The sequence below is a fragment of the Jaculus jaculus genome, chromosome 11 (assembly GCF_020740685.1).
Source record: "Jaculus jaculus isolate mJacJac1 chromosome 11, mJacJac1.mat.Y.cur, whole genome shotgun sequence".
In the NCBI taxonomy this organism is placed as follows: domain Eukaryota; kingdom Metazoa; phylum Chordata; class Mammalia; order Rodentia; family Dipodidae; genus Jaculus; species Jaculus jaculus.
In genome coordinates this window covers 7,727,815-7,871,993 of record NC_059112.1, presented here as the reverse complement: position 1 = coordinate 7,871,993, position 144,179 = coordinate 7,727,815, and the positions used below count along the sequence as shown (strand labels likewise).

The following is a 144,179-nucleotide window of genomic DNA, read 5'->3' as shown; positions in this document are numbered from 1 at the left end:
GTAATGGGACGCACGCATTCTTTCATAAATGTCAAGGGGACATCCTCCAGACATGCACCCTCTTCTGGGAACTAGCCTTTTGTCTTCCCACAACACTCAGTCCTCTCATAAAGATTTTTGGCAGCAAAGCCTTTATTCATAGATGCATATGCTTCCTTGATGGCAGTGACTAGAGGTGTGTATGAAATCTTCCACACACACAATGGGCAAGTCATTCGCATTACTCTCTATATTATGAATTAAAGGAATGAGTAAGGCTGTGTTAGTTTGTTATATACAAGCTAAATGTGAGGGCTAAGGAGATGGTTTTGCAGTTAAGGCACTTGCCTACAAAGTCTAAGGACCCCAGTTCAATTCCCCAGTACCCATATAAAGCCAGATGCATAAAGGCGGCACATGCATCTGGAGTTCATCTGCAGTGGCTGGAGGCCCTGGTCTGCTCATTTTCTCTCTCTCTCTCTCTCTCTCTCTCTCTCTCTCTCTCTCTCTCTCTCTTCTCTTCATCTCTCTCTGCCTGTATTTCTCTCTCAAATAAATAAATAAATAATCAACTGAATTTGATAAAGTTCCAGAAATCCTGGAACCCATGTTACTTAAATGGTTTATCAGATTAGAATCTATATTTGTAGAAGGACGAAACTCAATTACAATATGGAGCAAAAGAAATGGGGCAAAAAAGAGCCTTCAGACAGGGAAGTTTTCATTTCTAGTTTTTAATGAGATAAGTACACATGTAGATATGCATTTGGTTTAAAAACTTCTTCATTTGCATAAGGAAAGAAAGTACTATCTTGCTAGTGCCAATTTAATTTAGATTTCACTCATTCAAATCCAGTGTTCTTATTTAAGAGAGATGATGTTATCTTCTTTGATGGAAGGGATTACAGAACTATACAGTCTCAGAGGAATGATCATTATTCTATTTTAAAAATGGAGTGTGGGGGCTGGAGAGATGGCTTAGCGGTTAAGCGCTTGCCTGTAAAGCCTAAGGACCCTGGCTCAAGGCTCGTTTCCCCAGGTCCCACGTTAGCCAGATGCACAAGGGGGCGCAAGCGTCTGGAGTTCGTTTGCAGAGGCTGGAAGCCCTGGCGTGCCCATTCTCTCTCTCTCCCTCTAGCTGTCTTTCTCTCTGTGTCTGTCGCTCTCAAATAAATAAATAAATAAATAAATAAATATTTTTTTAAAAAAAATGGAGTGTGGGAGCTGGAGAGATGGTTCACTGGTTGAGGCACTTACCTGCAAAGCCTAATGCCTGGGCTTTGATCCACGTACCTACACAAAGCCAGATGCACAAAGTGGTGCAGATATGTGGAGATCACTTGAAGGAGCTAGAGGTCCCTTTAACATCCATTCTCTCTCTCAATATTTATTAAATTTTATATTGTATTTAATTTATGAATATTTGGAATTCCAATTAAAGATAATTTAAATACTCTTGATTGTACTTTATAGTTACCAAAAACATATTTTATCATAACTATTTTGCATGTGATTATTAACTAATGGTGTTAAATAAGGCATTATACTTTAGCAATTTGAATGCTTTATGAATCATTATATTATAGACTAACTTAAGAAATAAACTTATAATTAAGATATTAAAGCGTATATTCATTACATGTGATCATTATTTATGTAGACTTTTATATTGTTGAGTACTGAAATTGCAAATTAAGATGCACAGTACATGCATAAAATGCCATGACTAGTTGATGGTGTTATTGAGAAAAATTATGATAGATATAAAGAAAATATTTTGTTCTTCCTTCAGGAATGGCTAACCTTTCATTTTCATTTTCATATATTCAGTGTGACCAATTAAAAGCAAATGCCAATGGACCTGACTAAAATGAGCTGTTATATTTTATGCAGAAATCTCTGTTTGTCATCTGTCCCAGAGGGATGCTTGACCATCCATGGAAAGCAGTTAATGAGAATTACAGAATGACTCACTTTGGAAACAACCAAATAATTGAGAAATGTATCATATCCTTAGTGCCAGGGTATGAGAATTTAGGGAGGAAAATATGATAAATTTGATATAAAACTTTCTTTTTAACCCTCTGGATATTTTAAAACAAAATTCTGAAGTTCAAGTTCCTATGATAGGAAAAATAGAAAGTAATTTTATAAATGAATTATATATGTCTAGGAACAATTCACATATTTTTCATGTCACAGGTTCATATATTTTTTATATCTAACTCATGTGTGTGTGTGTGCATGGGAAATATTCTATAACATTCCTAGCAATAAATTAAATTAAAATAAATTTAGTTATATTTTACATACAAGATGATCAGTTGATAAGGACATCATTAATCATAAAGATAAAAACAAACTATAATAAAAAGTCTTTCAAACTAATATATATTTACATTTATATATGATATTAATTACATAATATATATTTACATAGACATATATATATATACATATAGATAGATAGATAGATAGATAGATAGATAGATAGATAGATAGATAGATAGATAGATAGATAGATAGATAAAATAGATACGTAAATTTTATCCAAATTAAGAAGCTTGTTGCCTGGTGTGGTGGTGCACACCTTTAATCTTAGCACTCAGGATGAAGAGGTAGGAGGTTCACCATGAGTTCAAGGCCACCCTGAGACTATTTAGTGAATTCTAGGTCAGCCTGGGCTAGAGTAAGACCCTACCTCCAAAAACCAAAAAAAAAAAAAAAGAAAAAAAGAAAGCTTGCTTTGACTAGACCTAGTAGATAAGGAGTTCAAAGACAGTTAAGAGATGTGAAGGAGAATGAAAAAAAAGAGGACCTCAAAAATCAGCTGGTGATGCTAAATGAAGACATAAAGAAATGCAAGGACGAATTCCAAGAAGCATCAAGAAAATGGGAAAATGATGTGAAAAGGGAGCTTGACAGAGGGAAACTATACATAGAAAATTAGTAGAAAATGCAAACCTAATTGAAAAAGTCCAAAACTCTATAGAAGTTCTCAAGAATAGAGTCAGCCATGTGGAGGATCAAAACTCTGATCTGGAAGACAAGACTAAAGAAACAGTTCGAGAGTTCAAAAGTTTCAATAAGTCCAAAAATTTCTGTGAACAGAACATGAGGGAACTGTGGGAAACCCTTAGGCATCCTAATATCCAGATCATTGGAATACCAGAAGGAGAAGAAATTCAGACCAAAGTCATGGAAAACTCATTTAACAAAATAATTGAAGAAAACTGTCCCACTCTCTCAAAAGAAAGGCCCATCAAGATACAAGAAACTTACAGAACTCCAAACAGATTGGACCAAAGGAGAAACTCTCCAAGACATATTGCCATTAAGACTCTAAACGTTGACACCAAAGAGAAAATCCTAAAAGCAGCTAGGGAACAAACATCACATCACTTTTAAAGGTAACCCCATCAGAATTACTCTAGTGGAAACCCTGAAAGCCAGAAGGGCCTTGAATGAAACACTGCAAAGTCTAAGAACCTATGGCTTCCAACCCAAACTATTCTACCCACCAAAAGTATCCCTCATAATAGATGGTGAAAGAAAAACTTTCCATGACAAAACTGAGCTTTACAATGATATGAACACAAATACAAACCTACAGAGAGTATTTCAGGAAATTCTCCACACAGAAGAATAAAATAGTCAACTACAAATGCCTACAAGAAGCAGATCACAATAACCAAGCTCAGAGACAGCACAAAAAAGATTCAAAGTCCATGAAAACACCAAACCACATACGCCAACACAATATGGCAGGGATCAAAATCAAACCTCACAGTCATTACCCTAAATATCAATGGCCTTAATTCACCAATCAAGAGACACGAGCTAACAGGATGGATAAGAATATTAGACACCTCAATCTGCTGTCTTCAAAAAACCCATCTCACCACTAAAGACAGACACCTCCTCAGGGTGAAAGGGTGGAAAACAATATCCCAAGGAAATAAGAATAAGAAACAAGCAGGTGTAGCTAAATTAATATCAGATAAAACAGACTTCAAACAAAAAAATAATCAAAAAAGACAAAGAAAGCCACTTCTTACTTATCAAGGGAACTATCTGTCAAGTAGATATCACAATCATAAATCTGTATGCACCAAACACAGGGGCACCACAGTTCATAAACCAAAACCTACTTGACAATAAAACAGAAATAACCACCAACACCATCATAGTTGGGGACTTCAATACACCTTTAGCAGTAATAGACACATCATCCAAACAGAAACTCAACAGGGAAGTAAAAGAGCTCAACAAAACCATAGATCACTTAGAACTAACGGACATCTACAGAAATTTCCATCCCAAATCCACAGACTACACATTCTTCTCAGCAGCCCATGGAACATTCTATAAAATAGATCAACATTATTGTTTTTATTTTGCTGATTGCAAAGTTCATCTTCCTTCAGGGGATATTTAAAAAATTTACAGCTGCAACCTTTAGTTTAGAATTAATGTTGCAGTTGAGCATTGGGATTACAAGCAGCTATCTATTCCCAGTTTAACAACCAACAACCTTTACAAAACCATTTAATAAACACTGCATCTGTTCTGGAAAAAAACAACCAGTATATTGTGTGAGTGCTATTGACAAGGGATAATCTAATAAAGAAAGGTTAGAAAATTAAACAGAAAAAATAAAACTTCTATTGATGTTTGCTATGAAAAAGTCATAAAAATTTTTCAGCAAGGATTGCTTTTCAATATGCTTGAAAAATTATGTTATATAGGTATTTTATCCCACAATGTAGCAACAACTTGTATGTGTGTGTCTTAGCTTAGAATATGTTTTAAGTAACGATATTTCAATATTGACTTTATATATTTCATTTTCCATATGAACCTGTTCACAATGCCATAGAAATTTTCCTTCAAACTTTTTCATAATCAGAGCTGAAAAATTATAAATATGTGAAATTAGGAGCTACTTGATTTTGAAAATGAGCTATTTATTGATTTGTTAGACAGAGAGAGAGAATGGGTGTATCAGGATCTTCTGCTACTGTAAATAACACCAGACATGTGCATCCACATTTATGTGGGTACTGGAGAGCGAAATCTGAACTGGTAGGCTTTATAAGCAAGACCTTTATCTGTTGAACCATACCATCATGCCAGATATGAAAACTTTGTCCTGACCTATGGAATGACACTGTTAAATATAAAGTGGATCTTAATCACATTTTCTCAACCTTAAACAATATAAATTTTTCATAGAAATTATAAAATTTTAAATACATTTTCATCAATTCACCTTATATACTTTTAAATATGTATTCAATATTCCTATATGTGTAAGCTGAATAAATATTTATGAATATAATGGGTAGTTCATTCAAATATGACTACTAATGTGCATAAAATTTCATATTTCTTAGTTACCTGTTTCATATAGCAGTATGTCATATAAGTTCCAAATTGACAGTTAATTAAAAATAATTTACAAAATGGCTTTCTTTCACAAATAGCAAAACACATAAATTTAAATATATTTCCTTCCAAACCAGTGTACTTCTCTTGGGTTTAATATATGTGCAGTTAAATGAGCTTTTTTTGGGTCTTGAACTCACTATGTAACGAAGAATGCGATTCATCTTGTCCTCCCAACTTCAAACCTTGCGTACTAGACTGCGGGGCATGTGCCACCACACTTGGCTTGTATCGGGCTGGAATTGAACCCAGGGCCGTGGGCATTCCACTCAAGTACTCTTCCACGTGAGCTGCATCTCCGGCCTTCACTTTTAATTTGCTTGGGAAGTTTGCTGCAAAGAAGAGATGGACAACCTCTATTGTCCCTAGCTTATTTCTTCTGATCCTGACTCATAAAATACTTAGGAAAGCTACCTGTTCTCTACTAAGTTAACAAAATATGAATCTTACTATATTAAATATAGAGTAATGAAAATTGCATGTGTAACAAGATGAGAGTTTGTAGTGGAGTAGACTATTTTGTTAATTATTATTGTCCAATTCAATCCATAACTGGACAGTAAAATCTTAAACAGTTCTTGTGTACAAAAGTAATTAATTCTTACTGTGGAAATGGTTAGAGTAAATATGTAAGGCCTAGGTGAGGGACAGAAGTAAAACTAACGCAAATGTGGTAGTGTTTCATGGGAAGTAACTGTATAAAATGCACATACAACCCTTTAAGGGGAAGAAGCATAATTAAAATATTTGAGAAGTCTTACCAGAAATGACTAAGCTAAGTGTGTTGACCTCAGAATTTCCCAAGCTTAACTAATCCTCACACTTATTTTCTTAATTCATTTCTTTATCAATTTCAATCTATGGAGCAGTAAGTTCTTTATAGGACAATGTTTGGAAGATACTGATCTACACAACTTATTTTTTTATTTTTAAATATTCTATTTTTTAATTTATTTATTTATTTATTAGAGAGAGAGAAAGAGAAAGGGAGAGAATGGGCACCCCAGGGCCTCTAGCCACTGCAAATGAACTCCAAACTCATGCACCCCCTTGTGCATCTGGCTTACATGGGTCCTGAAAAACACAAAGGGGATTCTTTGGCTTTGCAAGCAAATGCCTTAACCACTAATCCATCTCTCCAGCTGAAAATATTTTATTTATTTTTATTTACTTATTTATTTGACACAGAGAAAGAGAGATACAGAGAGAAAATGGGTGTGCCAGGGTCTCCAGACACTGCAAATGAACTCCAGACACATGTGCCATCTTGTGCTTCTGGGCAATCAAATCTGGGTCATTTCTCCTTGCAGGCAAATGCTTTAACTGCCAAGCCATCCCTCCAGCCCTGAAAATTGGATTTTTTTGAATTGTATTTTTATTGGATTTAATGCCACAAAATGGTATTAAATAGCTCTTCGGTCTCTGGTGTTACTGAAAACATCTCCTGAGATGATGTGATTGGAAACATGACAGATGCTTTCTGGTTATGCCAAATAGAAATGATAGCCTATCACAGGTATGTTCAGAGCAAAGGTATTCACAGTTTTGACTCAACTATGGAAGTGAGTATTATAGTAAATGTTCCAGGAAAACCAACTCGCAGTTTAGTCCTGAATTTCAATAACTGTGGCAAGAATAAAATGGAATGAAACATTCAATGGAAGGACCTACTACTTGATCATAGTCAAAAGGTCTATAAATGAGGAATGGGACAAGTTTTAAGGTATATTGCTGTTGTTTAGAAAGAATGGACAAAAGAAATCAAAAGTAATGTAGCTTATAGGGGCTGGAGAGATGGCTTAGCGGTTAAGCGCTTGCCTGTGAAGCCTAAGGACCCTGGTTAGAGGCTCGATTCCCTGGGGCCTACGTAAGCCAGATGCACAAAGGGGGCACACATCTGGCATTCATTTGCAGTGGCTGGAGGCCCTGGTATGCTCATGCTCGCTCTCTCCCTCTCTCCCTCTCCCTCTCTCTCTCTCTCTCTCTCTCTCTGTCTCTCTCTCTCTGTCTTTTCCTCTCTCTGTCTGTTGCTCTCAAATAAATAAATGCAAATAAACAAACTTTTTTAAAGTAATGTAGCTTATAAAATGATAACTTGGGAGAAAGAATTGTGATTAACATGACATAAACCAATAAAGATGGGGAGACAGTACCTGTACTGTCAAGGCCACAGGCTGCACCGTTTCAGGCCAGCATGGACCATGCAGTGCAATCATGTCTCACAGCAACAGCAGCAATGTTAGCAAAAGAAAATAGTTTAAAGCACTTTACAATCAGGTAGCACTTTGAAGACTAAAATAGTGTTTGTTGTAATTATCTGCTTTGTGGTAGGGAATCTATGCAGTGTGTGTGTGTGCACACATGCGTGCGTGTATGTTGACAGAAAGGTGTAGAGATGTTTCAAGAATATCCAAAATGCAGTTAGGATCACTTCAGTGGAATGTGAGCGGCATTTCCTATATCAATGTAATGAGCACACACGTAAGGTCAATAAACTGGATGTTCTTTTCTAAGAAAGAAAGCTTTTGTGGAGACATGAGTGGTAGGCGTTTGAAAGGAGATTTGCAATGTCGTGCAAGATGAAGGGAAATAAACTAAGGAGAATGGAAAACTAGTGCAAGAATGTGGAGAGCAAGAGGAAGGTGCAACCAGAAATGTCAGTGTCTGCAGAGCTATGTAATTTTGTACAAAACTACTTTGTTCAACAATTTAACTGACATGAGGAGTATTACAATTGACAGCTGCAAATTTAATCCATTTAGGATACTTTCATGAGTTTCCTGATATTGATATAAGAGCTTGAAAATACATTTATGCATGTATTGAGTATGTAAGAATAGACCCAAAGTAGACTTTATTTTTTGGGAGGTAGAGTCTCACTCTAGCCTAGCTCAGGGTGACCTGGACCTGGAATTCACTATGTAGTCTCAGGGTGCCCTTGAACTCACAGAGATTCTCCTACCTCTGCCTCCCAAGTGCTGGGATTAAAGGCATGAACCACCACGCCAGGCACAGGAAAGTAGATCTTAATATTAACTCAACACTGTATAATTGCATAGCTTGCCAATTTTGTATAGAGTGATTTCCACCATAAATATATGGTGTATTTGTAGGGATTTCAATTAAGTATTACTCTTAAATAAATAAATACTGTGGTAGTTTGAATGGATGTCTACTATAAATACAAGAGTTTCATTCGTTTGTACTTATATGTCTAGCAGCCTGTCTGGAGAAGGTGTCACTACTGGCAGATCCTAGGGTCCAACCCCAATATGGGAATCCATTCTTTCTCCCATAAACTGTGACTGGTTTGGAGGTTCATTCCAGCAGTGTATGGCTGTTTACTAGAGATACACTATGCGTATTTATTCGGCAAGGTACCCTGACTTCAGGCAAAAAAGCAAATTTGACTGTATGATATTTATACTTACAGGACAAGAGTTAAATAGAATTTTCAGTCAAGTTCACTCTCCTTCTCCTGTTTCCCACCTGCTGTGGAAGATCTGGTGTCCAGGTGATGTCCAGCCTCTGTTCTTGCCATGCTTTCTCCAGCCACCTGGAAGCTTCCCCATTGACCAGGCAAGTCAAAATGAAAACCTTTCCTCCCATCAGCTGCTTTTGCTCATGCGTTTTGTCCCAGCAATGGCAAACTAACTGCACTCGTGTACATTAGCAAGTGGAATAGCTCTGGAGATCATGATAACCTTTTACTTAATGGGGATTCAATGGCAGCATCTTCACTGACTATTTCCTATCATGAAAACTGGGGGTAAAGATTTGTCTGATAAGGAAGATGAGACATGAAATCTTGCAAAGCTCATCTTTGAAATGTCCTGTCAGAGAAATATACTTCCAAATGGTGTTATCAGCAGAAGACTATAGAATTTATGGTAATACATCTTTATAATATCATGAGTCTTCTATTGATATTTATTTCTTTATGGCTTAATACTGAGGATTAATTACTTATGTAGAAAGGCTGTAGAAAAACTCCTCAATTTTAGTGTTAGGCCAATATTTAAGTGTGGACTTTTCCTTTGGATTTACATTGGAGCCTAAAAATAATGCTAGAATAGTAGTGATTTTTCAAGATACACCTGCAGCAAATTTGTGTGTTGCAGGTTCAAACCTTGAATTTAGTTGTACTTTTGACAGCAATGGCAAGATTCTTTTATAGGTGACAGAATTTGAAGTACATTGTTACCGTCCGTGATTCTAGCTATGGAAGTTGCTCAAATTGTATTACAGTTTAAGTTTCAAGGGTAATGCTACTTTCCTGTGTCATTTTAGTAAAATTCAGTCAGACATATGTGTTATCAGGATTGCTTTAAAACTTAATCTCCAACCATTATCATGTTAATGACTGAGGTGATCCACATTCAGGAATAAAAATTAATCTCCAATTTGCTATCATTTAAATGTCCCTGAATAAGTCATGCTGAGATCAAACCCAACTTAATCAGACAATGGTATTTGGAGATGATGCCTAGAGGAGGTGATAAGGTTAAATGAGACCATAAGGTTATGGCTCTAATCCAATAAGAAAAGGAAGAAATATCTAATGAAGGGATTCCTTTTTATCATGTAGTGCTGTCTGACTTAGGTTCCTGAACTTAATGTTCAGTCTAAGACAATGCATCTTCATCCAAGATACCACACAGAAGCCAAAAAGTTACCTTACTATCCTTCTGTTGAGTCACCGTCAGCAAGAAGTCCGTCAGTGTTGCAGCTAGTTGGCCTTGAGAACCTTTAAGGTCTTGAGTAGTATAAAGTTCATCTTATCTTCCCTTAGATAGTTTGCGATGGTAACAGAAACCAGGCTGCCAATGCTTACAGTCTTGCTTGTATTTTGAAGATTTTTCCTACAGCAGTTTCAGAGATTGGGGGTCTTACACTAAGTTCTTGATTCATTTTCAGCTGATCGGTATGTATGTGTGTTTTTGTGTATATACACAAATGCATGCATAAATTCAACAAATTTTCATTAGATATGATGAATTGTATATTATTATACTTATGAAAATATTAAACATTACCATGGTTAGCATGCCTTTACCCATATATTTGCCCATTCTGTTAAAAAAAAACTAACAATTTCTCTACTTACATATTCAAACAACATTCAAAATGCTTATATCACAGCATTTTTTCTCACTGGCATTACTATGCCTGCTTTCTTTTGTTTTCTTTTTTTTGTGTATCATACTTTCCAAACATAAATATCTAACTTTACAATTATGTAGTTACCTATCTGTTTTCATAAAGTCCATGAAATGCCATGCATAATAACATAGATAATCTATTCATTAAAACTACCAGCATAAAAATTAAATTGATAATATGGCATCATTATAACAAAAGACATATTATTCCTGTGAAAAAATGATAAGTTAACAATTCCATCCTAGTCAAATGACATGTTGGTCTATTTCCTTAATGCTGTGTCTGTCTGGCCTCCTGCCAGACCGCCGGAATTAAATCATCTCTGTGTTGGGGCATAGTAGCTTTCACTGGCACATGCCTTAGAACCATCTAAGTGAGCTCACATACATTGCTCCATCCGTTCTGTAGAACAAGACCTAAGGAGGCAAAGAAAACTGATGTCCTCCCACCTTATATCGATGAAGAAGTGGTGGTTTAAGGAAAATTTGAGTAAAGCTATAGCAACTTATTAACTGAACTGGTTTTGGATTCATGTCACTTAGCTCTTAGTCCCATGCTTTATACAATAAATTGAACTGTATATAAATGTTCTGAGAATGGAGAAGCAAATCAAGAGGCATCAGAATGAATTCTATACCACTGACATCCTACTAAGCCTTTGGATGCCCTGGGTGCAATTAACTATAGCCTATAATTTTACATGAATTTGATGTTTCAATTTATATATACACAGCTCAGGCCAATTCTTCAGAAGTGCATCTTTCCAGAATATAAAATATGATGTGATGTTTTGTAAAAAGTAAAATTTGCCTGAATTTAGTTTACAGTGAGTCATATAGAAGACAAAATTACCTTGGTTTCAAAAGACAACACTTCCAAAGTAGAATTAACTTAAAATTTTTCCTAAAATATGGAGAATCTATTCTGGCTTTACCTCTTAAAGATTCTCTTTGTTTTGATATTGCAGTTCAAATGGATGTGAAGAACATTCCAGTGATGGTGAGATTTCCCCCCAAATGGGCAAGTTCTAGGCATGATGCATGCAAACGTAATGTCCCGCTGTCCTGTTGCTCCTCTGCCCCTCAGTGTCCTTCTCCATGTCTGGTTACTTTCCACAGAAACGCCAACCCTTGTTCACACTCAGATCCCTAATTTCTCTATTAAGACGCTCGGACGACTGCCTGCTGGGAATATGATCTCAAGGTGATTTCCCATTGGAATACTCTGCCCTACGCAGTGTGGCCACAGCGGCTTTCTTCGGGCTTCTATTTCACTTTTCCTTACCCTCTGCCTTGGGAGTCGCTGCGGCGCCCGCAGCTGTCACGGTCTGACATGGTTCTCTTGACCTGGAACGCTGGAAATGCTGTCTGTACTTAGTGGAAACTACATTTCTGGGCTGGAGAGATAGTTAGCATTTAAGAAGCTTGCTTGTGAAGCCTAAGGACTCACGTTCAACTTGCCAGGTCATACACACAGTGAAGCCAAGCACGCAATGTCACACATGTGCACAAGGGGACACACACATCTGGAGTTTGAATGCAGTGGCTGGAGGCCCTTGCACACCGGTTGTTTCTCTCTCTCTCTCTCTCTCTCTCTCTCTCCCTCTCAAATAAATAAATAAAATAAGAAGGGTAAAAAAACAAACAAACAAACAAACAAAAAACCTTACAAATAAACCAGGCATGGTGGTGCATGCCTTTTAATCCCAGCACTTGGAAAACAGAGGTAGGCAGATAGGATTGCTGTGATTTCGCGGCCCCCTGAGACTACCTAGTGCATTTCAGGACAGCCTGGGCTACAGCAAAACCCTACCTCAAAACACAAACAAACAAGCTGGGCGTGGTGGCACACACCTTTAATCCCAGCACCCAGGAGGCAGAGGTAGGAGGATCACTGTGAATTCGAGGCCACCCTGAGGTTACATAGTGAATTTCAGGTCAGCCTGGGCTAGAGTGAGACCCTACCTTGAAAAACAAAAACAAAACAAAACAAAACAAATTAAAAAGTTAAAATTAAAAAAAAAATTAAAAAAAAATCAAACTTTCAATTTTGGTATTTCCCGAAGTTAGCTATTATTATTTGATATACTTCTCAGGTGGTCAGGTGCTATAGTCATGAGGATAACAAGCAAGATGTAGTGTGCAGTGCAGTTGGTTACTAAGCAATGGTCAGTACTTGTTCACCTTTGATGCTTGCAGCTGGCCATCTTAGTCCCACCTTGACTTCCCAATGTCCTGCCACCAGGGTCTCTTGTGTCTTCAGCAATGAGGACTTTCCTTCTAGTTTTGGTATGAAACCAAGTGCTTTGGTAATAACCTGAAATGTTTTGGGGGCCCACATGAGCCTTTCTGACCAACATATCTCCCCTGGGGGTGACTCCGTTCGGACACTGTCATTCACCTGCAACAGCCTATGGTGTGAGTGGAAAGCTTTCTCTTCTCCAAATGGGGCTTCTGTCCAAACTACACCCTCTTTCTCTCTTTAGGCGAATTGTGTCTTTTAATTAGCCAATGAAGAAGTTGGTTTATTTTTTGTTTGTTTGTTTTTATTTATTTGAGGTATGGTCTCACTCTAGTCCAGGCTGGCCTGGAATTCAGTATGTAGCCTCAGGATGGTCTTGAACTCACTGCAATCCTCCTACCTCTGCCTCCCAAGTGTTGTGATTAAAAGTATGTGCCACCGTGTCTGGCTGAAATAGTAGGGTTCTACAGGACTAATTGATGCCTTTTTATTATTATTATTTTTTTTTTTTTTTGCTTTGTGAATCTTCCCACTGTCCTTCAACCCAGTACCTCCCAGACACTTCTTCCCTGCCCTTTGTGTCCACTGCCCCATCCTCCAAACGTAGCAGTACGCAAGCATTCCCGTGGAAGCTGGCTCTTCTGTGTCAGTGTTTTCACATGATGATGCTTGTCGGGCCACCAACAACTGTGTCTCTGGCTTTCCACTCAAACATTGCTTTGAATGCAAAACTTTCCCTTGTGAACTAAGGTTATTGAGTGAGTTACTACTAACATCTAGGAAATATCTACTTCCCTACAAGACTGACAGGTATATAACACTTACTCTTTCAATTTTTAGTTTGGTCTATTTTCCCACATTTATCAAAGCTTTATCTTTTTGTTGCTGCTAAATATTTCATATTAGGATAAATATATTTGGTTTAAAAGTTAGTAGTTTAGTTTTTATGATATCGTTATTTTTATTTTTATTGTCTTCTCCCTTCACTCTACTGTATCTATCTCTCATTTATCATCTATCTATATTTGCATATACGTTTAATAAAATGTAAATAATTGAATGATCTCTTATTATATATATATATATATGTATATGTATATGTATATGTATATATTTGAGTTTATATATAGTTTATATTATAGTTTTAGAACCATATACACAATTTGCTTTATAATATTAAGTAACATGTAATGTGACAACTTCCCCCCAAAGGATATCAATGATTGACTAAGTAAAAATCCATTACAAATCAGAGTAGTCAGGACACAGTAGCTGTATTGAGCATTGCATCGTTGCTTCCCTTAACAGAAATGGCATAATAAGGACTGGTACACACTTGAAAATTTAAGGTATTTTAATATATTCATTTACTAATTTCTAATCTACATAGTAAAGACATACTACATGTGTTTCAGTAATGTTTGTAGAGTCACTTAGATGAGTATTCATTAAATAGACTGTGAAAGAGTAGCTTGCATTTTAAAAAACTAAGTAAAATATTTTGATGATATAATTATGTATTAATAAGCAATACAATTTATTAGAAATTTAATTAAAATACTTAAACATGTTATTAAAAAAGGTAGCTCAATCTAACTTAGAAAAGTTCTTGTATGGAGCAGACAGCTCAAACATTTCCATATATTAGAATATGTTGTAGATGCTAAAAGAAAATTGATTGTTACTGCTCATCTGCATTTTACATTTGTTAGAGATTTTGCTACCCATAATTTTTATTAGCAAATGAAAACATGGGATGTTTGTTTTCCAATGCCAGATTCATGGTACTTAAGCTTAACTTCAGCTAATATTTTTTTAAATTTTTTTTAAAATTTTTTATTTATTTATTTGAGAGCGACAGACACAGAGAGAAAGACAGATACAGGGAGAGAGACAAAATGCTCGCGCCAGGGCTTCCAGCCTCTGCAGACGAACTCCAGACGCGTGCTCCCCCTTGTGCATCTGGCTAACGTGGGACCTGGGGAACCGAGCCTCGAACCGGGGTCCTTAGGCTTCACAGGCAAGTGCTTAACCGCTAAGCCATCACTCCAGCCCTTCAGCTAATATTTGAATAATCTTTAGGTATCTACTAGCTGAGAGCATATTGTTACTTCATTTTTTAGCACACCAAAGTCGTGTATAGTCCCACTACAATCCAATGTTTACAAACAGCTTTGAATTGTAATGAGAAAAGTTTATACCCAAGTAATGATTTATTGAACCAAAATAAGTTTCAAAACTTCACTTTCCAATAGAATTACTCTGATATTGTTAATGATTTTTAGCTGATTAACCAAATTTTGATGTGCGTTTTATTCATGTGCATATTTTACCAAAAAAGAAAAAAAAAAGGTGTTCCTTAAAGATAAAAACATTCTTCCCTCAGGGCTTGGCTCTTAATCTACAAGTGTTGAAATGAGTCTGGGAAAGATGATGTCCAACATCTAACATTATTCTGAGGCTAAGAGTCAGTATGAGTCTTTGTTTTTATTTATTTGTTTATTTATTGATTTACTTACTTATTTATTTTTTGTTTTTCAAGGTAGGGTCTCACTCTGGTCCAGTCTGACATGGAATTAACTCTGTAGTCTCAGAGTGGCCTTGAACTCATGACAATCCTTCTACCTCTGCCTCCTGAGTGCCGGGATTAAAGGCATGTGCCACCATGCCTTGCTTTATTTATTTATTTTACAGAGAAAGAGGGAGAGAGAGAGAATGGACACTCCAGGGCCTTCAACCACTGCAAATGAACTCCAGACATGATTGCCCCCTTATGCATATGACTAATATGAATAACTGGGAATTGAACCTGGGTCCTTTGGCTTTGCTGGCAAATGCCTTAACCACTAAGCCATCTCTCCAGCCCTGACCCTTTGGATTAACAGTCAGTACTTTAAGTTATTTCATTGTTTGCTTCTGGACTTTTCATGATTGTTGATACAAGTATCTATCTTTAACAAGATTCTTAGGGATCGAGGAAATATTAGTGTAAGAAGTAATAGCACACAAGAAGGCCCAAAATGACCTGAGTTTGGTCCCTGGCAGTTACGTGTAAGGCTGGACATGAACATAAATGGCTGGAACCCCATCTCCTGTGGAGCAAGGAGGAGTAGAGACAGGAGAATCACTTGAGCTTGCTGGCCAGCCCATCTCAGAAACACAAGCCACAACTCCAGGTTCACTGAGAGATCGCATCAAGGAAACAAAGTTGGAAAACAATACATAACAACACAGCACATTTTTTTCTTGAGCATCCATACATGTGTTCATGATGCACACACATGCAAACACACACACACATGCACATGTGCATACCCTATACATACAAAATCCACACCTAGTCAGAGACCACATATTACACATGTACACCAAAAGGGAAAAAAAAAAAGGGTTAGTCTCACTTGAACATAATTCCAGACTCTACCAGCCATTGATAGCATGTTGGTTATTGATGCAAATTGTACATATGATTGAATCTCAGAATGGTATTGGTATGCCAGTCTGTGTGATGGCATCATTGAACTTTTAAAATGTTTGAACCTGACTTTTTCAATCAAAACTGATGCATGACCCATTTTCATCAACAAGGAGGGGCCATTGGGAGGGGGTAGGTCATGGATGAGCCTAAACAATGGTACCAAACTGCCTGTATTTGCTGAAAAGAAAACTAATAAATTAAAAAAGAGAAAATAAAACCTGATGCCACTAGTTTTATTTTATAAATAAAGCCAGCTTTATTTATTTTGTTTAATTTCAAGTACTGGTTTTCATCATCACATTGACCCTGATGAAATGGAACTATGTTATCATTGCATGCAAATGCATGGATTATTGTTGGAATAGTTAATTACTAAGAATTGTATAGATGTTAATTCAGCCTTCTTTTGAAATTAACCTCTTAATATGTTTGATGACTTCTTCAAGGAGATATATATATATATATATATATATATATATATATATATATATATATATATACAGAGAAAGAGGGAGAGAGAGAGAATGGACACTCCAGGGCCTTCAACCACTGCAAATGAACTCCAGACATGATTGCCCCCTTATGCATATGACTAATATGAATATATATATGGAGATATATATATATATATATATATATATATATATATATATATATATATATATGTAAAGAAAATCAGAATACTACCTGAACAGTTTGTCTTGAATCTTTCCTTCGTTTCCAGCTAAAGACTGTCTTCAGGGAACTGGAGCTCTATCTTAGAGGCAAAAGGCAACTGCTTGCAAACAAGCCAGCGCCTATGTAAATCTGGATACAGAGTCATGTATGCATCAGTGACCACAAAACACCTACTGAAATGGGAGACAGAGCAATGAGATTCTGCAAGCTTCTGAAAGCTATCCTGGTCCACATGCAGTGGAAAAATCAGAACCTGTTTCAACAGGAAAGTGGGAGGACAAACCCTCCAAGAATATCCACTGAGCTCTATATGTGTGCGTAGCATGTGTGTGTGGAAACACACCACACACACACACACACACACACACACACGCACACTTAAATAAGAAAGCTGTATTCAGTATCTCATGGTAGTTATACCATGAGCTTAAGGTTTAAATGCACAAAAATAAAAAAGAAGTTTGTCACACCCACTTCATGTGTTGAGGACTTTCTATTACAAAAGCTTCAGGTGGAAGAGAAATTTGTCATACTGAACAAATGACTTGGTCTCTTAGCAACGAACACCTATGCCTGAGGTATTGCTTTCTGTGGGAATTGCAGATACTCCTGTTGAAATAATGAATACTCTGAAACTTCACAGTTATAGTTTATATTGCTAATTACTTTGTATCAAATTAATCCAAATATCTTTTTTCCCTCTGGAAAATTAGGTAGATGAACTATTTCCCATGTTTATGTTTCATGGAATTTTCTTTGTAAATATTATGAAAATAAGACTGAAATTATTGATAAAAGTGTCACTTGTGTCTATTAGTTGGAGTTATACATTCAGCTATAGTGTGAAATTCTCTTTAGCTTTCTTAGGACCTTCTAATTTTTCATTTCAATGAGTTTTGGGTCTACTCAGCATCCACTGCCTTGTAGATGGAGAAGGCAGCCAGGCTGGCTGTGAGAGCAGCACCCACATTTGCGCTGCTCTCTCATCTGTCATGCTCTCGGAGCCCTTGGGATTGTGATCGAGATGACTGGAGCAGAGCTGGGCACTGGGCTTTCCATTCTTGTCATTTTGATGAGTATGGAGTCTCCTCAGTATTGACTACTATCTGTAACAATCAATGTCTAGATCCAACAGTGAGAACACCATTAATCAAAGGGCATAAGCATGTATACTTAGAAGAAAGACTTCTTGGCATGTGTTTCCTTCTGTCAATTGTTACTAACAAAATAATGTTTTTCTCATTCATATGGAAATATTTTTTTTTCTTAGTGGACTTCAATGTTTCTTAGATATAATTTGGTAATCAAATATTCTGTTTGATCATGTTCAAATGCCCACCTTAATTATAAATCTGGACAACTATCTTTGGATATCAAAAGATATCCTGTGCTAATATATTTACATATGTCAGTATCAAAGGCATTAGTCTTTAAAATACTCAAGGATTTTAAGAGAAACTTTTTGTATTTTTCTAAGATGTCCCAGATGATTCCAATATACAGCGAGGACAGAATCTGTTAGCTCCTGGCATGCTGACCTTTTGGGGGTATTTAACCAGGCAAGTTTTAGGCTCCTATTTCCCATACTGGTTCCTCTTCAAAATACTTAGAATGGGGCTGGAGGGATGGCTTAGTGGTTAAGGCATTTACCTGAAAAGCCAACGGACCCAGGCTCTATTCCCCAGGACCCACATTAGCCAGATGCACAAGGGGGCACATGCATCTGGAGTTCATTTCCAGTGGCTGGAAGCCCTGGCTTGCCCTCTCTCACTCTCTCTCTTTCTCTGTCAAATAAATAAATAGAAATAAAAATATTTAAAAAAATATTTAGAATGCCACAATGCTAATCATTTGTTGTTTACAGGAGCCTTATAATTCAATACTCTACCAGTACTATTTAATTTCTGGACTAGTATTTCTAGAATGTATGGCTCTACCATCAACCTTATCTGCTCTCAATTTCCAAAATTTTGTTTCAACCTTTCTGGTTGTTTTAATCAAACAGAGGTCTTGATAGGCAAATAAACAGCTGTATTTAAAGGGAAGATAATTCAGCCTAATTATAATAGCCTAATAATAGTTATTATACAAAAACATTTTAGTTATATGTGTTCCATTCTCTTTAAGCAAAACTCTCAATTCTTGGAAAAAAAATCAGTGGATTTTGTCACTTCTCAAAGCTTTCTGTCTTCAGTTTGATTTGAATGACACTCATAAGCCACTACCTAACATCCCAAGTGGGCACACTTTCTAGTGGATTTTCTAGAATTTTCTTTTATTTACTTACTTGCAAGAAGAGAGAGAGAGAGAGAGAGAGAGAGAGAGAGAGAGAGAGAGAGAGAGAGAGAGAGAGAAAGAGAGAATGGTAGTTATATAGCCTGTAGCCACTGCAAAAACTCCAGACTCATGCAACACTTTGTGTATCTGGCTTCAGGTGGGTACTGACATTGAACAGAGATCATGAGATTTTACAAGCAAGTGTCTTAACTGCTGAGCCATCTGTTCAGCCTGATTGATTTTTTTACTGTTGACATGAAATAGTTTGTGCTATTTACTTTTATTGTACTATTTACTTTTATTATTCGAAGTCAACCATGATATTTTATTTCTTTCTTTCTCTTTTTTTTTTTTTTTTTTTTTTTTTTGGTTTTTCGTGGTAGGATCTCACTCTAGCCCAGGCTGACCTGGAATTAGGTATGGAGTCTCAGGGAGGTCTCAAACTCACAGCAATCCTCCTACCTCTGCCTCCTGAGTGCTGGGATTAAAGGCATGAGCCCCCAGGCCCGGCACCATGATATTTTCTAATAATCATATATGTTAAGTAGCATCATGAAGTAGTGCTACGTGTTCCCTTTTGTTTTTAGTTAAAGCCAGTTAATGTCTCAGTGGAAGAAACTAAAGAATAGTAAACTGAAGGTTCTTTAAGTGTTTAGAAGAAAAAAAAAAAGGCTTAAATTAAAAGGATTTCCTACTACAGATGATAACTTGAATATTCTGATGTCTCTAAACCAGATATTCTTAACACAATTTTGTAAATTAATTAAATTGAACTCTAATGATCTTGCTATAAATATAACGCCTATGAGTAATGTTAATTCAAACTGCTTAAGCCCAAACCAAACAGTAGGAAATGAGAGATGTATACCAAGCAAATTATACAACATTTTATTTGAATCGATGGTGCCCAATAAGATAAAACAAACATGTGTCCATAACATATTAAAGATTCATTTCCTATGTTAATTACTCAGCATGCAATTAAGCTTCCAGTGGGCTCATTAGTCTGATAGAGAAAATGTTTTAAGCAAGGACTCCACTCTCAGCGTTAGATTTGCATTTTGTAAATTTTGGAGAGGAAAAAAAAAAACAAAATAAAAATTTTGCATTGACTAGGAATAATTTGAGTTTGTCTATCATTCTGTAGTTCTTTATTTTCAGTAACAAGCATGTGTCTATTCACTAAGCAAAAACCCACCTTACAGCAAAGATTCCTTTTCAGAAAAGTGAGAGAACCCAGTAACAACATTCTACACAATACAGGTTTCTGTCAAAGTATTTGGTTACCTGCTTGAGGCAAAAGGTCAGATCTTATTGCTGGAGACACTACATGATGGCCACCCAGAGCATGAAGAAACCCGGCTGGAATCCGGAATAGAGCCAGTCCCCAGACAGTTAGCATGTCTAGTGTTGGAAAGTGGCCAACAACTGTCTGAGCAACCAGAGGTCTAAGCTACCCAGATGCAAATGTCCAGACAGGATGTACGTGCCAGGGCAACAGTGGCACACGGCCTTGGTGGGTAATCAATAGCTTTCTGATTGGCTAGGAGATCTGCTCAGTATAAAGGAACCCATATCTGGGATTGGGAACCAGCTCAGAATCCTAAAGAGACAAAGATTATGCTTTCCAGTGTCAAGCTCTCACTAGCTTTTGGTTAAAAGAAGGGCTACATACATCAGATTCTCCCTAAAATATAATGTTTATCCCATGTAGACTATGCTGGCTTCTCTCCATTGAAGAATCTGTTCTTTCTCAGAAGGTAGTGAGACCGGTGGAGATAAACTGCCCTTGCACTTCAACCAAGCCACAGCTGAATCCACAGAGGAACTGGGGAGATGAGCAAGAGCGCTGCTTCCATGCTGAACCTGATAATCCGTGCAGGGTGAAGGAGACAGACCCAGAGGACACTCAACTCCTACCAAAGCAGAGACCCAGAGGATCCTAGGAGCTCATCACTGAAGTAGACTAAAAACTCACCCACCATGGCTCAGGGAATTTTGTAGAAAAAAGAAGGCAGAAAGATAGCAAAAGACATAAGGTGAAACATCATGCCTAGAGACATTCTTCCCAACTTCACCCCACACACAAACAAAAACAAAAACAAAAAAACCCTGCTGCTCCCAAAGTGCATAACCCCCAATCCCACGGGGAATAGCTACAGCCCCATTGAGGAGGGTCCCCTGCAGAATTGGGGCAGGGAACAACACATGATGTACTCATACAAAATATATTATTAATAAAAAGAAGGAAAGAAGTAAGCGAAAATATTTAGAATCAGTTTAGACACTTTTCATGGTATCATTTGAAAGAATGAATTTCAAAGAACCAAAATGATCTTATATGTTTAAAATCAAGTAATTAAAACCAGTAGTATACCAAACCTTGAACAAATAATAAATGGTAACTTGCAGAACTCACATTAAAACACACACAATTGTATTGTAAGACCTATTAAGCAAAAATACAGTGTTCATAGTGTAAGTATTAAAAATTAAGATAACTTATTAAAAAGTTATCTTTGTTATTTTTGTTGTACTTGGTTTTGCTTATTATTGAGTGCATGAAAACTTATCAATTTTCTTTATGTTTCAAAATTAAATAAACACACTTTCCTACACCTTTTGAATAATATCTTTAGCCAGGCATGGTGGCAGATACTTTTAATTCCAGCACTCAGGAGGCAGAGGTAGGAGGATCACTGTGAGTTCAAGGCCATCCTGAGACTACATAGTGAATTCCAGGTCAGCCTAGGATAGAATGAAAACCTAACTTGAAAAATCAATATATATGTGTGTGTGTATATATGTATAATCTTTAAATTTTCAATTTATCATATAAACATTTTCCTCATCAACATTTTCAGGTAAGTTTTTGTGTACCAAATTAGCTGTTTCTATTTTACATTTTTACCACTTATCTATTTTACATTTTTACCACTTATGACAAAGTCTTGCAACTAAATTCTGTGCTTGATACTATCATCTGACTTTGCATTTGAGTAGCATTTGTGAAGGCACCTTCATTTTCATGGAGGTACAATTGGGATATACATCCACAATATCAATATATTGATTCTATTTGATATATATGTATTTGCGCACATGGTATATCAAACATGCCATGTTATATGCTAATGTTTCAGTCGCCAAGGTATTTCTCCATTTACTTGCTTTGTACTTGTTACAGTGTAGTGGTTATATGGTTCTATAAAGCATAGCAGCAGTTCTTCATATAGTTAATGTGTCTTCAGTCAGGTGAAGTGTTTTTTTTTTTTTTTCTCTGTAACATAAAATTATGTATGCTCTGCACATGTCCTTTTTATTTAATTTATCCTTGAATTTTAAACAATAATTTATTCCTGAATTTTTGAAATTTCTTTTTTGGTTGGTGGGACAGCTTGTATAGGATGTTGTTTGTTCTTTTGATTACTTCTTTGGTCTAGGGCTGGAAAAATGGCTAAGTAGTTAAAAGAATTTGTTTATATATTTGGTTTGTTGATTCATTATATTAAAAAGGGATATCGCTGTGTTACCAATGCTAGCCAAAACTCCTGGACTCAAACTCAAAGAGTTGATTCTCATTCCTCAGGTTCCTAAGAAGATCAGACTGAAGGAGTATATCTTATTAAAATTTCTATTTTTTTTGCACAGATAATTCTACCTTTTATTTTGCAGTACTTCATCATTGAAGGATTTATCCCTTCATCACTTTAAGACCCAGATTTCAATTATCACTTATATCAGTATTTCATGCATATTAAAGTCCAATAAAGTTGCTACTTAATATCAAAAGTTATAATGAATGCAAAATTAGCTAAAAATTTTTTAACTAAATAATTTACAGAGCCCTTTTTTCTGAATTTCAGTTTGCAGAATACTATTTTCAGGCCCCCTGTGCTTACTATTTTATACTAACTTACTATATGACTAATGAAAATTATTTTGATGAATCAGTAATACAGTTACTATGGAATATAAGCTTATTGAAATTAAGATATCCAATATCTATTGGAGGACAGGAGTATTATCACCCAATTGTATTGCTACACAATAAAAGTGAAGACAGTTTCTTACCTATTCTTCAAGATACTCTATGATCAAGGTAAGAAAATTGGTATTTAAAAATTGTAAATAGGGGGCTGGAGAGATGGCTTAGTGGCTAAGAGCTTGCCTGTGAAGCCTAAGGAACCAGTTTGAGGCTGGATTCCCCAGTGGCTGGAGACCCTGGCGTGCCCGTTCTCTTTCTCTCTCTGCCTTTTCCTCTCTCTGTCTCTCTCAGATAAATAAATAAAAATAAACAACAAAAAATAAAATAAATAGTAAATAAATAAAGTCCCTAATACATTCTATTCTTATTTCAACCCTGACCCTACATTTCCACAAGTCCTCAAGGGATAAAATTCTGAAACATACTGGAGTCTGAATGAAGCCTTTGGCTTACTAGATAATTGCAAACTTAGCCAATTAACTAATTCTTTTTAAAATTTATTTGAGAGAGAAAGAGGGGGGGGAGAGAGAGAGAGAGAGAGAGAGAGAGAGGGAGAGAATGGGCACGCTAGGGCTCCAGACGCATGTGACACCTTTCACATCTGGTTTACTGGGGTCCTGGGGAACCAAACTGAGGTCCTTTGGCTTTGTAGGCAAACACCTTAACCACTAAGCCATCCCTCCAGCCCAACTGAATAATTCTTGCTCTACTCACTATGTAGCATATAAATGAAAATTTAAGACATTAGTATCAAGATTTCTTTTTATCTTTTTTTTTTTTTTTTTTCTGAGGTAGGGTCTCACTCTAGTCCAGGCTGGCCTGAAACTTAATCTAAGTCCCAGGTAGGCGGTGAATTTGCAGCGATCTTCCCACTTCTGCCTCCTGAGTGCTAGGATTAAAGGTGTGCACCATCATGTCCCTTCTCATATCAATTTTACTATTACATTTGATCAGATTCCTGTTCTTTTTAATTAATTGTGAACTTCCTTGTATGAACATATTGCATACTGGCCATGTTCCCATCGGGCTTCCTCTCCTTCGCCCCATCCCATTGGGCCTTTCTCACTGTGTTCACTGTGGAACCATGAACACACCAGCTTGAGGGTCTGGCCAATGAGGAGACCCAAAAGTCATCAAAATAGAAAATGAGAGTCTGCAGAGAGCTCAACATCAAAGACCTGTGACACACTCTCCGGTGCTCAGGGGACACAGTGGAGTAGTGGCAGAAAGATTGTCAGATCTATGGGGGGAGAATATGTGAGTGAACACCATCGGGAAGTCAGACAAAATTCCCCATTCCATTACACTTAAGCATATCCATATTACTTTTAAGCCTAAAAGAAAATTGTGCAGATATCACAATGCAGAGGGTTTTTTTTTTTTGATATGGCAGAAAAGTGTTATTAAAATTATTTTAATAAATATGAAGTAAGACCTACAGAACTTCCATGATTTTATAGCACTAAATGGTTTTATACAGTTGCAGTAAATTCCCATTTGGGGAATAATTTATATTTTTCTTATATTTCTTTGTTGTTACAAAGTTATAGAATTAGATTTATAAAGATAGTAAGTAAAAGAAAATGACATTTTGTTGTTGCTCCTTTCTGCATGCTGAAGTGGAAAAGAGTAAGAAAACACAACATAATGTTGTGTGCTACTGAGGAAATGCATTTTATATATTTTCATGACATGATTTACTGGATTGCATTTGCATTTTTCACTGAAATTTCATTGTTTTTGTTTTTTGTGTTGCTGTTTTATTGAATGGCATGAAAATCTGGTTGTGATGTTGAGAGTAGCAAAAGTATTAAAACAGGAAAAAAAATCACATGATTTGGTATTTCAAATGGAAGCTAAAATGTCCTTAACAGTAATACTGCTAGGTAAGCTAAAGAAAAATAATTATGAAGTAGATATAACCTGTATTGCTGAATATCTCACTTTCTCTGCTTATAAGAGCACTGGTTGTCAATCACCCACTGCGGTTCAACTGTTTCTTGGAGAAAGATAGAAAGCTGAGCACTTGAACTTTTTCCTTGAGAAGCAATTTTATTTATTTATTTTTTGATGTGATGGTCTGGGTGATCAGGCTTGCAGAGTTCCTTCAGCAATCACATATCTGATTCATGCCACATTGTCTTCTAAATGCATACAGTATGCTGACAATTACTCCTGAATATTCTTAGTCTCAATATCTTCTATGGTATCCCACATAAAATGCCAATATATTTATTGAGGTTATCAGTGTTTATTTAGAGAAGTAAAGAGTAGATACTTTTATGGTTAGATGAATTTACTTCTGAGTCATTACCCACTATAAAATATGGAGTTAGAGAAAAGACTCTTTACAACAGTTTGAGGTTTTAATTGTCCCTTCCTTAACTTAGAAATAAGCTTTTTCTATACTTTGAACACTATAGATATTTAGTCATGTGGGAAGTTTAGTGAAATTTGCCTCTAAGTAATAAAATAGTATAAATACAAAACTACAATTATTCTAATTTGACTATTCAGTTTCAACTCTATTTCATTGATTCTTATGCTGTTTATATCTTTTCCATTTCACTAGTTTTTCCCCTGACCTTCTTTTTTTTCAAAACAATATTTTTATTTACTTATTTGACAGTGAAATTGGGAGAGAGAATGGGCATGCTAGGGCCACCAGCCACTGCAAATGAGTTGAGTGTGCCCCCTTGTGCATCTGGCTAATGTGGGCCCTAGAGAATTGAAACTGGGTCCTTTGGCTCTGCAGGCAAATGCCTTAACCACTAAGCCATCCCTCCAGCCCACCCTGATCTTGTCATCTGTGGCTTAGCAGTTTTCTTTGCTATTTGTATAAGACTGTGATGTGGATCATTAAGTGTTTATGTGGGATTTCTCTATTTTATTTTGCTTGCAAACATATTAATAGCTATGAACATTCCTCTTTCCACTTTCAATCTATTCCACAGATTTATGGTCTGTATGTTTTTATTTTCTTGCATACAAGTATTTATTATTTTTACTTTCCCACAAGATTTCTTCAGTGCCTCATTGATCATTCAATGGGGAGCTGTTGTTCAGTGTCATTGAGTGTGTGCATATTCTGAATACTTTTAGTTCGTGATTTCTTGTTTCATTCACTTGTGATCAGATAGAAGTGAAGAAATCCAATTCATTTTCTTTTACATCTTGAGACTTGTTTTGGCTCCTGAAATGTGGTCTACTTTACAGAAATGTCAATGGGCTATGAGAATGCCTATCCTGCCAACTGGGTAGGATTTTCTCTAGGGGTCTTGTAGGTCCATTTGATATATCATGCACTGTTTTAAATTTATCATGAAGATTTATTGCTATCGTCCCTGGACTTGGGATAGTGAGGCTGGAATGCCACAAGTTTTCATAAAGCCTGGGTAATGGTGAGATACTATTTCAAAAAGAAAAAAATAAAGTAGGACGAGTTTCCTTCTGGCCGGGCATGGAGTGCTGGTAAACCCGGAATGCAAGCAGTAGAAGCAGGAAAGAGCCTTGAGGCAAGGACCAGCTCCAGTCACTCAGAGAGGCTGATGCCAGCTTAGATCAAAGTCTGCCTTCCCCCTCAAAAACAGTTTTTGGATTATTATTTACAACAAAAGCTTTATTTTTAATGCCATTGTTAATATTTTCAAGGCTTTCCTTGAATGAAGACTACATAATGCAGATTTATTTAATCATTTATATTTATCTGAATCGCTTTTCTTCATCTGTTGATCAAATGGTTATTGATCTTATACTTTGCCTATTGACAGATAATTATTTTTAATTAAAACTAAAATTACAAACTGAGCGTGGTGGCGTATGCTTTTAATCCCAGCACTTGGGAGGCAGAGGTAGGAGGATCATCCTGAGTTTGAGGCAATCATGAGATTCCAGGGTGAATTCCAGGTCAGCCTGGGCTAGAGTGAGACTCTACCTCAAAAAACCAAAAACAAAACTAAACTAAACTAAAATTACAAAAACATTATGACTGAGAAATTGATATCAGTATTCTTATATTATGACATAGTATATTTACCAAGAAATGTTTGAGTATGAAAAAACTTGGAGGTGTTGCACTTTAGAAAAAATATATTAGAATGGAATCTAATTTTTTCTTCACTTTTATAACTTCAATAATTATGTACTGAAAAGACTCATTTTGTGTTGATTGTTATGAGATAGCTTCAAATTATTAAGGGACTTAGCAAGTCAATCTGAATTTTCTATATATGCTTCTTTTCAGATGCATGCACATGTTTCTCTCTCTCTCTCTCTCTCTCTCTATCTCTCTGTGTGTGTGTGGGTGTGTGTGTGTGTGTGTGTGTGTGTGTGCGCGCACTTATGCATTTTAATGTGGAAATATACAAGCCAAGGTGTATGTTTGGAGCTTAGAGAATAACAGGTGAGCTTCAGTTCCCCCTTCCATCTCATTTGAGGTGGGATCGCTCATTTTTTGCCACCTTTACTCAAGGATGCATAGTGAGCACTTTATCCACTGACCATCTCCTCTGCCCCAAGATCTGTTCCTTTTGATAATTTGAGATTTGACTTGGATTGTCATGAAAATGGAATCAAGTAAAATGTATGGGAGGAAGGGTGGGAAGATTGAAGGATGAATAGACAAACTGAATTTTCTGTAAAATAGCTGCTCTTAAGTAATCTCATGGGAAGAACACAGCACAAGCTTAGATCTGTGGTAGAACTCTTTTCATCACAACCATTTTCATTTTTCTTGGGAATCTAGCTTATTCTGCTCTTTTGTTATGGTTATTTGTCTATGAGAGTTGCATTCTGATCAATATAGGACATATTCTGCTGAGCTCTACCAGTGATAAATGAACTGGATATTAAATCAAGCATTTTTAATTTCATGCTTATAATAGTTTAGCATTTATGTGGTTTTCACTACTTGCCCTAGATATATGCTAAATGACTTGCTTTTACTATTCCTTATCTAACCACATATTTTCCTCAATCAGAAATGTGTGAAATGGAAAGAAATTGCTGATGAGAAATAATAATCGTGCTTATTTTGCAAATCTGAACAATAATACTTTATTTGTGATAAATATACATTTTAACCTCTATGTTTTGTGTGCCTGAAAATTGCCTTTGACTTTGTCTACAGTTTGCTAAAGTGTTATTTTTGTGTGTAAATTATAGACAGTTGTTTATGCTATACTAATATATGTGTAGATTAAACACATATTTTAATAATAATATCTTGGACACTACTGTGCTTTAAAAAATTAGTGATATTTGCTCATACAGCTTTTATTTCTGTAGGCCACTTACAGAAGCACACTTACATGAAGAACACACATAGATAAAAATGTTCTACTGTGTTCAGGTTTTACGTGATTGTACTGCTGTTAGTTTACATGTAGTTTTGCAAATACAGGAAATTATCAGGACAGGATTAAATCAGAAATGTCTAAAAAAACATGATTAGAATCTCAACAAAGGTTTACGCATATACCAATTGAATATTATGTATTGTTTACGTTAATTAAGTGTTTATGTGTGTGTGCACTCAGCCTTATGGATTCATGAGTCATCACACATACATGGCTTTAATAAAGTGCAATTCAGTAATGTCATGAAAAAATTGTGTTAGTACCAAACACACATTTTCTTTGCTATTATTTCCTAAATGTAGTATAAAAACTAGTTTTGTTGCACTTCCTTAAATTAGCTGTTACAAGAAAATCTAGGGCTGGAGAGATGGCTTAGCAGTGAAGGTGTTTGCCTGTGAAACCTAAGACCCAGGTTTGATTCCTCAGTACCCACATAAGCAGACACACAAGGTAGTGCATGCATCTGGCATTCATTTTCAGTAACTAGAGGCCCAAGCAGGCCCATTCTCTCTCTTTCTCTCTCTCCCTCTCTCTCTCTCTCTCTCTCTCTCTCTCTCTCTCTCTCTCTCTCTCTCATAAATAAAATAACATATTTAAAAAACTTTACATAATATAGAGAACATGATACAAGTGGCAGGATATGTGTATGTTACATTCAAATGCCCTTGTATGTATACAAAAAAAAAAAAAAAAAACTGATTGTGGTGGGTTTTGGTGCCCACAGTAAGTATTAAAAACAGGGGCTGGAGAGATGGCTTAGCGGTTAAGCGCTTGCCTGTGAAGCCTAAGGACCCCGGTTCGAGGCTCAGTTCCCCAGGTCCCATGTTATCCAGATGCACAAGGGGGCGCTCGCGTCTGGAGTTCGTTTGCAGAGGCTGGAAGCCCTGGCGCGCCCATTCCCTCTCTCTCCCTCTATCTGTCTTTCTCTCTGTGTCTGTCGCTCTCAAATAAATAAAATTTTAAAAAAACTTAAAAAAATATATTTAAAAAAAAGCGTGTGCCACCACACCTGGCTTTAAAAAAAAAAAAAAACAGTAACCTACCAATATTTAGGGTTTTTAATCCATAAGATAAAACAAAAAATAAATCTACATTAAATTTAGAAAAGGCAGTTTGATTAAGCTAAGCTCAGATGTTTAAGACCGAAACTGCAGTAAGGACAAAACAATGAGAGAATATTGTAAAAATTGGATTAGGCAAGACTGCATCCTGTAGGTACAATTTAAGTAAATGGAGGTTATAAGATGCATTTCCCATTCCATATACATTATTCACACAATTTGCTGAAATTCTACACACGGAAATGGTGAATTTATATGCCAATAAATCAAATAAATCTGAGTCAGAGTACCTGGATCGTGGGATGTAGACTTTATACCCCACGTTTACACTGACTCATAGTCGTGTTTGTTTGGGTGGGATAGATGGCCCAGCAGCTAAGAATACTTGCTTGTAAAGCCAGATGACCCGGGTTTGAGTCACCAGTCCCCACATAAACCCAGATACACAGACATGTGTCTGGTGTTCATTTGTAGTGGCAAGAGATGTACTCAGTCACTTTCTGTCTGTCTGTCTCTATATCAAATATATATATATATATATATATATATATATATATATATATATATGTTTAAAGTAATAGCTGTACACAAATTTATTTGGTCACAATGACAAAGTGATAGAGTAATAATGAAGTGCAAGCTATGACAAATATTGGAGAAAAACAAAGCAAATTCAGCCAGTTGACTTACTATATATTTTTAAGCTAAGTAACTGCCATGTTGAGAAAAATCATAAGGATATAATTTTTCATATCGTAGGTTTGATTTTATTTCCAAAGTACAGTGGCACTGTTTCTGTTTGGCTCACCAATGTGATTTTCTTTGAACCTGGATATAGTATTCCCTGGTGCCTTTTAGGGCTGTCATTAAAGAATAGTGAATGGCTCGCCTACGCTATATATTCGCAATACAATTCTTGGGATTTGTACAATTGTTCTATATACTTCAACATGATTTAAAATACCTCAAATTAAGGTAGGTTAAGCATATATCATGAGCCAGTTACCCACTGAAGTGTACCTCCAATTTTCAGATATCTCATCTGGTATGGCCCACCAAGGTTTTCTGGATACACGTTCACATCAAGAAAAGTTTCTCTGTCACATATTTACTGTGTTTTAAAGCTTATAGTCACAGTCTTTATTTCTTTTAAGGCTAAGAGCTATAAATAAATGTCATTGTTTCTTAAAAGTAAAATTAAGTTATCTTTTGAGTCTCCTTTAAAACAGATCTTGAAATGGAAGGCTAACATTTTTATTTCTTTAAGTGTTCCATAATAGTTAAAAGTCATTTACCTAATTAGCCATTCTTAAAATTTTTGGGATCACAATTTAAGATACAAGGGCAAACACTATATATATTTTTTTTTTTTTGCTAACCTCAATTGGCTTATGGTAAGGAAACACATCAACATAGGTGAACATTTATCTTGCAACACTTAAAATGGATAAAACAATTTCTAACATGCTATCACTTCTATATTTTAAGGACTACCCTTCTCTCCTGATGATAACTTGTAGGTAACTACTGCCTGTATTATCTAGATTCCTATTCTCAGTGGATTGTGTTTTTGTTTGAATTTTGTATTGTCTTTTGTTGGGTTTCAGTTTCTGAAACCAGTCTTGATATTAACTTTTCACTAATCAACATAAGACCTTAAAATTCACATTACCTATTTAAACAGTAAACTGTTTGCTTAGTGAAGATTATGAAAACCATTCACAACAGGCAGATAATTTCTGGGAGGATTTAAAATAACAAGTCCTCTATTAATTTTCTAAGCGTCACTGAAAATGAATTCCCAGCCTCGGGTTGGAGAGAACATGTCTGAGCTTGAGCTGGCATAAAGAATTATTTAGTATTCCCATGGTATCAAGAGCTAGGTTCCCCTTTGGTACATATTCCTCATCTCACATTGTTTTTTGTTTCTGTAATAAATTCTCAGACTGTTGCATGTAAATGTTAGAATTTTATAAGGTTTTTATAGAGACAAAAATCCTTACTTCAAAACCAATCAACTTCTCCCAGTGCATATGTATAGAAATGCTAATCAGATAAAAATTAATTACATTTACTTTGGCAATTTTAACAGTACAAAGTATCATATCTATGAAATATAAAACAGAGATATTACTGTTGCCATTATATTGTTAACAAATATTTTATGGATCAAGAAAACAGAGCAACTTTTCTTTTACAAATATATCAATATATTTCATTTCAATATGGTGAAAACAATTCAAGACATCTAAACTATAAACCAAATAGAAAAATAGAGAATAAATATCTGTCCAAAATTCACCTTTAAATTTAGTGTTAAGTAGAAATTTTCCCTAGATATAGTGAGTGATTTTGAACTGTAAGTTATGTAAATTATATAGGCATTATATATATATATGTATAACAATTTAGACTGTGCTTCATGGTTTGTAACCTATTACTCTGTTATTATTTTCTATTTTCATGTTTTGCTCTTTCTCTTCTTTCTCCTGTTCCATTAATCATATTCCTTCTCAGCCTCTTCAACTTTCTATTATCCTTGCTTTCATTTTACCCCTATACTTTTTACTTAACCTCAACCCATATTAAGATATGTAATTCTTGCTGTGTTCCAATCAAAAATGTGTAAGACATTGACTTTCCAGTCTGGGTTGTAGTCTCTTTATGCTGAGAGCTCACTTTCCCAGATTAAAAGCTTTAATGGCTTCAAGTACTAGAATTCCCCATGCCAGAGATGCCTCTGCTTCATTAGGATAACTTACAGATTTTACCAATGCAGTCTGGCTGTACCAGAGTGATTTCTTTCCCAGCACTAAAATGACTTAATCCTTTGGAGCTCTTTAACTGTAAATGTCAGCTCTGGGGAAGCAAAGATATTTATTTTCTGGAACTCTAACGAGTCATGTCACAAACCATAAACTACCAGAGGATCTCATTAATTCAGACGGATGTCACTGTTAAACATAACTTCCAGCATTTAAAACTGATGAGATACCTCTAAAAGACAAGTTTTCTATCACAACTGCACTGTATCTGCCCAGGTGTGGTGAAACTTTAAAACCTAAGAACTCTTGTGGAATTCAGAGACTGCCAATGTGTACTCAGGGTAATAAAAATTCCTTTTGGAATAACTGTAGTATGGTCAGTGGATATAATTATTTTCTAAGAAATTCTAGTTTATCACACAGGAAAATATACATTTTAATCAAAAACAATTTGTTTCCTCAAAGAAATTATAATTTTATGTATATATTTTCAGATTAAATTGGAAAGATTTTGGCTTTGTTTTTTATTATTTATTTATTTAGTTAGTTAGTTATGATAGAAAGATGCAGACATAGAGAGAGGGAGAGAGAGAAAGAAAGAGAAATTGGCATGCCTGGGCCTCCAGCCACTGCAAATGAACTCCAGACACATGTGCCACTTTCTTTATCTGGCTAACACTGGTACTCAGGAATCCAACCTGGGTCCCTAGGCTTCCCAGGCAATTGTCTGCATCAAGCCATCTCTCTAGACAAGTTTTGTATTTTTTTTTTTACATCTCTAAGTTATGTGGACATCTGTAAGCTGTGTGGACCTAAACACAGTATTGAATATAGACACAAACTATACTGAAACAAATCTATATTTGGGTAGACTCATATGCTTCTGTTCTATATAAGATGTTGATATGTCTATGTATAATGCATGTGCACATACTTCCTTGTATATACATATACATATATATATATGATATAATATATATATATTACAATATAATATATATTACATATAATATATAATATTATATAAATATATATTCCTGCACCTTTCTTATTTAAAAATATATTCAGTTATTTATTTGAAAGAAAAAGAGGGAGAGAGAGAGAGAATGGGCACACCAGGGCCTCCACCCACTGCAAAGGGACTCCAGATGCATGTGCCCTCTTGTGTATCTGGCTAATGTGGGTTCTGGGGAATTAAACCTGGGTCCTTCGGGTTTGCAGGCAAACACCTTAACTGCTAAGCCATTCTTCCAGCCAACCTTGCTTATTTTCACGAGGCTATGGCTATTACTTTCTGTTGTTGACAAAAAAATCACATGACCAAAGACAGCTTACAGGAGCAAAATTTTATTTTATTTTGGAATGTAAATACAAAGGGAAATTCCATGATGGCACAGCAAAAAACGGCATGAGCAGAGAGAGACTGGACATCACCTCCTGACCAACATTATATGGGCAAGAACAACAAGAGAGTGTGACAAACACTGGTGAGGGGAATCTCGTCATAGAATCCATAAGCATAACCCATGCAATATGTCTCCTACAATAGGCTCCAAATTCCAGCCTGCTACCAGCTGGTACCCTGGCATTCAAAACTGCATGAGTTTTGGGGAGATTCCTGACTCAAACCACCACATTCCACCCCTGAACCTCATAAACTTATGACCATCTATGATGTAAAATATAAAGCACTATGTTCAACTTTAAAATTACTTATTTCATGTGGTATTAAAGAAATCTGCATTTTTTTTTCTCTAGAGGTCAAACTTGGAAATAAGTTATATTGTGTGGCAAGCTCTGTAGATCTATCTAATTGATTTACAAAGGCAGTAGACGTGGGCATTTAGTTTGAGTGCTCACGAACACACATGTTTTATATGTAAATACATTGGAATATTACACTGTAGGTCAAATTCCATGTTTGATCAGGTAATAATGTTACATTAGGATTCAGTTTCTTAGTGCATACCAGAATCTAAACAACAACAAAAAAAATGATCTTATGATCAGTATGTATTTACCTTACCATAAAAGTTATATATTCTGGGGCTGGAGAGATGGCTTAGTGGTTAAGGTGTTTTCCTTCAAATCCGAAGGATCCTGGTTCAACTGTCCAGGACCCACGTAAGCCAGGTGCACAAGGGGGCGCACGCATCTGGAGTTCGTCTGCAGTGGCTGGAGGCCCTAGAGCGCCCATTCTCTCTCTCTCTCCCACTTTCTTGCACTCAAATAAATAAATCAAATATATTTTTTAAAAGTTATATATTTTGGTATTGTATAGAAGTCAATATTTATATTTTATGTGTACTTTAGGCAGCATAATGCTATAAAAATAAGCATTATGGACATTAGTGTGGATAAAAAAAATAGCAGTAAATAACAGTAGTGACTGTGTTGCTACAGTCACACACTTACTTTTCCAGTCTGTGTGGAGATATGGTCACTAAAAATTTGGCACATATGGTCTGGAGAGATGGCTTAGTGGTTAAGCACTTACCTGTGAAGCTTAAGGACCCCAATTTGAGGCTTGATTCCCCAGGACTCACTTTAGCCAGATGCATAAGGGGGCACACATGTCTGGAGTTCATTCGCAGGGACTGGAGGCCCTGGCATGCCCATTCTCTCCCTTTCTCTTTCTCTCTCTCTCTCTCTCTCTCTGTTGCTCTCAAATAAATAAATAATAAACAAAATTTTTAAAAATTTACATATAATTTATTGTGATAGAATTCTACTGGGGTTCAGGTAGGAACATCTCTATGTAATATTTTATATGAAGTGTTTAAGTAGTGTCAAAGTGTGAACTGTTACATTTTCCCTCTGAATTGATGTTAGAAATTGAAGGTAATACCACAAAAAAAAGACCCAAATGATTCCTGGTTTAAAAGAGAGATTTCAAGATGAATATTCCTTTTGACCCTGCTTAGAAATTCCTTAATCCTGAAACACACCACCTGTACTAATCTTGAAATACAATCTGATTTGGCCAAGTTGACTGGATTAAAAAGCCATGTATGCTTTCTAAGCCATTTACACAAGTCTGCTGCCCAATGAACTTAAGATTTCTTTGTTCTTTCTTCTCAGACTGACAATTCATATTAAAAAAAAAATCTTGTCACCCGGGCGTGGTGGCACACACCATTTAATCCCAGCACTCAGAAGGCAGTAGGAGGACTGCCATGAGTTTGAGGCCACTCTGAGACTACATAGTGAATTCCAGGTCAGCCTGAGCTAGAGTGAGACCCTTCCTTCCTTCCTTGAAAAACAAAACAAAACAATCAAAAAAAAAAGTGTCAATTTTTAGTAACAAGCGTCAAAAGTCAAAACCTAACTTTTTAAAGTTCTAACACTTCTAAGGTTAAAGAAAAACACTCAATATTGAGAAGAAAAAAAAATCTCGGTCTCAAGCAGAACTCCTAATGCATCCCGACATTCCGTTGAGCATGGCTCTTGAAATTTGCCAAGAGGACACTCTGCCTACTAAAGTGGTTTGGAAAAATTCTTCAAAAATCTCATCACATTTTTGAATCAACAGACTACCGTTATTGCCAAAAGGAAATAAATGAAAATTGACTTTTTATTTAGCATTAAACAGCCGAGTTTAAGTAATGTTGTCATTGGCAATGTGCTCAGGCTATTTCAATATTCCTTTTTTAATTTCATCCTCAATAAACGATGCCCATCTCTTTCCACAAGCAATTATACTCCTCACATAAAGTATCTCATCTCCATACCCATGGCTATAACCTACCAGCTCTTTCCAACAAAAGTAACAATATTTGAAAAAAAATACAGAAAATGCAGTGAGAGTATGCTTTTCCAACCCTAGCCATGTAATTTATATGTCAAGGATGGAGGTTAGAGCTTCCCAAATACAACGACAACATCTTCCTCAAAATCACACCCACATACTGGAAACTTTAGATTTGATGGTCTCTATATTTTTGTTTAAAATTCCAAAATAATACTTTATCATTGAAGACTCAAAATCAGCAATGAATTACACATTCACAACTGCTCTCTACTCACTAGAGGTTGTTTCCCAATAAATGGACTTACATTTCAGGTTTCTTTGCAGGCATTATTAGCTTGCTTTCCAATCATCCGTTTTTATTGCATGAAATTCCGTTTATGGCTAGGTGTTTTTTCTGCTTGTTGTTGTGTTGTATGTTATAGGTATACGTCATATATTATGAATGCCTCTGTTTCACCATCTTCACTATTGGTCTGCAATTTGTGTCTTGCCAAAAGTAACCAGCCTAGATATCCCTTAACTGATGAGTGGATAATGAAGACGTGGCACATTTACACGATGGGGTTCCACTGGCAATAAAGAAAAATGATATGAAACTTCCCGGGAAATGGATGGATCTGGAAAGGGTTATACCAAGTGAGGTAACCCAGGCCCAGAAAGCCAAACATTACATATGTGGATCCTAGCTACAAATGTTCAGACTTGTGTGTGAGCTGGAACCAAAAATTGGTAGCAGAGGTCAGTAAACTAGGAAAAGGCTAGAAGTGAGGGAGGAGAGGGAAGGACTTAAGGGAATGGTATTACATATGTACATAGAAGAACAGGTTGCAGAGAGTAGAATGGCCTAAGTGAGGCCAGGGGAAGAGATTAGTTAAAAAAAAAAAAAAAGATGGGGGGAGGGTCAATCAAAATTCAAGATATTCTGAATAACACAGATGAAAGCCTACTTTTTTGGATAATGTCACATCCAGAACCCATAGATTGCCACTAGAAAATTTTCAGTGCCAGGGATAGGATACCTTCCAGTGAGCTGTTGGCCAGAGAGGTCCCTGATGCCTCAAAAACATTATGGGCTACTGCTAGTGCTTTTATTTTCTCACCATAAATAAATGGTAAGATCCTATTGCTGAAGACTCCACATGCCTGGACAGCAAGGGCATTGAGAAATCAAGCTGTGGCTGAGATGAAAAATATTCTTCCTGTAAACCAGCTGATTGAAAGCTGGATAAAACTTCACTGCATGTGGCCCTATGGGAGACAGAAGTCATGCAAGTTGTAAAAAGTAGGCACTGGAAGTGCAAAGTGGCCAGACAGGCAGAATGATCAATTGGGTACAATAGTGGTATGTCTGCTCTGGAAAAAACCAACTACACTCTAATTGGACTGGAAGCCCACTCAATGAGAGGGAAACCATTCCTGATACTGTAAACCCAATCAAAACCCAATGCCAGGGGAAGTCATGAGCCTCAGGTGTATAAAGCCTGCTCTTGTCTGGATAAATTCATATATTATGCTGATCAAATTGCCCTTTAAGCACAACACTTAATGTTCATATTCATATATTAATGTTACTCTCACTTGTGGTCAGAGAAGCTTCTCTTCAGGTTGTGGTGACCACTGGAATGACCCAAAAGGCAACATAGTTCTGAGTAGAACTATGTTGACAGAGAAATGTCCAGCACTGAAGCATCTCTAGCACACTCTCCAAGGCTCAGGGCCCATTCCAGAAGAGGTGGTAGAAAGAATGTAGGAGCCAAAGGAATGGTACAAGCCAGGCGTGGTGGCACACGCCTTTACTCCCAGCACTAGGGAGGCAGAGATAGGAGGATCACTGTCAGACTACATAGTGAATTTCAGGTCAGCCTGAGCTACAGTGAGACCCTACCTCAAACAAGCAAACTAACTAACAAACAAACAAAAACCCAAAGGAAGAACACAACTCTTTACAATGCAATTGTCCAGACAGAAACTGGCCTCTATATCCACAACGTTATAGTGCCTAGCAATACCTCCACAAGCTCCTCATGATAGGAGACAAAGAGGATGACATCAAAATAAAAGAGAGGCAGACAGAGAGGGAGGAGACATGAAAGAGAGCGGAGTTGTAAAGGGGAAAGTGGGGAAGGGAGGGAATTAACATGGTTTGTTGTCTGTAGGCATAGAAGTTGTCAATAAAAAAATTATACATAAAAAAAGATATTTTAAGTGAATTCGTGCTATTAACCTTTACTTGGTAATTTAAACGTGTGTGTGTGTGTGTGTGTGTGTGTGTGTGTGTGTGTGTGTTCGGCTGTCCACACCCACCATTCCCCTGTTGTGATTCCTCAACCACTGCTGCATTGGCAGGTATGTTTCTTCATAGGATCACACTTTCCTTAGGGAGCAATATGTTCTCCATTGTGCAGCTGATGTCGGCAAAATCTGCTACTTGCATCTTCATAAGATTATGCTCTGGGAATTAATGGGACAGCTACATGTGAAATCAAAATCAATTTACCATTTTCTACAGTAGAGAAAGAATTAGTTATCCAATATAAAGAGGGGGTCTGTATACCAACTGCAGGCTCATCTCACCACTCTTAGGTTTCTAATAAACTTCCCGTGCTTTATTCTTGTCATTTATGACACCAAATGTCTCTTCTGTAAAATTACAGCAATAAATTTCACCTTACGCAGGACAGACTTTACTTCTTCCTTTCTTCCTGTCTGTCATCTTGATTTGCAAATAATCAAGGCATGACACAATTGATTAAAGATTTATCTTGCCTTCATGAAATGCAATAACTGCCTTACTTAGCCAAAATAGCAATGTAAAAACAGAGGCCAGATTAGACCAAACTGCTACTATTTAACGTACTCAGAGAGACAAGTGATATTCAGGTGAACCAAAATAGTTGATTAAATTATCACTGAATATATAATTTAATGTAGCCACAGATAAAGTGAACTTCATTATTACATCTTGCATTTGACAAAGTTGCTAAACAATTACAAAAAAATGCATTGTTTACTACCATCTGCCATTACATCTGTTCTAAAAACATCTAACTCCTAAGAGATTAGGTATACATTAAATATGTAACAGAAAATTGCATACATATTTTACACATTGGTGACAAACACATTTTCCAAAATATCAAACTCCTGGGATCCATAATTTTTCCACAATTCCAAGGCCCCTGAGGTCATATTTTATAACCTTCTTGTTAAAAACCTGTACTAAGTCAGGTGTGGTGGTGCACGCCTTTAACCTCAGCACTCCGGAGGCAGAGGTAGGAGGATCACCTCGAGTTCTAGGCCACCCTCAGACTATATAGTGAATTCCAGGTCAGCCTGGACTAGAGTGAGACCCTACCTTGAAAAACCTAAAAAAAAAAAAAAAAAAAAAAAAAAACTGCCCAAAACATTGACATTTAATTATTAATTATCATTTATTATTTAATTTAAATTTAAATATTTTCTCAGTATTAAAAACTGAGCTTCTTTCAACACTCAAGACTGTTCATTCTTCTATTCTAGTGGTCATTACTCAAAGATTTTCACATGGATGTCCCTTGGTTTATGCCCCATATACCTTTGATAACCTCCCAAGATATCAAGATACTAGCTACTTTAACTAGTGTCAAGACAGGAATGCACCACCCACCCTCTAGATTTGGCTTCATTCCTATGCTTTGTTTATTCCTATTCACTTGTCAACATTGTTTCTCTTTCTGCTGGTAGACATGAAAATTAACAAGCCTGCGCTGCTCATAGGAATTTGGTCACCAGCTCGGCTCCGTTCACATTTATCCTGCAGGGTTTCTCATTTCCAGAGGCAGTGCTCCTGTTACCCTGGGAGGCATGCTGCTAATTCACAGGTTGCTTCCAGGGCTAAAACCGAGAATTTATTATCACATAGCCTCATAACCTCATTCAAAAGCTCCAGAAATGGGGCTGGAGAGATAGTTTAATGGTTAAGCACTTGGCTGAGAAGCCTAAGGGCCTTGGTTCAAGGCCCGATTCCTCAGGACCCACGTTAGCCAGATGCACAAGGGGCGCACACATCTGGAGTTCCTTTGCAGTGGCTGGAAGCTCTGGCACACCCATTGTCTCTTTCTAGCTCTCCTTCTTTCTCTCTCTGTTGCTCTCAAATAAATAAAAATAAACAAAAAATTTTAAAAACTCCAGAAATGAACCCACACATCCTGATTATTTCCCTGATTTTAATTTCCTAAATCAACTTTAATTTCATTCCATAATTCAATTTAAACTGATTTCCAATTAATTAATCATTGAATTAAATAACTTAATCAATGGATGCTCCCTGAAACACACTTGCATATTTTAGTGTATTTATCTACTTATAACAACATTTAACTTTTTTAAATGCAAGCTTTCTCTCATCCCACTTGTTTGCCTCATCTAGACAGCACTCACTGTTTCTATTTCCACTTGTATTCTTCTCCTTCTTCTTCTTCTTCTTCTTCTTCTTCTTCTTTTTTTTTTTTTTTTTTGTTGTTGGCTTTTCAAGGTAGGGTCTCACTCTAACTCTGACTCACCAGGAATTCACTATGTAGTCTCAGGGTGGCCTCGAACTCACAACGATCCTCCTGCCTCTGCCTCCCGAGTGCTGGGATTAAAGGGGTGTGCCACCACGCCAGGCCTTCCACCTGTATTGTTACTCATTTTATAACTTTGCAACTTTCTTCCTTGTTTTATACACAAGTCTTAACACCAGAGAGAGATTTAGTCAGCACCCTTCACATGCAATGCCAGTTAAGTGTGTGTGATAGACACCATATTATTTTCTAAAGTAGCTTTGTTGCTGTCACTGATAGGCCTTTAAGTCAAGCCTTTAGGCATCAAGATCCTGTGTGACAGGAAAGATACCTGCTGCAATTTCCTTCAGATGTAGAAGGTGAGCATGCACATACAAGTAGGACATGAAGTCACTGTGTGGCAAACGCTCTTGTTATGAATGCTTATTTCTGAATAAAAATAATGAATTTCAGCTGGAAAGATGGCTTAGCGGTTAAAGCATTTGCCTGAAGATAAGGACCCAAGTTCAATTTCCCTGTACCCACATTAGCCAGATGCACAAGGGAATGCATACATCTGGAGTTCATTTGCAGTGGCTAGAGGCTGTGGTGTACATTCTCTCTTTCAAATAAATAAATTATTAATATTAATGAATTTCTGTTATATTATTTAGAACATTATCCCAGTTCTGAGACTTTTATGATGGTTCCAAGGAAGAGAAATTACCAATAAAGTGACTCATAAAGTTTTGTATAATCTCTTGGATAGAGTTGTTGACCTCTCTCTCTCCTTCTCTTTTTCATTACTCATAAAGAAGAAGAAAAATAAAAGTCCTAAATGTTACTGATATAATCCTGATCCTACTGAACCTATATACTTTGTACCTGAGCATCTTTCTGAAAACTTCATGCAGGTCTCCTTTCCCCTCTGCCTCTAGTTCTGTGAGTACTCTCCTCTTCTGATACAACAAATGCCGCTCTACTATTCCTTGACTCCACCTACACCATGTGTGCTCGTCAATGAGTACATGCCTGCTTTTCTCCTCACTGCTAATTTCAACTACTAGAGGTGAAAAATAAAAACAACTGTGGACAATAATTTTGTGGATGATATTTTAAATAGTTAACATAAGATAGAAGTGAATGTAAATACTGCCAATTAATATTGCAAAAAATTGTGTATAATATGTGAACTTGGCTTCATTAGACAGTCTTAAACATAAAAATGGATGACCAGAGTTCCAAAACTGTAAATGAAAATTTTAATGTTCATGCCTAAGAACAAAATTTGCTTCATGAGAAAATTTCAGGCTCATTTTTTTGGATCCCACAGTGTTATTTAGGATTATTACTGAAATTAGTCATTACATAAGATATTGATTTGTTCCATTGCAAGTACATATGCTTGAATGACATTAATACTTTAGAAGAAATGCCATGGGATTTAAAGTTTTTCTAGAATTTTCTAGAATTCAAAGGCTCTCCAATTAAGAATCAATTTATTTTTTTAAAATTCTTTTAAAGGTTTCATTAGCAGACAAATCTTATAAAGTGCAGAATGTGAATTGAAAATGCAGATAAGATTTATGTGACTGAAAAACTCATTACACAAATAGGCTTATAGCATCCCATTAAGAAACAACACCTGGTTTTATCTAAGTTTTCTGGTTATATTTAAGTTTTAACTTGCAAGAGAGGGATTTAATGTAATGGGGAACAAATCCAGAAGCAAACATTGGTATGCAATATAATATAGGAAAAAATATGAAAAATGCTGACTCTAAAATAGTTTTCTGTGTATCTGAGTTTCCCCTTTTGAAATAAATATGTCCATGGTATGATGCTTTTCAAAACACATTTCATGAAGTTTTAGATGAATTTTAGAATGTTTATCTAATTTCATTTTTATTTTGAAGTCATGTTTGAAAAGTAGAAACTGGAGATAAGTTTCTGAGACATTTTTTTCAATTATGTTCTACATTAAAGATTTATAATTGAGGGATTTTGGGTAACTTTGGTAGTGTATCTCTGTTAACTTGTCAGGATTTAAAATCACTAGGAAAACAAATCTCCAAAGACATGTATGTAAGAGATTTTTCTAGGGTAGGTTAACTGAGGTGGGAAGTCCCACTCTAAATATGAGAGACCCATTGCATGTACTGCTGGTCCTGGAAATAAGAAGGAAGAGGCTAAACTGAGCATCCACATCCACTGCTTTCTGCTTCCTCAGCATGGACGTCATGTGACCAGCTGTTCCACACTCCCTCTACACTGCCTTCTTTAAGACGATGGACTGCAAGCATGAACTGTAAACTGAAACAAGCCCTTTGTTCTTAAAAGAATTCCATCTGCGCATTTTGTTGCAGCAACAAGAAGGTAACTAATACACCATGGTTTGAAGGTGACCCCATTAAACTCAGGCATTGTGAATGTGATGGTGTGAAGAGATGAGACTGTTACAAAGCTTAAATCAAAAGCTCTGCCCCACAGTGAATGGGAATTAGGTGTTCTGAAAAAAGAGCTTGAAAAAGAAAATGAAGATACCACATAGACTACAAATATAAACAGTACAGTTTGAAGTGAATACATTTTGTGACAGATATGCAAATGAAAAAATAAATAAGATATATTAAGGTATTGTGGTGGTTTGGCTCATATGTCCCCTGTAAACTTAGGTGTTCTGAATGCTAGGTTCCCAGGTGATAGAGATTTGGGAATTAAATGCCTCCTGGAAGGAGTGTATTGTTGGGGGGCATACTTATGGGTGTTCTAGCCAGTTTCCCCTTGCCAGTGTTTGGCATACTCTCCTGTTACTATTACCCACCTTATGTTGGCCAGGGCATGATGTCCACTCTCGGCTCATGCTATCATTTTTCCCTGCCATCATGGAGCTTCCCCTTGAGTCTGTATGCCAAAATAACCCCTATTTTACCACAAGCTGGTCTTGGCCGGATGATTTCTGCCAACAATGCAAACTTGACTGCAACAGTAAAATTGATATTCTATGTGATACATTTATAATCTATCACTTTTAACTGATAAAAACAGAAAATAAGATTCAAGTGGTAAATAAAATTCATGCCAATACATGACACATGGATTAATGTTTTCTTCTTTTCTAATTTTTCCAACTTTTCCAATGAAATGTTATTTGTGCTCCTTTCATGATTCATTGAGATTTTTTTTTAATCCAGCAGTGACATTAGTAAACATGCGCTTCTTGAGATTTTCTTTGCAGTGGACGTAGATGTTGGAGATAAAATTGTGAACACAATATAAAAATGACTGTTGTTCATGTACTTATTCCACACAAATTCAATCATGACACAACTACTTTTATGACAATGTTGTAGCCCAACTCTTTATTTCAAAAAGAATAATGCAGTCTCCGTTTTCCATATTTTGCTCATTAGTACCTTTTTATCCTAAGAGTCGATGTGGACAAGGAAGAAAAAGCAGAACTCCATAGATTTTGCAACACTGTCACCGACACTGGGGAGAACTGGGAGCTTTGACTAGTGTGCTGTGTGTGTGCATTTAGGCAACACTTCTTTTCTTTGCCCAAACACACTAAGAGACTCAGGTCGCATGAGAATAGGAAAGGCAAAATAGACGGCCACCCTCCTCAGTGCCACTGGGCTCTGGCAGCATAAGTCCATGATCCATGTCCTGGAAAACTTCTTCAAGGTTACTCTAAAGCCTTCTAACCTTGCGTTAATAACTCCTCTCAACATAACACGTGGCTTTTCTCTATCTTTTGAATATTTCTTTTACCAAATAATATTGTAAGATTTTATCACAAAGCCTAAGCGTAACACACAGAGTGCAAGATGCAACAGTCCTGTAGACACCAATATTCTGCCTTTCTCTTGAATCTAGAAGAAGGAATCCTGCCCTTGAACATCAGTTTTCACCAGATGTTTCATATCAAGGATGCTATACACAATTTGGTGTCGTCTTGTTTCCTTCTAAAGTCCTGGGGGTAGAGGAGGAACTTTATTGGTTCTTTATTATTTAAAGGTAAATTTAATGAAATTAAAAATGTATATATAAATAAAATGTTTTGTTTTGTTTTTTACCTGATGTTGATAACCAGTCAATCATTGGATTACCCTTCATTTCATTACATTTGTTGATTAATTTTGCTCTTCATCGCATTCGTTTGTTTTGTGTTGCTGCGGGCCTGGGGTTTTGTCATGTAATCCAGGCTGGCCACCAGCTCACATGGGAAGTTCTGTTCTCTGCCTGCTGAGGGCTGGGACGACAGGCATGGCCACCTTGCAGCCTGTGATGGGTTGTGAACCCAACATTATCAATTCCCATGAGAGCAATCATAGCAGTCAGTGCGGAAATTCCCGCATGCAGTGTTGCCTACCTTTGCTTTTAAGGTTTCTTTACATATAAGAAGAAAATATTTTTAGTAACTCTATGGAATGGCAGTAAGGAATTGCCCATACTTTGTTTTAGGTGTGAACAATGGGAAGTTTACCTTTCAGAACTACTGCTGTAGATCAGTCCTGCAACCCAGGTAGGCACTTCACCCTAAGCTGGTAACTCCTTCTGCAAAAGTGTCGAAGGATGAACTTTCTTATCGATGGCACAGTTACTGGAATAATTGTGTCATCAAGGATTTAGGCTTGTGCGGATTCACATTACCTTTTAAAACTCATGGGAAAAGATAATTTCTGCATAATTTTCTGCTATTTAATTGCGTTAAAAATCTCACATTGAAACCTACCAGATTTTTTAAAAAATGCTGTCCAAAGAAATAGTTGATTTCACAATTTCTAGTAATACTTTATTCAAAATGTTCAGACATATGATAAGTAAAAGCTGCAAAGTGCATCACTGAGAAAGAAACCTAAAACAACTTCCCTTATCTGAATATGAATAATGGCCATGCTGTTGTATCCTACCTCTGCTGATAAAAGAAGCGGCCATTTCTGTGCATATTTTCTGACAGAATGGGGACATTCACGTTACCCCTGATTAGATGAGTAATGCCCTGTGGCATTCTCTCCATTGATTCAACTCGCCAGTGACAGGCTCATTTGCTGTTCACCCTGACCTTCTTTACTTCCTCTTGGGATTCCTTTCTTCTCTCACAAACATACTAAAATAACCAGTTTTTTTTTGCTTACAACAACAAAAAAAAAAAAAAAGGAAATCCCTTTGAATGTTACAAGTTGTAGTTTTCCTTCCATAATTTCACAGTTCTAAAATAAAATGTCTCATATGTAATTACCTAAATAATGGTCATTTTGGCTTTACTGAAACTTAACTGTACATATACATATCATTTAAAAATTATGTTGTTAATATTGATTATCTTCTATGATCATTTCATTTAATCTATAGAGGACATGAGTTTTTCATTTATTGATCTACTAAAATATATGCAATGTGTATGCTAAATGGTTTATATTTTATTTTGAATTTGAACTTTCTGAAAATAATTATGAAAATGAAATAAGGCAACTTTGAAAATGTTACAATTGTAGAAAAAGGGTAGTAATTTTCTTCACATGCTAAAATAATTCTACACAGCCTAATGTTAAAGAATATAAAATAGTTCTTACACTGTATGGATTACTGGAAGATTCAGAACTTGTTTTCCTACAAGAGCCTCTTAGATACAAGGAAAAACCAGATAAATACATAATAAGTAGAAAATAGATAAAACTATAGATAGTTGGCTAAAACATTAACCAAAGTAAAGATAATGTTGCAACACAGATAGAATTTAGGATAAAAACAAATAATATTAAAATCAAGTAAATTAATGTAGAGCTCATCTCCAGATACCTTTATGAATTCTACATTCTATAAACAAAGTCACAAACTATCCCTCCTGCCAGATAGGAAGGTAGGAAGTCAAAGGACAATCTGGACTATATATCCAGGGGAAGCTGAGTTACTTGGGTAATAATAGCAAAATAAGATCTCAAAGTAAAAAAAATACTAGAAAATCAGGAAGGTAGCATAATGGCAGAGTATTTGGCCAAATAACCCCTCAAAACAAAAAGTCAGCATTAATAAAAACCTAAAACCTAACGAGAATATGTGGAGAAGAATGGGTATTGCTGCAAAAAATTAAAGAATTAAAACAATTCTGTATATTGAGTGGTGGATTACAGAACACTCTTTAAAAGATAAGAAGGAGAAAGCAGATAACATGTGGTAAAACATAAGAACCATCTCTAAAGGACATACAGATGTTTGTACTATAGACCTAACATTTTTTTCACCAAAAAAAACATTATAAACCAGCAAATTATGTGTTATAAGTTGCAAAGTATTTTTAAGTATTGAAATTAAACCATGTTGTCTTAAGAAATTTAGGTGAAAATTAATAGACTACAGATAGAAATCCCTCACATGCAGCAAATGAGAAAAAAAGCACTATGATAAAAATAATTCATGATGAATAAAGAACACAAAATTTAAATTAGAAGAGCATTTGCACTTAATGATAATGGCTATATTCTCTGAAGAAGATTGGGACTAGAATTAAAGTCATGCTTAAAAAGAAAACTTTAACATTGAGTATAAATATTTGGTGACTAAGACCATTTCCCATTTCTCCACCTGGCTGAAGGAGATTTTTGCTTCAAAGGTAATATTTATGGATACCTATATTGAAGAAAGAAAACCTGACCAAAATGGTCATTCTTGGAAGTATAGTTCCTTAAGGGAATTTGTTAATGAAATAATAATTAATTAGTCATATTTTCATAAGTTACTTCTTAAATAATTTCAATATGTTTTGGTTGAAAATTGCTTTGTTAACATATGACCAATGTGCTATGAGTATAATAGTTCATAATTCTCCATGAATTAATTTTCATTTCAATTTGTTATTTTTAGGTAAGGTCTTGCTCTACCCAAGGTTCACTGCAGATGAGGGGCTCTTGTCTGTCAGCTGGATCAAGCCTGGAAATTGGTGAAGGGACTGTGATCCTCTGTTCATATAGTTCAATGTAGCTTTTCCTTCATTGTCTCCGTAACTTTTTTTCTTATACAGTTTGAGAGAGAACTTAGTATTACTAAGCTTCTAATTAGATCAGGGCACTCTAAGTTATCCCATAAACTATGTAAAACAGTGGCCTTTCCAAATGTGCTTTTTCAGAAAGGACCCCATTTTGAGGTGGAACATATGAATGACACAAACTGTCTAGCTCCACTTACACAGCATAGATTTATGCATAATTTTTGTGGGATTACAAAGGGTGAATTGTGATTATAGGAGAACATTGGAGCATCAAAACCATATCAGGAAGACCAAGTCTGGGAACTTGAAGGATGCACCAGACCCAGGAGCAACTCCTCACCTAGACCTCACACAACAGTGGGCCCCCAGCATGGTGTTGATGACAGCCACCTCTGCCTTGCCATCTGACCACTTGGCTTGCGTGGTCAAGGGTCTCTGGTCTGCTCTCACCATGAAGTTGGCATTGCCCACCCAATTGCTGTGTCCTTGTCTGCTACTTCTCCTGCCTGGACATGCTGTCCATCTGTCCATCTGTTATTCTGGAACTTGGGTCTTGCACTTCATTCTTCCTCGCTCCTGTAGCTCAGTCCTGACCTTACAGCCTGAACTTATGCCCAGTGGCAGCTCCTCTAGCCTTTCTTGCAGCAGTTGTCTCACTAATACCAACTACATTTATGTCAATTTTCCTGCGGTGGGTCCCCAGACGTCTTTGAAACTCTGCTTTGCTAAAACTTTGAAGACATTCTCTACCCTACACATGTACATATATGGGGATAGCTAGCTATATAAACAGATATAGACTAGACAGATAAATATAGGTATAGATGGATATGGATAGGGAAAGAGACACAGACATTATTACTGGGTGATCTGAGATTAACCTTACAAATCATCTTTAATGATTCATTACTCCCTCCTTCAGGGAAGGTCATTGGTGATTCCATAGAGAGGGCGGAATGAAGTCCCCAGGCAAGGGCAACATTTCAATGAGCAGTGGTGTAGCTCTATCCTGGCTAAGGTTGGGGAGGCTATTTCTTTGGGGCAAAACAAAATCAAACTAAATTGTGGGTGTGGGTGCAATGCCCTCACCTTCCTCAGAGTACACCCACACAGCTCAGTCCCAAAATAGGGGATTTGGCTTCAATGTCTTCACTTTGGCTACGACGCTAGCACTTCAGTGTGAATCGCACATCAGCCAATCATATGATGACAGAATCGGTCTTGGTTTTCCACAACTTGAGCCATGTGGTTGGAGAGAAACGGCACTTCCAAGGCATAGGTAGAAACATTGAAATATTTTATTCATATCTGAACTTGGAAATATCACATCGGAGGTTATCCTTTTCTTTGTTACTTTATCCAAAGATGGTATGGACAGCAAGCCATCAACATGATGTTCATTACTTTCCCACCAAGATATGAAGTTTGTACATGAGTCATTAAATTTCTTGCTCACAGAGGAGACTGATAAACATCACACACTATTCACATGGATCTTTAACTAGCTTACGCTGCCTGTTTCAGGGTCACATCTATTGTCCCCAATCACCATAAATGATGAGCAAGAAAGGTGAAGGGTATGCATACATAGTTTTATTAAAAGTGAAATTGAAAATAAAAACAACATAAAAACAGTCTCCATGTCTCAGATGAGTCCTGGAAAAGTAAATGGCTAGCCAGCCATCTGGCATGCTAGTATTGAATATTTGTGTACTGAGAAGACATTTGAGCCAGTTGTGGAGGCACATGCTGGCAAGAAATTGCTGAAGAGAAGGAATTTCATTCATTTTTGCCTATATGTTAATTAGTCATCCTGTTAGGATTAGCTCTTTTGGTTCAATTAAAATGGTAAAGAGGTCTGTTGCAGTCAGGTTGCATCTGGCCCCTCCTACAACTAAGAAAGAAGCACAACCACAACCATCTAGTGGGCATGTTTAGATTTTGGAAAGCACATTCCTCACTTGGGTGTCTTACTCCATCCCATGTACCAAGTGACTCAAAAGCTACTAGTTTTCACTGGGGCCCAGAACAAGAGAAGACTCTTCAACAGGTCCAGGCTGCTGTGCAGACTGCTCTGCCCCTTGGGCCATATGATCCAGTAGATCTGATGCTACTTGAGGTGTTGGTGGCAGATAGGAATGCTTGTTGGAGCCTTTGGCAGGCCCCATAGGTGAATTGCTGTGGAGGCTCTTGGGATTGTGGGGCAAGACTCTGATATCATCTGCAAACAATTATTCTCCCTTTGAGAGACAGCTCTTGGCCTGCTATTGGGCCTTAGTGGAAACTGAAACTGAACGTTTGTCAAATGGCCATCAAGTTACTATGTGACCTGAGCTGCCCATTATGAGCTGGTTGTTACCTGACCCACTAGGGCTTAAAGTTGGACGTGCACAGCAGTAGCCCATCATCAAGTGAAAGTGGTATAACTGTGATCCAGCTCGAGCAAGCCCTGAAGGCACAAGTAAGTTACATGAGCAAGTTGCCCAAATGTCTATGGTTTGTACTCCCTGTTACGATGCCTTCTGTCCCCAAGCATGCACCGAGGGCATCATGAGGTGTGCCCAGTGATCAATTGACTGAGGAGGAGAGGACAAAGACATGTTTTAAAGATGGTTCATCACATTTTGTGGGCACCTCCCAGAAGGGGCATTACAGCCCCTTTCTAGAACAACTCTATAGGACTGTGCTGAAGTGAAATCTTCACAATGGGCAGAAATCACTTGACCAAGAGCAGCTTGCGGGGGGGGGGGGGCGCAGTTTATTTTGTCTAACAGATTTGAGGGAAAGCTTCATGATGTCAGGGGAAATCCATGATGTGAGCAGGGGATGAATATCACCTCCTGGCCAACATAAGGTGGGCAAAAGCAACAGGAGAGTGAGCCCAACCCTGGCATGGGGAAACTAGCTATAACACCCATAAGCCCACCCCCAACAATATACTGCCTCCAGGAGGTATTAGTTTCCAAATCTCCATCAGCTGGGAACCTCATATTCAGGACACCTAAGTTTGTGGGGAACACCTGAATCAAACCACCACAGGATCATGATTACTTGGTGTGCATGGAGAAGAGGCACTTAAATATGTTCACTGCTGCTATTGGTGGTGGTGGTGGTGGTGGTGGTGGGCTGTGATGATTGGTGGGTGGAGAAGCCCAAGAAAAATTCTTAGGTGGTGGTGGAATCAGGAAGGGAAAAGAACAGAGGGTCTACCCTCTTAGTTACTCAAACTGGAGTATACTCTAGGCTTACCAAGGTAAGTTGAATTGCATATTTTTTTAACCTATGTACCCAACTACCTACAGAATAAAAAATGAAAAAAATGAATGAATAAATGATAAAACATTTTGCTCCTAATCTCTGTCAGCACCATGAATTACCAAACACATGAGAGAAATCATGCTTACCTTTCTGTTACCCTTTAACCACCCCTGGTACCATTCCACTTTCCACTCCTTGTTTCCTGGACCAATAATTACTGTCTGTAGGATAAATAGAATTAGTGAGAGCTGGAGAAAGAGCTTCATTAGGCAGTTGGGGAGAGGAGACCTAGAAAGCAAGAAGTCCCTGTCATCTTTGGCAACTCTGCTCGGGGGTGAGGCTAGGGCATCACTGCTGCCCTCGTTATTTTTTGTTCTTCTCTTCTTTAAAATATTCTAAGCAGGAAGCAAATAATGAGCACAGCTGCCTGGAGACCTACATAGCCACCCATGTTGTTGTTCCCTGGAGATATTCATGGAGATCCTCACCTAGTCACTAGGATGGAGAGGTGCATCAGGAGGATCCATAGAAATCCATGGTGGGTCTAGTTTCATTACAGAGCCCACATAATCTTCCTGATTTCATCCCAGTTGCCAGGATGAAGGGTCATAAAAACATCTCATGGAGAATTTAGAGTTGGACCAGTTGGAATCAACAGCCTTGTTTTCTGTTTTTGTTCTTCATTACAAAACATGTATGTGTATGCTCTACCCTGCCCAGCCAAGTCACCAAGCCAGACAGGAACATAACCAGTCTCCTGATTGGAAAGGAGACAGACACATGGACATCCTATGGAAATTGTTGACTGGCCTATGTAGTGATTGGATTGTAAATGTCCTCATAGTATCAAAGCACTCTGACTAAGATTAAGCTTCCTGCTTCGCTCTCCAGCAGGCAGAGAACCACTGGAGGAGTTGTGTCAGTGTGGATTGGATTTCGAGTTCAGCTGTAAGACATTCAGAGCCAATTTGTGCTTGCTGGTGCAGGAGATGGTCTGTCTGCTGTGGATGTATGATGGAGTGAGCCAGTTTCCTCTGCTATGATAAAGTTTGCTTTAGAATCTGTGAATCTGAAATAAACCCTTTCTTCCCATAAGCTTCTTCTGGCTGGGTGTTTGTCTCGCAATGAGAAGGTAGCTGCACCAGGCTAGAACTTCATGTCTCAGTCTAGTTACTTTTTATATTTCTCTAGTTAGCCTTTTAAGGTTCTAGACTCCAGTCATTTGAAGTTACTGGGAACCTATCTTTGTGCCCCCTCTTATATGAAATTACCCCATGCAAGAGCTCTTCTCTTGCCTTTTCATGCAATAAAATTTGCTTGAACTCTTCTTCATGAGATGTGTTCTTTGAATTTCACAAGGCAAAGATCCCACAGCCACTGACTCAGTAAGGCTTTGGTTAGTATTGAGAGTCTATCATATTAGTTACTGAGCTAAGATCTGAGATAAGGTCAATTGCTGTCACACAGATCTATTTATCTATCTATCTATGCATATATATAGATATATATGCATGCATGTGATGTGTACATATATGCATATGGATATATGTGTGTTATATATGTTCAAATATTCATTTATGTATATATATACATACATACACACATATATATACACACATATATATGTATATATATATATATATATATACATATATATATATATATATATATATATAGAGAGAGAGAGAGAGAGAGAGAGAGAGAGAGAGAGTTAACTCCCCAATTAACCTCTTATACTTTCTTCTTTCCATTAATGCCATTCTTCGCACATATTGGACATGTTACTTCCATTCCTTTTTATAAGGAATGTAATTTTATACAGCTATCACTCTTATATAACATAGTTTCTAAATGATGGAAGTATGAACATGTTCAAATGGAAAATCCCTTACTGTGCTTGGAGGTATATTCTATGCACTGTAAGAGGTTTCAGTGCAACTCTGTGTTCTATCCTATAGTAGTCAGTAGTAACTACCAATTTGCAAGTATAAAAATATGTTTACAGATGTAGTAAATATTCGTTAATATTATATCATATAGGGATTTTTATAGCAAGTGGGAGATCAGTAATAAATCAAGAATAAATTGTGTTTGTCCCACAATCCAAACTGAATTCCAGCTGGAAAGAAGTGTGATTATGGGCACAACAGGAAACTGTGTTTGTTGTAAATGTATCTATGCAATGTAAGTTATACTTTTATTCATGCACCTGCCTGATAGGATTTATTTTCTTAGACAATTAGCGTGCAAGTATGCATTTCATTTTCTCAAGAAAGAAAATCTGTGGTGATTGTACATTCAATTTAGAGATAACACTGAGTGTTGTTTTTCTCATGGGTTTTAAGCATCATTACCAAACTCTGGCTTAAAACTAAAGTCTCATTTTAGCAGGGCCTTTTGTCTTTGGAAATGCTTTTGTACATTTCCACAACCAATCCTCCTCATAAGGAAGGCTAATTATATGCTCCGATATGCACCTGGGTCAAAATTAACTTTTAAACAGCCTTTAAAATAAGCACATTTTAATTATTATCATTATGCAAAAACTGCATAAATGCTTTTAATTGTACTTATAAAGCAACATTGCCTATAATCAACTATGAGCAGGAACCAGAGAATTTTCTTTTTTGTTTTAACAAAATATAAATAGAAGAAATTCTCATTATTGAATCACACATTATTTTTATTTTATGGGCATAATTTTTATAAGTGACATGCATCAACTGCTAAAGGAAAACAGGTACCAATTACTTAAATATGAGCTAAAATAAGTATAAAATGAGATTAATTCTATGATTAGGCCAGAGAAAAGATTATATGTAAACATATTCCAGAAATTTATTGTTTTACTATGGTAAGATCTTTTGAACTTTCAGAGAATTTTCATAGAAATAAGATAGAATATGTACAATTTTAAAATGGGAATATACAAATTGTGATCATTTCATTCAAAATGTGGTATTTAAATACCTTCAAATGTGATGTTTAAATTTGGCTCATCTGGGTGCATATTATATCTTTGTATAATCTAAGCCACAATATTTTCCATAAAGTTTGTTGAAATTCAAAATGACTTGTAAGATTTTGTTTAATTGAACTTTAAATAAACAGTACAAAGGAAATGAACCGTGAAACACATCATTGGAGTTAGAAATAACACAAGGAGTAAGGTGGAGAAACAAGGCCCTGGCCTAGTGGGCGTTCCTTCCTTTGTTACTTTTGGTTTTGTTGGCTTATTTGATTCCAGTTCTAAATTTTCTCCTGAAGGTACATTTCATATCGGTGCACGAGGTAAACTTGCGATGTGTTAAAGATGTCATTCCTTGTAAATTAAGGGATCCATGCTCTTTCTTCTCGATGTAATGCAAAGGTAGCATTGGACAATGCTCACTGTAACGGATCACGCCTCCTCAGCTTACTTAGGGTGTTTAGTTACAGTATTTTACATGCTGCCCATCATTCTTAGCGAGCTTCAGATGGAAGCTGGGCAGGATGCTGGTGATCACAGATGTTCTTGATTTAGAGATCGAAGTAGGTCTGTGCGATGAAGTCTCCTCTCTCACTTGAGAGGATGTCCCTTGTCTCTTAGGACTGGATCCTGATGAAGAAATAGCAAGCTTAGCATGGTCCAGTCTGTCAGAGCAGTCTCTTGCTCACTCGAGCCCTCTGTTCACATTGTCTTGATTGTGAGGAAGAGGCGCTGGGAGATAGCTCAGCAGTTAAAGCTGCTTCCTTGGCTGTGAGAAAGAATGTTTCGTGTTGTTTTTAATGCTCAGATAGATATTGAGAATATATGGGTGTAAAATGTATTTTGGTCATAGACTCCCCCCCATCCCTCCCTCTCACCCTCTCCTCTGTAACACTTTGATGGAACCAGTACCTTCTACCAGTCGCTACGCCCTCTATTATTTTGATGTTTTTTTTTCTTTTTGTTTTTTTTTTTTTTTCCTTTCTCCATCATCCATGGCAACTTGTTGATGGGCTCAACACTGTGCAGGGAACAGCTGCAACGACTTCACGAATGCAGTGGCAATCACGTGCCTGAAATACAGTGTCCGAAGTACTCAACCACACCCTACGGCTCTTACATTCTTTGAATTGGCCCCTGAGAAACTTCCCCTTGGCAGGTGTGATGGAGATGTCCCATTTAAAGCTGAGCATTTAACTGTCTCTTCCTATCTGCACTTAGATGAAACTGTTTCTCCCAAGTGCACACCACCATTTGTGAAAGGAAGTTTCTCTGATCAAAAGTGAGAGCAGTCCTACTTTATGAGCATAAATATGAGCATTTAGAGGGATTTTTGATGGCTAATGTATGTGTGGAACTCATCAATAACATTTTCTGTATATCTTATGGATGCTATCAAATTATATGACATACCTCAAACTCTGTCATACATAGTATTTTGACCTAAATTTGTAGTTTGAAACTCAAATTCATAAATGTATTTTTCTAGTAATTTAACTCCTCCATGCCACCTAAAACACAAAATGCAAACACAATCAGGATAGCTGTGGTGAATATAAATATGTTGGATATTTAGTTAATTTTTTTGCAGAACAGCTGAAAAACTCACATCAGGACAATGTCGTATGCCACAAAGGAACACATGAGTTTACCAGGAAACATGAGACCAGCAGAGACTCATCCTATGTTAGAGGAAATATGTAGCTCTGGACATGCAGTGGATCAGTTCCAGTCAATCATCAGTGGAAACTTGTTATTAATACCATTCTTATATATTTTTGTAGTGCTCCAAAATGTGTTTATTGGTATAAACCATGTTTATATGTACATATGAAATTATAAATGTGCATTTTAATGTATATCCACAAATATTTAACAAGGTTGAAAAGTTGGATTATCATTTTAAAATAATATATATTAATTATGACTAAATAAGAAACATGTTTATGAAATTTTTAGTTTTAATGTACAGAGAATTTTAACAATAAATTGGCTAAAACACAAACATTTGAATTAGTAACACATTGGGCAACAAGAAAAAATATTATTAGAAAGTGTATAAAATTCTAATGATTTAAAGATCACAACCTGAAAAATCTTTAGAGCACAGGTATTTAATTATTTTATGAAAATGAGATACTAATGAGGTTAAAAAATCTTGTTTAAATATCAAGCTCCTACAAATACATTCAATGCTACTTTTAAATAATTCACAACTTTTAATTTTTTAATTGATTTATGATTATTATTAACATCATATTTTGCATGAATACTTCTTGTGTTGGTACCCTTTTTTCCCTTGTATCTGCTTCCATTCTGCTGGCTCAGGTAATTTTGTGGAAGAGGGGGAAGAATGATTACAAGAGTCACAGTTTGAGATATTATGCCCAGAGGCATTCCCTCCTCCTCAAAAAATAATTCACTACCGCTCCCACAATGCATAATCTACAAGTACTTTTTTTTTTTCCTTTTTTATGAGGCCTGGTATCCACAATCGCCCAGGCTGCACTTGAATTCTTCAATGCCTGGCAGTACTCATCACTCACCCTCCTGAATGATAGGACCAAAGGCACCAAGCACCACACCAAAATTAAATTCTAGTCCTCATAACCACAAGTTTATGATCACAACTTTAACAAAAATTATAATCCTTTATTAATGTATTGTTGGCCATAGTGCACCATACTATGTAATCATCCTTAACTAGTCTTACTGAATGAATTTGTGTATAGTTTCCTTGATGAGCTATTACAAAATAAATGGAATTATTGCTGATTTCCTATGCATATATGTGTTGAATTTCTTCAGATAGATCTTATGCTTCTTTTTTGCCCACAAAGTCATCTGGATACTCATCAAAAGTGTAAAAATTCCAACTAGAGAAGAAAGAAATAATTTTATTTTATGTAATTCTATAATGGACATAACAAACTATATTAGAAGACAGATAAGTATATATAAGTATATGAGAATATGTACCAAATGTTCCCTAGCTTCTTATTAACTTGCTGGTATTCACTGCCTACCATAGTATATATTTACATAACATTTGTTGCACCTGAATAGCATAAAAATCTATTGCAATCTTCAAAATAAATCCACATTTTACATACAGAATTCTGTAGTAAGGAGTTACATGACTTTTAATTATGCTTACATATGTGCATATTATTAATCCTTACATCTACCCATATATGCACAATAAGGCAAATTAGATTGATTATGATACAAAATTATCAATAGAACAATGAATGAATGATATGCACCTGAGATACTCCTTCTAATACACAAAACCCCATGCAATTCAACTTCCCAATGTATGTTCAAATGCTTTTTTCAAGATTTTTTGTCAGTACTCCCACACCCCACTCCCTATCACAGATTCACTCCTGCACAAGCAAGTTTCAAGTGAAGTACATAATTATGAACACATTATCTTCACAAGCCATTGAGTAATAAACATAAATATCAATTATGCTATCAAGCTTAGATTGGCCAATAGTTATATAAATATAAATACTAAATACAGTTTCAATATGTTTAATACTGTAACAACTGAACTTAATAAAAACAATGGTATCATAAAATACGTTTGCAAATATGCCAAAATTTAGTATTATTTTAATTTGCTCTCAGAACTGTTCCCCAGGAGCTTCATTCTGATGTACTGTCAAGAATCTGAAGTCTTACCTGGCAGTGTTTGAGTCATGACTGAGAAGCTAATCCAGGACCCAATCTGTTGGACCAACAAGCATACATTAGCAGAGGTGTGTTCTGAACCTAGTCATCTCATCACTGTGTGTGCTTAACATAGTCATCTCATTACCTGTGGCTTCAGGTCATTTGGAACATTAAGCATTAGACAAGGAAATTGTAGAAATAAATTGCCCAAGTAATGATTTTTACCAATTGCAATATAAAATTGCATAAAATATCATTCATAAGGGTAGAATATAGTTTTTAAAATTTTGATTCAATCTTACATTTTCATATATGTTAATATATTTTACATGAAAATTCTTCTTTAGTTATAGGCATATTTTGTGCAAATATTCCATGCTTTCTTGCATGAAAATTTGCAATTAAATGTAGTTTACACCCCATGCTTAGGACTTGAACTAAGTCATATTTCTGCAAATATTTCTAGAAAATACCTATTCCTTTGTCTTCCTATAAAATTTATGCAAAATCTAAAAAAATTCATTCAGCCTATTTTTAAATAACATTCAACTGTTTGCATACATAAATAGCATACCTCATAGGTGTAGTTAGGACAGGAAACCAGTAGAAACATCCACGTGAAGGGATTATAGTTTGGACTTGGGAAACTGGCATTACTTCCTTTTAGAAAGGAGAGTAAAATGTCAATTTTGTTATGAACTCAATTTGGTCATATGGTTATTATATAATACAACATTTCTAAGTTCAATTACATGGCATATGAAATGTCATCATCTATCCATAACAATCTATGTCATAAATTGCTCAGAAGAGACTCAGTTTCAAATGTTATGACCTTTTGACTCAGAAGAGCTGCCATTTTCTAACCATTTCTACATCCATGTTGTTGCAAAATTGAGGGATATATACAAGGATAACCATTTCCTTAGGACCTTAAATAAAGTAATGTATTATAAAATTATTATATTATATCAGAATTGCTACAGCAGCATATATCCTTAAGTTACCAAATGTACTTTGATGCTTGGCTTGCCTGTTTCCTCACATTTTATCTCCATGTTTGTTTGAGATTATAAATGCCTCAAAACTTTTGTATTAAATTGTTGAAAATCCAAAGGGAATTTTATAATAATAGTTTGTAAGAAGAGTCTGCAAATCTCTCATAAGAGGATTATACTGAATCAGTGCAGTTACTATTCAGAAATACCATGTAAATTATTTCTTCTCAGCAATCATGAATGTTATTTACAGCTTTCCTTATATTTAAAATATTGTCCTTTGATTTTTCATTAACTTTTTCCTGGCATTTTTTTTCAAGAAACATTTCAAAAAATAAATTTATAATGATTTCAAGTTGAACTTTGAGCTGTGACATTTGTAAAATAAAATATGAATTATAAAATTACTGTTTTATTCTCCAAGGCAAAATTTAATCAGACAACAAATCAACTGAACTCATTTAATTACAACTCTAAAGTCATAATGAAATGTCACTGTTTTTTTTTTCAAAATTGTAACTGTGGATAAAATATCAAGATAAAAATATGTTAAGTAGTGTGCATATTTCAAGTACTACTCACTTCATAACAGAAAGCCCATATTCCATGTAATCTTACTAGTTCTCTTATAACAGTTATGTAAACATCACTGTGTGATATCCATATATTGGTAAAAAGAAATACAACTAAGGATCCTACCCAAGTAATAGGGCATGAAATTTAGAGGAAGATTGAGTTCACTAAGGCATTGGCTTAGGAATTCCCAGCTCTTTAAGGTAAAGAACTTGCTATAAGAGTACACAGATACACATTTCTTGCTGGCACATTACATGATGAATATCCCTTTCTGCACAAAAATGTATATGCACATAGGAAATGCTATCCAGTGCATGCACTTGGTATTAATTATGATAAAATGTAAGTGTAGGCAATATTGCATAGATACCTGATATACAATGCATTTCTAACCATGGTTATGATAACAAAGTTTCTGTTAAATGAATAATGTACTATTTTTAATATTAAAATGCTGTGCTACTCAGATTGGACTAAGACACCAAGGACTTAACTCATTCTTTCAAAAATATTCCTACCACCCCCCCCAAAAAAAAACAGTACTCTCTAATCTCTACACACCCTGTGAAGACTTCTTGGTACTATCTCTAAATTAGGCTGATGGAGGGAAAGGGGGGAAGGCTTTATCTTGTTTGAGACAAAGAATAAAGTTAAGTGGCAATTTTTGTCAATACGCTTGAGAAATGTAGTTGTTGATGACCCAAATTTAAAGGCAAGTGTAAATGTTTAATGGCCTCCTTGTTACTGATGCTGTGTAGCTAGCTACTTCCTCCAACTTCAGTGATTTCTTCCTGAGCAAAGGAAGAGGATGGTCACAGCTGGGAAGCTAGCAAAACAAAACCGAGGAGAAACTGCCTTAGGGTTACTAAAATGGTAACTCTTGTCTGGGGGAAGAAGTTTCTCCATGGGAGTGCCTGCAAAACAGACCAGGACCACCAGCAATGCCTATGTGGGCTGGACACACCTTAAGTCATGTTTTCTAGGAAAAGTCACATGAGGCCTGGAACATCCAAACCCAGTAACAGATCGGTTTGGTTCTTATGAGGAAAGTCCTTGTGACACCAAATATAAGATGTATGATGCAGAACATAAACTTTTTTTCAAAGAACTTCACTAAATAGACTACTCAGGAAGCCACTTGCAGCATTGAGTAATCTCTCCTACATACTGAGGACTGTCAGTCAAAAATGCTCTGATAGGTCTAAGGTGGTGCTGACCACACTCAGAGACAATATTTAGCTATACATATTTCATAGTCTTTTAAACTTCCACATCCATTAGCTTCTAGATCAATAGTAATTACAGTAGAATAGAAGCACTGGAATGTTCCCAAATAGCCATTTTTTGTTAAATATTATCACATTTTACATCTTAGGGAGATATTAATGTCATGGTAATGATTCAGGATATGTTTGGGCAATACCCTTAGTTTTTCACAATTTAATTCACTTACTGAACCGTTGAAACAGCTGGTTATTAAGTTGGAGGATGAAAGAACAGTTCCACAAACACAATTACGTGTCAGATGTCAGTGAACTTATTTATCAGATATTGTACTCTTGCTAAAGCAGCAACTCAGCTTGGGAATATGGAAATGCCCAGTTTATTAACAAAATTAAAATGTTCTATATTTAATGAAAACATTTGGGGCTAGAAAGATTGCTTGGTGGTTAAGGTGCTTGCCCACAAACCTAAGGACCCAGGTTTGATTCCACTTAAACCTACATAAGCCAATATCACATGGTGGTATATGCATCTGGATTTTGTTTGTAGGAGCTATAGGTCCTGGTGCGCCCATATTCCATTCTCTCTCTCTCTCTTTCTCTCTGTCTCCCACCCCCTCCCTCAAACAAATATATACATAAATAAATAATTTAAAACATAAATATCTTAAAACATAATAGCAATTGGAGTTTTTTTTTTCCTTAAAATGGAAAACAGTGTGCATTTACCATATTTACTGTGTTCACAATCTGTCATGAAATAATTGAGGAGAAAATTTATTTCATAATATGTGAACAAATGTACGATATTCATATTGAATGAGTAGAAGCCTGTCATAGGCTACATGAAGCCAGAGGTAGGACCAAGGGCAAGTTAGTAAGCACCTCAAAAATTTAAGAGGCAGGGGGCTGGAGAGATGGCTTAGTGGTTAAGTGCTTGCCTGTGAAGCCTAAGGACCCCGGTTCAAGGCTCAATTCCCCAGGACCCACGTTAGCCAGATGCACAAGGGGGCGCATGCGTCTGGAGTTCGTTTGCAGAGGCTGGAAGCCCTGGCGTGTCCATTCTCTCTCTGTCTCTCTCTCTCTACCTGCCTCTTTCTCTGTCTGTCACTCTCAAATAAATAAATAAAAATAATAAACAAAACAATTAAGAGGCAGGTTTGAGAAATATACTCAGGGGCAAATGACTGTGGGCCATCCCCCAGCCTGAGACAGAGAACATGGCTGCTGTGTCAGGCTGGCTGTGAGTGATGTCATATAGCAAGTGCTATGACCAGGCAGGGATGACTGTGTTAAAAGATCCTCCTCTAATTCTACATTGAAGCCAGGAGCAATTGCAAATCCTGAGGGAAATCAGATATCCATCATTAATAAGGAAGTAGACTATTTTAAGACTGGTCGTAGGTATGAATTTTGTTATATTATAAATCTTTGAAGATTAGTTTGAACGACAGACTGTGTAGTAGGAAAGGAGCAATGCTGTTTTAATGGATCTCAAAGCAGAACATCATACATAGTAGGTTCAACTCTTAGTACAAACACTTGTGCAATTTGGCCTTGTTGTGACATAGACTCTACATATTAAAACCATTAGTGTTGGGAAAAGATAACATGTGGCATTTTGGACCAACCACAATGAAATAATAACAAAGAATTGGACCTGTGAAATGATTATTTTTCAAAATCTCTACCTGGATGTATGCAATTCTTCCTCAAAGTGCTGGCACTACTTTTAGTAGAGAACTTTCACCAGCCATATCCTTTCGGAGAATGACATTTACTAAAGGGACCTTCCCAATTTGTAGCAAGCCCCTCTTCCAAGGGACAGTCAAGCGTAAAGCCTCATATCCAGTGAAATTCTCACCAGTTATTCCAATAAAATATTCTTACAAAAGACTCCTGTACCTTCAGATGCTCTATGGTTAATTGGAGGTGCCTTTGTGATAGTTTCATGACTCACTTCTCAGTTGATATAATTCTCCTTCCTTCACTCTCTTCCACAATCTTTTAAATGCTATTTAATTATTTGTATGTTTATTTATTTATTTATTTGGAAGCAGAGAGAGGAAAGCGAGAGAGAGAGAACGAAAGGCAGATAGAGAGGAAGGAAGGGAGAGAGAGAAAGTAAGCCAGGGCTTCTAGACACTGGAAATAAACACCAGATGCATGAGCCACTTTGTGCACCTGGCTTTATGTGGGCACTGGGGAATCAAAACAGGGTCATTAGGCTTTGCAGGCAAGCACCTTAACTGCTGAACCATATCCTCCAGCTTTCTTCCACATTCTTAATTAGCCTCTTTTATACCAAAGTTTGTTTCTTCCTTGATGATACAACTTACAATGCCTTATTGTTCAGTATTAAATATGTCATTTATACTTCCAAAGCATATTTTATAGATATTGTGGCAATTTCAATCCATATATAAGTTGGAAATAAAACCAAAGACACAGGCTGGAGGAATAGCCTAGCAGTTAAGGCGTTTTCCTGCAAAGCCAAAGGATCCAGGTTCGATTCCCCAGGACCCATGTCAGCCAGATATGCAAGGAAGTGCACATGTCTGGAATTTGTTTGCAGTGGCTAGAGGATGTGCCCATCCTTTCTCTCTCTCTCTCTGTCAAATAAATAAATAAAATATTTTTAAAGAATAGACACAAACCTGAGGAAATTGAGATTGTTAACATGAAGTCCAACTGTTGCCACTTTATATCAGAAACTTATGATAATGTTAGTTAAGTTGTATCAATTTTCAAAACAGGTGGGAATCGCTATATACAAATGAATGATAGGAATGATTTGCCAAAGTATATTTAAATGACATAATCACAATTAAATTTGCTTGCTCAAGTGCTTAATTCAAAAATTCTTTCCCTGGTGCGCATGCCTTTAATCCTCAAACTCAGGCGGCAGAGGGAAATGCCATGAGTTTGAGGCCACCCTGAGACTACATAATGAATTCCAGGTCAACCTGGGCTAGCTGAAACCCTATCTTCAAAAAACAAACAAACAAAAAATAAACAAAGAATTATTGTTGACATTTATTATACCATTATTGCTTTACTGTTACTTTCTTGTTTAATTATAAAATTCTTCATATGGAAGGCAACAAGGAAAAGGAACAGACCTGTGTGGCTGGGGTGTGCCAACATCACATTGATGAAATGATTGCCAGCTTCACACATCTGCAGGATACATGAAATATTTTCAATGTGACATCTGTATGTCTACGTAAAACACGTATTTCCAAATACATAAGATTCAAGGTTGTATACTAATGGCAGTAATTTGAAAATATATATAGTTATGAATTATGAAGATGGGATTTATAAACTCAAGAAGCTTTTCTTTCTTTCTTTCTTTTTTCTTCTATTGGTAATGAGATTCAAATTGCCCTCGGGCTGAGGTAGCAGTGCCTGCTTCCTCCTTGTTACACTCAGGACTTTTCTTATAAGATGCTGTTGCTAAGGAGACTACACAAGAGCATGAACTGTCAGGATCTTAACTCAGTAGCAAGTTTTCTAGCATGAAAACATTCTTTTTAGGGTTGTAGTTTACTATCAGGTGGCTCCAGGAAACCTTTTTCACCAGTACTACCCCATAAGGACACTTGGTGTATGTGTGTGTGTCTGTTTATTTGTTTGTTTTTGCTTTGGTTTTTTGTTTGTTTTTTGATACTTGACCCCTTAATAATGTATATTCTGCTCAATGTTCCTGTTTTCTTTTTTTTTCCCCCATAAGACCTTCTAAGAAAAGTCAATGGTTTATCAAAACATTGGGACTGAGTATTCTCCATCTGAAATAAGTGAATTTTGAAGAAAGGATTCTTTTTTCTCTGAAGTATTGAATTAATATCACTTAATATATGTGTGGATACTTAGATATCATTAATAGCATATATGTTATTCTGAAACCTATGTTATCTAGAGTTACTTAACTTTCAGAGGTCAGTGACATAAGACTGCCTATCTCATATCACCACAAACAAAAAGTGAAGATTCTTCACTGTGAAAATGTCAGCCAAAACGCTTCCTTTCTACCTTAAATTGTTTCTTTTGAGGAATTTAAACACAGTGACAGGTAAAGTAACTATCATAGAAAATTGGTACCAAGAGCGGTGTCATGCTCATTGCCACACTTCACGGATAATTCTGATGGGAGTGAGGAAGACCACAAAGCTTCTAGAGATGCAGACAGCAAATCCAGGCTCAGTGTGTTTCAGAAAGTAGCAAGGCCTGTGTGGGAAACTTGGCTAGAAACCGTTTATGTTAAATTCTGGCAAAACAACTGGCTATGTTTTGTCTAAGCCCCCTTCAGGCGACTGAATTCGCAGACCAAAGCAGCTGATGGGAGGAAAGGGTTTATGTTGCCTTGTAATCTTGAGAGGGAGCTTCATGACGGCGTGGGAAGGATGGGAGAGCAGATTCTGTGTCCACCCAAGTCGCCAGAGAGTGAGCTGCGCCCTGGTGAGCGGGCGCGGGCAGTGGCCATGGCTCCTAGGCGACTCCCCAGCCACCCAGCGCCTCCCGCAAAGCTGCACCTCCAGCCGCCACCTGCTTGAGACCAGGCTCTAAACACACATGAGCTAACGGGGAACAACTGACTCGAACCTCGATAGTGCCCAGTTCAAAAATAATGGACTATTTGTTTGGGGGAGGAAATTTCAAGGCAGCAAAACATCCATACTATGACATCATTATTGGCAATTTCCGTTCACCAAGCTCACCAAGAGGGAGAGCACTTTGCTAACTCCCAATGAAGCGTTCATCAGTCATCTTCCATGTATCTACTCAGAAGGTGAGTATACAAGCCAAAACTATGTCTATGACCTTAGACTTACTTTCTTTCATCTTAGAAATTTCCTACTGATGAATGTCAAAAAACAAAAATCCTCTAGACCTTATTCATTTTATCCTAAGAACCAGTTTTAAAACTACGTGCTTAAATAGAAGTTACAAGATTAGTGATTAGTAGACACGTGTAAATGCTTTTTGTGGACATTTCTTTTAGGTTATAGGCTTATAGTCAATTAAAATTTCTGAAGAGCATTGACTGTAAAACCCTGGAGCACTTGTTGGCAGAATTTATATACAGCTATGTATATATACTTATTTAAATACATAATTTACATACACCTATATGTACATACTATTTTAAATACAGTGTCTTCATTTGGCAAATCATAGCCAAAAGAATGATATAATGAAATTCAGATGTTTCTTATCATGAGGTTTATTTTTTATATTATATGGAGTTTAAATTGCTTTAGAGAATAAATTGTATTATACTCTAGTACAAACTTAGTGTAGCTACTATCATTGATAATGGAAAATTCAATAGATTTTTTATTTGACTGCATTTATTTTATATCAAAATTTACCAGTTTTCAAAATAAAATCATTTACTAGACAATGAAATCAATCAACTTTAAGCCTAATCACTGATGCCTCTGTATATTCTTATTTGGATAACCTACTTAGGGGCTGTGATAATAATAACAATAATAATAATAATAATAATAATAATAATGATGATGATGATGATAAAGAGTAAAACAGCAAATGAAGCAAATAGATACCACAGTTTTGAGTGGTTGGTAAGAAATAAAGGAACCTTTTCTCCAGGTATCTACCAGTCTTTAGAAGAGAGTCAGGAAATTATTTGTCTCAATGGGAGCAGACTGCTATCAATGAAAGGACAACTTACCCACGTATTTTGACCCCATCCATAAACACAGAGTTATAAAGCGGCTCCCTGGCCTTCCTAGTTTCCCAGAGCAGGGCTGTGCGGCCAGCTTCTGTGAGAGCTCCCTGCATGCCTCCCCGCACACCCGCCCTGACCAAAGCGCACCCACCCCATCCTTGACGCGCTTCTCAGCCAAGCATTAGAAAAGGTGGGCCTACTTCATGGCATCATTTTTCTTCCAAGAATGTGTGCATATGCTAATAATGAGAAAAACAATGAATAATAATAGAAAACCAGAATGAATGACTAAACATGCTGGTTACTAGAGAAACACCACCACAGCTAGGGCCTTGCACGCCATATGCTGTGCTTTATTTATTTAGTTATTTATTCTACTTTCCTGGCTTTAATTGCTGCTTTTAAAGTGGACTTCAGAGAAGGAGGAGAAAAGTTGAAAATACTACATCCTTACTACATTTACCCCAAAAGATAATGCAGTAACACCTAAAATTGGTAGGAAAGTTTATTATCTTTGTACATATTCTTAGACCTGAGTCATCTTGAATTCCTAGTGGTTTATGATTATTTCTCCCATATAAAGGACCAAAATTAGAAAAATTAAACAAACTGCAGGTAATAAAACTTCTGGTAATTTGGCATGCATATCGCAAAACTAAGTGTTCCCGGCAGTGTCATGGACCTGGATGTGGGGAATGCTTTGTGCACAATTTGTCTTGCTCACAATCTGATCTATTTAAAATATTGTGTGATTCAATACTAGCAACAGAAAGAAGCATAGGACGCTGCAGGACCCAGGATAGAAAACAGTGCCCAAAATGGGAAATTCACTCTTGTGTCATAGCAAGAAAACTGTAGAAGCCCTGGGCTTGCTGTTCACATATGACCTGTGTAACCATAGAAGAGGATTTCAACTTTAAATGCATCACACCTTTTTTTAGGCTAATCAATGCATAAGCCAATATACTCATGGACTAATTAATTCCTATGCTTAAATATGGTGAGTGGATAATCTGAAGTAAACATTAGTGCATTAGTTAATATGAAGCGAACAGCCTTGGTACAACATGGGTTAGCAATACACTCAACACAATAAGGAAACTACAGGCCTAGTCTTTGCATCATGTGCATGTATGCAAAATTAAAATTTTATCATATAGTCACAATATATTTGCTTAAGACATTATATTAAGTGATGTGTGAAATTCATTGAAACAAGTAGTAAACACCTGCTGAGTGTAAATGAAGACACTGAAAAAAGAAATGATAAAAGCCCATGCAACAAGTTAAAGAAAGCACATTAGGAGCCAGGAATGGTGGCACACACCTTTAATGCCAGCACTTGGGAGGCAGAGGTAGAAGGATAGCTATGTGTTTGAGACCGCCTTGAGACTACATAGTGAATTCCAGGTCAGCCTGAGCTAGAGTGAGACCCTACCTCAACGCCCCCCCCCCAAAAGCATATTAGGAAAACTATTATATCTAAATGTATATATAAATGATAAGGGGGTCATAAAAGAATTAATGAATTATTTCCATATGGCGAGAGGTGATACAGGCAATGGAGCTAGTGGGGTATTGGGGTATAATCTATTCAATACAATCTTCACAGAGGATATGAAGTGTGCATGATTCTTGGGAGTTTGTAAAAAGTTGAACAGAAAATAAAGGCAAGAAATTATACCACATAGAAGAGCTAAATCAATATGTTCATGTAATTATGCATCTCAATACAGTAAAGAATCTTGTGTACCCAGAGTAATTTGCACACAATTTAAATAAAGTAGGTTTGCTTCCATAGAATGGGGTAGAGAACTATTGCCAATATAATTTGGGAAGAATCAGTCCTTTGGTTTGATACTCAACATTGTCAAATCAATCAACCATTCACAGAAATGAAAAAAAAAAATCAATCAAACCAAGGCAAACTTTCTCATAATACTAAACTATACAACTGAAAATTTTGCTAACTTGTCTTTTGGAAATTTATCTCAGAATTATAAAAATTTTTGCTCATACGTTTTTAATTTATGAACATAAGTTAAAAATCACTGAAAATTTCAAAGTTTTTCTATGCTTTTGAATGATTCCAGTCTTCTTCCATAATGACTACATCTTTCGCTGAATGAGTACATGTTGGGTTTACTTATATTTAGATTGCACCATTAAACACAGATCCCTCAAAATAGATATTTCTTACATGACAAATGTGATATGTTTCCTATCATAAAAAATACCACAATTGGAGCATGAATGTGAAATATCATATGATACATACCAGAAAACTGACAGAAGATGCTATGACTTGCCTGTTTCCAAATGCTGGAGAGGAGGAAAGATGACGTCAGTAAGACCCTCCTTGAGCGGCTTGCCCACCCCTCACACTGCAGAGCGGGGTAGCTGAGCGCTCCCCTCCTCCTGTCTGCCCTGTGCTGGGCTGCCACCCACAGTGCTTTGGACACTACTAAAATCTAAACTGTTGGAAGTAGTGTTGCATTACAAAGGAACATTTCTTCTAATATCCTGATATCTCAAAAATAAACAGAATCCATAACTAGTTTGCATTACTAAACTCAATAAAGGCTGACTTCATACTTTCCAAGTCTCATTTTAAATTGATGCTGAATATGGGTCATAAAATAGCATGCCATAATGACTCTGTTTCCTGCCAATCAATAAAATAAAAAATGCTAATTAAAATTTTAATTTTGTATCCAATTGGTTTGTTAGTTTATTTATGGATATTATGATTGTCATATGTAATAGACATTCTTTTATAGACTTCATATTTCTATGCGACAAATAAGCACATTAGATGTGCATCATTTGACTTAAATAAAAATGAAGAAAAGTATACATATGATCTATCAAAATTACATAAAAATCAAAGAACAGCACCTTTAAAACACCTTGCTAATGATGAAACTGAAATATACAAAACTATGAAGACAACATTTTAAAAATAGTCTCACGCTTCGCCAGCAGAATTCCTTGTTATGTGTGGATATTATCTGATACAGAGTTTATGATTCAGATTGGAAATCTTTTCACTATGTTGGTGAAATATCAGGCTCTTTTCAATATTTTCAGTCAAGAAACAGCTCCAAGATTTACTTTGTGGTTTGGTTTTGTTTTTCTTTGTTTTCTCTGCTTTGCTGGGCTTTGTGTCCAGGTCTTGCAGTTAGTAGGCTAGCATGCAACACTGTCTTTCTTTCGGCGGACTAGAACTCATGATTCTCCATCTTTAGCCTCCTGAGTGCTTAGATTACAGATATGGCCACCCTGGCCAGAATCAAGTATTTTCCTTTTCTTTAACATACACACGCTAACATTTCCTGTGACTATACAACCATTTTCCAATTATACAACTAGCATTATTGCTTCTTTTTTGTTTTTTTTTTGGCAATCATTACCTCTTTGGTGGCACATTTTCCTTTAAACTATTTATTACAAATGACATGTGAGTCATTTGGGAATGAGAAAGAGCAAACCTTTTGGCTTTAGAGACTGTGGTTGAACACAATATCAGCTGCCAGATACTGTTAAACAATATTGGTCAGTTAAAGCCTGTTTAAGAATGTACTAAGGGCCAGACATGGTGGTGCACGCCTTTAATCCCAGCACCTGGAGGCAAAGATAGGAGGATCGCCCTGACTTCGAGGCTACCCTGAAACTACATAGTGAATTCCACGTCAGCCTGGGCAAGAAAGAACCTTGCCTTAAAAAAAATGTATTAGGTACTGTTTTGTGAGGAGTTTCCTGCAAAATTTGCCCTTAAAAAATTGCTACTAACTTACAGTGGTAAATGATGATTGAATCATGTCAACAGGGAATGTTGTTATTATATATTCATATATGGAAGAAGCAAACAAAATGAGCTATAATGGTAAAATGCTAACACTTATATAATAATGTTGCTTCAATAATGAAGGCATCAAATTTACCATTATTTTAAGATCTTCAATATGTGGTACATATTAACAATATCTACCTTGTTATTTTTTGATTGCAATGTATAATGGTAGCAAGTGCTGAGAGTATTCTTTTTAGCCTACTACAGGTCCAATGCCTATGTCTTTCCAGGGTCTCTACTTAATAAATACATCCTATTATAAAATAATTTAATAGGCAGCTACATGGGAAAAGGAAATTTTCTGGCTCAACATAAATATTTTAATGTCAGTCCTCAGAAAATAATCTAATATTAAATACTGCCATTAGCTGTACACTTCATAGCCTGAGCTAGATTTAGTGGTCTTAACAAACACCCTCAATAACAAATTGCTCATTAATATTTACAAAATAATATATGCAATAAATTATGTATATAATAAATTAATTATTTTGTCAATAGTTCAGGGAAAATAAGCATTTATATTCTAAATTTTAAAAGAAAACTTGAATATACTATTCATTTATTGTTAACTTAACCTTTATAAATGCCAGAAACTAAGCACAAGGCAATTATCTGTTAGGTGAGCAGCATTTAAATCATGAGAACCACCTAGTATGCTCTGAGTGACAGTGGAAAAGCAAATTCCATTTTGAAGGTCAGGACATAATTCCTGAGTTACTACAAGCTTTTTTTCCCCCAATTTAGGAATTCAAGACTTGGGTTTGTCACATTTTTTTCCCCTCAAAGTAGCTAAACTGAGTTAAGGGACATGAAATCCAATCAATTAACTTATACGTAAAAACCAATATGTCCTTGGAAATACCTGCTTCTATTTCATTAGTAAGTAATGTTTCAAATAATAATTAAAGCCGGGCATGGTAGCGCACGCTTTTAATCCCAGCACTCAGGGGGCAGAGATAGGAGGAACACTCAGAGTTCAAGGCCACCCTGAGACTACATAGTTAATTCCAGTTCAGCCTGGAACAGAGTGAGACCCTACCTTGAAAAATCAATAATAATAATAATAATAATAATAATAATAATAATTAAAATTTTGCTATTTATTATAAAGCATGTGATAGGTAAATAGTAGGTAATTATACACTTATGGAATTTTTTTCTTTATACTGTTTGATTTTTTTCCTATTTTCTATCTCTTTTGCAGGTTCATAATCAGCTAGTAATTTTTTCTAGATTTACTAGCCTGTAAAAAGAAATTGATGTCAGTTACATGTACTTGTCAAGCATACATTAAAAAGTTAATGTATTATAATATATACACATTTTAAATTGGCATTTTATTAATTATTTCTTAAAGTATTTGATATTTTTTATTTTTTATTTTTTATTTGATTTATAGATTATTGTTTATGTTAGTTATTTAGCAAGAAACAAGTTAAGAAGAAATACATACATGGTGGTGTGTACCGTGGGTGATTAATGTAATAGGCCATCCAAGAGGTGAATCCCCAATAAAAGGCACAGCCCTACAGATGACAGAATCCAAAATAAAAGCTATGGAAAACATAATACACAGTACACTTCTGCAAATTCCTAAACATATATTTCATGCACGGAACAGTGTATAAGCTGGATATATAAGATGTTTTGTCTCACAATAATGTTGACTTACAAAGAACATTTGATATTGCTAAGAAAATATACATCATTGTTCCACTGTTTTTAATATTAATGCATATTAAGGGGAATTTCCAAATACAAATTTTAGTACTCCTAAATATTTGTCAAGAATACTGTTGTCTATCAAAATTTTAATGAAATTAGATACATTGTCTATACCCAAATTATATGACACTTCATAAATAAAGTAATAAATTATCTAGCCATTAGTACTAAAATATCTTGCTTGTTTTACAAAAGGGATGTATTAGATTTGTGGAAGCTGAAACCCATATTTCTTATGGGTTTAAATTTTATTACCTTTGTTAAAAGGGAAGTTGGTCTTTGGGAATTCTAAATTCTAAGCATTTGAGAGTTTACTGTGTTATGACAACACGAGTTATTTTGCTGGCAATTTTAGAAGAGCTTCACAAAAAGGAGGGATGCTTTTCTATGAATATAACTTTTTCAAAAATAAAACTTAAATTGATTATTATGCTCTTAAATTGATTATTATGTTATATTTGAATTGGAACAATAAGAGCTAAGTGTGTTATCTTTTCTAAAGCTCATGTTGAAGTCAGTGCTTCAGTCAGTTGATAAATGTTTCATAAACTCTTTTGGAAGAGCAGTGAGATTACTGAAAATCATGCATATATCCTAGGACACTTCAAATGGGAGTTTCAGCGTAAAGTTCTCCTTTGAGTGTCTCTTTTGTAACCTCATATCACGGCAGACCTGTCTGTGTAGATTCACCAAGAGTGCAGCTGAAATGGGATGGCATCATCCACAGATGACCACTCAGGAAGAAGATGTTTGCTACGTGCTGACATGATTAAAAAAAAAAAAGAATCTCTAGCTTTCAGGAGGAAAAAAAAAAAAAAAAGAATATTTTGTAGATGATGCAACATGCAATAAACAGTGTTAGTTAATAATAATAAAATATAGCATTTCCAACCTTTATCAAATTCTTCAATGGAGTGTGTCCTGCAGAAACTTTGTGAACAAATAAAGTCTCCAAAAGATGCCGAATGTAGTGGCTGCAGTGGCAGAAGCAAGCCAAGCTGGAAAAATAATTGAAAACACTAAACACAGCAACAGTCTAAACACTCAACCCCTTCCAACCAGCTGGCCTCATCCATCTCACCCATGAAACCTTACTTTTACAATATCTTAAAGTTTTATGCAGGAATATATTGTACGTTGAGCACATTTCAACAAAAGCCCTAGCTTCATTTGCTCATCCCACCCTCTACACGGAGCTCCATGAGTGTTTGACCATGACATTTATGTCATGTATACATGCTGTTTATGATAATTAAGTGTGCTTAGTTGATACTTTTTTAGAATATTTTTTTTTTTTAAATTTGGGGCTGGAAGGATGGCTCAGTACTTAATGACACTGGCTTGCAAAGGCGGACATCCAGGTTTCAACTCCCCAGTACCCAACTAGATATAAAAAGTCACACGCGTCTGGTGTTCTCTTGCGGTGGTGGGAGACCCTGGAATGCCCATCTCACTATCTTTCGGTCTACCTCTCTTTCAAATAAATAAATAAATATATTTTTTAAAAATGTTTTGATTAATCTTATAATGATTAAGACGGTTAAACCCTTTCTCAATGTACTTATGATGATAGTAGAAATATAAACAGAATCTATCATAAACTGTTACAAACTCTTCTTTACAACTAGGTATAAATATGATAATCACAAATTTGTTATACGAAAATTATTGAAGACTGAAGCGGGCAGAAGCTTATGTGGAGAGCATCTGACATTTGATCATATTCAAAATGGCTTTTTAATTGTCTAGTTGTCCTTTCGAAAGTAGTATGATAGAGGGGTTTAAATTTTATTTTCATGCTGTTATAATAAAGCACTTTGTTTTGATTTTATTTTTTTGGTATCTGGCTGCCTGACATATTATATTTCATCTCCTTTATCTCCTGGCCTGTTTGTTTTGTTATGGTCTGAGCTACTACATCATAACTTTTATATAATTCCTTTTGTGATAGTGTATGTCAAACTTGTTTTACAGAGGCATCTTTTGTTGTTGCACAACATTTATTTGGTTCTTACATTTGTTTACACTTTCCATAAATATCTTATTTTGATGGTTTTATATTAACAATGCCTTAAATTTACAAATACTTATGTTATTGGCTCATTAGTGCTTCAATTTCAGATTTTCCTTTTGGAGTAATTTTCCTTGCTGAAGATCATGCTTTTTCAGCCTCTGAAAATGTAGGATGGCAGAAGTTGGGTTTCACTTCATGCAGTTGTGAGCTAACAGTTTCACAGATCTGAAGGTCTTTTTCTACTTTCTTCTGGGTACATAGCTGCTATTAAAAAGTTAAGCTTGTGATTGAGTTGCCTTCATGAGGACCTTATCAGCCTTGGGCATTCTTTTTTCTTACATGTGAGGGCATGTTTGTGTGCCAGTGAGCACGGTGCCATCCTCATCCTCAGGAACGCTATCCCCTCCTTAGAGGCAAGGTCTCTCCCTGGCCTGGAGCTAACCAACTGAGCTACATTAACTGGTCAGGGAGCACCAGGGGTGCTCTCCTGTTCATGCCCCCAACACTGGGAGTACACTGCATGCCAATGCCGGGCATTTACGTGGGCCACAGACTGAAAGGTGCTCAAACCATGAGGCACATACCTGATGGAGCTATCACTTCAGCCCCGTGTCAGCTTGGTAAAAGCCTTGTTTGGTATATTACAGTTCACTACATGGGACTAGTCATGGATTTTATACTTAAAACTTGTTAGATGTATGTTGTGCTTCTTGAACTTGTGAACTCATGTTTTCCAACAGGTATGGAAAGTTCTGTCACCTCTTCAAATTTTGCCTCTCCTCCAATCCCCATTTTCTGCCAGCATCTCTTCCTTCCACAGTTCATAACTTTGAAAATGTTTTCTAGTTGATGTTTCTTCTGACTGCTCAATGGACAATGTCTTTAGATCTAGTTCTTAACTCCTCTCCCTTCAGCTGAGTCTACTACTAAAATAAGAAATGAAGGGTAAAACCATAGGCAGATCTGGGAAAGTACCAGGCAGAACTCCTAGGAATATAGAGGCATTTTTTTTTTCTGGACATGCTTAAACAATGTATTTTCCAGTAAGTTCTACATTCATTTTACTGTACATAAAAAAGAAAAAAAAATCTTAAAGTTTTCATTGTTCCTAAGAATATAAGTATGTATTAGAGATGACATATTTTAACCAATAGAATTGTAAGAGGAAGTGTCATGTTGTTTATTCTGTGCAAAGACTGAGTTTATCCAAATAAATGTTGATTTTTAACTAAGTAGATATGGTGTGAGTAATATTGACTTTTGGGAAACAAAAACATTAAAAATTGTGTTCACTAAGTATGCACTGTATTGACTTTTTTCTAAGTTCATACAAATATGATTGCATATTATGTGATGCACCTGTTATGTACTGTGTGTGTGTGTGTGTGTGTGTGTGTGTGTGTGTGTGTGTGTAGTTAGGAGACAAATTCTGAAGTAGGTGAGAGAGAACAAATTATATCATACCATAAGGGATCCATTTTCTAGGCAGCAAGACAAAAATGAGAGATTTCCTTTGAAATTGAAAAATTGATGAGAGCTTCTGTGACAAAACAAAGAGCTGGTTCTTTGAAAAAAACAAACAAGATTGACAGACTCCTGGCCAATTTGATCAAGCAAAAAAAGGAGAACTTTCAAATTAACAAAATTCACAATGAAAAAGGAGAGATCACAACAGACATAAGTGAAATTGGGAGAATCATCAGGACTTATTTCAAAAACCTCTACTCCACAAAACTGGATAATGTTGAGGAGATGGATAAATTCCAGGATGCATACCATCTATCAAAGCTAAATTCAGAGCAGATTAATCACCTCAATGAACCCATCATACTCATGGAGATTGAAAAAGTAATAAAAAAAACGCCCCAAAAGGAAGAGTCCAGGACCAGATGGCTTCTCAGCTGAATTCTATCAAACCTTCATGGAAGAACTCAAACCAATCTTCCTTAAACTATGCCACACAATTGAAGAACAGGGGAAGCTACCCAACTTCTTTTATGAAACTAGTATCACCCTAATTACAAAACCAGGCAGAGATGCCATAAGAAAAGAAAACCACCGGCCTATTTCCCTAATGAACTTAGATGCAAAGATCCTGAACAAAATCCTCACAAACTGAATCCAACAACACATCAAAAGCATTATCCACCTTGACCAAGTGGGATCATCCCAGGAACACAAGGGTGGTTCAACATACAGAAATCTGTTAATGTAATACACCACATAAACAAGGTTAAACATAAAAACCACATGATCATTTCGATAGATGCTGAAAAGGCCTTTGACAAGATACAACATCACTTCATGATCAAAACATTGGAGAGAATTGGCATGTTTGGTTCATATCTTAACATAATAAAGGTAATATACAAAGCTCCAAAGGCCCAAATAATACTTAATGGAGAGAGACTGAAGGAATTCCCATTAAGATCAGAAACAAGACAGGGTTATCCACTCTCACCTCTGCTTTTCAATATAGTTCTGGAAGTCCTAGCTCAAGCAATAATACAGGAGAAGGGAATAAAAGGGATAAAATTTGGAAAGGAAGAAGTTAAGTTAGCTCTATTCACTGATGACATGATTGTATATGTAAGAGACCCAAGAGACTCCATCCCAAAACTACTGAAGGTGATTAACTCCTATAGCAAAGTTGCAGGATACAAAATCAATGCACAAAAATCAGTAGCATTTCTATATGCAAATGACAAAGATGCAGAGAAAGAAATAAGGGACATAGTCCCATTTTCAACAGCAACAACAACAACAAAAATCAAATTTCTTGGAATAACATTAACCAAGGAAGTGAAAGATCTATACAATGAAAACATAAGAATACTCAAAAAAGAAATTGAGGAAGATTTTAGAAAATGGAAAGACCTCCCATGCTCCTGGAAAGGCAGAATTAACATTGTGAGGATGACAATCCTACCAAAGGCAATATATAGATTTAATGCAATTTCAATTAAAATCCCTACAGTGTTCTTCACAGAGATAGAAAAAAATAATCTCAAAATTCATATGGAAAGGCAGAAGGCCTTGCATATCCAAACATATCCTCAGCAAAAGAAATACCCCTGGTGGCATCACCATACCAGATCTAAAGCTATATTACAAAGCCATAGTAATAAAAGCAGCATGGTACTGGCATAAAACCAGGAGTATAGACCAATGGAATAGACTTGAGGACCCGGACTTCGGATCAAGCAACTCTAGCTACTTGATATTTGACAAAGGCCTGAAAAATATAGGCTGGAAAAAAGACAGCATCTTCAACAAATGGTGCTGGACAAACTGGATAACCACATACAGGAAACTGAAACTTGATCCACACATTTCACCATGCACTACACTCAAATCCAAATGTATCAAAGACCTCAATATAGGACCAGAAGCTCAAATACTACTGGAAGAAAATTTACGAAGTACTTTCCATGATATAGGAATGGAAAAAGACTTCCTGAACAAAACCCCAGTAGCTCACGATCTTAAACAGTCACTCATCCAATGGGATCGCATGAAGCTGAAAAGTTTCTTTACAGACAAGCATACAATAAGCAAAGCCAATAGATTACCCATAGAATGGGGGAAAATATTTGCGGGTTATCCAACTGATAGAGGCCTAATCTCTAGAATTTACAAAGAACTAAAAAATCTAAACAGTAGGAAGTCAAACACCCCACTCACAAAATGGGGCAAAGAGCTGAACAGGCAGTTCACAGAGGAAGAAATACAACTTGGTATTTCTGCAAAAGGAGTGATGTAAATGTTCCATAGAAAAGTTTTGCATTATGTGGCGATCACTAAATGAAGTTAGGATTAGCAATTATCAAAGCCTTTAGTCAGAAAGGTCAACTCAAGAGTGGGTCTGAATGACATCACTTTTTCTCAATTACACTCAAGGGCAGAGAAACAAGCATAGTGTGAGCAGCTGGAGCCTTAGTGGTCAGTTGCCTGCCACATTTCCCGTCATTTTGCAACTCACTTAGTAAGTTTGGTTGAACTCAAAATATGGCCTGTTTAGGATTGATCTTACATGACAAACCCATTTTCTGTGTCTGCACTGCTAAATGAACTCTGTATTCAACTTGGCCCTGATTCGTTTCTCCAGACATAATCTTTAAGAACACATGTCCATGGACAAAAGATGCTTCAGTTTTGCAGATCTGCAAAGGAAACAATATACCTAATGTTTCATTCATTTTGTTTTCTGAAGTCAATGAGAGAAATGTTTCAGTGGTGATGTGATGATCAGAGAATTCTTGGTGAGGATAAGGTTCTCCAGGAGACCAACCCTTGAGTCCTTGTTAAGGATGATTCATAGTTTTGTAGTGCCTGAATTACAGATAGTAATTTGCTTTCTGTAGGAACTCAGTAAAAAGTAATGATTATTTGATATGAATCAAAGCAACTTTGGAGATGTAGAAATGTGTACCAATAGTGAGTGACAACTAAAAGTTGATATCTTCATCTTAAGAAATATCAGCTTGGCATCAATTGTCTTAGCTTTGGAAATGAGTTGTAAACTCGGCACAGTGCTCAGATCTCAAAATTTGATGTCTCTGCTCTGAAGCTATTTATGCAGACATAACATGTTTTCTATTTTGGAACACTGGAGCAGATATATTTGTCACTGAGATGTTATGAAACATACTGTGTTTGTATTTAAAATACTATTCCCTGTCAGTCAATCCAACTGAGACTGTTGCTAAAACAGATTATTTTAGTTGTTGTAAATTCAATACATGTTCTACATTCACTCTGTAAGTACCATTATAGTCTTCTACTAAGCTCTTCATCTGGCTTTCAAAATTAACTGGGTGGTCTTCTTTTACTCAAAAAAATAGAGGTTGTTAATGTGTTCTTGTCTAGAAAAGACCTTTTAGTTCCTTGGTGCCTGACCAGGTTATGAGTACAATGCTTGATACCATGAGTCACTTCCATAACAGTGTCCTTCGGGCTCATTAGTAGGAAGCTGACCAATGTCACAAAGTGAAATAAGGATGTATGCACCTTCTTCATCTATCTACTCATTCAAATGTTTACCAGGTGTCCCCTATCAGTTATTCTACATGTTTACAGTGAAAGTAAAATACAGGACTAATTTCATTTTGAAATTCCTTTCAGGAGCATAAATGGAAAGCAAATGGGTAAGGATACATGTAGTGTTAAAGTATATCTTTAAAGTTACCATAGTAATACCTATTCAAGGTTATTTTCAGAGTTATAAATTTTGACCTCATGTTTGAAGTTTGGAAAGAAAAAAAAAAAGATAAAAGGCAACAGGAATGGGATGGTATGATCAAATGTTCATAATGAAGGAACAGAGTGGGTAATTAGGACACAAATGGTGTCCGCCTTTCTGCACACAGAGACTGCGGATTAGGGGAAGCTTGATCACAACTGCATTCTAAATCTAGTATGATTTAAATTTAATTGTGTCTTCTTTTTTTTTTATCTTTTCACAATTTTTATTAACATTTTCTATGATTATAAAAAACATCCCATGGTAATACCCTCCCCCTAAATATTTTATTTTAAAAATTGACAACATTTCTAAAGTTTCCAAAAACTCAATTTTATATTAAAAGATAATGGTAGCAGTACAATATGTGTCAATTGTGTCTTCTTAATTCACTTGGGGATCTTTCTAATGTACTGATTTTTGAATTTGAGTTTTTATAGCAATTTTCTAACTATATATACAAATGTAGCATTCTGAATAATCACTATCTTTAATAAGCATACCTTCCTGAGGAGAAGAGTGGAGGTAGAAAGACAATATGGAGTGTTTCCACAATAAGCGACCTAATACAGTTGTGTAGTATGCTATCTCAACTGTCATCCTTGAAAAAAAAAATCAAGTCCCCTGTAATTTTATCAAGTTGGACCACTATTTCTTTCCTATGAAATATTACTAATGATTTTAAGTAAAGTGATCTCATTATGAATCTTATATATTGCATGTCAGATTTTTTGTTTTAATTTTTTTTATTTTTGACTTGCCATATTTATCTTGTTTATTGTTACTTGTTACTACAGTTTGAGGTGCACATAAGAGTCTTGTGTTTGTTAACTATGCAAGCTGCTTTGCAAGCACTATTTACAATTACCTGTAACACATTGTACTCTAATTGAACTTACTTCATTTTATACACACAACCTTTGTACTCACACAATATCTGGCTGGTATGGAAGCTCCTAGACTTAAAAGAATTTGAAAATTCATCAATCTTCAACTTTACTGTTGCATAGAAGCCAGATGGCTGAGTAAAAATTAAACTGTGGAGTTGAAATTTTATTTTTTACAGGTTTTTGTGTGTAGGGCACAGGACTCTTTTCCAGTGCTGGGCAGTCGCTGTGACCGGCGCTTCCAGTCACCGCAGCGGTGCAAAGGGGAGCAGCTGACCTCCACAGGGCACTCTGCTCCAAGCTCTGGTGCTCCTCAGGTGCGACACGCCACCCGCACTGCAGCCCAGGATACGTTCATCTTGCACTGGGCTCTGGGAGACATAACCGCATCCTAACCTGCGAAGCTCATCTCCCAGTTCTCCTGCAGGCCCTACGTGCCACTTACTGTACCACCGGATGTCGCAGTCGTCTTGAGCTCTCTCTCACGTCATAGATATATGAGATTCTCAAATAAAAAAGGAGGTATATAAATAGAGGTCCAGAATATTCAGCCAAAAAAACCTGAAAGTAAGAAGGTCATTTGGATTTTAATAATCTAGTTTTCTTGTACATATGTTAAGGGTTACTTGTGTTCCTAAGTATTCATCAGATACATGACATAGTGTAATCTATTGAATAATATTTTAAAACAAAGCTTTTACTTCTGGAAACAAATCTTGTTTGAGAGAATCAGCTATGTGTTAAGGAGAAAGATAATATACAGCCTGATGGTTTAAATAATACTTTTGAACTAAATAAACCACTTTATTACTAGTGCTACAGGGGTAATTTTAGTTGTTGAAACAATAGCAACAACAAGAAGCAAAAGAAATGTACTTTTCCAGTTGTCTCTACCAACTCTATCTTGTATACTAACTGTCCCTCTCACTGAAAGTTATACCATTGAAATAATCCATTTTTCCTTTTTTTTTTTTCTTTTCGTTGATCCATGGCCCTGTCATGAACACAACTGATCATGATTAAAACTGAAAGATTAGTCCCTATCTTTTGGAAATTTTATGTCTTGATCCTAATAAAAACTAAATACTTATCCACACATATTTATGTGTCTTCAATTATAATTCTGAATTTTATCAGTATGTATCTCATGAACCCTGAAAGACTTGAGAGCTATAAACTAGTAAAAACATGTTAAATTAACTACAAAGGCAACTTCATGTAAGATGTTATATTAATTAATGACTTATGGCATATTTAATTAATCAAAGACAAATAATTCCTTGAAAAATGGTGTAGTGCACACCTTTTACCCAGTATTGAACATGATAAAGAAAAGGACTGTGTTGGGCTGGAGAGATGGCTTAGCAGTTAAGTGCTTGCCTGTGAAGCCTAAGGACCCCAGTTCGAGGCTCGGTTCCCCAGGTCCCACATTAGCCAGATGCACAAGGGGGCGCACGCGTCTGGAGTTCATTTGCAGAGGCTGGAAGCCCTGGCGCGCCCATTCTCTCTCTCCCTCTATCTGTCTTTCTCTCTGTGTCTGTCGCTCTCAAATAAATAAATAAATAAATTAAATTTAAAAAAAAAAGAAAAGAACTGTGATGAGATGACAGAGAGAGAAAGACAGAAGAAGAAATAGGAGGAAAGGGAAGAGATGCTATTATTAACCATAATTCTTGTTTAGTGATAAGAACTAGTTAATATTTTGTAATAATTAAAAGGGAGGATGTTTTAGTACAACATTTTAAAAATATTTATCTGAGCACCATTTTATTTGGCACAGAAAACTTTTAGCTAATTCTATACAATATCATATGTGAACAGTGTTGTAAATAGTACTTTAACTGACCAGAATGTCACTCTTTATTAAGCTAATAAAATGTTGTTGGGTGCATGCAGTAGCTCTGGGTCAGCGGAAATTAAACCGTGTACTTATCCCTAACATCTCTTAAAATAATTCAAGACATTGTGGTCGAATACATGAACATAATTTAGGAGGCCAAATATTAATATTTATTACAAAAAATTTATGCTGAGACATGAAGGATAAACCAGTAACATGATATATATCTTGAATACACTGGAAAATGGCAATAAGTATTAGGAGATGAATCTTTCAAAGTCATTCATTTGTGTATAAATAAAAGAAAACTCAAAGATATTTTATTAAACTGAGAAAGCTATTCATCATAGGTTGAGTATTGGACAGAATGGTATTAATATGATAGCTTATAAAATAGAATTGATCTTCTATTAAAACATAAAGACAAAATGAAATGCAAATGAGCAGATATACTTGGATGCATAGGTCAAACAGGTGATTAGAATTTACAAATATTAGAAACTACACTATAACTAATTATATCTGTTTTTATTTTGAATATGCAAACCACCATTCAATTCTAATCTATTTCCATTATATTATTCACAACTTTTTTATTCCACATTTTCCTCATTAAATCAAAGTATTACTGGTAATGAAAAATGCTTAACTCTTAACAGACAAGCATGATCCTATGGAATCTTTGGAATTTGTATGCAAGCTTCTAATTGACAATTACTTCTTCCTTGTTATCTGTTGAGCATTAGTTCCATGATTCCTGTGGGGACCCAAACCCCCACTATGGCTCCTCAGAGAATGGGCCATGTTTCAGATACCCTAAACACTTCCTACGTAGTTTAGATCATATTTAAGTTACTTTATCATCTACCAACATCCAAATGCTATGCCTATTTCAGAATGTGGTATTTAGAGAACAAGTAAAATCAGGTGTGATTCCATACAGACATGGCCCAGGGTCAACTCAGAGCCAACTTCACAGGACACAGCTCAGGGCTGGTTGAATCTGCTGCAATACCAGCAGATATGCAAGGCTGTATATATATACATGTATATATATATATACTGAAAAAGGAAAAAAGAAAATAATCAATTTCAGAAGGTGTACATTCAAACATAAGACTGCAGGTATGACTTGGCTAATATGTGTATACTTAAACTGTCTTCACAGGATTTTAAGAGAAAACACTTAAATGCTATCACAATTTTTATTACATTTTTGATGCATTAGCAAATATTCTTGTTAAACAAATATAGCTCTCCATGAGGGGGAAAACAGATTGCATATTTAAGAATTGTTACAAATGAATAACCAAATTAAAACAAAAAAGATTTATAAGTTAAACTATGAGTATTTCACAATAATAATATCAGTTTGTATTATTGAGATCTATTGAAGACAGTGTTTGATAGATATCTATTTTATTTCACTTAATATTATGTGAATAACATATATTCCAAACATTATTCTAGGTGCAAGGTAATTCACAAAAAATATATATTGATGATTACAGTGATTAAATTGATCAAATAGTGTATATGTAGAAATTCTAGGCATCAGAGCGCTGTTAAACTATCTGTATACAAAAGAAACTTATTACCAAGAACCACCCTACTATGATTCAAAGGTAAATTTGATATTACTATATCATTTCCATGTTTCAAAAGAATAGTTTCTAAGAATAATAATATAATAAAAGCATTATTGCACTGGAGAAATGGCATAGTGGTTAAGGCTCTTGCCTGCAATACCTAAAGACCCAGATTCAACTCCCCAGTACCCACATAAGCCAGGTGCACATGATGGCACATGTGTAGAGTTCATTTGCAGTGGCTGGAGGATCTGGCATGCCCATTATTTCTCTCTTTATCTGCATCTTTCTTTCTTCCTTCCCTTCCTTCTTTCCTTCCTTCCTTCCTTCCTTCCTTCCTTCCTTCCTTCCTTCCTTCCTTCCTCTCTCCCTCTCTACCTCTCTCTCTCACACTCAAATAAATAAAAATAAAATATTTAACAAAGAAAGAATATTGTTGATCCATGCAACAGCCAGGAATAATCTTAAGAGTATGGTATGTGGAGAAAAATAATGTCAACCCTAAAATCTTTTGGTTTACATCAATAAGGTATTCTGCACATGACAAAAATATTAAGATGAGGAATGGAGAGATGGCTGAGCAGTCATGCTCATGTGTGAAGAGCAAGGACCCATATTTGACTTTCAAGGTCCCACATAAGACAGACACACAAGGTGACATAAGTGCTCAAGATTATACTTGGGCACAAGATGGCACACACATCTGGAAGTCAATTGTGGTGGCTGGAAGCCCAGGCGCACCAATTCTCTACCCACTCACCTCACTCTCACTCTTACTCTCTCACTCAGAAAAAATACCAAGATGAAAAACATGTTGGTGGTCACCCCACTGTAGAGAAATAGGTGTAAGCAAAACAGATGTAAATAATCAAGTTCCTTTCTGTGAATAAAGTAATTTTGGATCTTTATTTGATGATATACACATGAATTAGTACATGTGAAAAATTACTTATTACACACACATATATATCTGACTGAGAAAATGACAACAATTAAGATTTTTAGCTAATAATATTTACCTCATGAGGATAATTATATCATCATATTAACCTATTACAGAAGTCTCTAGAAAAAGCAGAAACATTGTTCATCATCTGGTGATCCACTCTTTCTTGGTATAAAAAATTTTTCAAATTGTTGTTTGACTGACCTTACTAAATTACTTTCCAAAGCAATACAACATACCTAAATTATAGGAACACATTTTAATATTGTATGTATGTATAGGATAGTATTAAAATATTTACTTTGTTTTACAATGTAGTTGATATAATGTAGGTGTTATTGCAAAGCAAAGTGTGCATTTTCAGTGTTTAATAGGACTGACTCATTTGAAGCAAATGGCTGTGTGAACCATGGAGCTGATTTAAAAATATCCAGCCCATTTCCACTTAGATGACTCTGTTCCCAAATGAGGTATAATTTTCTAGTACAGTTGTCACAGAATTTCACTCCGATGCTTTTTCCCTTTGGTGCTTGAGCTAGCTGGGTCTCTCTGTGAGCTCATGGTTAGAGGGCCTCATCCTGATATTATTCCTGTGAACACAGTCCTCTTTTTATCATTAACATGGTTTAGGACCTATGACTTTTTAACCATCACACATCAACTCTGACTATCTAACACATCTCCAGCTAAAGCCAAGAAAACTTCAAATGTGTCTACTTAAGGCTTTTTTTTTGTAATTTTTTATTTATTTTTTTATTTGAGAGCGACAGACACAGAGAGAAAGACAGATAGAGGGAGAGAGAGAGAATGGGTGCGCCAGGGCTTCCAGCCTCTGCAAATGAACTCCAGATGCATGCGCCCCCTTGTGCATCTGGCTAACGTGGGTCCTGGGGAATCGAGCCTCGAACCAGGGTCTTTAGGCTTCACAGGCAAGCGCTTAACCGCTAAGCCATCTCTCCAGCCCTACTTAAGGCTTTTACAAAATACACACACATGTGCTTTAATCATAAACATTGGCATGTTTTGCAAGAATTCATAAAATTATTAATTCAGTTTTACTACAGTAAATCTGTGCCCAAAAGTTAAGTAGACATTTTAAACTGGACCAAGTAATTAATAACAGCTCAACCGCACTACAGAAGAATTTTTATCTGAATGGAAAAAGGAACACCGGGCCTCGTGGGCCATGCCTCTAGTCCCTGAGCTCAGAAGGCTGAGCAGCGAGGACTGCAGTGAGTGTGATCCAGATCATCCTAGACTAGAGTGAGACACTACCTCAAAAAAAGGAGGAAGAAAACATACATAAATGTATATTTAGAAAGGTAGCAAATATGGTACCACTTAATTAATAAATACGATCATGAATGTTTTAGAAAATGAGAAAAGCAGATTGAGAGAGAGAGTGTGTATGTGTATAGGCCACCAGGACCTCCTTGCTCTGCAAATGACTTCATTATGCATACACCATTTTGTGCATCTGGCTTTAGGTGGTACTGAGGTTTCAATGCTTGGCCATCAGGCATTGGAACCAAGCATACTTAACCACTCAGCAATCACCTTGCTCTTTATTTTTTTTTTTTTTTGTATAGTTTGTTAAACTAATTATTTTAAGAAAAGAGCTCAAGGCACTGTGAATGACAAAGCTTCCAGCTAATTCTGGCAGAAATGAAACTCATTTTGAATAGAAAATTCTAAACTCAATTGCATTACAAATAAAAAATAAATAGAAATCGGATGACAATGTAAATGAAAAAAAAAATAATTTTTGGATCATATATATTAAAGAATGATCTTTATGAAAAAAGTTATAAGGAAACCTACTTTTTTGGACAATGGCACACACAGAAGCCATAGATTGTTACATGAAAGTTTTCAGTATCAGTGGGATACCTTCCACTGAGTTGTTGGTCAGGGAAGTCCCTGACGTCCCCCAAAACATTACAGGACATTGCCAAGGCTCTTGGTTTCCCATAAGGAATAGATCGTAAGACCCTATTGCTGAAGACTCCACATGCTTGGGCTGCAAGATCACTGAGAAATCCTTCTGAAGGTGAGCTTAAAACCTCCTCCAAGTACACCAGCTGACAAAAAGCTGAAAAAAGAAAAGAAAAAAAAAAAAAAACCTATGCTGCATGCACCTCCATGGGAGACAGTGAATTCACCAGTGGTGATAAACAATAGTGGACACTGCAAGCCTTAAATTTAACCAGCCAGGCCAGATTAGCCAATGTGTATAATAGTAGCATGTCTGTTATGGGGGAAAGTATTTGTTCTCTAGTTGGACTGGAGGCTGGCTCCACAGGAGGGAATATATGCCTAACACTGAAAACCTATGATAGGGGAAGTCATGAACCTATGTGTGTAACATCTGCTGGTGTCTGCTTAAATGTGCATATTATGTTCTCCAAACTGCCCAGTGAGCACTTGTTATAATGTCCATACCTATATATTAATGCTACTCTCACTTTTCATTAGGGAAGCTTCTCTTTTCAGATAGCAGAGCCTTGGGATGACTCAGAAGGCATATGGTGCTGAGAAGAATTGGCAGAGGAGTGCTCAGCCCTGAAACATCTCTGCTATACTTTCCAAGGCTCAGGGTCCATTGCAGAAGATTTGGTGGAAAGAATGTAAGAGCCAAAGGAAGGGTAGGACTCCTTGCAAGTAACTCTTCTAGACACACAATGGCCTGAATATCTATGACCTCAAAATGTCTGACATTACCGACACAAAACCATCATAATAGGAGGAAAAGATGATGAAATCAAAAATAAAAGTGAGATTGATCAAGAGGGGAATGGGATATGATGGTGAGTTGCAAAAGGGAATGTGGGTGGGATTATCATGGTTTATTCTCTATGATTATGGAAGTTGTCAAAGATTTAAATAAAAAGGAATATCAAACAATTTTGTTTTTGGTTTTTTGAGGTAGGGTCTCATTCTAGCCAAGGCTGACCTGGAATTCACTATGTAGTCACAGGGTGGCTGTGATTTAACTCATTGTGACCCTCCTACCTCTGCCTCCTGAGTGCTGGGATTAAAAGTGTTAGCCACCACACCTGGCACTAACAAATTTTTTTACATTACTTGAAAAAATATAAAATAAAATAAATTTCACATTGATACGTACTGTTGTCCAACTGACTTGTTGTCCTAAGTCTGTGAAATAGAGTGTGACAATTGAGGAGGCTGCAATGCTTTGAATAGTGATGTAGTCCTTCAAAAAAGTCCCACCTAAAAGTCAAATGATAAGGAAATGTAATCAAATACAATATCTATACACAGTCAAAAAGAATTGTGTGATATGAAACCAATAAAGGGTAAGAATAAGTTTTATTTATAAATTATATTTACAATGAATTGTATTAATATTTATTGTGAAACAATCCATTTTATAAATATCTCTATTAACTTTTCAAATGCTCAGAAATGTCTCAAGGTTATTTAAACAAAATATAGACATCTTTACTCAGAAGTCTACCATAATTATAGATGTAATGTTAGAATCTTATGAGGTAGAAACTGTGATTATTTGAAATCATTTTATTAAATGGGAGTTGACCTATTTCCATTATATGCTAAATTAGTTGGGTGTAAATGAAATCCATAGGTTATCCCAACATTTGAAGTGTATGGCATGATTTACTTACAAAGACTTTTCTGAATGTTGTATGTATGGAAAATGAGAAGCAGGAGAAAGAAAATTCTTGAGCAAGTAATGAAAATTGATCATTCAGCAGAACAATTTCATTGGCAAGATGTGTGCACACCTTTAATGCCACCACGGGGGAAGAGGAGGTGTGTGGATCCCTGTGATTCAAAGCCAGCCTGGTGTTCCAGAATGAATTCCAGGTCAGCCTTTGCATGCATGTGAAATGTCCTCTCTGGCCTCATGAGTTTGTGATTAAGCTTCCTATTTGACCACCAGCTGGTGAAAATTGCAGAGTTAGACCCTTGCTAGAAGTGATATGTCATTGATTAATTTATCAATTTTCAGTGTAGTTTCAACTCAGATCAACTTCATCACAAATTGGTTGATGGGAAGACAATGCTTAGAATTTGGCTGAAGTGGACTCTCGTCTCATGAAGTGACACGCAGACTGAGAAGACGGTGGTGTGAGAACAGCTCTTGGGGGGCACACTAAGTGTGCCACATCCGTTATGTTGTTCAACAAAGAGCTGTGTAGTAGGCGGCTTGGTAGATCTGTGTGTTGACATTTGAAAGCCATTGAAAAATTACAATATGGGTTTGATATCTTTTAAGTAATTAGGTTGGACGAAAAACAAATAGGAACAGATTGAGCTCATGGCCCTGCAGGCTTAAGAAACCGTAGGCAGAAGATTTGGGAAAGGTGACTGAGGAAGTGCCCTCATAACATAGCAGCTGTGGTTTGAGGAAGGTAAATGCCTCCCATAGCCTCAGGTGTTTTAAATTTGTTTGTTTTTGTTTTTTAAGGTACAGTCTCACTGTGGTCCAGGCTGACTTGGAATTCACTATGTAGCCTCAGGGTGGCCTCAAACTCATGGTGCTCCTTCTACCTCTGCCTCCCAAGTGCTGGGATTAATGGCGTGCACCACCACACCCAGCACCTCAGGTGTTCTTTATTAAGGTTTTTTGTTTGTTTGTTTTGTTTTGTTTTGCTTTTTTACTTTCGAGTTAGAGTCTCACTCTAGTCCAGGCTGACCTGGAATTCACCGTGTAGTTTCAGGGTGGCCTTGAACTCATGGTGATCCTCCTACCTCTGCCTCCCAAGTCCCAAGTGCAGGTATTAAAGGCATGTGCAACCACATCCAGCAATTATTAAGATAATTTTGACTAAGTTTCCTGCTTAAGTCTCTAGCAGGAAGAGCCCTGCTGGAAGAGGTGTATCACCCCTACACACCAGCCAGCTGTGTAGAGCTCTGGCTCTTCCCTTCTGTCTTACACCGCAGATGCATGAAGAAGAAACCCCATTTCTTTGCCGTGATGAAGCTTCCTGTGGGGTCTGTAAGCCTGCAAGCTGCTTCTGGTCATCTGTTTGTCCCATCAACAAGACTTAATGGCAACAGGGCCAGCTGACTGAAAGGGCATCGTACATGATGTGTGCATGCCATTCTTAAAAATAAACATCATGGGCTGGGGAGATTGCTACAGTGGGTCAATTGCTGGCATCATAAGTATAAGTACCTGTGGTGGTTTGATTCAGGTGTCCCCCATAAACCTAGGTGTTGTGAATGCTAGCTCCCCAGCTGATGGATATTTGGGAATTAATGCCTCCTGGAGGGAGTGTATTGTTGGGGGCAGGCTTAAGGGCTTTATAGCCAGTTTCCCCATGCCAGTGTTTGGCACACCCTCCTGTTGCTGTGGTCCACCTTACATTGGCCAGGGGATGATGTCCACCCTCTGCTCATGCCATCATTTTCCCCTGCCATCGTGGAGCTTCCCCTCGAGCCTATAAGCCAAAATAAAACTCTTTTTCCCAGAAGCTGCTCTTGGTTGGGTGATTTCTAACAGCAATGCGAACCGGACTGCAACAGTAAAGTGGTACCGAGGAGTGGGATTGCTGCTAGACACCTGACTGTGTGGCTTCGGCCTTTTGAAGCTGATTTTCAAGAGGAATGTGGAAGGAGTTGAAACCTTGGCCTAAGAGATGCCTTGCAGTGCTGTAAGTACAGCTTGATGGTCTATCCTGGTCAGAGCTGAAAGACCTGAAGGCAGTAAGAACTATGGACTGTGAGGTCTGGCTTATGAGGGTGAGAAAGAGCTGTGCCTGGACTGGGCTAGCAGTTTGTGTGAGAAGCTTGCTCTTGTGCCCATGTCCTGAGAAGTTGTGCAGGGTTGCTTAGCGTAGAAATGAACTGGTGTGTGCAGAGGGATATGGCACAGAAAGGAAAATCTTTGGGTGAACTGCTGCCCGTTCAGCTGCAACTGAGAGATTACAACCTTTGAGACTGGGCTAGCTGACCTGTGCTGGGGCAACAAAAAGAATGTCGACTCTTTTGAAGGGGCCTGACTGCTCAAGGAGTGTCCTGTTCTTCAAAGTCTGCTTTATTCCCCCCCCTGGATTAACAAATTGGCACCCTACCTGGTATCGTGGAGTATAAGAAATGCTGGAAAGAGGGTCATTGAGTTTGCAACACGGTCTTGTGTTTTGGAAATGGCCATGGGCAGTGTGAAGCAGGTTTGTTGGTTGCCTGCATAGAGACCCCATGGGGCCATGAGGATGAACCGTGGCTTGCAGTGGAGACCCAGTGGAGATGCCGGGACCATGAGATGGCTGCCGAGGAGCTGCCGGCCCCGGTGAAGTTTCCCAGGACTGTGAGTAGCCTAGCTGGAGGGGCGGAATTGGAATGCCAGAGACTTGTTGCTGGTTTGAATTATCAGACTTGAAGACTTGTCACTGGCTAGAGTTGCTGGACTTGAAGCTACAGAGTTTGATATTTTCCCTAGTTGTTTTAAATCTTGTATTGGTTGAATGTTTCTTTGCTATGCCCAATGCCATCTTTTGCAGTGTGAATATTTATTCTGTGTCATTATGGGTTTTTTGAGGTTATATTTTGGTATTATGGCTCAGTTAAAAGATCTTGAACTATGGGGATGTATGAACATCATTGGAATTGATAAAAACTATGGGGACTTTTAAAGTCAGACAGAATGCATTGCATTTTACATCATGTATGGTTATCAGTTTATGGGGGCCAGGGGCGGAATGTGGTGGTTTGATTCAGGTGTCCCCCATAAACCTAGGTGTTGTGAATGCTAGCTCCCCAGCTGATGGATATTTGGGAATTAATGCCTCCTGGAGGGAGTGTATTGTTGGGGGCAGGCTTAAGGGCTTTATAGCCAGTTTCCCCATGCCAGTGTTTGGCACACCCTCCTGTTGCTGTGGTCCACCTTACATTGGCCAGGGGATGATGTCCACCCTCTGCTCATGCCATCATTTTCCCCTGCCATCGTGGAGCTTCCCCTCGAGCCTATAAGCCAAAATAAAACTCTTTTTCCCAGAAGCTGCTCTTGGTTGGGTGATTTCTAACAGCAATGCGAACCGGACTGCAACAGTACCTTATTGTGATAATATAGTACCTTCCCAAAATGCCATGGTTTACCATTGAATTCCCACACTGGGCAGCTGGAGCCTGGAGGATCATTAAGAATCACTGGCTAGCCAATTTAGCTGACCTTACAACTTGAGACCAGTAAGAGACCCTGTCTCAGAAAACACTCAGGATGATCTTGAAGATGATTACCAAGGAGGTTCCTGTGGCTAATATTAAGGGGGAAAATGACAAAAAAAATGCTGGGGAAAATGTGGGGTGAAGGAAACATTTATTTACTTTTTGCATCTTTGTGTAAACTGATGGAGCCACTGTGGAGCTCAGTGAATAGGTTTCTTATGAACCAACACATAGAACTAACACAGGACCCAACTGTATCACTACGGCTAGATACAGAAAGTGCTTTGTATCTTGTCAATTTAGATATGGATTCAGCCCAGATGTTCAACAGAAGGGTCAGTTGGAAAATCAAGATATGCACAATGGAATGTTATTTTTCATCCTAAAGGAAAATTGGAATCATGAAATTCACAAGAAAATGGACACAACCAGTCATTGATATGTTAACTGGAGTATTTCATACTCAGACAAACAAACACAGCATGATTTATTTACATGTATATCCTGGATGATAAATTTTATGTTTGTTTAGGTTATGAAACTAGAAAGGAAACCGTGAACAGGAAACAGGCGGTGCTCAGGGAGAGCAGAGGAAACAGTGGGAGAGGAAATGCGTGTGGCATGGAAGCAGAAAGGCATCTATGAGGCAGATAACAGGAGCCAGCAGGAAGGATGCTGAGACTTAGGAGACAGCAGTGGTGGCTCAGGATCAACAGAACGAGGCATGTGCAACAATGCCACCTTGAGATTCACTGTGTTGTGTGGCAGCTTAACCACTGAGAAAACAGAGGAGTGCTAGCTGGTTTGAATCTGAAATGACAGAGTGTTCACAAACATGCACTGATGGGTAAATACCTGCTACTAGCAGAAGGGCTCAGGATTGTTTAATTTATCAGTAAATATAGGTCCTTACCACATTCTAGCTGTAGACCAACTCGAGAAGGGCACCACTTTGGACCTAGACAATAAAGAACCGCAATTATTAGCCATGTAGTAATAAGCAGGGAGATTCCCTTTGAAGACAGCATGGACCTTGGAAGGGAATGAACCTCTTGGTCAGTGTGGAAAATGGAAAGGACAGTTAAATATGGCCAACTGTGGGCCAGCAGCTGTGGGTAATACTGAGAGAAATCACGAATGGAGCTGCAGGGAAGGTATTAAAACCATCTGAGCATGTTCACAGTGGTGTGTATAGGTTATAAAAATCTAAGAACTTATACAGCCTCTGACAAGCAACATATTTCATGGAATTTATTTTCAACATGTTTATTTAAGACCAGTGAATTTTGTCTAATTTGGGAATGTGAAAATGGGTCATCTCCTTTGTAAAAGCAATGCATTCTGTCAGAATGGCTTAAATTACTGACTTAATGTCAATTTATTAGTTAAAATAGAAGTGTCAGTTTACTATGCATTACCATTAAGAATGGACGGAATAATGTTCTATACAAGAAAATATGAACTGATTATATATTTCAATATTAAAATGTTGATTCACAATTATTAGAATATAATATGGTTCTCTTAAAAATAAATTATATGCCATTATTTTAAAATGTCTAGTGTGATAAATATTCACAAGTCTTTTTCTTCTGTATACAATTCTAAAAGAAATATATCATCAAGGAAATGCTCTATGATTATCCTGCTTAGTCAAATCAATACATTTTAAATTGTCAGCAACTGTTAAGATATCATCTCAGTGACATGGCACAAATACTTAAATTTAGCACCAGAAAAATTGTGAGTTCAAGGCCAGCCTGAAAAACGTACCAAAACCTTGTGCACAAAAAGTAAACATGGGGCTGAGCATGGTGGCGCACACCTTTAATCCCAGCACTCGGGAGGCAGAAGTAGGAGGATCGCCAAGAGTTCAAGGACACCTTGAGACTACATAGTTAATTCCAGGACAGCCTAGACCAGAGTGAGTCCCTACGTCGAAGAAAAAAACAAAGAAACAAAAAAGTAAACATGGGGCTGCAAGGATGGCTTAGTGGTTAAGGCATTTGTCTGCAAAGTCAAAGGACCCAGGCTCTATTTCCCAGGATCCACACTAACCAGCTGCACAAGGGGTACACACATCTGGAGTTTATTTGCAGTGGCTGGAGGCCCTGACATGCCCATTCTCTTTCTCTCTCTCTTTTTCTCTGTCAAATAAATAAATAAATAAATAAAGTGCTAAAAAAAAAAAAAAAAAGAGAAGTAAACATGGCATGAGAGTGGCTCCGTGTTGGAGTGATTGTCTCTGTGCAGCAGGCCCTGAGTGAAGTTCCCAGTGCCAAAATAAACTGTACAACACTAAAAATAGACAAAAGGGATTATTCAAGGCTCAGGGAAATTTTGCTGAAGAGGGGGTGGAAAGAATGTCAGAGCCACATGTTGGGTCATGATATGCAGAGATATTTCTCCTACCCATAACTGTAGGCTAACTCCACAATGCATGACCCATATACCTCAACAAGGAGGAGCTACAGGGAGCGGGTAGGACATGGAAGAGCCTAACAATGGTACCCACTTGACTATTCACTGAGTACAAAACTAATCAATAAAAATTAAAAAATAAGAATTATGGTGATTTGTATAACAAGATTGCAGCATTAAACATTTTTCAGGATGCTGGATGAACTTCTAAACCAGGCACAGGTCATGGGAGGAATGACATTTATTTGAAGGTTTCAAATCCAGGGAAGTTCCAGAGTGAAAGAAGGGGCCCCGTACCCAATCCGCACACAGAGGAAAAGCCCTCCTGCACCATCAGCAAGCCCACCTCAGACCCAGGCAGACCATCCCTGTACGCGTCCCAGGCCGGATCCATCCACCTTAGAAGCAGACCCTAGGAGCATCCCAAAGTGCTACCTCTTCCAGCCAGGAGGCTGCAGATCTAAATCACACCATTTAATAAACACCTGAATACAAATATATTGGGGGATATCCATTCAAACTGCCACAGTTCACCCCTGGCCCTCAATATCTTTATAACCATATACGTTGTAAATTGTATTTAGTCTAATTTTAAAGGTCCCCAGAGTCTTTACCAACTTAGGATAGTCCCAAAGTCCCAAGCCTCCTCTGAGATTTAAGATTATTTTAGCTGTGAGACCTATAAAATCAAACAAGTAATACACTTTCAACCTATAAAGGCACAGTGTAAACATTTTAACTGTTACAAGGCCTAGCATTTGTAGTTTAACTCCAATACTGTAACTAATGTGCAACCGCCTGTGCAGTATTCCATTGCCCCCTCATGCTGCCCCTCCAGCTGGCCTGAACAGCCAGGGAGAACTTCCAGCCCCAGCCCACAGAGCTCCACTGCAGCCCTTACACAGTACTGATGCATCCAATCACCCTGCGTCTCCACTGTAAACAGTGCCAACTTCCAATGGCTTTGCCAGCCTATCAGGGTCATTTCACCCTGCCCACTGTGAACAATTTATAACCACCCCAGGCATTTTTTATGCTTCCGAAACCAATACAAGGTATGTACAACACAGCCACATTTTTAATTAGGAGCAAAATAAATCAGTGTCTTGAAGAGCAATTTCCTTCCTTTTAGTCAACCCCTTACAAAAGAGTTTGCATTTCTATACATTCACTCTTACCTCAGGCATCCTCTCCCTTGTTTTAATGTAAAGAAATTGGCCCATCTTCGTTAAGGCCATTAATGTGCTTAACAATAGCAACTTCTTTAACCTAAAACCAGTTTCTGTGAGTAAATTTTAAAATTGCTTATTTTCTTATCTTAAAATTTTAAATCTCTCAGTCCCATATGTTAACCAATCACATCTATCCATTAAAAATTTAACCTTGATCAAACTCTCTGGGCCGGGGTCACAGAAAGCAGCCAGTCCTTATGCTAGTGGTCCAGTTCTACAATGTTCTCTGCATTCAGCATTTTCAAACCCTCATTAAACGAGTCCGTAACACGGGGTTTACCACTCCAGAAGGCATCTCCACTTGTAAGCGTCAAGTTTCCCATCAAGTTCTAAAATACCAATATTCACATGGTCAGATTCATCTCAGCACACCACACTCTTGGTAAAAATTCTGGGGCAGAAGCTTCAGCTCCCTGGGATGAACTTCCAAACCAGGCATAGTTGATGGGAGGAAGGATGTGTATGTGAAACTTACAAAACCAGGAGAAGTTCCATAATGGCAAAAGAAGTAGGCCCCTTTACCAAATATACACAAAGACAGAGAAGAAAAGGCGGGCGGGGCAGGGGTGGAGGGAAGCACCAAAAGCAAAGACACTTCAGGAACCTGGACAGAACTCAGACATTTTATATATCTTGGGTTAGAATTCAGATCTGCTTTTGGATTGGACCCTAGAACTCATTCACAGAGACACCTCTTCCAGCCAAGAGGCTGCAGGTCTAAGTTACTATCTTTAATAAACTCATAAGTATATTGGGGGGACATCCATTCAAATTACCAAGACTACAAAATCAAGTTTTCTTAGATTCATTTTAAAAGGATAAGTAAGTAAAGTTTCACTTCACCAGGAAGAAAAAAAAAATCTAATAAGCCAAAAATTATCATCACCAGATAAATACTATTTAGGCTTCTTTCTAAACAGAATTCAATAATTGGATATCAAATTGTAAGACAAAGCACCAATATTATGATGATATATCCTTTTCAAAATTACACACAGATAAAGGCACTGTTTGTTTTTTTTTTTTTGCTTTTTTTTTTTTTTTTTGAGGGGGTGAGGTAATGTCTTACTCTAGCTCAGGGTGATCTGGAATTCACTATGGAATCTCAGGGTGGCCTTGAACTCAAGGTAATCCTCCTACTTCTGCATCCCAAGTGCCGAGATTAAAAGTGTGTGCCACCATGCCTGGCTAAAGGCATTGGGTTTAGTTCTGTTTATATATTAACTCACATACTTGCTGTCATTTATATAGGCTTGTGTTACAAAAAATAGTCAAAGACATCTTTGTTACACTTAAAACCACCTGCCACATAAGACGTGACGCCACTGAGTCCAACAGAAAACTTGCTAGCTTTAATTGAGCTTTGAGCAAAACCCAGGCCCTTTGAGAATCCATTTCCATTTGACAGAGTAATAATTGTAGATAAGTTGTCAAGCCCTGTCGATTTCAATAATATTCATCTAAGACATTACTTTCCATAGTACCTGTAACGCTTTCTTAATGGAAACAACAAAGCAACAGTAACCATGATACGGAGGAAATAGCTGTGTATTATAAATGAGACAAATGAATGCCGACATTCTGAGTCCCTCGTTTGGATGAGGGAGATCAGCCTCCAGGAGGACAGAATGAAGGTTGTGCACAAGCTACCCCAGGGTTCTGAGCAAGTCGGAGTGGCTGACAGAAGTGTTTCTGAGGTGCTGAAGACACTGAAGCAAACGCCGCTTTCTGTTCCTGCTTGGAACTGAACAACTAGGTCCCTTAATGTCAGCATGGTGATGATCAGGTCTCTGAATATATAGGGAACAAATTCAATGGGAACGGGAAGTGAGAGCCAAAGGCCCTCAGATACCCATTGTTCCTACCCCCCCCATATCTCTGCCTCTCACTGTCTCTTTCTTCTAAAACATATAAAATGTGTATTTTTTAAAGAAGAAAAAGAAATGTTTATGTTAAAAAACATAAGCTGAAAGATATCAAGGGGAGTTCTGGCATTCACACAGGGCTAGAAATGGGCATTAGTTTCTCTCCATAAGTGTTTATCTTTACTAACAGTGAAAATGGAGAAGACATTCAGCGCCAATCTGGATGGCACATGATCATGTCCCTGTGAGCACAGAGAGAACATTCAGCCCCACCCTGCATTAAACAGTGCTACAACCAGTTTCTGCCAAACTAGATTCTGCATTTAAGTATGGATTACTGATAGGATGTAGGAATGTCTTATTTGACACACTAACAGGTGTTTTCAATTTGCAATGCTTTTAGAATACTTAGGACTAGACAAAAACTCTTTGGAGGCTCTCAGGCAAGCACTGCAGATGAGGAGACACACAGAATGTAGGAGGCCCAGGTTGGGAAGGTGTGTCATGAGGCGTGGCAACACCCCACAACAGTGACTTACTGGTGCAGCTGTGGCCCTACTGTGAATAGAGACAACCTCACTAAGGCCCTTCAGTGCAAGGGGGTGGGGGTGGTGAAGCGGGAACATATGAATGTAACCTCATGGGAACATGACTGTTTGTAGTATGTACCTATCTATATTAAAGATCTCAATTGAGGGAATAATTCCTTTGAAGGGATATCCATTCATTATATGTTACACAGCATAAGGCCTACAAGAGGATACATTAACATGTAAATTAAAAATTATTTATTTGGCCAGGTGTGGTGGCACACGCCTTTAATCCCAGCACATGGGGACAGAGGTAGGAGGATAACCATGAGTTCAAGGCCACCTTGAGACCCCATAGTGAATTCCAAGTCAGCCTGGGCTGGAGTGAGATACTACCTCAAAAAAAAAAAAAAAAAATCAAAGAAATCATTTATTTGTATGTGTTAGTGGCAGGCAGGGGTACCAAGGCCTCTTGCCTCTGCAAAGGAACACCAGATACTTATGCCACTTTTAATGTCCACCTTATGTGGATGCCTTAGGAAATGATTGAACCTAAGGAAGGTATTGCAAGTGAGCAGTTTGAATCACTAAACTATCTTTCCATCAACCACAATATAAAATTTAAAAATAATACAGACATGTACCCATGGTTAAGAAGAGCCAAGGAACTACATTAACCAATAAAAAGTTAGAGACATAAAAAATATCATAAAAACAAAATCTGGGGCTGGAGAGATGGCTTAGTGGTTAAATGCTTGCCAGTGAAGCCTAAGGAACCTGGTTCGGGGCTAGATTCCCCAGGACCCATGTGATCCAGATGCACAAAAGGGCGCACGTATCTGGAGTTCGTTTGCAGTGGCTGGAAGCCCTGGAGCACCCACTCTCTCTCTCTCTGCCTCTTTCTCTTTCTCAATAAATTAATAAAAATAAACAAAAACCCAACATCTGAGTTTGTATAAAGCTGATTGAAAAGTTCAATAATGGAAATTAATATGACACTATAAAAATAATGCTTGCATGATAGAGGATCAATGAAAATTATTAAATAAAACAGTGTTTGTGATGAAAAGAAATAGAATGATATTTTTATATTAGATGTAGGAATGAACTAGTCAACTGAAAAATGTCTTAAAGAAATTAGGTTGGTGGAAGGAAAAGACTACAGCAGAATAAAATGATTGTAGAAAGTAAATTCAAAAGATATAGTGCAGTATCAGTCATCAGAACACAGCAAAAGGGTTAACTGTAAGAACAAGCTACAATTCCAGCTCATCTCTCCTGCAGAGCACAACTAGAAAATGACGAAAGCATACTTTTATCAATTTCTCCACAGAGATTTAAAAAAGGAAGAGGGACAGCATCAAGGTTTGGGACACATGGGCGCCCAGATAGCACAGAAAGAGCTGGAACCGTGACCATAGATAGAAGTTTCTCTATGCACTGGGGGTGGCTCCTTGGAAGCAAACAATCTGAACATTGCTGTGCGAAGACTTCGATACATAAATAGTCTAAAAAACAAATTTTATGCTCACATGAAGACCTAATAAAATCCAAAGATGCCAGTCAGTGCTTAAACATCTTATGAGTGTGGACTGGAGACATGGCTTAGAGTTTAAGTCACTTGCCTGAAAAGCCAAAGGACCCAGGTTCAATTCCCAAGGACCCACATAAGCCAGCTTCACTAGGTGGTTCGTGCACATGGGTTTCATTTGCAGCAGCTGGAGGCCCTGGCACGCCCATTCATTCTCCCCCGCCCCCCGCCCCCCCCCCCCGTCTCTCTTTCTTTTCTGCCTCTCAGATAAATAAATAAAAACAAAAAAATCATGTGTATAATGAACAGAAGTTTTCTCACAGGGAAAAAAGAGTTTTATCATCTTAGCCATTGTTTGTTTGAAAGTGACCCTCAATCACAAAAGGTAGTTTCTAGCCTCCAGAAGTAAGTGTATACATCCTTAGAAGAAAAAAACAAAACAAAACACTTTGTCCAGAGAGTCAAGTAACAACAGAGAAATATAAACAGTATTTGGAAGTATTTGTCTATAAATCTAAAAATAGAAACCATATACTCTAGAATTATAAAATTTACAAAGTAAAATTAAGAACTTTTCTATGACATTAAGTGATCATTTCAATATTATAAGTGAAACAGTGAACTGTGCATTAGAATTCTATGTGATATGCATGCTAAAGCAACAGCAGCAGGATTAAACAAAGGATACAAAATTGTAGGGGACCTATGTGACATGCACCAGGATGCCTTGAAGGTAAAATGCCACAAGGGGATGTGATGGAGAGCAGAGTTGTGAATGGGAAGGTGGGGGAGGGGAGGGAAAGGTAATGGTTTATTGTCTGTAAGTATAGATGTTGTCAATAATATATATATATTATTATATATATATAATATATATTATATATATATATATATACACACATATATATACACACATATATATACACACACACACTTATATGCAGAAGATAACTGCAAGCTATATTTGATGAGCTTTTCAACAGTCATAAATTGTTAACATATATTTCAAGAAATGGTGTAGATGAAGGATTCATCTAATCATATATATATTTATATATATATGATTACATATATATGTGTGTGTATATATGACATGAATGTAGTGAAAATCATATACAGGGACATGATTGCAAAATTATTTAAAATTATAAAAAGCTTAACAGTTACAATAAAAAAAATCAAGGAAATTTCCAAAAACTAAATGGCAATAGGCTGAATTTTAAGTCCTAGCTATCCAAAGTATTGGAAAATGCTTGCACAAAACTGTTGTGTAAATACAGTAAAAAAAAAAAAAAATTAGGGCTGGAGAGATGGCTTAGCAGTTAAGCGCTTGCCTGTGAAGCCTAAGGACCCCAGTTCGAGGCTCGGTTCCCCAGGTCCCACGTTAGCCAGATGCACAAGGGGGCGCACACGTCTGGAGTTCGGTTGCAGAGGCATGTGCTAGAAAATCTGTGATTACAAATGCACAAGAAAGACAGGTACTGTAACACTATCTGTGATCAGAAGGCACAAACAACTTTCCTGTAGGAAAATAATGGCAGGGTTCTCAAAGTGGAAATGCAAAGCTGTGTAAACAAGAACTCTAATTTATAAAATAGAAACAAGATGTGATATGACCAAGTCCATACCTTACTATAATGAAATTCACAAAGTAAAAATGCTCTGGGAGACAAAGATGCACTTACCTAATGCATGAAAACCACTATCTACAAGAAAGATTTTAAGCCCTTTGTCCTCCTAATCACTCCTGAGCACGTGAAGAGCCGAGAACTGGAGGTCATATCTTGTCCCCTTACATTGAAATTCAGAGCTGTCCTAGCCTCCTACAGAATCTTCTTGTACAGTAACAGCCCAGTTCTTCTAACTTCAACCTGATAGTCCCTATACCTTAAAGTGTGCAAATCTAATCACCAGCTTTCCTTTCTGATTACTTATAATAAAATTATTGTCCTTAATATTCTTAAACTCTTGAAGGATTTTCCATAAATTTTCTCTATGTTCATTGACTCTGATCAATTTCTCATATTCTCTAAGTTTTCACACTATTTCAGAGTAAATTTTATGTCCTTAGCAGAAATCACACCTTGACAAACATACCTTTCTACTCTGCCCAAACTCACTCCATGTCCCCAAATTACCAATTCCAAATCTTACTATACTCAAGCTGAGTTAATGAATGACTCCTACTAAGATTTCCTCCAAACATCAAATGGACTAAAGTCCAATAGTAACAGTCAGTCATCCCCCACCCCAGACATCATTCTGTACTGAAGTGGAAAGGCTACACTACCAGAAAGGAATGGAGAGGAGAGGGTAGGGAAAACGTAAAGGCATTATGAAAAAAGCAGCAAGGAAACCCACTTGTTTGTTAGCTAATTTAAGAAAATATAAAGAGAGCGAGAGCTTGGACAAAAACTTCCTATGGTCACAATGGTGCTCTCCCAAAACAATACAGGCTGTTTCTAACAATATTGGTTGCTTACCAGGACAAGAAGGACAGTATAAGTGACACCTCATTCCTCCATTGCAAAACACTGAATAATCAAACTGGAACTAGGCCCAAAACCTCTTCCCAGATGACCAATCTAGTAAGTGTTCCCAAAATGCTTGTGTGGTGATGGCGTATGAGCAGCTCATCCAGTACGGAGGGTCTGCCAATAGAAAATATAGTCCACATACCCCACACTTTTTCCTGTTTAAATATTTTTATTTGTAAGCAGAGAGAGATAGAGAGAAGAGAGTCAGAGAGAAGGGGCTCACCAGGGTCTGTAGCCATGACAATGGAACTCCAGAAACATGTAACCACCTTGTAGATCTGGCTTTACAAGGATTCTGGGAAACCCAGTCTAATCCAGAGCACCTTAACCTCACTGCCATCTCTCCAGCCCCATGTTTTCCTTTTGAAACATGTAAATAAAGATCCTTATATTTCAATTATACACACACACACACACACACACACACACCTATTTTCTTGGGAATAATTGTGTAGGAATGTGTTACTATGTCTGAGCATGTGTGTGCGATGGGACTTGCTTTGTACCTCAGGCTGGCATCATAACGTGCCTAGTGTGCTGCGTGGGAGCCCTGCCACGTGCGCCTCTTCCATCCTGACACCAGATTCATCATCTCCAGACCCATAGTCCTCATAAGCCTCCATCGTCACCCAAGCATCTGCAGCTTCTAGGCCCAGCTCTAACCACCACCCCCACTTCCTCCTGTTGGTCGTCCCTAAGGCCCCAGCAATCTTCACCACTCTCTTTTTTTAAAATATTTTTTGTTCATTATTTATTTATTTATTTGAGAGCGACAGACACAGGGAGAAAGAGAGAATGGGCACGCCAGGGCTTCCAGCCACTGCAAACGAGCTCCAGATGCGTGCGTCCCCTTGTGCATCTAGGCTAACGTGGGTCCTGGGGAATCGAGCCTCGAACCGGGGTCCTTAGGCTTCACAGGCAAGCGCTTAACCGCTAAGCCATCTCCCCAGCCCCATAACAACTCTCTTGATTTCACTCTTTGATCGCCAGCATGTCTCAATCCGCCGCCTTGAACTCCAGACTCCCTTTCAAAGTAGCTTTGCTAAGGGACCTCGAGGACCAGATTCTGGGAGGGGGCTATGCCCCAATCCTATCATCTTTCCAAAGAGCTGAGCGACATGGCCAGACGGGATGGACCATACCATGAAGCCCAGGGGGAAATACGTCATAGGATGCTGTTAAGAAGGCCACCAGGAACTTGGTAACGCCAAACCCGCGTCCTCCAGGGACCGTTCGTGGGCGGTGTCCCCACAACGGCTTTTTCCCAACGTCCCTGCGGCTGACCTCGCCAACGGCTGCTGCGCGCCGGTGCGCGGCGGGACACGCCAGTCCTGGGCGGGTTTCCCGACCCTCCGCCCCGCTGAAATCCAGGCTCATTGCTGGGGGCCAGGCTGCGGCAGCGTGGGCAGCTTGCAGCCCTCCGCCGGTCATTCCAGAGCCCCGGCTGGCACCGCGTCAAAGCTCTGGTCACACTGGGGACATGTTGCTCTGGTCGGGGTCTTTTCCACAGCTAGGAAGACTTCACAGTGCCATTGCTGCCGCTGTTTCCGTCTGAAGAGAGGGCCTGGGCACGCTCTTCACCACTGCTGTATGTTGAACATGCGGGCACCGGCCTAGGGGAGAGGTGCGGTCAGCGTGCACCCCGGGCCACGCCTCTACTGACCTGCCTGCTGCTGGCTGTCCTCACAGAGTTGACAATTGGAAGGTGAGGGGCAAATGTCAGAAGCCCACTGGCCCTCCTCTTCTTGGGCGGAGAAAGAAGATGGCAGGTTCTGCAGGGGAGGGGACTGATGCCATCTCTTGATTCTTGTGGACTTTACTTATGTCCTGGGGTCATTCCCCTGGACTCAAAGCCGTGGGGACGGGCAGTATGTGGCCATGATCTTGTTATATGTCCTGTGCAGTGACGAGTCTTTGAAGTCCTACTGTTCAAACCCAACCTTGTCGACGGGACTGAGCTCTGGGAATGTGTCATCACAGTGTCCTGTGAACTCCAGTGGCTCCGGTACAGGCGGGCAGCTGTACCTCACGACTCCGTGCTTCTCTTTGGAAGGTGTGCAGTGGACCGGCAAGCTATATTATGCTCCACACCTTTTTGGACAAGCCATAGAGTATGGGCTAGCTCCCGTGCAGAGTCTGCTCTTCTACCAGGACAAGAAGGACAGTATTAGTGACACCTCCGGCTTGGGCCGGAGGCTTCTCAGTAACCTTAAATGACAGCATTATCCCTCAACTCCATGCGTCAGTGTTGGGACCACTTGGAATCCTTTAAGAAGGGTGCTACAATGGTTGCCTGCTAAAGACAGAGCCTGTCCCGCCTCGGCTTACCTTGTTAGCCAGGCCAAAATCAATTATCTTGACCTAGCCCGCGCCATTGACCATAATGTTATCTGTGTTGAGGTCTCAGTGAACTGCGCCTAACTCATGACGAATACTTCACGGCAGCTGAGCTCTGCATAAAGGCTTCCCAGTATGGCTTGCAGTCAGGCAGCCAGCCTGGCAGAGGTGCTTCCCTCTGCCACTTCCATGATCACATAGATGCAGTCTTATATTTCAGCAGTGTCCATTTTTTGTAATATCCACCTCAGATGTAACTGGGTAAGAATGCAGCTCCCCTGTCTGCAGCAGTTTTCTGGCTACCAGGGTACCTGTGAGACCATGTTGGGCCTTTCTTTCCAGGGCACTGCTGCCTAAGTTAAAGAGCATCGGGACTTTTCTTTCTCTCTCAAAAGGCTGGGTTTCTGTTTCCTGAATGGAGAAAATGCATAAGAACACGATGCAATGATCCAGCAACAGCAAGTCTGTTTTCTTTCTTTTTTTATTTTAAATTAATTCTCTCCACAAATATTTCCTGTACAACAGACTTCTCTCTTTTGAGTTGGTCCATAAAATGCTTGTGTCTAACCGGGGCAGCAGGCAGACTTCCTTCCATCCAAGTTCATGACCAGGGTGGGGGACCATTGTGTCACAGAAGATCAGTGCGAACAGATAGCTGCAGTTAGAAGGGCCAAAGGCCTTCCTCAGAATACAAAAAGCACAGAGTAGAATGCCAGGTATGGTCCACTGAAGATATATGATGAATATAAAGCAATGCTGCTAAGCAAATCTGCATCAAGGTAGAGTGAGGAGCCAAGGCTGGGCAGCCCTGCTTTCTGTGTGCCCTGGGCCTTGCTTTGATTCCCCATTTCTCTCCTTCCAAACTATTTTTCTTCTATCCTTCAGCCTTTCTGAGATAGGTGCTCCTGTAATCCACAGAATTCAGTAATTGTCACAACAGGCCAGACTGCTCTGTCCTGGAAATAGAAACCTGCAGGTTTGAGGAACAAAATGATACCCATATTGGGCTTTGTTCCAAATGGTTTCTTCACAGCTCTTTAAAGACTGGGGTCACTTAATACAGTCCTCCTTCTGTAAGCATGGGGATTGGTGTCAGGACCCTATGCACACTCTTCCCATGCTCAAACGAAAAGGGACAGCGCTGCCCAGGACTTGCACATGGCCTCCTGAATATTCAAATCATATCTGCCTACAACTCCTATTGCGATGTAAGCAATGTATACACAGTTATGCTTAATTATTAAAGCATATTAACAACAATAATGATAATGACAACAACAATGACAAGGTAAAAAGTATACCTGTTCACTGTGCATGACACCACATAGGCTCCAGTGATTAGAGCCCCATATAAGGGGAGTAATGGTCAAGTGAGCCAAGCTCTGGGAAATGGAACAGTGAAGTGATTGGAGGCTATTGTGGGTTGTGTCTCCCTATCATGCCATTCTCCTGGGTTCATGATGTGAAGCCAGTTCAAGTTTTATTTCTGGGATTTCCTGGACTATTTCCCAAGTATTTTCTATCCATGGCTGGCCGAATCTGTGATGTGAAATAGGCAGCAACAGAGTTATCACTCTGCTGTATGTTTTCATGCATTTACAAATATCTGCTAATTTATTTACGATCATATCTTCAGGACCCTGTGCATTTTGCATTTTGTTTCTTGATGCAGGGTCTTGCTGTATTGCATAGACTGATACGGAAACCATGTAGTGACAGCTCCCTCAAACTCACTGTCTTCCTGCATCGGCTTCCTGAGTGCTCAGATTACAGGCATATGACATCATATGTGGCCATTGCCATTTTACATAATCTTTTGTTTCCATTTCTATTGGTTATTAGGCTATAGAAATGTAATTCATCTCCTATTCTGACATCTGCACACACACACATGCATACACACATCTAATTTTAAATCTATTTTCTGTATAAAGGGGAAATGTGATATATGTGTCTTTCTGAGTCTGGCTTACTCTGCTTAACATAATGATTTGCAGTTGCATCCATTTACATGCAAATTTCATGACCTCATTTTTCTTAATACTACATCATGTTTCATTGCGTGTGCCACATTTATTTTATCCATTCATCTATGCATGGATGTCCCTGGATGTTGTAAATAGCCCAGCCACAGCTTACACATTTCTTGTACGTTTTCTTTTTAGATATACATTGGGTTTATCTGTAAGTAAGGACCTGCTTGTCTTCCTTCCTCGTGGGGACGCCTTTCCATCTTCTCTGGGCGCATTACTGCGCCGGCAGAGGCAGTGCAGGGTAGATGGACATGGTGCAGGCCGCTTCCCGGCTGGGTTCCTGAGATAATGCGAGAAGAATTCAGTCTTCCCCCACTAAATATGAAGCTAGCTAGCTCTACAGTTTTCATAGAAAGTCTTTAACGAGTTAAGGAAGTTTCCTTCTACACTTAGTTTGGTGGTAATTTTTATCTGGAACGGATGTTGTGCTGTATGCAACACTTTCTTACAGATATTGAGGTAATACGAAAGTGCACCATTTTGCTAGGATGATGAATAATACTGTTCCAAATTCTGAAACAATGTTGCACTTCTGAGTTAAATTTCTCTTAGTTCCAAGTGAGGCCTGCTCTCCCGCTGAGCTGTTGATCAGGGAGCCCACAGGGTCCTCAGAATAGTACAGGCTATTTCTAGCCAGTGATCTTGGTTGTCCACTTGCTCTAGTTGCAGGGCACTGAGAAATCAAGTTGGAATTGAGATGGAAGTCTTCTGAAAAGTGGCATTCAGTGTGCAGGTGAGGAGGCCCAGCCACTGTCTGACCCAGCTGTGGGCCACGGAAAAGGACACCATCCACCTGCCAGGCAAGGTGAGCCTGGTGGTACAATAGTGCCATGGCTCTTCGAGGGGCAGCCAACTGTCCTTGAGTTGTTCTCTTGAGGCCTGCTACACAGGAGGGAATCACATGCCTTTTACTGAAAACATAGACAAAAATCTTATCACTAAGATGAAGGTAGACCCTGGGGCCAAGGGGTTGACTACTGTTGTTTGGCTAAATGGATATGTTGTGCTTATCAAATTGCCTCCTAAAAGTTTGTTTGTGACTTTAGATGAATGCTGCTCCCACTATTGGATAAAGATATTCTTCTCTGCAGAAGGTGACCAAACTTGGGAAAATTCAAAATGCATCAAAATACTGAGAATAAGTGGATGTCAAGTGCTTGTCACAAAATGACACTTTTCTATCACACTCTCCAAGGCTCAGGGAACGTTGCGGAAGACGGGCCGGAAAGAATGTAAGAGCCAAAGGGTGTAGGGAAACTTTGAACATGTCCTCAGTCAGGACTTGAAGTGGTCATTCCATCCGTGACTCCTTAGCAGCTGTTGTCACCTCCTCAAATGGCAGAGCCTGTCAACATTTCATCATGGATGAGGGAGGAAGGACCAAAGAGAAACCAAATATAAGATGTGCTAGATGGAAAGGAGTTCAGTGAAATGTAAGAAGGGAATGGGAAGGGGGATTGATCATATAATTACAGAATGTTCATGTACAGAAATTGTAAATGAAAAGTTGGACAATAGAATGTGAACAAAATATTTTATTCTCCAATTTGTAAGTGGTGGAAAGCTTTTTTTTTTTTTTTTTTCCCTTAAACCTCAGAAACATTCAACTTGTTCTAAGGAACAAAACACATCTTTCACTGAACTCTGATGAGTGAAAGGAGCTCCTCTGTCTTGGGACACATGTGCTGTGAGTTAGCACCTGTGAAGTGGGCTGAGCAAAGACATGCAAGGCAGATTCATTAAGTGACCCAGCTCCTCGGTATTTACAGACTCAGTTTTTTTTTTTTTTTTAAGTTTTTTGGTTCATTTTTTATTTATTTATTTGAGAGCGACAGACACAGAGAGAAAGACACATAGAGGGAAAGAGAGAGAATGGGCACGCCAGGGCTTCCAGCCTCTGCAAACGAACTCCAGACGCGTGCGCTTAACCGCTAAGCCATCTCTCCAGCCCCAGACTCAGTTTTATATTTGAGAGAGATGTTGACATTATCTATAGATGACTCTACAGATCTGTAAAAACATATGCAAGATAAGATTCTTCTTGTATATATAACAGTATAATCTGATAGAATTTTATAAGTTTTGATATAAGAATTCATCTTCCTAGCGTGTATAATTGTGATGGTTCAGTTTTGTGTCAACTTGATCTGTTTAGGAATCCACAGACATTACTTATAAGTGGATCTCTGAGGTTGCTTCCAGGGAGGATTGACTAAAGGAGGAATCCTTCCCCCAGGGTGAGCCCTTCCCCCAGAGTGGGCGGCCCTTCTTGAGGGGAGGTTTTATCTAAGGAAGCTCAGGGAAGGAAAGTATCCCCTCTTCCCACCTGGCTGCCAGTGCTGTTTGCTGCCTTCAAGTATGGACTGAAGAGCAGTGTGGACTGAAGACCAGCGTGGACTGAAGAGCAGCGTGGACTGAAGACCAGCGTGGACTGAAGAGCAGTGTGGACTGAAGGCCAGCGTGGACTGAAGAGCAGCGTGGACTGAAAAGCGGTGTCTCTCCAGGCCTTCATTGCCAGATTGGGTCTCCTGAGACATGCAGCCTGGTGGACTGAGCAGCTACCAGCTTCCTTGACTCTCAGGCCTGCAAACTGCTATTGTTGGACTGTTATAAGCTAATTCAATAAATTCCTTTTTAATACAATTCATTCTATCTGTTCTGTTCCTCAAGAAAAGTCTGACTAGTACAATATCCTTTCAACATTTTTTTTTTTTTTTTCTGGCAAACCATACCTACACTATGGGAATTTTTGTAGTGTCAAAATTCCTACCAGATGGGGTTGGAAAGATTTCTTAGTGGTTAAGCCACTTTCCCGTAAAGCCTAAGGAGCCAGGTTCAGTGCTCCAGTATCCATGTAAAGCTAAAAGCACAAGGTGGTGTTACAGGGTTGGAGTTATTCACAGTGGCTAGGGGCCCTGGCATACCCGGTCTCTACCTGTCTACTCCTCTCTCCCCCCTCCCTCTCTCTCTCACAAATAAAATATTAAAAAATACCTACCAAGTGGTAGAGAGGCTATAAAGTAGAAAATCACTTCTGTAAGTTTCTCACAATGTTGACTCTAATTTGGAGCCCTAATAAATGCGAATAAAACGTGACTAAATTCTCCCTGTCAAAGGAACCATAAGAGATTCCCTTGAGTTTGAAACATGATATTGCATCAGAAAGCCTTATTCCATATGAATTTCCCGGGGCCCTGGGGGCTTAAAACTTTGGCACGGGATCCCCCAAACTGGCTGTGATCACAGCACTTCACTGGGGGCCCCTGCTGCATTATACTCTGCGTGCTCTCTTGGCTGATGTGTCCCAACTTCACTGAACCCAAAATCTCTTTCCCTGTGAAAGGCCTCCCAAGAGCGGCCCGTACGTCCACCGGTTGGCAAGGCCCATCAGTCTCCCTTCACATTCACATACTAAGGCTTGATGGGTCCTTTGTACAGATTGTTTTTTTTTTTTAAATATGTAGATTATCACACTTCTGAAAATGTTGCTGGAATTACACTCTCCCTCCTATCCACTCATTGCTGCTCAGTTTCTGCCTGGGGGATGTTCCTTGATGCTTGACCAAGTGAAAAATATCTTTTAAAACAAGAAAATACCTCTCACAAGACTTAGGCTATATAGTATGTGTGTTTGCCTTGACAACCCTGACCTGCGGCATGCCTATGATAGCATCCTGTTTAGAAGGATGTTAACATCTGCTGCTGCCCCAGGTCAGCGTGAAGAGTCTGCTGTGCTTGATTCCAAGGTAGTAGTACAGGAATCAAGGATTCCATAGCAGGAGACTCCCACTTTTGGAAGAAGCACGTGGCTCCAGTGTCACGGGCCAGTCAGCCTCCTAAGAGTCCACAAACCAGGGCGTGGCTCTGGCTTTGATGCATGAGAATTTTGTGACTCTAAATAGAAAATTCTAGAAGTGGAATTCCAGATTGTTTCCACCAACGACAAAAATTGCATGATGAAAACAACCCGAGGAATCACTGCACTAGTATTGTTTAGCGTGCGTTTTCCTAAGTAGTTGATGCTAAGCAAGCTGAGTGCACAGCCTCAGAGGTGTTACCACACACACGCAGCAGGCCCCAGGAACCCGCCGAGGTGTGAAATACCGGTACTAAGTACTGACCCTGATTGTTTTCCCTACGCCCAATAGTGCTGCATGTCAACAGGATTAATTGAATCTTCTATTTTACTTTTTGAATATTTTATTTTTATTTACTTGGGAGATAGAAAGAGGGAGAGAGATAGATAGAGAGAGAGAGAGAGCGCACACCAAGGCCTCCAGACACTGCCAATGAACTCCAGATGCATGCACTCCCTTGTGCATCTGGCTTATGTGGGTCCTAGGGAATTAAACCCAGGTCCTTAGGCTTTCCACGAAAGTGCCTTAACCACTAAGCCACCTCTCCAAGCCTTCCTGTGTGTTTTACACTCCTTTCGCATTACTGTTCTTCGGCTTTGGATTATTAAACTATGGGATATGTAAAGAAAACTTCCATCTTAACACAAGGGCCGTTCTGCTAGGAGAGAGAACTTCTCCGTCTAACAGACTGTTTGTACAGACAGCATGCATTCAGTAGACAAGGGAAGTCTTAGGTCCCAGATGAAGCAGAGAAGAATGGAGATGTCACCACACCAAACGAGATGAAATGCAGTGCAAAACATCAATTCACATTTTCTGACAAACTGCAGAGAAGGAAGCAGCAGGGAGGACCGCTGTGGGGCTTCGGATGTGCAGCGTGTGGTGTTGCCGATGACCTGGGACGGCAGATAGAACCCCGACATTTCTGGAACCACAGGGCCTTTTCCTCTTCCTCCTCTTCCTCTGCGCGCTCGCTCTCTCTTCCTACCCTCCCTCCCTCTCCTGGTTCTGTTTCTTTTGAAAACCCTGGGCTATGAAGATAGCTCAGTGGGTTAAATCACTTGCTATATGAGAAAGTAGAGCTTCAGATCCCGGGAACCTACTTAAAGCTGGTAGAATAGCAGAAGCGACTGCAACCCCAGCATGCCTCTGGAGAGGGGAGCAGAGGCGGAGGAGCGCCCCGCAGCTTCCCACCTGCCCGCGCGGGGTGGGCGGCGGTAACGAGAGGCCTCGTCTCAAACTGGGCGCGGAGTGAGGACCCGCAGCCAATGTTTCCCCGACCTGCACAAGCACACTTGTGCGAACATGTGATCACGCCCGGTGACATGCATATATCGGCTGTCTCTCTCCCTCCTTAAGAAGTTCCCTTGGAACTGCTGAATTTAAAACATTCCACATGACCTTGAAATTTTCCTACTGAGCATTTCATAATATGAACATATTGCAAATTGGTCATGTTCCCATCACATTGTATTCTTATGCGTCCCCCTCCCATGACCGAAATTCCCCCAAGCCCCCCTTCCCATCAGGCTGATCACTAGCATCACGACACCACCGCCCAGTTTCTTTGATGAGGACAATGTCCAAGAGCATCCCGTTTCACCCGGTGGCTCTCACATTCTTTCTGCCCCTCTTCCAAAATGCTTCCCGAGCTTGAGAAAATAGGGATCGATCTACACAGCTTACGTTCTGCTCAGTACATGGCCTTTTGACTGATTTCCAAGTTGGCCTGCTTGTACAACACAATGTTATACTTAACAATAATCTCTGAGATGCACACATCTTTTCAATCAACTGAAAGTATTTCTCTAATTGCAGTTAATAAGTCAAAACTGTATTTGTTCTAGATCTAATACAAATGTTTAAACAAATATGAACTGAGTTATTATAAACTGGGTTTTTTTGGGGAGAGCAAGGATGATGAAAAGAAAACATTCAAGCACTGTGTCTACCCATAGAGACACAAGTAAGTTAAATATTCCTTGCAGGATACATAGGTATACCGATCACACAATTACTATGAGGGAAGTTAGGAAAAAAAAAATTACCCTTAAGTAGAATCATAAAATGCAAACTCTGCACTAAAAATGTTTGGATTCATCAATCAGAAAGTCATGTTTAAATGTTATATAGTAGCCCTGCGTAGGTAATAACACTGTCCTTTCTCCATAAAGCAGATTTCAAATGATTTTTCATCAAGTTAAAACAGAAAACAGCAAAAACATCATTACTAATATGTAAATATAAAGGTTTTACATAAATTGTATTTAAAATTTTCATGTCCACTGAGACAGCCATATTTAATAAAAAGTTTTTGCCCATGGTTTATAGTAAAATTAATCACTATAAACTATAGAAATAATTAAGTGCTAGTCATATTTCTATCTTTACATATATGATATTGGTATTTTTAGTAAAGAAACTTAATAAACAGGATAAAGGGAAAAAAGAACAAATTACAGTGGTTCATAAATCCCCAAGTCTTAATATAGCTATTAAATACTATGGGACTGACTAGGGTAAAATGGTTAATGTGGTTCCTATCATTAGGTACATATTTCATTTGGTTTTTCTGGTAATTTTTGTTTATTTTTCAAGCTAGGGTTTCTCTAGCCCAGGCTGACTTGGAATTCACTATGTAGTCTCAGGGTGACATCGAACTCACAGTGACCCTCCTACCTCTGCCTCCCAAGTACTGGGATTAAAGGCCTGAACCACCACACTGGCTTACTTCTGGTAATTTTTGAGACAGGTTTTCACTCTGGAGACCGGACAGTCTTGGAACTCAGTGTTCTCCTGCCTCTACCCCTTGAGTGGTGAGATTGGAGATGTGGCCCATGGCATGCAACTTTAGATATAAATTTTGTGCTTAAGAAACTCAATGCATAGAAAGTTCAATATTCCAGAAAAAAAAAATTAACGTAATAAGACAGAATTTAACTCTCCTGTCAACATAAAGCAAATGCATGTCAGGTAGATGGATTTTTCTTGTTTTCCACATGAACCACATTCTGATCCGGTGATCACTCTTTTTAGTGCATCTGAATCCCACAAACCTCTGTAGTCAAATGTGAGACCTCACCTTCCCCAAGACTTTTACATTGCATAGGCAGAATCAATTATTTTCTTTACTGTATGTACTTTGTGTCTCTTTCTTAAATTCTCACTGATTTCTTCTACATATTCATAACTTTAACGTAAATTGTTTGATGCATACTTCCATATTATTTAGTTAGGTATATCAAAACTTCCATATGAACCTATTTTTTATTGACCAACGTCACTTCTTCTACAGTACACTCAGCTAGTCAAAATATATGGAATGACATTTTATTTGCAAAAACACAGTAAATGTTACATACTTTTTCTAAAATAAAATGAAATAATATACTTGACCTATCAATTTTACTATCAAGTTTCATTTTTCATTATGATATATGAAATTTCAAATTCAAGATAATTTTTACCAATATATACTTTTAAATTAGGTACATGATTGATAAAAATGGTCCCTCCCTGAACTCCAAGAATGTGAATATTAATAATGAACTTAATGTCTTAAAAGAACCAGTGATTATTGATTATTATAAATATAGCACCCTGAGGATCGAAATTTAAAATGGGGAAAAGTGTATATGTACTAATTCATAAATATTCAGAAATTTTCTCTACTTTGATTTAACAGAAAAAAAAATGTTTTCCAGTAATAGTGTATTCACTCTGTTTATCAAGTAGGGTTTAACTTCCTTGAAAAAGCATAAATATAGAAGACTGATGTAAATTTACCAAATGTAAATACTTCCAAATAAATTATGAGTAACTTTAACATGGTGAATTTGGCTGTTAATAAAATTAGACACTGCAATTCAGTTAATGTAAAAATAATTCCTAAGAGAAGCAATTTGAAGAGACTATAAATGAAATGTGACAGATATTTAACAGAGATGTTATTTTTTAGCTAATGCCTTTAATACATAAAAAGTTCCTTGTTAGTTTCAAAGAAAATTCAAATATGAATCAAAAAGGCCCTTTGTAATAAATCAAAATAAAACTTTTGAAGCTTAGATATGGGGTGGAGCTCAGTAAAAGACTATTGTCCTCTCACATGCAAGGCGCCAAGGGACCCGTCCCCAATAGCACAGGCACACACGAACACACACACGCGCGTGCACACACACACACATTGGAAGCTTAAAGCATCAGGTAGAGAATTACATGTCTTCATAATTAGGCATTATTAAGCATAAAAAGAATGACTTGTGTTCCATCTAAACCTATAGTTTCCATATCCTTTGCTTACAGAAAAAGCCCTTTTGCTTTCAAAATTAAAGTTGATCAATTTGAAAGGTAATATTACAAAATAAATATAAAACTTACATGCTTTGTGAAATTTTTGTTTAACATCATGAACAGTAGATGTTTGTGCCATCTGTAAAAGGAAAACACAATTATAAGAAAAGCAAGGTAGTTCTTCTATGCATGTATTTAAAAAGAAAATATGAATATGCATGAGGCACAAATACTTTCAAGAAAATATTTTGTATTGTTTAAATTATAAATTATATTCTCATAAGCTTAAGGCATAACCATGATTTTGAGTATAAATATATATACATATATATATATATATATATATATATATACATATATATATGTATATTTTTATATATATATACACACATATACATATATACATACATATATACATATATATAAATATGTATATATGTATATATTTATATTTAATATACTTATATTTGCATGTAGTAATGGTGGATTTATCATGTGACTTCAATAAAACATTTATCTCTAGGGCTGCGGAGATGGCTTATTGGTTAAGGTCCTTGCCTGTGAAGCCTACGGACCCATGTTCTACTCTCCAGATCCTACTTAAACCATTCGCACAAAGGTGAAGCACAAGGTTGCACAAGCCCACTAGGTGGTGTAAACATCTGGAGTTCAATTTTAGTGGCTGAGGTCCTGGCACACCAATTCCCTCTGTCTATCTCTGTCTCTTTAAATTAAAAAAAAAAAGTTATCTAAAATACACTTTCAAAGTAACTGTTTTTTTAATTAGTGTGCAAAGAAATAGGTTTCATTATGAAATATTTCAAGAAAATCTGTGTTTTTTTTGAACCACCCTCCCCTACATTCCTCCTTTCTTGTGCCCTCCACCCACAAGGATTTATGCATGTTTTCATTTTCCCTTCAACCCCCTTTCACCTCACAACCTGTTCTTCTCTCACAGTCCTCTATCTAGCTTTCATATGCTATACCTGCTCTTGGGACCTCTAATTAAATACATAGAATTATTCAATATTGTGAGAGATCAAATGTGATTTTTTTGGTGTTTTGAAGCTTGAGTTATGTCACTAAGTATATTATTTCAGTTTGTTCTGTTAAAAATGTTTAATTTCATTTTATGGGATTTAAAAAATATTTTATTTATTTGAGAAAGAGAGAGAAACAGAGACAGAGAATGGGCACATCAGGGCCTCCAGCCATTACAATCAAACTCCTGATGCATGTGCCACCTTGGGCATCTGGCTCACGTGGGCACTTGGATTCAAACCTGAATTGTTAGACTTCACAGGTAAGCATCTTAACCACTAAACCATCTCTCTAGCTTTCATTTTCTGCTTTTAATATTCATGAGTATATTGATTAAAAATAAATCAAAGTATAAGAAACTAAAAATACAAATGTAGAGACAGGTGTATGAGGATGTTACATTGAATTACATAGAAAGCAGAATAAGATTTGTACATTTATATACAGATCATCATGTGGGCCCCCTAACAGTTACTAAAACTCCCAAGTAAACATTATGGAGCCTCAAAATAAACACTGTCTAGACTATTTAAGATTTGAAGGGATTGCCAAAATTTTGACCCTAATGCTAGAAACAACTATCAAGTAGAACAATGAATAAAACAAATTTTATTCATCTAAATAGAAAAAATATCTTTACTTTAATAGTTCTATCAAAACACTTCCAATAGCTGGATATCATGGTGCATGTCTTTAATCCCTTTAATCACTTGGGAGGCACAGTTAGGAGGATCACCATGAGTTTGAGGCCACCCTGAGACTACATAGTGAATTCCAGGTCCACCTGGGCTAGAGTGAGACCCTACCTAAAAAAAAAAAAAAAAAAGAAAAGAAAATTTCAAGGTCTTATCATATATTACATATTTCCCACTGTTTATATGAAACTAAGAAATTTAAGTTCCTTTCATTAGTCACTGATTTAATTGATTTAAGAAAAACTTAGCCAACCTTCAAAACACATTTGCATGATTATTTATTTTATATTTTCTCTGTCTGAATATTCATAGAATGTTAGTGAAATATATGATGAACATGCATGCACACCTTTACTATTTTTGTTTTGTTACTATTTATATATTACTATGTAAATGGTTAACTGGAAAAGTTACATGAATAACTGTATTTTACCAGATTGAACTGTTCCACAAACCCAGATTTTTCTACATTTTTACATATAACATATTTGAAGCCAAATATTCTGAATTATCTTGCCCTAAAACATATCTTCAATCTTCTTATGGGGATAAAGATAATTTTAATATTGTTTGGGAATCTAAAAACTGACAGTTGATTAAGGTGTTTGTTTAATCTCCCTCAGCATATCTGTAGGAAGTGATTCTGGTGATGTCAAACTTGACATTTTGGCTCACTTTGGTGCTGGGGATGTGGGCAGAAATACAGCACCTCCTTTCAAACTATAGGCATGGAAAGGCATGGAGACTCTGAGGAATAATGATCTTTAAATGACAAAAGAGAATGGGCCAGGGATAATTATGTTGCACATCATAGTGTATCTTACAAAGAACACTTCTCTCACCATAGATCTTGTAACTATGCAGATATTTGTTGTCCTTCTGATAGGGAAGTAGTTTCAGATGTATTAGGCGTCAAGGTAAAGCTCAGAAGAAAGTCTCAAAGGATGCCACACCTCCGCCCCACTGCAGCAGAACCTGAATTCAGCATCTGCCTTAGTCTCTTTGAAGCAACTCTTCCTCTGCATCTCAACCAGGTGTGTGAATCTCTTCCTAGGGCTGGAACAAGCAGCCCTCTCTCTCCCACTCCTCTCTCTCTCTCTCTCTCTCTCTCTCTCTCTCTCTCTCTCTTTCTTCCTCTTTCTCTCTCTTGGGTACTAAGCCCAGATCAGTTAGCTATTATGCTCTACTCATGGGTGCTAACTCTTCTGGAGACAGTCCTTGGACCCCAGAAGCCGAGCTTTGTTGAGGCACCCTCCCTATTCTTTTCTGACTTCTTGGCTGTTCATCTGAGTCTCAGGATCCCAAAGCCAGTAAGACCATGTCCTTTTCAGTCTGGCTGCCAAAGTGGAAAACATAGTGTTCCATTATTATCATTATTATTATTATTAAATATTAATGCTATTATGGTCTTTTTATTTTTCAAAGTGCAAGGCTTTAAAGAAAATCCTCTTTTATGCTTTTATTTCCCAGACCCAAGCTCAACCCCCCACATGGACCCTGGGACCACGTAGGTGTGCCCAGCCTCGTTCTTTCATCATTGCTCTGTCTCCCCAGAGAAAATGTAATAGCTTATCAATATTCCCCCACCTGTGTATTTTAGTTTTCTGTTTAAAAAAATTAGATGGAAACCCAGGGTTTAGAGTTCAAAGACCTATTCTGAAACCTCCAACCCCTATGCTTCCCTTGTCATGGCTCTCAGAGGGCTAGTTTTTACCTTCACTTATGTCAATTGACTTAAAAATGGGCGGGGGGGATTACACAGCTATCATATGATATAAAAAACAGCAGATTTCAACATTGCTCTGAAAATAGCAATGATAAACTATTAATAAATTAACATTCAAAATAAAGACAGCACATGGTAAAGTTTAGGTTTGTTCACAAAGAACATATTGAATATTGTATTAGATACAGGTTCTAAGCTTTTAAAAATATTTATTTGAGAGAGACAGACTGAGAGAAAGGCAGACAAGGAGTGAGTGAAGTCACACCTGCCACTGCAAACAAACTCTAGATGCATGTAACACTTTTTGCATCTGGCTTTACATGGGTGCCGAGGAGAATAGATTCCAGAATGTGAAGTTTGCAAGCACACACCTTTAGCCACTGAACAATCTTTTCAGCTCTAAAGTAGTCTTAATTATTTCAAGTTATTACTTAGTATAATGTGAAAGATGCTCATATTTGTGTTGGAGAGATGGTTCAGCAGTCCACAGGGCTTGCTTGTAAAGCCTGCCTGCCCCAGGTTCATTTCCCTGGTACCCACATAAATCAAGATGCCCAGTGATATATGCACCTGGAGTTAATTGTCAATGTAGAGGCCCTGGAACACCCATTCTCATTCATTCATTCACTCTCTATAATATTTCAAAAATACTCATATTTCATGCATTATATATTACTAATGTGATTCTGTTTGGTGCAACTAGATTAAATTGATTTATTTGAAGGAAATTCACATCATAAAGCTATGATACATGCAGATTTCCAATCAATTCTGAAACCTAACTTTAAAAGGTCACTTCAAATTTTGAAGTGAGGGATGCTTTTAAATAATTTACGATCATGTGACAGCTTTTAAAAATATTGAGATTATGAATTTCAAGCAAAGATCACTAGCAAAGAAAATTAACATTAAAATGTTCATATAATTAGTGGTTTGTCTCATATGAAACCACAAAGGTAGAAATTAGAATTATATCCACCTCATCGGCTCAGTGCTCTCAAAATGACAGTTACCTTAGGACACTACTGAAAGTTGTCACATTGCTTTCCACATTGAACTGTGCTTATTCTGTGCTAACAGAGGAGCTCATCTTGAACAATTAAACGGAGTCAGGGTACTTTTCATCACGGACAAAATGAGTATTTTATAATTTCATGCATCCGGAATTATGAAGAGTGCTTAAAAAATTAATGATCTATGAAGCTTTAACATATTTTTTCATGTTACTTTTCCTATCCTGTAAAAAAAATTACTATTCTTTATCTAGAAAACTGACACTATCCATTTCTATAACTTGAATGAGACCTATTTTCATGCCCCAAAATGTGCATCTTTAACACCACTTGTCATAGTTTTCACACATAGCATTTGACATGTGTGCACTAATGATCACAGTTGTCACAAATCAAACACAACAGCTTGTTACTCATATTCAGTCCAGAACGTGTCCATTGATGACATCAAAACTCACACAACTCTTCAAATATGAATCGTTATGTTAGCCAAGAAAGTTCAACTCCATCTCCTAAGGCAATGAATCCTCATCTCAAAGTTTTATTAATTCTACCTCAAATGTGGAGGTTCAGCCCATGTTCACTGCTAGAATCAGTATTGCTGACAAAAAAAAAAAAAAATCTTAGCCCATATTAAGAATTCCCTAAACATTAATTTAAAACATTAATATTCAATAGATAGATTATCTCATGTAGTCAAGTTATTTAATTGTTTTAGAGTAAAATCTATAGCACAGTCTTCAATGAAACACAACAAATATGCATAGAAGTATGTATAAAGGAATATTTGACAATGATACAGGTAACTATTCTCCCTTTACCTTTGCCATCAATTTTCTGATGGTGAAAGGCCTTTAATAATGAACGCAAAAAAAAAAGCACTAGCAATACTCTTTGAATTTAAGTGAAGTTTAAATAAGTGTTTTTGTTAGAGTAGGTTGCAAAATTTAGAAGTTGGAAATTGCTAATGCTTCTAATTTTACATATAACACATATATTCCAATTCTGTTGTGGATTTTCTGCTCCACTATGTACGCTGATGAGGTTATACACTGTTTCTTAGCACATCACTACATGCTGCTAGGTTTGTATTAAAACTACATATTTGTCTCACTTGGGGTGTGCACATGTGTACGCGCCTGTGTTGTGTGTGAGTATAAGCATTTATGCACCGAGGTGTGACTGTGGAATTTTGAGGAAACCAGTGGATATTATCCCTAGGTTTCTACCTAGTTGTGAGACAGGGCCTTTTCTTGTTAACCCCTGTATTGAGCAGGCTAGATGGCCCACCGGCCTTTGTGGGATTCTCCTGTCTCTACCTCTCATCTTCCTGTGGCTGTGCTGGAAATGCAGACATCCTCACCCTGCCTTGCCCAGCTGCACCTGGGTTCTGGGGTCAAACTGCGGAACCCATGCCTATGTGACAAGCATCTCGTCCACTGATACATTCTGCAGCCCTTGCTTTATTGAATTGTTTCAATAGTCTAATTTAATATGTGATGAAAAGGTAAAATTTGGGAACTAGTAATAATTTTAACAGTAATAACTAAACTGATACCATTGTGTATTGTGTATTTACTACTCCAAGTATTTTACCTTCATGAATAGTTTAATTGTGTACCACTGTATATCTTGTTTCCATTTTACTGATAAGATAAACTTGACTCATATTAGTTTTATTTTTTAAGATAACAAGATACAAATTTGAAATCTGGTGTAAGTGACTTCATTCCAAGGCTACTCTTTACCACTGCATGGTTGGGACTCATAAGATCTGAGTGCACATGGATGGGAAATTTTCTAATCATTTACTGTATTGTAGGTACTACTTAGTATCTCTAGAAATGGATATGTGGCTAATATAAGCAGCATTTTAAATTCATTGCATTGAATTTCTTTAAAAGATTAAAAAAAAAACACCTAAAGTTAAATAGTTGATATATTGTAGATTAAAAAAAAAAAAAATCCGGGCTGGAGAGATGGCTTAGTGGTTAAACGCTTGCCTGTGAAGCCTAAGGACTGCAGTTCGAGGCTCCATTCCCCAGGACCCATATAAGTCAGATGCACAAGGTGGCACATGCATCTGGAGTTCATTTGCAGTGGCTGGAGGCCCTGGTGTACCCATTCTCTCTCTCTCTCTCTCTGCCTCTTTCTCTCTCTGTCACTCTCAAATAAATAAAAAAAAAAATTAAAAAAAATCCTTGAGAGCTAGAGAGATGACTTAGCAGGTAAGATACTTGCCTGCAAAGCTAAAGGACCCAAGTTTGATTTCCCCAGAACCCATGTAAGCCAGTTGTACAAGGTGAAACATGTGTCTAGAGTTTCTTTGCTGTGGCTGGAGGCCCTGTCACACCTATTCTCTCTCTCTCTCTGTCTCTCTCTCTCTGTCTCTCTCCCTGCCTCTTTATCTCTCCCTCAGATAAATAAAAATAAAATATTTTTAAGTCCTTGAAAATTAGATATCTTGTCTGAATTACATATAAAACATGCACCATTAACTTAAGTTTTATATATTCTTGTCCTAAAAAAAATGCCCTAAGAAGTGATTGTCCATAATGACAAAAACACTTATTAACATTAAATAAGTAAATTTATGCATATATTGTTTATAGTTGAAAACACCCTCTTTATCTTCCATTAAAATGAAGTGTATTATTAGTCAATCACTGTCTATATTTTATTCCCTCAAATTAAATAAAAACTGTGTAAAAATTCTTAAAAATATTATGAAGATTTTTATAGAGAAAACATGTGTGGCTTTGCACCACTGGAACCCCAGCATGAGGGAGGTTGAGTTATGAACCTTTCCATTTCTTTCAAACTAGCCTGTGATAGTGAGGTTGGGATAAGCCTGATAATAGAATGAAATTTTGTTTAAAAAAAAAATAGATACAAATTATCAAACAAAACAAAATGAAATGGAAGAGACTTTTAGAGAAGACTATTGAAGTTCTCCTATTTTCAGATTACAAGTAGGCTGGGTGTGGTGGCACACACCTTTCATGCCAGCACTCAGGAGGCAGAGGTAGGAGGGTTGCTGTGAGTTTGAAGCCATGCTGAAACTACATGGTAAATTCCAGGTCAGCCTGTAATAGAGTAAGACCCTACATCAAATTAAAAAAAAAAAAAATGAGTGTCAGAATAGAAGTAACATATTATCTAAACTGACTCACATTTTGTATTCAACCCATGATTAAATTAAGTTTGGATTATATATCTATTTTATATGAATTGTAGTTTATGAGAAGGAGATGATAAATATATATTCAATGGTGCATAGACCTTTAGTGACAAATAAAGGACTAATTTAGATAGGCAGTAATTCATCAAGTGCTTTACCAAAAGACATTACTAATTACATTAGATTATAATTTTCACAAAGTCAAATAAGCAATGATTGCAAATCAGAAGTCTCTAAGCATTAAGTAACATTAATCATTCATTTGAGAAGCTTTGAAAATGCATTTTGGGAAAACTTAAATGGCCATAAACTGGCAAGATAGGCAAAGATTATGTTATTCTCCACACAAAATTATATGAGTATAATGTTTATCAGACATACACAAGAGCACTCCCTGACTTAGGACCAAAAACAGTTTTGAATATGAATGTCTTATCTAGATATAGAATATAGTTTAAAGTGAATCACTCCCAAACAGAACTAACTTCTGATAGGAAAGTAAGTGACTATGACATTCACAGTCTTTATGTGGTGGCAGACTGGTGGGATCACACTGCTCCCTTAAGCCCTAGCAGATCAAGTGGGATTATCTGATGACTGTCAGTCAAAGAGAATCAACTAATAAAATATGATATCCTCATGGTGTAGAGCCTGAGAAGTTTGCACATTGGAATCTCAAGTGAGTAAGGAATTCATATTGGATTTCCTATCTAACCACTTCTGAGTATCTCTATTGAGTTATGGCTTTGCTTAAAGCCTGAAAATCCAAGGAGGTAAGACACTTAAAGGAGATAATTGGGACTAGAAGACTGTCATTATTATCAGAGATATCCCCAGGATGATCCTCCCAAGTGCCACGAATCTTTTTAGCTGGAAGAGATTTCTAATTCTGTTCAGTTTCTTCAGAAGAAAAGAAAACTCCCAGCTGGGCTTGTTAGGTACAGTGATCACACTTCTTTACATTGCGTTCTATTAAATTGTGCTGGGCTATTTACAGGTGATGATTCCTTACAGTCGTTGAAAAGTGAAGAGCAGGACACATCTTTAATTATTTCATGCTGGTGTACCCAGGGTCTATTGTTATGTCTCATATCTGGAAGACACTCAGGGTGGAGGTTTCCCTTGACAGTTATGGAGGATTCTTTGCAGGACCTTTAAGACATCAAAATATACAGGTGCTCAACCCCTTATGTAATAGAAGAGTTTTCACAGATATTCCATCCGTGTCTTCCTGTATAATTTGACCCATCTCTAAGTTACTTGCAATACCTGTAGTATGACAAAGGCTTTGTAGATAAATGTTACACTGTGGCTTTTTTAGGATATAATGATGAGAAGAGTCAGGATAACATGTATATTTATTATTGTTGTCAGCCACAGTTGGCTAAATATGCAATATGGAAGCCATGGAAGCAGAGAGATGACTCTATGTTGAAGAAAGAAGGTGGAGAGGGAGAGATGAAGTAGGAAGGATGAGAATATTCTTGGGTGGTTTTGCTGCAAAGTATCCATGCAGATAATTGATAGTAATGTGAGGGTGCTGTTAGCATGAGAGTCTACTTGTTTCTTTGCCATCAGTTTCCAACTCTCTAACTCTCATAACTTGCAACATGAAGTCATACAGTACATAGCTCCCACTGTTGCTTAAATTGCTGCACACTTTAGTTAAAGGGTTTTATGAGGCATAGGTACAGAAAAGAAAGGTTGATAGCTAAGATGTGATTAAAATAATCACAGGGATTGCCCATGTGTAGGGAGATATCCACAAGCAATTATCACCTTCTTGGATCATGAGGAATAGATGTGAACTGGAGGCACTCTGACAGATGAGCCTCAGGACCAAGAAGCCAGGTTGCCCATAATTTAGAGAATGCAAACTACAAAATGTGCCTTAAGAATGCCAAGTAGGGAGGCAAGAACAATCAGGGTGCCACATCTACCACCCCACTGACTCTCTAGACATGTTTGATCTATCAGAATAGGCAGGTGGCCCCCTCTTCCCTACTGCTCCTTTTTAGTCCTAAAGCTGTGTGTGTGGTGGGAGAGGGCGTCCTTAAACAGAGGGGATGGTTTTTATATCAAGGGATATGAGCTGCTGCACAGCCCTGAAAGAACCTGCAAACAAGGTTTGTAAGCACTGCTGAGTAGTACAAAATGAACCTTCATGTAGGGGAGGAGAAGAGTAGAAGGTAATTCCAAGAATATAATCCAGTTCATTGAGATGCTGCAGGGAGACAAAATGAAGTGGGAGAAATAACTTTCTACAAAGACCTAAAAAAACAAAACTACAAGAATCTATTTCATTTGTCGTGTGTGTGTGTGTGTGTGTGTGTGTGTGTACGCACATTGGGATTATTCAGTGGTTAAAGGTACTTCCTTGCAAAGCTGCTCACCCAGATTTGATACCCCAGTACCCATGTAAAGCCAAATGCACAAAGTGGTACATGATCCTGGAGTCATTTGCAGCCATAAGAGGTTTTGTTGTTCCCATAGTCTCTCTCTCTCATTCTCTCTCTCTTTCTCTCTCTCTCCCTCTCTGTCTCTTGCTGTCTCTCTCTCCTCTCATAAATAAAAAAAAATATGATCAAATAACATATATAGTTTGGGCAAAATTGCACTATGTAAGGTGGATAATGCTATACCTAGAAACCATGGGCTGTTACAAAAATATCCCAGTGCTAAGGGTAGAATAGCTCCCAGTGATTTCTTGGCCACGGAGTACTCTGATGCCCCAACCAAGACAGGTTATAGATTGTTTTCAAGGTCCTTGGTTTCCCAAAGGAACTAGATGTTTAAGAACCTTTTGCCAAAAATAGCACGTGCTGCAGTTGCAGGACGTGGAGAACTCACCCTGGAAGTGAGACAGAAGTTTCCTCCCTGCTGGCTAAGCTGCCATAGTGCTGTCAAGACTCGGCAGGTTGCTGGGGGAGAAACGCCATAATGTCCATGATGAGCAGTGGACTCTGCGAGCTACGCTACAGACCAGCAAGGCAAAATGTGCCCACTTGTGCAGTGGCTACATGACTGGCATGGATTAACTCTTCTGATTGAAGTGTAAAGCCTTCTCTAAGGGAGGGACTTCATTCTTGATACTGAGAACCTTACCAAATGCCTATGGTTGATAAGGTCATGGGTCTTCAAGGGGAAGCTACCACTGTTGCTTGGCTAAATAGATATGTTATACCCATCAATGTGCCCTATAAATATATACATTTGTGCACAGAGATTCGTGTTGCTCTCCTTTTTGGTCAGAGAAGCTTCTTTTTGTAGATTGTGTTAACTACCGTGTTAATAAAAACCAGCCAAAGTTCTGAGAGTAAGTGCCACTTGAATGCTCTCAATGAGACATCTCTATCAGCAAAATATTGATTGCAGACAGTGAGTGGGGCAGGAAACATGTCAGAACCAGAAGATAGAGAGAAATGCTTTGAAGTGCTATCTTCTGGAAAGGATATGGTCATTGCATTTAAAACCTCACAGTCACTACCATTACATGCACAAGCCCTGAACAATATTGGGCCCATCAACATTGCATCAGGGGTGACAGAGAAGGACATTGAAAGAGAATAGAGAGATTCACTGGGACAAATACAGATTCAGTGGGAGGGAGATGGAAGGCACAAAAGATGGTAATGGGAAGGGTTTGTGATACAACTACATTATGAAAATTGGCAAAAATGTTAAAATATTCTAGAGTTATGAATGCTCTACTAATAAATAGTTTGAATATTTTGTGAGTTTTGACAAAAGCTAAACTAAAAATTGAAAGAAGAAAGGGTACTCACAAGTCATTTTTCTTGAAGTAAAATTCAAAGCAAAAAGAATGGGAATGTACTGAAATAATTATCAGCCCTGGGTTTTGAGCCCTTGCCATGCTCCTAAATCAATAAATTATATCCAGATAAGCACTGACATTGTCCAAAATAGAAGTGAGTCAAGGATAAGGAGTGACGGGAAATAATACACTTTTAACTGCCTTAAACTTATTTTTGTTATAATCTCTTCCACACTGATGCTCCAATAGCTTTCTGGAATGATAGTTAACAAATAAAGAGGTTTACTCTACATTTTATCCTTCTTGATTATTTTACTATTTTAATCCTTCACAGAAAATACTCAAAGTAAATAAACATCTAATTTTGGTTCATGAAAATCATGTTAGCTTTTGCCATCAGAAATCAATGGTCCATAGATAAATTACACAGTTATAAAAGTTAAATTATGTATATGTTGGTATTCCAGGCAGACAAGAAGAAAATCTTCATTTGGTGAAATGATGCTTTGTATTAGCATATTTACATATACTCCAGTGATTATTTGATAATTCAAAAACATTAAAACTTATATATATTCAAGACTTTTACTGCTCTACCTGAAAAACTACCATTGCAGATCAAATGAAATACAAAATTGTCTCAGTTCTGAATAAGCATTATTTATTCAACACCCATTGGTTCGAAGCTATGTAAAACATTGTTCACAATTCAGACAACAGTGTAGTGAAAACGAATCTCTGCATTTAAAAATATAACATACTAAGAATAGGCCAAATATTAAACTAAATCTCAAAGTATGTTAAACAGTAGCAATCATAGATAACTAAAACACAACAGGTGATGGAGAGCGTTTGTTCATATTCCTAGTTTCAAAAGACTGGAATAGCCTCCAGGAAATGTGATATTTAAGAAATAAAAGAAGGCTGGAAAGTTTCCAGGAGGGAGTAAGAGTATATGGCGAGGGTGTAACAGCCTTGTTCTAGTTGCCATGTCAGGAATACACAAAGGTGATAATGACAGAGTCAGGGTAAGGATTTGAGCACGCTGACAGCAGTGGTGCCAGGAATGCATCAGAGTCCTGTTCACTTCTGAAGGCTTTGTCAAGAAGATGGATGACATGCAGGATGTGAGCTTCCAAGAAGAGTGACCCCATGAGACTTTGATGTGAGCTATTTGAAAATAATTGCTGCTAATTATTTATTTGGAGAACATTGTGGAAGACCAGTGTTCAACTTCAGACATGTTAATATAGGGACCTCTAGGAAAGATCTAGATATAAACGTGTCATGGGCTGAAGAAATGGCTTAGCACTTAAAGATGGCAGATATAGATAATATAAAAATAGATGATAGGGTTGGAGAGATGGCTTAGCGGTTAAGCGCTTGCCTGTGAAGCCTAAGGACCCCGGTTCGAGGCTCAGTTCCCCAGGTCCCACGTTAGCCAGATGCACAAGGGGGCGCATGCGTCTGGAGTTCGTTTGCAGAGGCTGGAAGCCCTGGCGCGCCCATTCTCTCTCTCTCCCTCTATCTGTCTTTCTCTCTGTGTCTGTCGCTCTCAAATAAATAAATAAATAATTTAAAAAATAAAAAATAAAAATAGATGATAGATAGAGATAGATAATCATATATATGCACATATATCATATATATACATATGTCACATATATGTATATATATGACAGATGAGAGAATGATGGGTTGGTGGAGATTTAGAGCTTCGAGGGAAGAAGCGGGCCGAAGTCCCTGTGTGAGTCATCTATAGAAAGGTGGCACTGACACCCATGGTACACAATATGGCAAAGGTCATAAGAGGAAGTCGTCCTGTTCATGGAGTTGACAATTACCCGTAAAACATGTGATATTGGAGAATCAAGCATGAGCAAGCCAAGGAAGCACTACAGGGAAAAACACATGTGTGCACATACACTGGAAAATATTACACTTGGGTTAAGAATACAGCAAATTATGTCACCAGACAATCAAATATTAATAAAAAAATCAATAAAATTCATAACATTGTCATCTAGGAAGAGCACATTCTTTGTTCCTTTTCTCTTTATTTATTTATTTTTTTGTACACGAAGATCCTCTAACCAAATGATTATTTAACTAATAAGAACAGATACTACACTTGATCTTAGCCAAAAGGCTGAGTAGCGATGATTTTTAAATTTAAAAAGTTCCTTATAGTGCTGGAAAGATGGCTTAGCGGTTAAGGTGTTTGCCTGCAAAACCAAGGGATCCTGGTTCAATTCTCCAGGACCCACATAAGCCAGACACATAAGGGAGCTCACGCATCTGTAGTTCATTTGCAGTAGTTGGAGGCCCTTGCAAGCCCATTCTCTCTCTGCCTCTTTCTCTCTCAAATAAATAAATAATTTTAAAAGTTTCTTATAGACAAGATATTATTTTTAAAATGCTTATATAATATTCTTAATGTTGCAGTCAGGCTCGCACTGTTGGTAGAAACCACCCAGCCAAGAGCAGCCTGTGGGAAAATTGAGGTTGATATTGGCTCACAGGCTCGAGAGGAAGCTCCACGATGACTATGACATGAGCAGAGGGAGGACATCGCCCCGTCCTACGTAAGGTGGACACAGCAACAGGACAGTGAGCCCAACACTGGCTTGGGGAAACTGGCTATAACACCCATAAGACCACCCCCAATAATGCACTCTCTCCAGGAGGCATTAATTCCCAAAACTCTATCAGCTGGGAACCTAAAATGCAGAACACCTAAGTTTATGGGGGACATCTGAATCAAACCACAGCATTTGACTATGGAAATGTATGAGCATCATTGGTATTGAAAAAAAAATAAAAAAACTATGGGGACTTTTAAAGTTGGATGAATGCACTGTATTTTACATCATGTGTAGTTATCAGTTTATGGGGGTCAGGGGCAGAAAGTGGTGGTTTGATTCAGTTGTCTCCCATAAACAGGTGCTCTGCATGTTAGGTTCCCAACTGATGGAGATCTGGGAATTAATGCCTCCTGGAGAGAGTGTATTATTGGGGGTGGGCTTATGGGTGTTATAGCCAGTGTCCCTTTGTCAGTGTTTGGCACAATCTCCTGTTGCTATGGTCCATCTTATGTTGGTCAGGGGATAATGTCCACCCTCTGCTCATGCCATTGTTTTCCCTTGCCATTGCGGAGCTTCCCCTCAAGCCCATAAGCCAAAATAAACCTTTTTCCCAAGAGCTTCTCTTAGTTGGGTGGTTTCTAGCAGCAATGTGAACCTGACTGCAACACTTCCTCTTCATTAAAAGCTTTTAATCTAATGAAGGTCAGGGGAAATAGCAGTTCAGTGATAATGCTGAGCCTTGATACATGAGAATGGCACAGTGAGGATTTGGTCCAGTTATTTCAAAGTGTATTATAGCCATCCCACATTTTTTTAAATTTTTTATTTATTTATTTGAGAGTGACAGACACAGGGAGAAAGACAGATAGAGGGAGAGAGAGAGAATGGGCGCGCCAGGGCTTCCAGCCTCTGCAAACGAACTCCAGACGCGTGCGCCCCCTTGTGCATCTGGCTAACGTGGGACCTGGGGAACCAAGCCTCGAACCGGGGTCCTTAGGCTTCACAGGCAAGCGCTTAACCGCTAAGCCATCTCTCCATCCCCATCCCACATTTTTTAACCAAGTAAAATATACCATCTTGAGCAATAAGCAAGTTTTACTAATTGTTACCATGTATAAATTCACTTGTAGGAATCACAAAGAAAACTGTGCATTAACTCCAAACGCCTCTCATTTGTCTTCATTCTGTATGTTCTAACAGGAAGACAGATGTGAATGCACTCTATTAAGCAACATCTGTGTTGTAAAGATGAAGCTTGGTGGTAGATAGCTAGACTAAATAGTTTTCTTTTTAATTTTAATAGTCATTTAGAGAGATAGTTGAAGAAAAGGACAGAGGGAGGAAGGGAGAAAAGAAATGAATGGCAGCACAGTGAAGCACCCTAAGTTCAGCAGGAATTCACATAATGGTCTCCACAGTGAACTGACTGTTCACTTGTGAGATTTCTATGATAAATGGATTTGTGAAGGATTTTTAGAATCTAACTGAAACCTAGGCACATTAACACTTCACATCTTGCCCTCACATAAGCATTTAAAATGAGGGTCTTAGTGGAAACTAATCCCTTTTATTTTAAGGAGAAATACTGTTGAGTCACCCCTCCTAGGAACTTAATTGCTTTACTTTCTCCCTCTGACTTATTTGTTCACTTCTTTTCAGTTTTGGATTTTTGATAGCATGATATTGCAAGCATTAGCATTCTGGATGAGAATCTTAAGTTTTAGAATTACCTTATCCATGTATGTATTTTTAAAGAATTGAACATTTTGCTGAGATGTTTAAGAGAAATAAATATACCAAATATACTCATCACTTACACGAAGCCACAGGGTATTATAGAATAATCATATAATTTGAAATTATATAGAAAGCAAATATAAAGAGGGCAATTATTAGTTATATAAAATGTAAATGTTCTCAGTATTTATTTTGTATGTAGAAAAATAATATTACCCATGCAATTAATTTACCATATTGTTTTAAGTGCTGCATATGAAACATATGATAATATATATGATTTCTTGGCAACTAAGGGCACTGAACAATTTCTCCTCTTCGTCTTATCTAGTAGCAATGTTGCAGAATGCTTAGTTGGGAAAATTGAATGAATTCTACCTTTTTGGAGACAGCAAGACCTTAGGATTTCTGCAAAATAAATGAGACATTTAAGTAATCACAAGTATAAAAAATTATACCGGGCATGGTGGCACATGCCTTTAATTGCAGCACTCAGGAGGCAGAGGTTGGAGGATTGATGTAAGTTTTAGGTCACCCTCATACACCAAAGTGAATTCAAGATCAGCCTGAGCTAGAGTGAGACCCTACCTCAAAAAGCCAAAATAAATAAATAAATAAACTATTAGTTTCTTTTGAAACATAAAAAATAAACAATTTAGTATGTTACAAAATGATATTTATAATGTACAAATATGTTAATACTTTACTTTTCTAACCTAAGTAACAGACATTCTCTCATGTTTCTTGAGACATCTTTGATTATGTATGTGGATGAGGACCATACTAATTCAGACATTCTTTTTAAGAACTTTTAAACTGGTTTTGGAAAAGAAAAAAAGGGAAAGTTCAATAATGGTAAATATCCTAGCATAATGTTTTAAAACATGTACATTTGAGATACATAATAAATCTTATTGACTCCCAGACCTTTTGTTTCCTTTGTTCTACCAACCTTATTAAAATGATGTAACTTACATTGTGATAAACTACAAAGAGAAAACAAATTGGAGGCAAATTTATACAGGCTGAGACACTGAGCAGTATATATTTTCCTTTGATCCACAATAGCAGAAAATACAGCCTAATTATTAATTGCCCAATAAATATCTTAAATTGAGTATGAAAGGTGCAGTAAAATTCTTTTCCTGAAAAAGTACACCAAGAATCTTTCCTGCTCTTGCTCATATTAAGGGTGATGTTTGAGAATACATTTTATTATCATCTCATCAGCATTTAATCAAGTGATCAATATTCTTTGGACACAATAGGAAAACAATTAGATACATAAATAAACTTACCTTATCCACAATGCACATCTGTTTCCTTGTTCGTGCATCAAGTATTTCGATCTCGAAGTGAGTGGTTTTTGAATGTTTGATGGTTGGAGTTGGTTTTAGAGGGCCTGCTGAGAGTACAAGTTGCGACAAAGAATGAAAATTTCTCCTGTCCTCCTTCACTGTGGGCCGCGAAATGCCTTGGAAAAATTCTCTCCTGCGTTCCAGGGACTTGTGTCTTTGGAACATTGTGTGAAGCAGCAGGAGAATCTGTCATGTAAACACAGGACACTTGCAAGAGTGTTCCTTTTCCACCAGCTAACTACTGCTGTGGAGCCCCTGAGAGGTCAGGTGGCATGCCATTCCAGCCAGGCCAGTTTTATTTAGCAGACTGGAAAACAATGAGTGATCCGATTTCTATATATATCACCTCTCTGAGCATTAATGCAATGTGGAACTCTGACTTGCTGAATTTGAATTATTTCTTGCTTTTTATCTCTGCTTCTTATAATGACCACTCTTATCTGAAACTCCAAAGCAAGAAAGAATAAAGTGGTTTCATTATCTCTGTATTCTGGGTACAGTTATCTTCAAACCTTTTACATACCAGTTTGTGTTTAGATATATTTAATGTTGGAATAGGGAAAGCTTATAGTGTAGTTTATAAAAATGTATAGTAATCTATTTAATTCTGTCTTTACTTAAGTTAGGGATATATGCATATATTAATGTTATATCTATATTTGCAGTATTTTAAATGAGTAATTTATTTTCATTATTGCTAATCATAAATATCAAATAATGTTACAAGGTATTACCCAAACCAAAACAGTGAGTTTTATTTTTAATTGATAATTTATTAATATGTGAAATAAAAATGGCATATTATAATATAGAGGAAGAAATTCTATAATTTGTGAAATATAAACTAAACTTTTTTTAAAAATTTTTATTTATTTATTTATTTATTTGAGAGCAACAGACACAGAGAGAAAGACAGATAGAGGGAGAGAGAGAGAATGGGCGCGCCAGGGCTTCCAGCCTCTGCAAACGAACTCCAGACGCGTGAGCCCCCTTGTGCATCTGGCTAACGTGGGACCTGGGGAACCGAGCCTCGAACCGGGGTCCTTAGGCTTCACAGGCCAGCGCTTAACCGCTAAGCCATCTCTCCAGCCCAAACTAAACTTTTTTTTAACAGTTCAACACATTTTATGTTTTGGAATATCATTGAAACCAATATGCAAAATATGCTTCACCTATTTATATCCCATGACTCTTTTAACAAAATCAAGTACTTTAAAAGTGAACAATAAACATGATAAACAACTAGGAGGAAGAGTTATAGAAACTTCAGGAACTTTTAGATATGTATGATGTATAGTATCAGGTATCAGTGATTCAAAAGGATGTTAAAGGAAAACACTTAACCTTTTAGGGTGAATGAACACTGAAGTGAAAAAATTAATGAAACTTATAATGAAATACATACATTAACTATGTGAAGATAGTCTTTATTATTATAAATAAATTTGTATATTATACTTGAAATTACACTGTAGGTTCATACATACATGCTGAACTTGCTACCCTATACTAAGCTGCCACATACTCAATTGGAAGCATTTTAAAAATTATAAATCATAGAAATATAGGTCAATTTCTATTGTATCACTCACACATAATACAGATAAGAGAGGGTTGAACAAACTTATCACCCAGTTGTTCCAGACTCTAAAGTTGAAGGCATCTTAAACCTGCACCATATATTTAAGTCCTCACATACCCAGTCTGTTCCCTATGTCCATAGCTTCTCTAAAATATTTCACCACTATAACCTGTGCACACTTGTCTCCCCACTTTAGCATTGCCCATTTATAATGGGTTGAAATCAGTAGTATGGCATACATTCATAAAGCAGGCTTGCAATATACTCATGTTGTGACTATTTGTTTCTAAAACTATACTAATGTTTCTTGGTCATCGTTTCTCAAATTTGAATAGCTTTGTGTGGTGACAATCTTAGACAATTGTTCTTTTTCTCTTCACCTTAGTTTCATTGTCTATATCCATAGTTTTCCTTAACAATTAAAAATTCTATTGAACTAATGAAAATTGCTATAATCTATACATGTTTGTGATATTTAAAAAAAGAACCCATTGGACCACAAGATCCATGAGGAAAAAATTAGGTCCTATATAGTATATCATTAACTTCAATTTGTAGGTCAATTACTTACATGTTAAAAGTTCCAAATCACATGTTTAATGAATATGTCAAAATGAAGATACACTTTCAAAGACAGCCAACACTTATAATAACAATGCAGCCATTGGAGATTAAAACACCTCTGATAATATGAAATCATAATGAAAACAATGTTGTTTTCTATGTTAAATACCACAATGTAAATACTGAACATTATTAAATCTATAGATGGGGAGGTAAACAGAAAACACAAAGATAACTTTAATAACTTCTTGTCATGAATATTTCTGTATCAATGCTCATAAGAATATTTCTTTCTGGTTAACAGGATTCAGAATTGAGAAAGCTAAGCAATGAGAAGAATATCAAAACATGACAAATTCTTACTATTCATGGACCTTGGGGAGAAAAATCTATGAGCAATATACTTTAGAAAGCAGTGCTATTTGCAAAAAACTATGATTTCTGACACTTCTTGTTTTAGTCAGTTATATGAAGTCACATTTTCATCACCTGTCACATTCCTTTTCACTGTGACTTTCTTAAGTTTTATAAAATAACATTAGTTCGTTTAAAATAATGCTCAGAAAATATGGATAATTTCTCAACATATACATTCAATTTAACTCATGTTGGCCCCAATGATTCTGGCTACATTTTTTCCTTTACTTCATTACTTTAATAAACATTCAAATGAGTCCTGTTCACCACTTTTCAAAATTTAAATTTAAATTAATATAATATTGGTACACACGAAAATGGGCAGTACTCATAATAACCACACCAATAACATGATTGGGCTGTAACTTAAGTCAAATGGCTCCTCAAAATATCTGCAAATATATTAATCTTTCCCTTAAATTCTCAACTTTTTCTCCAGTTTTTTTCCCCTGTTTTTTTTTTTTTTAATTTATTTGAGAGCGACAGACACAGAGAGAACGACAGATAGAGGGAGAGAGAGAGAATGGGCGCGCCAGAGCTTCCAGCCTCTGCAAACGAACTCCAGACGCGTGTGCCCCCTTGTGCATCTGGCTAACGTGGGACCTGGGGAACCGAGCCTCGAACCGGGGTCCTTAGGCTTCACAGGCAAGCGCTTAACCTCTAAGCCATCTCTCCAGCTCTTTCCCCTGTTTTTAATGATATCAGTGAACTATGAAATAGACTGAATCAATCCAGTAAGAGCAGATAGAAAAAGACTTTGAGCCAGGCGTGGTGGCGCACACCTTTAATCCCAGCACTCAGGAGGCAGAGGTACAAGGATCGCCATGAGTTCGAGGCCACCCTGAGACTACAGAGTTAATTCCAGGTCAGCCTGGACCAGAGTGAGACCCTACCTCAAAAAACAAAACAAACAAACAAACAAAAAGACTTTGATACAAGGTATATTATTTTTGTAACTCTAAAATTTTATGAGTTTTCCTAGAAAGATTTTATACATTTAAAGTTACATAACACTTCTGAAAAGTATTTTAAAATATTATTATGCATGCTATATTCACTGAAGTTGATGGTTCATTTAATTGATTAATTGTAAAGGATATTGGTATTTGACATATATCACTAGCAATAACAGAAAAAGGAAATGAGTTAAAATCCAGTGTTACTATGATGAAATTATGTTCTATGTTTTTGATTAAAATAACATATATTATACATCTACAGTATTTTTCAGTAACAAATAACAGTGAATAAATTATATTAGATAACTGATTGATGATCTCTGATGTAATGTAAATAAGGTACAGTTGTGAGACAGAAGTGAAGGTGTTAAAGTTAAAAATCAAAAAGATAGGGCTGGAGAGATGGTTTGGTGGTCAATGTGTTTGCCTGCAAAGTCTAAGGACTGAGGTTTGATTCCCCAGTACCCATGTAAGCCAGATAAACAGGGGGACACATGCATCTGGAGTTTGTTTGAAGTGGCTAGATACCCAGACCATTCTCTCTCTCAAATAAATAAATGCAATATTAAAAAAATGCAGAGACATAAACTAGTGCTGTGAGATACTAGATAAGTTGGATGCTTTCTCCGAACATTAATAAAGTTACTTTCAACATAATCTCTAATGACAGTTTATTTAATATGACTTTATGTTTGCTTATTTATTTCCATAATTTTTAAAAATATTTATTTATTTATTTATTTATTTATTTATTTATTTATTTGAGAGAGAGAAGCAGATAGATAGAAAGAGAGAATGGGTGAGCCAGGGCCTTTATGCACTGTATCAAACTCCAGATGCATGCACCCCCTTTTGCATCTGGCTTATGTGGGTCCTTGAGAATTGAACCGGGGTCCTTAGGCTTCTCAGGCAAATGCCTTAAGTGCTAAGCCATTTCACCAGCCCATGTGTGTTTACTTAAAACCACTGTTAAGTAGAAACAAAAGTTTCACACTAGAATCTGCCTTACTAGATTGTTTTATAATTAAAGTATGAAAAGAGGACGGTGAGATCCTTTGACCTCATTAGCAAATGAAAAACAGCCATCTGTGAATAATTAGGTGTTACACTGCACAAAGACAAATTTAGTTTTCTGATAACCAAATATACTGAAAGGGCCATTAGCATTTCTTTAAAGGAATCAGCAGGGGGTGTGCTCACTTCATCTTGTATACGTAAAATTCTGTCTATGAAATTAAACTATCCATGGGATAGGAAATAGAAAAATGTAGGGGATAGAATTTACCTAATTTTGTCAGTTTGAACCACATTAGACAGATCTGTTGATCTTGATTGATTGTAAATTCTATATGCATATTTGTTAAAAGGTCATCTTTAATCACTGACATCCATGTGACAGGGATGCTCCAGTCTCAGTCTCTAAGGTCAGCCTGCTGGACTTCCCTGATCTCCTGCTTTCTATCTCATAGGAGCTGTTAACTCATCTTCACTGCTGTTCTCAGAACCCGTCCAGAAACAGTGTCTGTACTGCAACATGGAGCTGACTTTCTAGACTGGCCTGCCATGCCTTCCTCCAGGATGAAACCTCCCTTGGAAACTGTAAGCCCAGTGAAACCCCTTTCTGTCTGGTTAGGTTTTATATGTCAGTTATGAAAAATGCAACTGCTAAGCTTTTCAGTCTTATATAGCTTCTGTTTTCATCAGGCTAAGAAAACTGAAAAAGGACATTTCTTCATTTCATAGGTCTTCATAAACATTTGAAATAGAGAGATGAGGGCTGCAGAGATGGCTTAGCGGTTAAGGTGTTTGCCTGCAAAGCCAAAGGATACCAGTGTGACTCTCCAGGAAACACAGAGGCCAGATGCGCAAGGAGCACATGCGTCTGGAGCTCCTTTGCAGGATGGGAGGCCCTGGCACACCCATTCTCTCTCTCTCTCTGCCTCTTTCTCTCTCTCTCAAATAAATGTATAAATAAAATATGTTTAAAAACATAAAAACATAAAATAGATGAGAAGAAGGCAGTAGAGAGCTCAAATGTTCTTTATCTTTTAAATGTAAAACTCAGTAACATTGTTTTTATTCTAATGAAATATATCCGTTTTAAAGGGTTAAGGTCCATTACCAAGTTCTTGGGATTTTTGTCTTTGCCTGGAAATAGAAAAAATGTTACATATTATATTAACTGCCAGCTTGTCTTACGATTACACTATTTTTTCACTGTGACATACATGGTATAGATACAGAATTTAATAGGTGTAATTGACTTTGTTAAATGTGATGACCACAATGAAATTCTTGGCATTGACATAATAATGCTAAGTGTCCATTGAGATTATTACGGTATGACAATTTACACAAGGGTTTCCACTCCAGACGCGAGCCAGCATGATTGATACAGAGGATGACTGAAGAAGAGTATCCATGACCTAACCAAAACGACGCCAGCAAACTCTGTATATATGGTCATGTCACAGACTGAACCAGCCTGCACTGTTAATTGCACAATCCCCTTCATGACCTCACACCTACATATGCAGTCTTAAATAAATACGAAGAGATTTTGTTATTTAATGTGAGAATGATGCATCTACAATCCAGACATAACTGGAAATGTAGTGTGATAGACATTTGGATATCAACCTTTCCAAGCCTGTCTGCTCTCAATGAAACCACAAATCCCACAGTACCATGGGAAACACACAAGACCTTCCGTCTCTACTTTCAGTCTCTTACTGTGGACCATGACTCAATCTTGCAGTCACTATAGATTTCAATAGTGTTGACCTTTACAGAGGCCCCATTGAGCAATTCAACAAACAATGCTCTTTATCACTGGCACAGGACCCACAGGGCCTTACGTTTACCATAGACCGAAATTCAAGAGCACGTAGATGAGCAGAAAAGTACTTGAATTCATGGCGATCCTCCTACCTCGGCCTCCTGAGTGCTGGGTTTAGCATGCGCCACCACACCTGGCTAAACTGAGAGCTCTTACGAAAATCTTTTCAAATAAATGAGGAGTCATTTAGGAAGATGCAATCATTGTGTCTAATCATGACTCAAAGGATTCTTAAAAACATAATAAATTCCAAAAATGCCAAATATTTGTTGGTATTATTTGTATTATTATTGTTGAAGCCTCTTTATCAATTTTAGCTATCTCAAAATAGGAAGTATCAATATATTTTCAAATACATTGCATATAACTAAAATGCTTAAAAGGATGGCAAATAACAAAATACGTATAGAAACAATTGCACTAAAATATGCATTATTATGATATAGTAATTCACCATGTATCTAAGAAAATGAAGCTTTCCTCAATAAATCCATACTTTTGGTCATTTTGTTTCCTGGGCACTGAGTCTTACTGCCTCAGTGTTTCATGACATAGTGTCATTTCTGTCATCTTCATAAAAAGCAGAGTGGGAAAATTAACAAATTTTTAAAGTGCTGGAGAATTCTCATACATCAGCTACTTAATACCAAAAAATATGAGCAAATGTCAATAAAATGATCAATGCTTTTCTCTGTATATTAAAGGAATTTCTCATCACTCTCATTTTGTCTCTAACTATTGGAAAATATGTTATTGATTTTATAAACACCATACAATTTGACTAAAATATTACAGATTATGGTCCTAAGTATAAAAACTAGAGTACTTGTCATTTAACTTTTGAGTGATATGAATTTAGTGTTCCTCTATTAATAGAGAGTTATAATCATATTATTTTAATTCTGTTCAAGTTAGATGAAACAAGTATTCTACCTATCTATTAAATTGATAAAAATGATTGTTATGCCTGTAATTCTTAGAAGCAAGAGAAATGAAAACAACTAAAGTTTAATACTAATGAAAAAATATGTGACTATGAAATTATTCACATATGTTAAAATTTACATATAAAGTGATCCCTTAACAGTGTCAGTTAACAAAAAATATTATCTTTAATGGAAATATATTTCTATTTTTGTTTAAAAGGAGGCCTGTTTTAGGAAAAGTCTAATTCTTGCTTTACATATCCCTGCACATCTGTACTTAACTAATAACACATGAGTGTAAGACTGTCAATTACGTATTGCTCTTTCAATTCCTTTTCTCTATTGTACTCTCCCAATTAAAGTTTCATCCCACGTCAATAAGAAAATGTAGTCAGACATATATGACCACATTTTATGAATGAATCATATAATAGATATTATCAACTTTTCTCCTGACATCCCACAGCCAAACCATATGTAATAGTATTATGCTTTAGCACTGAAAACTGCCTTGAGCCCCAGCACAGAACAACCTTCCCTGAAACCAGTAAGATACCCTTGTCTCTCATGTAAATATGGCCACGAACTCCAATCTGCTATCCCTTATCACAACCTTGCATCTCAAAATCTAATTCCTGCAGGAGCCAAATTGCTTTATTCATTTGTACAGTGAGCAATAAAGGGAAATAAAGTAACATATTTTAAACATATATTTTCTTTCTGTTCCCTTTTCCCTTCTCTTTCTCCTATCTTAACCACATAGTAACAAATATATTTTCCTAAATATGCAGAAAAATGCTCTAGTGTAGAAGATATTTATAACACACTGCAGATCATTTTCAAAAGAGGGTTATATAATATTTTGTTTGCTTGTTTATTCAGATACACTGTTGTAAGCATAATTTTCAGAAAGACAGAAAAGCTATTATTTCTTCCTACTTAATTTAAAACAATGAGTATTCAAGAAAAATTAAAATGAAAGACACCTAGCCATATTGACTCAGACCTGTAAACCCAGCACTTATGAGGCTAAAGCAGGAAGCTTGTTGTGAGTTTTAGGTGATATGGACTATGATGTGACACCCTGTTTCATATTATTTTTTGAGTAGAATCTTTCCTAGTCCAGGCAGACCTGGAATTCACTATGCAGTCTCAAGCTGACCTCAAGATCATTGCCGTCCTCCTAAGTCAGCTCATCAGCGCTGGGATTAAAGGTATGCGCCACCACAATCACGCACAGTTTCATTTTTTTTTAATTATGAAAGAAAACAGACATAAATCATCCTGTTTTCCAGAAGAGTCAAATAGATGCTAATTCATCTACTAACCATGTAATGTTTTTAAATGTTTTTATTTCATGCCTGGCTAGCTCAGTTGGCAGAGCACGAGACTCTTAAAAGTTTTTATTTCAGGCTTGAGAGGTGGCTTAGAGGTTAAGGTGCTTGTCTAAGAAGTCTAAGGACCCAGATTTGATTCTCAATCCACATAAGCCAGCAGATACACAATGTGGCACATGCATCTGGAGTTTGTTAACACTGACTGTAGGCCCTAGTGCACCTATTCTCTCTCTCTCTCTCTCTCTCTCTCTCTCTCTCTCTCTCTCTCTCTCTCTCTCACACACACACATACATAAGTGCTAACTTACTCTCCACTAGAGAATCTGCTTCTCTTTTTCAGATAGATGTAGATCCTAAGGAGAGAGCCACCCCATCATACCTCAAAAGGACCCCGGCTGAAACTAAGAACAATTGGCGAAACAAGCAAGGGTGCTGTTTTCCTGGTGAACCGGGTATCAGCACAAGGGTGAAGGAGATCAACACAGAGGAAAATCAACTTACCAAATCATACAGCCAGTGATCCAGAGGTCCCCAACACCTTATCACCGAAGTAGACCAGAAATGAAACCAACATGGCTCAGGGAAATTTTGTGGAAGAGGGGGCAGAAAGAATGTCAGAGCCACATGTTGGGTCATGATATGCAGAGACACTTATCTTACCCATAACTGTGGGCTAACTCCACAATGCATAACCCATATACCTCAACAAGGACGGGTCAATGGGGAGGGGGTAGGTCATGGATGAGCCTAATAATGGTACCAAACTGACTGTATTTCCTGAATACAAAACTAATTAATAAAAAATTGAAAAAATATATATATATTTGATTTCAATTTTGGGGCAACAGGATGTGGTAAACTAGGTTATCAAGAGTAAAATGTGATTTCAATATCCATTAACCATCTTATGTACAAGCTTGGATGAAGTGCTTGTGGATGTTAAGTCATATAATTAACAGGTGTGCTGGATCCCATCCTATGTAAAATCTACTCTCCATACTTAATGACAATACACTATCCCTCCACATTTTAAAAATAACTCATGTTCTATTTCCTTCAGCCCAAGTAGTACTACATTGCCTGCAGGCCTGTGTGCCATGTGTCCTGTGTTTCCAGGCAGTACCTCCTATTGATTAATCACAAGAAGGTTACGAAATACTATCCATGCTTAACCCACACATATTTAATACAGTCTAGCCTGCACATATCTTTTATAAAATTATAGTACACAAAATAATTTCATTAAAATTCAATCATTTATGTGTGATTTAACCTTTGTCATGTCTTCAGGTTTTATTTGATTATAGGTAGAACTTAAGAGGAGGAAGGACAATATAGCTCCTGACCAAGAAGAAACATGAGTGAGGCTCCAAGAATTTAAGCAGAAGACATGCACTGCTCTTGCCCAAGGAGTCAAGCAGGAGTTGATAAGCTGAGAACTTAAGAGAAGGAAGATGGAGAAAGTACAGATAGCTCTTCATTTAATAGTTCATTTCAAATTGCTACAAAATGCCCTGGTACTTAGTACATGTATAAATATGGTGCTACTAAAGCATTGATTCCATCCTCTCCCTTTAGTTTTTGCCACACATTAGGTAAATTCACTGTTTTCTTGCTGCTTTCATAAAACCACAACCTGTGAAAGGAATTAACCACGTGGGAAAGTACATAGATGTACATTATTTTTATTGTTATGATTTTTACTATTTCCATCAAAAATCAAAACAGTATAAAAGGAGATTATTTAAGGACATATGCCACAAACTAAGTTCATAAAAGTTTTTATAAAAGATTCTGCAAAAGGCTAAGCACCTTGTAGCACTTACAAAGACAACTGACATTTCAGATTCCTGAAGAAATTCCGTCTGTATTTTTCACTAATGGATATATTTTCTGTATGTGAAAATGTACTCACACTGAAGCCTGGCTCCATCCCTCAGAGTGAGGGCCCAGAATACAAGCTTTGTCTCAAAATGTAAATTAATCAAATCCTTACATTGTTGAGTTGTGTAAGTTTAACTTTATGTATTTATTTAAAATTGTTCAAGTTAAAGTGCATAACTAATTCCTAAAGATTAGAAGTGAGTAACTCTACACCAGAAAAGAATAAATTTAAAATGAAATCTTATACCAAAATGAAAATATTAACAATACTTTGCTTCTCAATGGTATTCCCATCTGGAGTAGAAAAGATCAGATAAATATTTTTTAAGATTGAGTATTATGTCAAGAAAATTAGCATTTGTGATTTTGAGACACATAAATCAAACTAGAAATGAGCAAAAGAAAATATTGTGCTTTATTTGGGTTTAGTGTTTTGTTTTAGCACTAGTGATTTATTCTGGTTGTGAATATAAGATGGCTTAAAGTATCCAGGAACTGAAGGTTATATTTTGTTTATAAATGGTACAGGTCAGTGCCACATTACTTATCTCAGATTATAAAAAAAGAAAATAGAAAAAATCAACTATGGTGCCCTCACACCAAAACTATTCAGGGGTTTATTTGAATGGCCAAGAAGGAGTTTGTGTTTGTCTGATCTGCTCTATGTATAGCTTGGTGGTGGTGGTGGGGGGGGGGTCTTCCTGAACACTTTACATAGCACAGAACAAGAAATAAATATGACTGCATGCAAATGGCCACTAGGGTTGGTTGTCATAAGGAACGCATAGGGCAGTCAATGGTCAGGCGAAAAGGTGGAAACCTGTGTCCCTGGCGTTGAATTGAGTGGTCCTGGACTCTATCAGCCCAGCTGACAGAGGCAGTGGCCTCTGATGGAAGATGAGTACTGGGAAAAGGTACGAGGGGTGCTATTCCCAGAAAAGAACAGTCTAAAAACAGCCACGTCCACTTGATCAAACCAAGGTAAGCCGTCACGTAGATGATTTCAATACTGTCTTAAGTGTTCTGCTTGCTTAATCCAACCAATTTGCATGCATTCTGCACATGCCAGTCAGAGTTTTAAAGAGAAAGTCCAATCACACCATCCATCTGCACAAAGCATGGTGGAAACTTTCCACAGTGTTCAAGGACAAGTCAGGGGCTTGCAGAGTTCTTGCTTAGCTACTGCTAAGTGGCTCCTCGAATTGATCTTCAATCTTCCTTCATCAAGCTGTTTCTGCTTCTGTGATAATTTCCTCTTTTGTGGATACTGAAGACATGAAGCCATTTCCTGTTCCAGAGCTTCCACACTTGTCTTTCTTCTCTCTGAAACGCCCCTCCCTCTCTCACTGTAGCAGTTACCTTCTCATCGCTAGGACAAAACAATGGAGCATCCTATAGTAAAGGGTATAATCCCCGGTTGCAATGTCATGGGAAGTTTTCATAATGGGATAGAAACCATCGGAGAGCAGGCGACTGGCTGGGACAGCGTCAGGCAGCAGCGATAGCAGGGAGAATCTGAACCCGCTCTGAACACCCAGTGGGCTGCACTAATGAAGTATCCACCGAGGCACACCTCCCCAGGCACACTGGACTGGCAAAAGCCCCACCAGCTGGGGACTGATTAGGAGGCTTAGTCACACTCATGTGAAGCTGAGGGTGCATTTTATATTCAAAAGACTGTGCTACACTCACGCCCACACTTCTCCCTGTCAGATTCAATGTGGTGTGCTTTGTTACACTACACTGTAATTTTAATGTGCTTTCTTGTTTCAAAGCATGGGCATGGGCATGGGCATGGGCGTTTTGTCCCCAGTGCACCAATATCGAGTGTCCGAGACCTTCAACATGGGAAAATGTTACCATGATTTTGTATAAATGGTTTAACTTGTGACTTTTGAGACTTTCCTTGTTGTAAATGAAGGCTCTTTCTTGGCACGTTCATTCTGCGCATTACGCAGTGCATTCCCCCACGATGTCGAACAGAAAGGAACTGCCAACCACGGGCCCTTCACAGGCTCAGGTCACCCTGGCGGATTTCCGTCTTCCAAAGGTGTGGGTAATGAAATGTGCATTCCTTACAAATCACCAGGATCTGAACAGTTTGTTATAGAAATAGAAAATGTACTAAAACGCCCTCTGTAAAATATTAGACACTTTCAGAATATGCTGGCATTGTTTAGAGCAGAAAAATACTTCCATAGTGTTAATGACTAATTTGTGTGTTTTTTTCCTCAGATGAATGTAAGTACCACAATGTCAAAAACACTTGTCTTCAGTACCAGTATATTTTTTGTAGCAAGATTATTACTTAATACCCAATAAATGTTTAAGAAACACTGTTAAAATAATAAATAGATGGATGGATTTTGAGATTATGGATGGATAGATCATTGGATGGGTACATGGTTGGTTAAACGATTGATAGATGGATAATTAGTGAATGGCATATTATGTTAGCAGATATAGAATCCCTTTGCAATGATCTGAGCACAAAACAATGAATTTAACTTCCAGAAAAATTTTTGTATTTGGAACAGAAGCAACTTTCTTGTGGACATAGCTCCCAGGATAAGGCAA

At 37.4% G+C, this 144,179-nt stretch overlaps 1 protein-coding gene and 1 pseudogene across 1 annotated transcript; both read right to left on the bottom strand.

Annotated features, from left to right (window-relative positions):
- Window positions 1-56,671: 56,671 nt before the first annotated feature.
- Window positions 56,672-131,279, bottom strand: Tecrl (trans-2,3-enoyl-CoA reductase like). The gene is made up of 12 exons (XM_004665381.2): window positions 131,035-131,279; window positions 114,071-114,122; window positions 92,264-92,308; window positions 87,326-87,429; window positions 80,269-80,384; window positions 72,573-72,678; window positions 71,409-71,481; window positions 68,378-68,421; window positions 63,524-63,581; window positions 58,179-58,264; window positions 57,614-57,659; window positions 56,672-56,799 (listed from the first exon to the last, which is right to left on the bottom strand). The coding sequence occupies exons 1-12, from the start codon at window positions 131,257-131,259 to the stop codon at window positions 56,672-56,674; spliced, it is 1,083 nt and encodes a 360-aa protein (XP_004665438.1). The 5' UTR covers window positions 131,260-131,279.
- LOC123453506 lies at window positions 127,473-127,575 on the bottom strand (annotated as a pseudogene).
- Window positions 131,280-144,179: the final 12,900 nt, after the last annotated feature.

What these genes read in the sequence shown, in the direction of transcription:
- Tecrl (XM_004665381.2), bottom strand. Translation starts at nt 131,259, where the DNA reads ATGTTCCAAAGACACAAGTCCCTGGAACGCAGGAGAGAATTTTTCCAA. An exon ending in ACAAAAATTTCACAAAGCAT is followed by an intron (nt 92,309 to 114,070) that starts GTAAGTTTTATA and finishes TTTATTGTCTAG; the next exon opens with GTCCAAAGTGGTGCCCTTCT. An exon ending in TGGTCTACAGCTAGAATGTG is followed by an intron (nt 87,430 to 92,263) that starts GTAAGGACCTAT and finishes TTTGACTTTTAG; the next exon opens with GTGGGACTTTTTTGAAGGAC.